The following is a 144,179-nucleotide window of genomic DNA, read 5'->3' as shown; positions in this document are numbered from 1 at the left end:
GCCGCCTACAGCAACTAGTTCACTTCTGGAGTCACTTTTGGTTATTGAAGCCCAGCTGATTCTTCTCACAACTGTCTTACTGTAGGAAAAGAATGGGCGTTGCTTTTCCTCTTGTATTTTTTCTTTCAGATAATCTCTTTTCTCCCAAGAGCCAGTATAGTTCATGTCCAGTCATCTTTTCTTTTATCTTATGGACAAGGAAAGATTTTGAAGTTTTTCTGTCACTTAAAGATGCGCTGTAGAAAGAACTGCTCATAAAGCCAGCTAGCATTAGGACTCTGTGCATTTGCAAGCATTCTGAAGATTTCTTGCTCAGGAGAACAATATGAGCTGCATCACAGGTTTGCTTTGTATGTGGGCAGTCTGGAATCATAGGATTTGAGCTTTCCAACACCAGCAACCCATCAGAAAATGATTAGGTCTGACAGAGATGTAGCTGCAACAGCAGAAAGTTCTTCATGGATTGTAAAATCTGTCCGAGACCTTCATTCAGCCTGTGAGGCTGAGCATTTGCTGGCTCAGCTGGATAAACAGTCATTTTGTTGCAATGATTTTTTTTCCTTGCTTTGTGTTGCAATATGCAATAATCTCAGAATTTCTGGTTTCTGCTCTGAGGCTCAGTGCTATGCATATCTTCATGGCAATAATGCTAGTGATGAAAAGTTGGGCACTGCCATAGGGTCCCAGAGTGGCACTGTGATATCCACAGTGAGTAGCTCAGCTACTTCTTTCCAACTGAAGAAGGCTCTGAACATGCAAATTTATCCTGGCCAGACTTTCACTGGTAGATTGGACCTAGGTTCGAGAGATTCAAGTCCAACTGAAATTATTCTGTGCGTCCATGAATCTGCTCTCCTTTCTATGTACTCTCCAGCTACTATGCTCTTGTGCTGCGTAAGACAGAACATGTTCTGACCTGAAAGCCTCTGCAGGCACAACAGGAGGATTTTCCTGATGGATATGCTTGATGGCTGCCCTACTGAGATGTTGTTATTCATCCCGAACTCAAAGCTGTTGTAGTACTCCACAGTCATCCCCTTGCTTGCTGCTTTGCAGTTGCCTGTATATGTTTTGTTGGTACTTCTCACTTACCTCGTTTGCTTAGAACTTCTTGGGAGATTCTCCAATTCTTCGCTATCTATAGGAAACCTACATAAATTAAAGTCATCAGTGTGTTTTGCCAGTTCAGTGTTCAGACTCTATTCCTGGTTATTATTAGCAAATATCAGCAATCTTAACATGGATCCCACAAGCATGCTCTTGTTAAGCTCCTTCAGATGCAATCATTGGCCATTTATTCCTTCATTTCCAATCTCTTAAGCAGTTTTAAATCTCTCACAGGGTTTCACTATTAGTCTTTCCCGATTCTTTCAATTCCCTGATTCTCTTGTGAGAAACAGTACCAGAAGGCTTTTGAAAGCCTAACTACACCCTATACTCAAGCCATGCTTTATCTATCACTTCAACATTTTCACAGAATTCTAACAGTAATGATGCATGGCCTCACTTTCCAAATTTTCTTTTTACATTGATCCAGGGGCTTCGTGCATGTTCATATTAAAGTGATGCACTTCAGGTTTTGAAGATACTTTGCTGTTCCTAATTACACTGTTTTCAAAAGTGCTTACCAGAACTCTCAGCAGTCCAGTGAATTACAGTACCAACACATCACCTCTACTGGAGCACTTTTGTGCTTACAATACAAATGGGACCATGTTTTGTCTTGGTATGCTGGCTTTCCCATGCAGTATTCATGTAAAAAAGGCTTCTGTTTATATTACACTAGCAGCATCAACAAGGGCTGGTCTTTCCTGAATTTAGAAGTGTACCCTTCCAATGACAGAAACAAGAACTAAATAATAGTATCTCAAAATTGCCAACATTTTTTCCAGGCTTTAGTTCTAGGATAAAAACAGCTATGATATATTTTGATTATTTCCTCTATATACCTTTTGTAACACTTACTAGTCTAGGCTAAGGCAAGAAAAGCATTGTCTCCAATTTTCCACATTGTTCTGCCATGAGAAAACAGAGGCAAAAGGAAACCAGATTCACTGACATCTTCCATTCTGAACAAAGATATATGGCTTTTGTACAGACCGAACACTGACACTGACAATCCATGACATCAGCTGACTTGCTAAACCACCAGAGATGTGTTTACTACTAAATTTTGACAACATTAGTTCTGACAACATCTAGTGCAGTATTGCACAGGCAGAATACTGTGAAGAGTAATCACTAATGCCAAAATACAGATATTTATTGTGACACATGAATTGTTTGCACTGAAGCATTTTATTGATAGAAATAGATTTTACCATTTGTAATTCGTATTCATTATTTTTTTTGTTAACTTTCTATTTTACCAGAAAATGTATGCAGTAATATGAAGTTGGTTAATTTTCTCTTTCATCTGCATGGTTTAGTGAATGAAGTGTAGTCATTAGCCTCCAGTGTTGTTGGAGGGAAATGCACAAGGTAGGAGCTATTCCCTCACAATTTAACAGGGGAGTGCAGCCATGGTACTCTGATGCAATTACACAAATGAGAAGCCATGAGGAGAAAAATGGAAAAGAAAAATTCAATGATCTAGTGCCATCACAGGAAGTTTGGCTTTTTTGACAGTGGGATGGTTTACCCAGTGCCTGACCTGATGACTGCTGATGAAGTCCACCTGGGTCAAAGGGGTAAAAGAGTTCTGGTCTGTGGCTGACTAACTGGGTTTTGAACCAGGTTTGAAGGGGGAAGAGGGTGATGGCAAGCCTGCCCACTACAAGATACAGTAGCTAAGTTAGAGAGCAAGATGCTAACGGGGGCCCTCAACACACTGCATCTCATGATGATGAAGGCAAAAGGGAGACTGAGGGTAAACACTTCAAAGGAATTAAGGAGTTATCCTCCAGGAAGGAAAAAAAAAAACATCTGTTCAGTTGAAGTACCTCTATACCAATGCATGCAGCTTGAGAAACAGAAAGAGTTAGAAGGACTATGCTATTAGAAAACCGTGATGTAATTGCTGTCACTGAAGCCTAGTGGGATGATTCTCATGAATGCAATGTAGCTATTGATGTCTACAAGCTGTTCAGAAGGGACAGGCAAGGAAGGAGGACAGGAGGCATTGCCCCCAACATCAAGGAAGGAATAAATGGTGAACAGCTGTCCCTGGAGAATGGCCATGAGCATATCAAAAACCTATGAGTGAGAATTAGAGACAGAGGCAACAAAGGGAGCCTTGTGGATGGGATCTACTACAGGCTGCCTGATCAAGTGAAGCCTGTTGATGAAGGCTTTTTCCTCCAGCCACAGGAGGTATCATATTTGCAGGCTCTATTCCTGCTGGTGGACATCAATCACCTTGCGTTTGCTGGAAAAGTAGTGCAGTGAGCCAAGGCTCCTGGAATGCATCAAAGATAACTTCCTGAGCCAGGTAATACACAGCCCCACTAGGACAGATGCAATACTGGACTTGTTTCTCACCAACGCAAGTGAACAGATGGGTGACATCAGGACTGGAGGCTGTAGTGACCATGCAGTGATGGACTTCACACTCCTGAGGGATACTGGACAAGCATAAAATCAGGAAGCTTAACTTTAGGAAAGTCAAACTCCAACTTGTCAAGGAGTTAGTCGACAAAACCCCTGGGAAACTGTCCTCGAGAACAAGGGAGCAGGGCAGAGCTGGCAGATCTTTAAGGAGACTTTCTGTAGGGCACAAGAATTCTCCATTCCCAGGCGTAGAAAGTCAGGAAAGGAAGACAAAAGACTGGCTTGGCTGAACCAGGATCTGCTGGTCAAACAGAAGAACAAGAATAAAATGCACAGGCAGTGGAAATGGGCAGGTAAGCTGAAAGGAGCATTGGGATGCTGCTAGGCTGTATAGGGATGGGGTGAAGAGTGAAGACACCAAAACCCAGCTGGAACTGGACTTGGCAAGGGTCTCAAAGAAGAACAAGTAAAGCTTTTACAGCTACATCAACCAGAAAAAGAAAGTTCAGGAGGGCACATTTCTCCCAGTAAGCAATATACGCAGGCTAATAACAACAGACAAGGAGAAGGCTGAGGTACTCAACAACTTTTTGCCCTACACACAGTCTTCAAGTGGATTGTTCAGGAGGTGGGAACTGGAGGATCAATGCCCCACTTGCTGTAAGTGAAGTCAGGTTCATGACTGCCTGAGGAACCTGAATGTCCATAAGACTTTGCATCCTGATAAGGTGCATCCCAGAATTCGGAGTGAATTGGCTGATGCAGTTGCTAAGACAGTCTCAATGGTATTCGAACAGTCATGGCAGTCAGTGACTAGAAAAAAGGCAGAGTTGCACCCATTTATAAGAAGGGTAGAGAGGATGACCCAGGGAACTACCAACCTGTCGGCCTCATCTCTGTGTAGGGGAAGATCATGGAGCAGATCCTCCTGGAAGCTATGCTGAGGCAAATGGAAGAAAGGGAGGTGACATGGGATAACCAGCATGGCTTCACCAAGAGTAGGTCTTGTCTGACCAACCTTGTCACTTTTGTGATGGTATAATTGTATCAGTGGATAAGGGAAGAGCCTTATCATCTATCAGGATAATGTCATCTATCAGGACTTTAGTAATACCTTTGACACCGTCCCCCATAAGATCCTTGTCTCCAGATTGGAAAGAGATGGATTGGACATCCAATCCAGGATTGGACCTGATTATGAGATATTACCCAGAGGGTTATGGTCAAAGGCTCAATGTCCGGATGGAAGTGGTGTCCCTCAGACAAGGAATGCCATGCAGAGAGACTCAGACAGGCTCAAATAGAGGCCCAGGTGAACCTCATGAGGTTCAACAACTCCAAGTGCAAGGTCTACACCTGTGTCAAAGCAACCCACACTACGAGTACAAGCTGGTGGCTGTGAGAATAGAGCACAGCCCTGCCAAAAAGGATTTAACAGTACTGGACATAAGACAGTAATGTGCCCTTGCAGCCCAGAAGGCCAGCTATCCTGTGCTGTGTCAAAAGAAGTCTAGTCAGCAGGGTTCTGCGCTGGTGAGACCTCACCTGGAGTACTGCATTCATATGTTGAGTACTCAGTACAGAAGAGATGTGAAACTGTTGGAGCACATCCAGAGGAAGGCCACAAAAATGATCCCAGGGATGGAACATCTCCACTACAAGGACAGGCTGAGAGAGCTGGGGCTGCTGAACACAGAGCAGAGAAGGCTCTGGGGAGACCTCATAGTGTCCGTTCAGTATCGAAAGGGAGGCTATCGAAAGGAAGCGGACAGACTCTATTGCAGAATCTGTTGAGGTAGAACAAAGAGAGATGATTCCAAACAAAAGGAGGGAAGATTTAAACTGGATATAAGGAAGATGTTTTTTACAATAAGTGTGATGAGGCACTGGGACAGGTTGCCCTGAGAGGTGGTGGGTGGGTATCCCATCCCTGGACACATTCAAGGTCAGACTGGAGGGGCTCTGAGAAACGTGATACAGCTGTAGATGTCCCTACTCATTGCAGGGAAAGTGGACTAGTTAATATGTAAGTGTCCTTCCAAGCTCAAATGATCCTATGATTCTAAAATCTTTCATACTGTATGGACATGTAGTTATGTTTTAGGAAATAAAGGCTATTAAATGTTCAGGCCATTGATCTTATAGAAAAACCTATCTTAATAAATTCAAATTTGTGATGCAATCAACTCAGTGGGATTTTCTTGTCATCTGAAACAACACCAACCAGTTATTAACCACAGCGTTTACCTCAAAAGACTAGTTATGGAATGCAAGAACATGGGACTTTGGCATTCACTGCCAGGAATTTCTGGTTCTTCAGGAAGAGCACTGAGTAAAACCCAGAGTCTTTTGTTTACAGTTAACAATGCCTGCCCTAGTCAGACAGCAAGGTAAGGACACGAACTAGAAGCAGAAGTGCATAGATACTATTCCTCCTTAGATTACAGAGCACTGTGTTGTCCACCTTTGGAGGGAGAGAACCTATCTTCCCCAGATCACTGGTGCACAAATTATGCTATCATAATTTATCATAATAAATAAGGCAAGTCCATTCGCTTTCAGTCAGATATGAAGGAGACTTACTGAAGGATCTCTGTAGTTCTAATGAGGACCTTAAGCTACCATAAGGAGTGGGAAGTAATAGATTGCCACTGCTTATGAGTAGCTGAAAGTAATTTCAGACCTTTAACTGCACTATAACTCAAAGAAGAGCTGTTGGTGTTTTCTCCCTTCACATTAAATTGTCAGATATGACTTGAACGTTACAAAGTATAGAACTGTTGAAACTATCCTAAACAGGCCTTTTCGGTCACAAAAACTGCTATTATTATTCTCATGGACACACACACTGCTTTTGATGGATATTGCAGAGTATTTCAAAACATCAGGCATGAAATTCCACCCTTCTCGCTTTCACTGTGCTTCCTTTCAGCAAAACTTAAAAATAAGATGCTGACAACATCTTGCGTTTCTGCAGTGTTCTTGAAAATTGATATAGAAAGCTTTCTGTTCTCCCTTAGTTCTACATTGGATTAGCAAGGGATCTGAGTTTTGACTTTTCTGTCATTGTCTGAAGACAGTAGGATTAAATGCTAATACGGAGCTTAGAGTTAATCACATTATATGAACTTGCCTGTGTGGTGACAACAGTGGCCAAAAGAGGTTTTGTGTTTGCCATGTGTAGAGCAAGTACAAAGAAAAATGCAACAAGCATTCTTTGTGCTATATCCTTGCCAAAGTCTTCCTTTGGCAGAACAGTGACCGGCACAGAAGCAGAAATGCAATATAACGTAGGTGCTCTACATCATGAAAATGGGGCAGCAGGCACAGTGCATGGTTCTTTCTGTATCTCAATAATGAAGGTAAGCAAAAATGGAGTAATAAAACAGCAGTCTTAATAAGATGGCATAAAAAGAGAACAATAAATAGTGAGTCAGTCTTAAGTCCCTTCAGATGCTGGGAGCTTTGCTTTCATGTGGCATTGGAGAGATCCCAAATGGATTTTCCCAAGGCATGCTGTGCAAGTTCTGTCCTGGAGATGTTCCTTCCCCCTCCCATTCCATGGTGTCTTTTATCTTGTGTAAATATACAAAACCACAGATCTCCTGACAGGCTGGAATGTTATCTCTGTTACAACATTCACCAGCATGCAGCGCAGGCTGGCACAGACACTTAGCAGATTCTCTTATGGTGACTACCTATGTTAACACACAGGCTACTCACTCTTAAGTATAAGGGCTGTTAGATCAATCATGACACAATCAAGATGGTTAACTCTTAGAATACAATGTTTTCTTGAAGGCTCCCCGTACCTGTTTACCCTGACACAGGGTGGTATCATGTGGAAATGAACATTAACAGAATAAAGCAAAGAGAGAGAGAAAGATGAGAAGATTGTGTTTGACTTATTTATGGCCTTGTAGCTGTCCCAAAAGATGGTATATTACACATGAAGATAACTACCACAGTGGAAAATACATACTTTCTGTAAAGATGCATTAGACAACACATCGGAACAAGATCCTATCAAGTGGTCAAAGCCCTGTGGAAGAGGTGGAAGCCCTGTGGATTTCCTTTCAGCAGAAATGGAAGCTCTTAATAAAGCACAAGGAAAAATACAAAAGTCCAGATGCTCTACAACTGACAGCATTAGGAAAGCTCCTGTCACACTGAAAACAAAGCTAAAGAAACAACTCCTTTATACACCAGAAACAATAAGAATTAAATGGCAGAATACTCACTCTGTGGCCACTGCAAAGGGGGAAAACACAGTTTTAATTTGTTGATTGACCACAGAAAGTGAACAGCTGTTCACTGCTGGAAGAATCTGACACAGTCTGTTGGTACTGGCACTAGGTTTTAAATCTGAATGAAATCTGCGGACAGTATCTGCAATATTAACAACATGACATTATTTAGGGACAATCTACATTTTGTAACTTGGATTTAGGCAGTTCACTAAATGTTAGTCAGCTGCTCAGTATTCTTTTTGGTTATTTTAAAAGTAACATGCAACATAGGCAGAGGAGTCCTGTTTCACCGTCTCTGTGATAGATTAACATATGTTTTCTACCAAAGCTGCCAATCCTGCCTGTACTGGCCATACCATGGCTACCTTGGCTATATCTAGCCTTATAGTGTGATGAACCATGGTCAATTGGAGGAGAAACTACCATGTTTCACAGAGGATTAGCATGGAAAAAACAGACTCGGAAGAAATTGGTTAATTTTGAATATTCTTGAAATCCGCGGATGAAAAACCTGCATTTATATTTAGTAACATGGTGGAGTTTTCTAATTTGACTTGGGACCATGTCTGCTAAAAAGTTCATTTCACTGTGAAGAAAAAGGAAAATTCTTCACATTAAAGTAGCTTTTCTCTCACCTGCACAAATCTTGTTCCATGGTTGCCCATTGTGCATCCTACTGACAGTGGTACTCATGCATTGCTTTAGATTGATTATTCAGGGGGTGTAATTTTAAAAACATTAAAGTGAATTTTCAAAGAATTCTGACAGCAAATAAAGGAGTGAAATATTCCCATACTTCTTCCTGTTTCTATTTTACGAGATAAATTGCTTTGTTAATGAGGAAGCGCATCTTGTTTCAACGGATCCACACAAAGTTTTTAGAATGTGTAGAAGTGACAATTTGAATTAATGAGAAAAAATAAATTAAAAAAAAAAATCCTGCAGCACTTTCGACCCTTTTTCTCATTAAGCTCAGAATACCTAACTACTTTTTCAATACTAGGATGAAGAAGAAAAAGCACTTTATAGGAGTCTCTATACTCTCCAATAAAAATATCAGGAGTATTTTCTTCATAAGTTATTAATAACCCATTTTTACTGGGCATTTCTTCAGTATAAGCTTATCAGCAGAGAATTAGAACAGAAACATAAAACATTCTGAACAAGAAGAAAAGTTTAACATGCCCTGACCAATTGCTTTAGCAGGGGACTTGGGAGTAGATGATCACCAGAGGTCCATTCCAACTCTTACGATTGTGTGATTCTGTGTTTGAATTTCTTTAATAACACTGCAAAGAGTTAAAGAGGTGGAATTTAAATCCAGAGACTCCAGGAAATGAAGTTTATCCACCCATAAACATTTACAATCCTCTAAAAAGCTGAAGTAGATAGTGTAGCATGCTGACTTCAGCCTCAGAAACTGCACAAGTAATTATCTATAGATACTTCTGAAATGCACAAACAGCAACTACTTGGACAAAAATATAATAAAATAAAGTAAGGGTATTCTATAATCTTGTTTTTGGAGATGTTCTGTACAGTAGTATGAGGTGAAGCCTTGTTCCATGTGGGAATCAAGAAAGGAAGTTAATACTGAGCATGGGCTCCCAACATGCAATTCATTCATCTGGTGCACTAATTGAGTCTGGGTTCTATGGAAACACAATAAAATTCTGCAATTAAAGACTGAATTATAATACCTATAAGAAAGTTGTTAAATTACGTTTCTGCATGCAACTTTAATTCCAGCATTACTCAACTTTACAATGCAAGTGGCACATTCAGTTATATTGCTCCTTATTTTAGCACTACCTTCCTTTAAGCAGAAGGGTGGATTAATGACTTCCAGAGGTCTTGTGCCACCTCACTTGCATGACCTCTCAGTAACCACAGAAAGACAATTACAGATTCTCCAGCTTGATTTTTTAGGTTTTTTTATGCATTTGCCTTTAGACCTGTCAGGACACAGGCACGTTGGTTTTGCAGTTGATTTCTTTCTCATTGTGGATCTAAGGAAGAAGGATATTACTCCTGCTAAACTTGAGTACTGCCAAGTACTGCCTTTGTACTGCCAGGGGTCAGCAGCAGTTGTTTGCAGTGCCATTTGTATGGCCAGGCAGACTTGGAGGGGTGAACAAGTCCTGACTGGCAGTGGCCTGACACATTGTAAGGCATTTGTCTTGTGCTTTTAGCCACTGACAGAAACATCCACTGATGTCAAAGACAGTGCTGCTCTTCAAGCCTTTCTTCAGTTCATGATTCGCAACTTCTCTGTCATGTTTCCCAAACTTGCAGGAACAGAAATCTGCAAGTTGGTGTTGCTTCTCAATGCCAACATTTTTCTATGCCAAGTATCTTTCTACTTTAGCTTGTACAAAAGAGGTGAATGGTTTGTAACCAGACTGTACCGAGACATATGTAATATTTGAATTTCTGCAAAGAAAACATAAACAGATACACTGCAAACATCTGAAATCCTTATTCCAGAGAAGGAAACTGTTCAGTGACTTATATATATGCTGCAGTACACCAAAAGAAACTCTGTTCCTTTAATAAATTATTCTTATAACTTGATTCAGAACATTTATTCGTTGGTCTCAGTGCAAGGTATTTAACTTAGGTTTGCCACATGCTGTTACTGTTTAATTTAAATACAATACCACTTTAATATGTCCTTAAAATGCCATGGCGAACCTACAAATAATTTATTTCTAGCTTATTCATTTCCCACTTACCAAAAAGGGCGTCCCGGTTGCTTTCCATTTACCCTATCAAACCAGAATTGGCCGTGGATTACAGAAGTCGTAGAAAGCCACACTGCAGCAGATGGGCGAGCAGGGATAAGAGGGCAGTAGGCAGACCTAGAAACATAAAATCATAGCCCTACTTTGTCAGTAGTTTCCAACAAGACCCTTTGACTGGACAGTGTCATTCCTGCCTCCTAGACAGGAGGCAGAGCCTGGATTAGGCCTGATGTATGCTGGGCAGAGTTGATCACCACTGCTGTCCCCAAGTAGGGCAGAAAGAGAGGAGAAAATCCCAGAGAGTGAGCTACGGCCTGTCTTTGGCTTGGTGTGGAAGGAACCAATGCACGCAGAGGGCAGGGCAGCATCTTCCACCTGCACCCAGCTGTGCTCTGGCCCCTGCTGCCCCTGCTGCACCAAGAGCTGAGCCAGCTCTTTCGGGCTGACAACATGGTAGCCTCTGCAGCACAGTGCCTTGTCATCTCTGGCCTGCATTTCTGCAGCTTGGACAAGGTAGTGCTGGCTCTGTGGCTGCTCAGCTCCCTGCAAAGCCAGGCCACACCTTTGTGTGGAGTCTCATTGTCCGAGCTGTGTAGTGGTGCACCTCACTATTCACTCACTACTCCAGTATTGCTCCTCTGCTGCAAGTAAACCCCATGGAAAGCATTCCTCAAACTCCAGCAGCTTGAGGCCATGTCTACAGCCCTGTGCAGCCCGTTCCATGCCCACCGCCCTGTGCTGCAGACCCCTTCCCTGACCCCCAGCTGCCCTTCCCTGACGCAGCTCCATGCCGCTCCCTTGGGCCCTGGGAACGTCTCTGTCACTGTCCCACAGAGCAGAGCTCAGCGCTGCTCTCCGCTCCCTGTGAGGAGCTGCAGTTTCCATGAGGGCTTCAGCTCCTCTGCTCTGTGCTGAGCACACAAAAGGTCCACAGATGCTCCTCATGCATTTTCTTCTCTAGACATCGTCTTCTGTTTTGGACTTGTTGGACACCCTCTAATACTTTTACATCCTCTGGCACCAGGTGGAGCAGTATTGCTGAAGGGGGCCATAGTACGCATTCAGATTGAAATTTTTTTCTCCACAGCAAAAGACTTGTACTCACAGGCCACTCCAAAGCTGACTGCCTACGTACCCAAAAAGGTTTAATAGCACAGCAGTAGTAGCTGAGCTTGTTTCTACTTAGCATCAGGAACAAAGGAGATTTTTAGAGGATTATAGAATGGGGATGGATTCTGGTTTCCCACAGAGGTTCCTAGCAGAGGCCTGCCTACTCTGACTCATGGAAAAAGCATCATGTTATGTGTGAGCCTCCAGTAACTGAACCCTGCTTTGAGGGACAACTCTTGCTGCTAAAATGAACAGGAAATAATACAGGTATATTTATCTTTCAAGATAGTAACCTGGGAGAACCTTTAACGTGATAACCAATTTGTTAATTACCCTTTTAAAGTTCCTTTCATTATGAAATAGCACTTTGCCTTTTACACTGACTCAGTATTAGTCATTAGTGAGGGTGTCAGAGGTTAATATCCTTTGAATTCCCAATTCTGAGTTATTACTTAAGATACCCAAGGATCCATGAACCTGCTTATGTCAAAGAAGGGAATGGGCATTATGATTCTTAATTGTCATTAATTCTAATGATAACATAGACTGCCTTTCTATGTTTGTACTGAATTAAAGAAAATTCTCTCAGTGTAATCTTGTGTATTCAACAAGTTGCTTTCCCACATTGACCTATGGTGCCAGAAAGAGAGAATCGCTGCATGTCATATCATCTTTCTCTAAATATGGAGAGTATGGAAGAACACCTACAAAGACCCTGCTCATGAGTCCTGGAAACCCAGGATTGATCACCATGTTATACATGCTTCTCATCATGCATTCTTGACTCTAAATTTTATAATCTTTTGTAGTCACTAGTCCAAGCACTTCTTTTTCTTGTTTCTTATCCGTTAGTATAAACAGCATTGCTTTTCTTTACTTGTTTTGTGTCTCATTCCATCCTCTCTTATACCAGTTTGCTACAGGATAAAATCAACTGAGCCAATATATATATATATATATGATCAACAAGGTTAACAATCCCAACTAAGTACACTTCAGTGCTGTCGTAACAGTTTTTTCTTAACTATCCTTCTATTCATGGGAGTACTTCCCACCAACAACAAAGCTTTTTAAAAAATATTTAATACAGTATTTGAAGTTTACCTCAAATGTTATGTATGTCTATTCTCTGATCTTGGTCTCCATATGCATAGCAAGTTCTATGAACTATACACATATGCCTTGAGGTAGTCTAGGGTGATTTTTTTTGCAGGATTTCTTGAGATGCTTGTTTTATTGCTAATATAAGGCTGAAAGAGCATTAACCCATCTCCTCTAACTCTTATACTATTAAAGGAGTGCTTGTGAAAACTGGTGGAAGCCCATTTATTAAGTAGCAAGTAGATTTCACAAAGAACATTTTGTCTTTCATTCATTACATTAGGTAAGTTGTGCAAATCATTCCAGAAGAGTTCTGAATGCACTGAGGTACCAGGGAAAAAAGGTATTCTATTGTTGTAGGTGCCAGAATAACAGGTATAAGAGCCACATATCCTCATAATCCTTCATTCCTGAGATACGATCATATTACAATTCTGACAGGTGAGTTTATGACCAGTAACAATAAGAACACAGTGCATAATCCTAGAGCAAACAAACCTACAGTTTCAATAAACAATCAACAGATTGTGGTGATATCAATAGGGTCATCAAAGTCTGTTTGCAGAGTTGTAGGTTGTATTGTTGTCAAGGTTTGATCAAAAAAAGTGCATACAGATCCTTCAGCTCAGCTGTCACAGGTGTTACACCTTGTGTTGTGTCTGAAGGTGATGTGATCCTTTTACTCCAGGAAGTACAGACCCAGCAGAACACACCCTTGCACTTTACTGTGGTATTAGTAATTACAAGTACCTAATAAGATTCCTTCCAGTGCAGTCAAAGTATTGTTTTCACTGGGATACCTTCAAGCAGATCCAGTCTTCAGTTTTTGAGGAGTGACACACTTCAGCAACGTGCTCTGGAAAAGCTCCTTACAGATGTATGGAATGTCTTTGCATATTTCATTAACACTCACAATTTAAAAGACTGCTATCTGTCAGGTTTTGGTTTGAAAACCAAATGTCAGGGATTTTGGGAAGCATGTCTGAAGTGTGCAAGTATGTAGTGTTTGCCATTCATTAAATATATAAGAAGCAGTTTGAATAGAGATTCTGGGTTACCCACCTTCCAAGATTTTAATAGGCAGATGTATGCAAAAGTTAAGCACCTTTAACTTTCATTCAGTCAAAAATAAGTTTTTCCTCTTTACAGCCCTCTTGGATTGGCAGTGTTAGGCATAATGATAGGCTGTATAAATTTTTGCATCAGTTTTCTGTAAAATGTGTTAGAGGAATGCTGTGTAGTGTTACAGAAATATTACATACAGGAATTACTTCTCCCAGCAACTTTTTTTTTTTTTTTTTTTTTTTTTTTTTTTTTTTTTTTTTTTTTTTGCAATAGTTACACCTGAATATTTACAAAAATAGGCATCTAACCATCCTGAGAACATACTTAAAATGACACACTCAAAATGACAGCATTTAGACATCTGATTAAAATCAATTTGCAAATTTACAAACAGCCACTGTGGTTTAGGACATGCAGCTGTTTATTTTGCTGAAAAAGTGTTCTAATAACTTGACTACCATCATGAACCCTTCTGTTCTCTTGGTAGCCCTACCAGGAGCCTAGCCCTCTTCCATTCCTGCACCACCTGGGATATAAGGTGGAATGGCTGGTGTTGCTGAAGGGTCAGGGATAGTACATTATATATTAACACCAAGTACTAATCTTAGTTGTGACACCTTGATTTAGGTGCCACAACTGAAGTTTTGAAAGAATTTTTGTTCTGATTTTTACCTAGTTTCATCTTTCCAATATGTTCTTTTTAAAAATTATTATTATTATTTATTATTATTATTATTGTTATTATTATTATTATTATTTATTGCCCTGTATGCTAGCTATTGTAGATTTTTGCTGGTGGTTTTTTTCTCTTCATACCACAAAACAAAACAAAACAAAACAAAACAAAACAAAAAAACCAAAAAAAAACAACCCACAAGGATTCCTTTGTCTCTGTATAATCAATAGATATCAAGATGTTATAATCACAATATAATTGTATAATCAATAGATATCAAGATGTTATAATCACAATACAATCAAGAGAGTTAGACAAAGTGGACAACGATCACAAGAAGAGAATAAGTGGAAGAGCTTACCCTGAGCTCACCACAAAACACCAAGAGAGGAGTTCTTCAGGCTGAGTATAAACATTCCAATGTTGGGAAGGTGGTACCCATCACTTGATTCCATTTCCTCCCAGTTCTATGTCATAACTGTGGCACATGGAGCCTAATGGCCATTTAGAATCCAGACCGGAAGAATCCTACATGTTTTCCTAAATGGTCTTTGATTTTTCTAGGTGGGGGAATATGAGGCTAAGGCAAAGAAGTACTATTTCTTAGTAAAGGAGAAAAAGTTTTCATGGTAAAGAGATAGAGAAGTTTGACCATATGCAAGAAGACATAGGTTAGACTTGACACTTCAAAAATGAAAAACTTTCAGAGCCTAATCCTTCAGGCTTTGGCGCCCTTACAGAACTATAGCAATCCCATTCCTGACTCCAAACTACTGGGGAATTTTTACTGTACCCATTAAAATGAATTAGATATATTTGTGGCTTAGTATAAAGACATTTAATGAGCAATGTATTAGACAAAGTCCTACCACCATGTACAGTTCTACAAAGAGCCTGCAAAGATGTACCAGGATCCCTTACATACACTTGCCCCAACATCAGTCATGAGCATGGGCATGGGGAGTCTTCACTTGGCATTGAGTTCATCCCCCAGCACTAGCTCTGCTGCCCAGAGGTGGCTTTGAGTGGATGATCTCCATAGGACAGCGCTGAGTCATTTTTCATCTCAGCAGCAAGGGAGACTTCATTCCCTGCATGGAGCTTTTGCATTGCTGCTCCCCATCAGTTCAACCCATCCTGCAGCCAGCTTTTCTTGTCCTCCATGCCAAATCATCTGCTGGTCACAAATTAATCCCTGCTGAACAATTACAGCTCGAATTTCCCCTTCACCAAGTAACCAGTCTGTCACATAGCCTGCCTATTTCATTATGAAACATCCTTCAGAAGGTTGAAATTACTCCTGAAATCACCACTGAACTTAATCTGAACCAAGACTAGGAACAACTCAACAATTAGCTATAGGAACTTGGTTTGGCCATGCAGGGAAAAGTCACAGTCATCTGGAGTAGACAGAACATGAGATTTCTGATTTGAGTGGCAGGGTCCTGCAGATTGCATTCCTATCTCTCAGAGTGCAGATTACTGGATTTTGGAAGAAGACAGATAGAGCTTATGCCCCTTGTCCAAGCTGCTGTCATGGTGAACTGTTGTACTGTGTCACAGCATGGGTCACACACTCAGTCCTGAAGCAACTGTGAGGATGCAGAAAAAGGACCATGGTTCTTCATCCTAACTGTAGAGACATGTCACCTTCATTTCCCACAGCTGTTCCTTCTGGTCCATAGTCATAATGAAGCGTTCCCAGGTATAGTATTAATGCAGGTGAGACTTCAGTGGATCAGATAAAAAGGTACTTCCTCAAGGCAGAGCTGTCAAAATGTCCAGTCATTGGACACTGTGATCACTATGGATCATTGCCATTATGCATAAAAGCAGGATAATTCACCTCTCTCAAAGGAAGCTGAAAACATTTGGTGGCAGATATGAGGTTGCCTCAACACCCAGTGTAATCTTGATAATTTTTGCATGGGAGGAGAGCCTTAACAGGAATTTGGATGTCAAATCAATAAAGAACTTGCTACCTGAACATATCTATACAGAGATCAAAGTATTTATAAATTTGCAATGTACTTCTCTCTGAAATATGTGTGTCTTCAGATGGTGTTACCATTTGCCATTTGGTAAACATCAAAACCAAATGCCTCAGCTTGACCTCACTCTGATCCAGACTTCCCAGTGTGAGCCCCTTTACATGCACTGTGTAATCTGTATCGTTACTCAGGGTCTGGGGCAGCTGATCTCCGTGGTCCAGAAATTTGGTTGCCCTGTGCATCTAAGTTAGTGCCTGAGATTAGCATGTAGATTTCTTTAGAGACACAAATGTCTGTTTCACTTTATAGATGCACAGGCAGGAGAATTCAAATTAGTCGAAACAGATTGCTTTTTGTTTTTATGTTTGTTTTCTTCTTTCCTTCCCTTTTCCTTCCCTTTTCCTTCCCTTTTCCTTTCCTTTCCTTTTCCTTCCCTTCTCTTTTTCAGCCATACTGAGTCCTGGAAGAGTTGTGTATACTGGAAAGATTAGGTGGGAGGGATAAAAAACAATGGCAAGGGAAAAAAGCAGTAACTCTCTGCTTTTTGCACTTCTAAAAATAGTCAGTGCTACTTAAATAGATCATTTCCATATCCTGTAGAGTTTTAAGGGGCCACTGAAAGCAATGAATTGGACTCACTTCTGTTGAGATTTTCTCTTGGACGTTGTTATTCATGAAGAGGGAAATTCCATTTTCAGACTAAAAGAATGACCTCAGAGGAAAACAGAATCAAACGAAAGTCTCTGAACATCTGAATCTCCTTATTTCTCTGTGTTGGAGTAATGTTGCACTTGACTTTTTCCCCTCTCTAATCCCAAATCCAGTATTTTCTATTTATTCTTAATCTTTTGATCTGTCAGTAAGCAAAGTTGATTTTCAAGTATGTACAACTGCAAGCTGGCTGCATGTGCTTGCATTTCAGAACAATGAAGGTGGTTCCATTTTGTCTACATGGATAAGGGCATAAATGGATTCAGAATGAGCAGGTACACCTATCTAAGGCTTTCCTGCATTGGATTTTCAAAAGAATTCTAGTAATCTTATAAGGAAACAATATATGACTTGTAGCTAAATTTCTTTTCCATCATTTTTGTTTCTAGAGATTAAAAGCTAATAATAAATTTATTGAACGCTGATGAATGCATTTTATTATTCCTGATGAAACTGAGGCAGGCAGGTTTCTCTGTGCAGGTGAATTGGCTCACTATGGCATCAAGAAGAGATGCTGGGTAGGGACTGATGGTCCCTTACTTGCTACTGAGATATGGACTACCACAACTCTGGGATCATACCTTTTAAAGAAAGGTGCCTCTAATGGAGTACAGGACAAAGCTGCACTTCAGCACCAGAAACTAATATTGAGTTAGAGACTGTTGGGCAGGTGGTTTAGTTTCTTGCAATGTGGGTCTCTAAGAGATTCTTCTTTCCAAATTGGAGAGATATGGATTTGAAGGATGGACTGTTTGGAGGATTAAGATTTGGTTGGTTTGTCACAGCCAAAGAGTTGTGATCAATCATTCTGTGTCAGGGTGGAGGCCGATCACAAGCGGTGTCCCTCAGGGGTCGGTCTTGGGACAGGTGATCTTCAACATGTTCATCAGTGACATAGATGTTGGCATCAAGTGCATCCTCAGCAGATTTGTAGATGACACCAAGCTGAGCAGTGCAGTTGACACATTGGAGGAAAGGGAAGCCATCCAGAGGGACCTGGACAGGCTGGAGAAGTGAATCCATGAGAACCTAATGAGGTTCAACAAGGCCAAGTGCAGGGTGCTGCACTTGGGCTGGGGCAATCTCAAGTGTTTATACAGACTGGGAAGATCTCTTTGAGAGCCACCCTGCAGAGGAGGACCGGGGGTCCTGGTAGACGAGAAGCTGGACATGAGCGAGCAGTGTGTGCTTGCATCCCAGAAAGCCAACTGTGTTCTGGGCTGCATTAAAAAAGGGGTGGCCAGCAGGGAGAGGGAGGTGATTGTCCTCCTCTACTGGGCTCTTGTGAGGCCCCACCTGCAGCACTGCGTCCAGGCCTGGGGCCCCCTGTACAAGAAAGACATGGAGCTCTTAGACGGGGTCCAGAGGAGGGCCACTAAGATGATCAGGAGACTGCAGAAAGATTGAGGGAAATGGGCTTCTTTATCTTGGAGAAGGTTCTGGGGAGGCCTCACTGCAGCTTTTCAATGCATCATAGGAGCTAAAAACAGAGATGATGGAACAGTTTTTATAAGACCCTGTAAAGACAGGACAAAGGCTAATGATTTTAAATAGAAAGAAGATAGATTTTCTTTAGATATAGGGAATATTTCTTTTACGTTGATGGTAGTGAGGCACTGAACAGATTGGCAAAAGAAGCCAAGAACACCCTATTACAGGAAGTGTTCAGGGTCAGGTGGGACGGGCCTTTGAATAGCTGAATTTAATGAAAGATATCCCTGCCCATGACAGGGGAGTTGAACTGGGTGATCTCCAGAGGTCACTTCCAACCCAAACCGTTCTGTGATTCCATGGATCTAGGGATCAATTTGGCTACAAAGAGTAAAGAAAATAGCTGATATCAATCATACAGAAGTTCCACTGCAACTTTTGATGTGAATTTTATTTCTCAGGCTGTGCAGGAGAAAGGGATTCTGTGAGCAAAGTTTAAATCATCAGATTGTTTTATTATAGCAAATGTACCCATTAGGATCCAAGTTTAGCAAGGAAATTATTAAAATCCATCTGTCTGTAAGGCAGAGCAAAGGTTCTTTTCATTCTTTTCATTCTTTTATTTAGAAGGCCTTTGGCTCCTGTGGCTGCTTGGTAGAACAATGAATTCTCATTGTTTCTGACTAGAGAACTTTGTTGTTATGACTCATCTTGTTACATGTTTGGGAGTTGACCAACTTTTTGTATTACTGTTTGTGCTTTTCCTTGATAACCACTGTGGCAGGTTGGACAGAAAAGTTTGGGAGTGTCCCAGGATTTGGAAGAGCCTGACAGCCCTTTTTAATCTCTTTTTTCCTAAATCTCGGGAATTTTCTGCATGATAAGCCAAAGATTTTGGCTTATCTATTATCTAAAAAACTATTATTTCCTGAGCAGATATTTCCTGTATTTAGAGACATTATTCTTTCAGCTGTTGGCTTTCCTCTTCCATGTCTCACTTTCATTAGAGGTACACCATTTACTTCTCTTCAGAACTAATCAGGAAGTAGATAATTATTCTCTGTTGATCACCTTCCCATGTGCACATGTAGCTATGATTCTGATTTATATTTTATGAACAATCATAAACCCAAGGAACTGTGCAATATGTGTAAATGAAATTGTATCATGTCCTGAGCTGTACATATTTGTCTTCTTCTACAACTACTGAGATGCTGAACAGCTGATTTGCGCTTTGAGGGGCTGACATTAGAATGTGCAGTTTGGTGTTGCTGCTCAGCCATTTTGATTACTCATTCTGATGTGTAAAAGAAAATCATACAATGATTTTTGTAGAAATAGCCAGGCACTTAATACAGGAACTGTTTGGTACTAGGAAATGAAATGGTCAGAAAGAAAGGGATGTAAACATCTTGTAAACATCAAAGAGTGGTAAGGAGGATCTGGGGAACTATAGGCCTGTCAGCTTGACCTCAGTTCCAGGTAAGTTTATAGAGCAGAGGGATCACACAGCATGTGCAGGACAAACGAGGGTCAGGCCCAGCCATGGGTTCATGAAAGGCAGGTCCTGCCTGACCAACCCGATCTCCTTGTATAATCAAATGACCTGCCTGGTGGATGACATAATTCTGTTGACATAGTTTGCCTAGACTTCAGCAAAGCTTTTGTCACTGTCTCTCACAGTTTTCTCCTGAAGAAGATGGCAGCCTGTGGCTTAGACATGTACACTCTTTGCTCAGTAAAGAACTGGGTGGATGGCCAGGCCCAGAGGGTGGTAGTGAATGGAGTTAAATCCAGCTGGTGACTGGTCAGGAGTGGTGTTCTCCAGGGGTCAATACACAGGCCTGTCCTCTTCAGTATCTTTATTGATGACCTGGATGAGGTCACTCAGTGCATCCTCAGTAAGTTTGCAGATGACACCGAGTTGGTAAGAAGTGTCGATCTGCCTGGATGAAGGAAGGCCGACAGGGCGACATGGAAAGGCTGGACAGCTGGGTTGAGGCCAGCAGCATGAAGTTCCACAAGACCAAGAGCTGGGTCCTGCACGTTGGTCACAACAACGCACAGCAACTCTACAGGCTTGGGGCAGAGTGGTTGGAAGACCGTAGAAGAAATGGACCAGGGGATGTTGGCCGACACATGGCTGAACATGAGCCAGTAATGTGCCCAGTTAGCCAAGGAGGCCAATGGCTTTCTGGCTTGAGAAATAGCAATCATCCCTCCGTAATCAACCCTGGTGAGGCCGCACCTTGAATACTGTGTTCAGTTTCAGGCCCCTCACTATAAGAAAGACATTGAGGCCCTGGAGCATGTTCAGAGAAGGGCAAACAAAGCCAGTGAGGGGTCTGGAGTATGTCACATGAGGAAAGGCTGAGGGAACTTCCTACCTGAAGGGAGGTTGTGGTGAGGTGGGTGTCAGCCCCTTCTCCCATGTAACTAACTAACTAATAGGATGAGAGGGAATGGCCTCAAGTTATGCTGGCGAGATTCAGGCTGGGCATGAGGATAAAATTCTTCTCTGAGAGTAGTCAAGCACTGGAATGGGCTGCCCATGGAGGTGATGGAGTCACCATCCCTGCAGGTGTTCCAGAAACATTTTGATTTTGTACTGAGGGACATGATTTAGTGAGAAATACTGGTGATAGGTGGATGGTTGGACTGGATGATCTTGTAGGTCTTTTCCAACCTTTCCAGTGATTCTATGAGTTTATGATCTTTTATCCATTCGTTACACTACTCTAAGTCATGGGAGATATCCATATGTACCTTTGTGAAAACCCAAAGACAGTGCAATCCTGTGTCTGTACATAAACTTCTAAATTCTCCTTTCTTTATTCCTTCCAGCTCCTCCTATCACTGATTTCCCAGACTGCATGCCTTAATGTACAGAAACTTTAGAGAGGCACACACTGATGCTGATTTCCCAGAAAAGGTTGGAGAATCTTTTCCTGAATGCTGTTTCTCTTCTCTTCAACACAAACACATGCAATGGTATCCACGATATTCAGTTCTGCTCAACAGCAGGAGAATTCTGTAAAAGTTGTATTTATTTATATGCCAAAGACAAGGCTTAAATCTTGACTGGCATTGCTTTGGAGAAGCACATGTACTGCTAATTCACTACTTAAATGCATTTCAGCCAGGCCTCAGACTTTGTTGCTGAAATGCATCTCAGAATAGGAAAAACCAGCATCCTTTGTGAAAGCTTACAGGATGTTCTTTTGAAAAAAAGCTCAGTTTGCATTGAATTGGCCACAGCTGACTATAACAGAAGGTACTGAAATACTTTTTAAAAAAGATGGCCAATTTTTTGTCTTATTTTGAGAAGAGTTATCAGGCAAATAATTGTATATAAAATCTAATATCTGTCTTCAGCTTGTGTATTTTCATCACTCTTCTATGAAAGATATCATTTGATTTTAATGTGCTTATGAACAAATGAGTTGTGGGAAAAGAGGCCTTATTACTCATTGTCCATTTCCAAGCAACCTTGGAACCTACCAGTGTGACATCAAACAGCAAACATCTCCCTCTTGGAATGATAGCTCCCTTTGTCCTTCACTCATGTGGGATAATTGGTCCTGGTGCCCTCAGCTGTTTAGCTTTTTCACAGATATGATCCTGGCCATTCTCATTCACATTCTCATTCTCCTTAGGAAAACTCCAAACCAACAAAAAATGATGTGAAAAGAAATTTCCAAGACACTTTTGCCGTACAATCTGAGTCCTCTCTTGAAGGATCCCTGCTGACAGGTGTTCATCAGAAATATCTGCGCTACTCCAGCCAGAGGAACTATGAACCAAATATCTATATCTATGGCTTCATTTATTTTTGGTGCACATTGTACTTTCTGGTGTCTTAAGTGTTTTTTCCTCTGTCCCATCAGAGTCCATCATGAGCTTTCATTATCATTGTCACTCATTGCAAGGATCTGTATCTGAAGCACCAGACAGCAGCAGCTCCAAGGGCTCTTTCCATCAATGCGGAATAAGAAATTGCTGTCCAGGAGAAAGTCCATCTGCTACCTGACCGTGGACTGTAGCAGTTCTGAATTAGTTCTGTTGTACATCACATGTGGAAGCATAGGAAAGAGCAGCACTGCTTCTCCCCAACAGAAAATCTCTTTACATGAGTTAAGCAGTCAAATTTTTTTGATTGCATGGGGCTGGGCATGTGAAGCAGTGAGGTCTGTGTGTTCTCTTTCTTCAGCCTTTGCTTGTCCCTTGGGTCATGTTCTACCAAATATTCTAGTACATGAAAATAGATCCGGGTGGATGGAGAGAGAAAATATCTTGCTACTGCCAGTGTATCCTCATATAGGTGGATTGTAATGAGGAATTTTATGAGTATATGGTCCAATCACCTTAGCTGACATTTTTTTTTTCCCTTCTCCTATGCTTTCCTCTGCCCCTGGACAAGCACTCTTCTAGCAAAGACTTATCGTAGGTAAAATTTACCTCTCCACTGCTCCAGCAGAGTTCTGTATCACAAAGCAACAGGAATGAGAATTTCTAGTTTTAGGTCCATCATGACAGAGAGTTATATTATGTCCCAGTTTTACTAAATACTTAAGCCAGTGAGATTACTGTCAGACTGAATCAGGAGTCTCCAGAGCTCAGTAACTATGCCACTTTTTGAGTGCTGTAACTTTTCTCCATCTACTTACGCTGTGCTGGTATTTGAGATGGAGAAGGTGTCCTGATGTAAAACACTCACCTCAAGTGGCTGCTCAGAATGGGAAATAATATTAATTGTACATGAGATGTACAAGGTGAGAAATCCCTGCTATAACTTACAAAAGCTTGTTGTTGGGTTTCTCTCCTTCTTTCACCCAGATTCATTCTGGATTGGCCACTTCATCTCTCAAATACTTTCTTTATTTTCTTGTTTAAAGATGAGAGCTCTACTGATAGCTTAGCCTGAGGCCTGCACAGCAACTTCAGAACTGTACGTGACAGGTCCCAGTGCAGAACCAAAGCATCCTTTCCCAGACTGCTGCCAGCTTCCTCAGGGAATATAACTCTGTGGTTAGTGTAGCTTAATGGATTGCTGCACTGTCTTGCCAAAACAGACGTTATAAGGCTGAGAGCCTCCTCTGCTGGATATCTAGACAGCTGGTTTCAGAGCACGCAGTGAAAAGAAATTTTGAGCTTGGATAGGATTGGACTCACTTCATTTTTTAGAAAGTTTAAGCACAACGATGGCAACACAACTATCAGTAAATGCAAACAAGGACCTTGTCGTAGCTTATTTCAGAGTAACACAGAATGTCCCAGGCATGGGACATGAGGTTACTCATGTGGGCTTCATTTTAAAGCCCATTTGTAAGATTTAAGGGAAAAGCTCAGTGTTTTCCCAAGCAAGCTGTTCTCGGCTTAACTTACCTGTAGGGCCTACAGGGACTGGAAAGTCAAGACCAGGTGCCAGCCTAGACTCTGTTTCTCTCTGAAGACTGCTTTATAAGTTCTGCTCTGTCTCTAAATCCGGGCAGAGCAGAAACCAGACTGGCAATAGGAGGAGAAACTGTGTCTCATATATAAGTAACAACTTGAACTAAGATAGCATGGAGAAGTTGATGTAAGAGATTATTCTTTTACATCATTGTCTCAAAGCTTGCTGGGGACACAGATGAACAAGTCCAGGCAAGGAAGAAGTCATCTCTTCCCACTTCTGTCTAAATGCTCTCTGTGCAACTCTCAGCACTTTGCTCCTCTTTTCATAGTTTTCCCTCCAAAGAATTATTAAAATGCAGCGAAGTCACATTTGATAATGCCTAAAGATATTTGCTTTCTGCAGTGACCTGAGATGAGATGCATACACTCAAGGAGAAAGATGTTCTGCTATCATAAATGTTTCAGTGTTTGTTTAGGAGCTTCATTTAATTACTTTATTAGATCAGTGAAAATAAATACTTCATAAAATGTATTCTGGTAGTTTTCAGAGACTGCACAGCAGTGTTTAAGAGAAGTAATAATGTTTACTAGTAAGTCACAGTTAACAAATACCATTGCTACTGTTCCTATGTATCATGTTATAATAAACGTTTTGTTTGTTCTGGCACTTTGCTCATGCTTTTCATTTTAAATGAGGCATGTCAAGGATTATAATACTTGTCATATTGCAGTCACAAGATTACATTAGAAGAACTTAGTACATAACGCTGTACTCTTATACCTCTAGCACAGCAAAACTTGTCCTGTAGTTGGATTTAAAAGCAAACATATGGAAGAAAAGGAATAAATATTGCTACAGTTAATATTTCTAAAGCATCTTTGAAATGTGTTTTCCCCTGTTACAAAGAAACAGGTTTTGATTTCTAACACTGATTTTTATTTTTCGACATATTCATCTTAATTTTTCTTGCATGTTGATTCATAGTAGTGGCTTGAATGACCCATGCTCGAAGGACAATGGTATTAAAACACAGAATTATACTTTATGAAGCCCATTACTGTAGGTATAATCAAAAACTAAAGTCACAGATTTGCATTCCCCTCACCTCAGTCACAAATGAATCCATGGAAAAATTCAGTTTGAACACTTCATCAACTGATCTCATCCAGACAATGAACAGCACATGGTACACAACTGACAAAAACTGGTCTGCCAAGTGCGTGGGTTTTTGCTCATGCTGGGCAGGTACAAAGCAAAAAAGGTCAGTTGGTATACTAGATACAGAGCTGTCACAAAATTAAACTTTCTGGGAGTTTCTGGGAGCTGCTTCTTTCCTATCAGATCATGGAAAAGAGCGATTTGGAATTTGGAATTTTTATTTTCAATCTTACAGATAGTAGATTTGTGATTTTTTTGTGCCAATGAACTTTCCACTGGGAAGGAAAAGCATTGAGATAGAAAGAATATTAAAAGAAAATACCTCATCTTGATACTTGGAAAGCTTAATTATACATAAAAATTACAAGAAAGCAAAGAGAGCAGTAGCAACAGTAATCACATTTCAGTAAAATATGTAGAAGTTTTTCATGGACTAAAGCCATCTAAACTAAAATATTTTTTTTAGGCTTTATCACAGTGTGATCAAAATTTAAACAATACAAGTTTGTTTGTTTGTTTGTTTGCTTGTTTGCTTTCTAATTTAAACTCTCTTGGAAAGGGTCTTCTGTACCCTAATGTGAAGTTCTGTCACATAAAAGCAAAAGAAAAAAAAAATTAGTAAGTCTAGAGAACTTAATTGGTCTCAGCTATAGGGCTGAGCTTGTCACTTATTTTGTTTTGCATGACCTGAGCAGAACGTGGAAGCACAGCAACATCCAATTTATTCTTGCTATTTTTTATTTATGTGGAAAATTGATCTTTTTGGGAAAGCCAGAAATCACTTTCTCTGCCACAAAAACAGCTGTACTCTGTCTTTATCCTAAAGACCAAACCAGAAAATGTACAAGCATATGAAAGTTGAAACAGGAGAAATCTGAATGGAGTTGAGGACAAGCCATCTTAGCTGTGAGAACATATAATTCATTAGAACCACTCTATTATGTCTCTGATAACATCTTCCTACTTGTAGGTTTATTAAGACTGGTTTCTTTTTGCTTGCTTTCTTTTTAGATGTTGTTTCAAATGGAAATGAATTCATGGAGAAGCTCTGCGTCTAACATGAGGGTGCTCAGACCAATGGCTCACAGTTTAGTCTTCCTGGCCTTTTAAACTTGTAATCTAGTGAAGTACTGGAATAGGATGCCCAGAGAGATGGTGGATGCCCCAACCCTGGAGACATTCAAGGTCAGATTGGACCAGGCTCTCAACAACGTAATTGAGCTGTAATTGAACTGTATGCAAAAGCATAGTTTCTACAGCCAAGGGTGCCTCCAGTCTTAAATTCATTCATGTTATCATTAATGTGAGCACCAAGCTCACACTTTTCTTCTGGTTGAGTAGTCTAATACCTGCACCAGGAAGTTATCCTCCATACATGCAGGAGTATCCTAGATTGCTTGCAGCTTGGCATGTTGTTTTCCCAGTGGATATCCGGGTGGCTGAAATTCTGCATCCGATTAAGTATATGTGTGATGCCTCTTGTAGCTGAAGCAGGATGGCCTTATTAACAGGCTCCCCTCCATGAGCTGCCCATGACCACCAGATGTTTAATTTTAACTCACTAGCTGTCAATCTAATGATGACTGTTTCTCTAAGGCCACTCCTTGCAATGTAGCCACTTCTTAACACACTGAGCATTCCTGCCCCTATCATATTATTGCCCTTTATCATATTATTCCAGTAGTGCAATTTGTCCTACTGTGTACCTGTGTTAACAAATAGGTCATACTTTTGTAACTGGTTCCCATCTCCTCCTGCTTATTTCATGTGCTGCATGCATTAGTGCAAAGGCACTTCAGCCAGGCTATCAGCTGTGTAACCCTCTTGAGGGAGCCATCCCAAATTCCTCTGGAACAAATCTGAAGTTTGCTTCAGATTGCTTCCAACAGTGGCAATATTTCTGGGCTCTTCTCCATCACTTGGATGTACAGCCCATTCCCCCATTGCATCTAGTCTAAAGCTCTGCTGATCAGGCCAGCCAACTTGTTTCCCAGAACTTCCTTGCCCTTCCTGGTCAGTTACATCCCATTTGATGTCAATGCACCCAGTCTCTGAAAAGCGTGTCAAAGATAGTAGTGCCTGAAGCCCTGAGTACAACACTATGCAGCCTTTCATTCAGCTCTTTCATTCCTCTCCTTCTGAACACATCCCAGTTCCCAACTGGGAGGACCAAGATGGTTTTTAGGCATTTTAGGGAAAAACTTGGAGAAAGCTTCAGTTTATTAACAGCTAGAAAGTGATATAGCTTTCAACTAGAGATACAGCCTTTCACCTAGCTGAAACGATAAATATGGTTAAAATGAAATCTCAAATGCCATTTACAGACATCTGTGGTATCTATTACTTCTAAGCTACTTATAAAGATCTTGTAACATCATGCCACATGCAATTTTTATATGTTTTTTAATGATCTTTGAAAAACTTTATGGGAATTGGTAGACTTTTCAAGAAGTATTGTGATTGTCTGATAAATTGCCAGTTGGTAAGTCTGCAATACTTGGGCCATGAGCAGATATCACCTCATCATACTTTCCACAAGGAAAGATTATCAAAAATAATACTTATGAGAAGTGCTGTTTCCTGTGTCCTTCTCCTACTTAGGCTATAAATTTTACTTTTCATTTATGTCAATTGCATGCCCTACTATTTGCAGTTCTATTTGAAACTAGTTTTAAGTGCTGTAATTTCATTCATGTAAATTCATTCATGTAAAATCATTCACTACTTGCAGATCAATACCCCATGACTCTGAGAGCAATGATTACCTTGGAAAAACTCCCTTCCAGTTTTATTACTGAACATGACATTGTATGGTGTAGAATATCTCTTTGGATGGTTTAGTGCTTCCCTTGTTCCCTCCCAAAATCTTGCTCATCCTTAGCCACTTATTGCAGTGAGCAGGCTGAGAAACAGAGAAGGCTGTGACACTGTGCAAACACTGTTTGGCAACACTGGTGCATTATGAGCACAGTTTTGGTCACAAATCTAAAGCAGAAATCACATAGACTTCAATGAAAGAATTTAACTCCATCTCTATAGTCCCTCCAGAAGCCGGCTGGGACTCCGTTAGCCCATCCAGTAGCTAACTGCTGCTGCCTTCTCATCTGCAGACACATGCAGACAGATACACAATAGAATCATCTATGTTAGAAAAGACCTCCACGATCACTAAGTCCAACCTTTCACAATACAATTCCTCATGCTGATGGCCCTTGGCCTTGCTTCTGGTTGGACATGGGGTCTAGAGATGCAGTAGCCTCATCTGTCACCAGTCTGCCAGGCTGGCCCTGTTCCCCAACACTACCATACATGGATGCTCAATATACAATGCTTTTCTTCTGTTCCTGGCAAAACATGCCTCAGATCAGCTAAAAGACATACAGAGTCCCCACTCTGAGTCATCTGCAGCCCTGAGTCTGCACCAAAATGTCACTGAGTAGTGGCAACAAAAAGGCAAACAGGAAAGTTGAAAGCAGCACAGATCGTATAGAAAGCAAAAGAGAGACTCCCTCAGAAATGGTTAATAGAAATATGCTGCAGAAAGCACCTAAAGAACAAAGAGCCCTGCGGAGTAGTGTCATTGGCATTTCCTCTCTTGATTACAGACTTGAATCTGTACACTTGGCTAGCGCTGCAGTTATGCAGATACATGTGCCATTGCTTGCTTCCACCTGCTGGTCGAGCAGGGAACAAATATGGGTCTCACCATCAAGAAAGTGCTGATTTATGGACCTGTCATTTGAGGTCACACAAAAGTTGTCTGCTCTTTTTGGCCTTGGCGTCTCTTGGAACTATCTGTAGCATCAAGAAAAACTCCTTTGGCTCAGGATTAAGGGAAGAAGATGAAAACCTTTCAAAAATGCAAAAAGTCTCTGGATAAATCCAGTGCAAATCAAACTCATCTAAGAACTCGCTGATATCAGAAGTAAGGTAACAAGAGAATTTTAAGTTTTATTAGAAAACTTGACTTTTTTTTTTAATTTTTATTTTGAGCTTCAGAAGTAGACATGCATGTCTGTTATAAACCTCCAGAAAGATGGGGGAAAAAAAAAAGTCTTGTATAAAGAAGGAAGTTACTATAACTCAACATGTACTTGCAGCCAGTTTTCCAGGCTACTGACGTGAAAATGAAACAATAGCTTTAGTTCAGGAGACCTATAATCCCTATTTGCTGGAAACCAATCCTGTCAATTAGTCAATTAAAAAATCACTCTTTATGTGCTCAGCTTATTTTGCAGATTCCTTAATGCCTGTATATTGTTATATCTGGGAAGTCTAACCTGTAACTGGTCTTGCAAGTGGAAACAAGTCAGATATATTTGACAGAATCTTGCAGCTGCCACTTCAAGATGCAATGTGAAAGACTTACAAAATACCTAAGTAGTGTTAGGGTTATTTATTTCCAGATATGTACTTTCTAGAGATTTTAAGTTACAGATGAGACTCTGCTGTACTCCTCTGTTTAATCCACGGAAGCAGGGTGTGGGGCTGCCACTCCTTCCAACTGGCTGTACTCCTGTATAATTGCAATTAAAAACAGGAGACAGACAGAGTGGATCCAGGAGAGTTTCCTGCACTACTTTATTCTGGCACTCTAGGGTCTCTTGGACCTTTTCATGAAGAGTTTACAGCCTTCCTTACAAGCAAAAGGTGAAGTCACATGCTAGTTGAAGAGACTAAAGCACTGTACATTTCACTCTTAAGAGGATGACAGAACACCTGTTGGCCTGCTAGCATACAGTCCAATTTTATAAATTTGTGGGGACAGAGTTTTGTCATTATTTACAACATTGGGATTACTGAGAGGATCTAATGTAGGCAGGGTGGTTGTCATCCTTTATTTGAGAATGCGTATTTTAAATTTAAATGATGGTCCCATGCCATGGTGAGTCCAGAGGCAAATTACAAACACAGATCATACTGAAGTAAAATTGTACCAACAGATCAATCTCTCTTCCTTTAGTGGCAGCTCTTCTTCCTTTATTTATTTATTTCTTAATTTTATTTCACCTTAGTCACAGAGATTCAAGTTGCTTTCTCATGGGTGTACCTTCTAACATCTGACACCCTACCTTTGTTTCTTGTCCTGTGTTTCCTAGGAGCTGGGAGTGTTAGTATTATCCCAATTCCATTCTTTTTCTAAGTATACGTATGTGATAACAGTTGACAGGGTCAAGCCTTTGCTCTCTGCAGCAAAGTAAAGTGCTTTCTTGCCTGTATGACTTAAGATCTGATGTAACCATTCTCCCAACTGATCCCAGTCAGGATTTCCCTAATTTTAGTTATCTCATCCACCCTTTGATTCCATTGTGTGGCTGGATGGTTATCTTTAGCATGGGCTTTTACCCCTCCCATCCAACCAAAAGGTGTTTTCTTGGCTATGTCTACTAAAAATTGCCAATCCTTTTTCCTTCAAACTGGGGATCCGTTTACTTCCCAATTCAGGGCTTCCCACTGACAGAGCAACTGTGTCGTGCCAGCTCACATAGTGTAAGAATTTACATACATTATTTTTGCTCCATTTTGGGCTTCTAGTACAACAACTCTTACTTCTCCTATTTGTGCACTGCCTTCACCTTCCTCTACTACTTGTTTGCCAGTGGTAATATCCAGTGCAACTATATATTGCCATTTGCCATTTTCTCTTTTGGATGGGCTACAGAATCAAATAGAGCCACCAAGGTTGGAAAAGATCTCCAAGATCAACCAGTCCAACCATCCACTATCACAAGTATTTCCCACCAAAACTTGTTCCTCAGTACAACATCTAAACGTTTCTTCAATACTTTCAGGGATGGTGACTCCACTACCTCCCTGGGCTGCCCTTTCCAGCATCTGACCACTTTCTCTTGAAGAAGTATTTGCCAGTGTCCAACCTGAATTTTGTCTGAGGCAACATCAGGCCATTCCCTCTAGTTCTATCACCAGTTACAAGGGAGAAGAGGCTGATTCCCACCTCACCACAACTCTCTCCTTGGGAGATTACAGCTACCAGTAAAGTAGAGGACACAAGGGTTGAGGACTTTAAACCAAGTGTGGAGTTCCTCTGTGGTTTCTTTTTCACCAGAAACTGTGATTTCTTTTCCATCAAGAACAACAGAAATGACAGTCAGCAGGCAGGTCATGCTAGACATCTGGTTTTCCTCCATGCTAGGTGGACAGCAGAGACTGGGAGTGGAAGACTGGGACCTGGTGAACTTTTCCATTCACAGGACGAAGGGATGATCCCCAAGTACACCTGCCCTAGAGACCTGGAATGGGGCCTTGAACAGCATGATCACGTGTGGCAGTGGAGAAGCATCCATTCTCTCCAGCATGTCTCTGCACATGGCTATCTCTGTAACTGCTAGCTGTGCCCTGGGGAATCTCAAGAAGAAAGAATGGTACTGGGGTCACAGGACAAGAGAATGTGAGACCAGGGGATCAAGGGTCTCTGGGCAAAACTGCCTATGCAGGGTCTCCATCCCAGCAGCAGTTTTCTTCACTGCTGTAGGCCTAGTCACCATCAGGCTGGAAAAGGCTGAATTCTCACCAGCCCTTCTCCTGCTGCTCAGTGGCCTGGATCCTCCAGCTTGGAGAGCACCAGCATTGCTGGGCAGATCATGTGGCCGAGCAAACTCCACCCCTACAGAAACCTAGAAGCTTTACCCAGGGAGCTGCTCATCTGGACTTCTGAAGGAAGTGAAATAAACTCGAGCCCAGTATTCTCATTCTGGAGCAAAAAGTAAATTATTTGTCATTTAGATTTCGACTTTACCTAGCTGCTGAGAAAACTCAGCATGAAGGAAAAAAGGAGTATGATAAATATCAAGTTGACATTGACACAGCATCTTCAGTGAGCTCAGTGTAATTTCACAAAGTGCTTTTTCAGGAAAGGATCTGAGCTTTATAGAATACTGAGCTGGGTATGAGTGGCATGTTGTCAGGTACCAATAATTAGGCCAACACCATTTAATGTAGTGATTAGCCACCTGGATGACAGGACATATTGCCCTCGCAGATGCACAGACACACACACACACACACGAAAAAAAAGCACCACCACGCAGTGGGAGCACTACATATGGAAGTCAGAGGTGAGGGTAGCTATTCACATGGAACCTTGACAGACTGGAGGAATGGGCTAAGTACAGACCTCTTAAAATTCCACAAAGACAGTTGTGAAGTCATGCACATGCAAGGGATTAAGAACATGCACTGGTATGGGATTGGCACAGAACGAAGAGCAAGTAGCTTTGCAGAGAAGACCTAGGAACCTTAAGGACAATAAGTTCTACCTAAGTCTGCAATGCATTCTTGGCACCATTGGAGACCAACCACATCCTGGTTGGTCTCTGCTAGCAAGAGTGTACCCAGCAGGCCAGTTTCAGAACAATATTCCAGAATTAAGTGATTCTTTCTCTCTGTTCAGCCATTGTAACATCATATGTAAATACTGGTTTTGGATTTTAGATTTGAGGCTCCTTGCTATGAAAAAAATGTGTCCATTCATAAAATGAGTCCAAACAAGGTCAAGAAGGGGGCCAAGGTGCTGGAGTTTGTTTGACCTCATGAAGAAAGTTGAATGGGAAATCTAATTGCTGCCTTCAGTTACCTGAGGGGAAGGCATAGGAAAGGGATGGATAAGCTAGAGCCTTCCTGAATATGCACAATGGTGTCATGAAACACGACAGACACAGGTGATACAGGAGTCTGTAAATAAGTTTGCTAAGTTTGTCCACCAGCAAATCACTCTGCTGCAGGGAAATAAAGCTGAAATAATGCTATGAGAAATAAGTATACCATCAGTACACATTGTAGTACTGCATGCGTTCCCACATGTAAGTAAGCAGTATATTTCCTGCTTCTACGGTTTTGGTGCTGAAGACTGATGGAACTTGAAATGGAAAGAGACCACTCAGGATTCAAGAGTTCAGAAACTCATTGTCCATCCCACATTTGTTTTGCCTGTTTCCAAATCTTGCGTCAGTGTTGGCAATAAAAAAGTTGGAAGCCAGAAGAGAAAAACTTTTCATTTTTGTGATGCAACCACACATTCACTAGCAATAACACAAAGAAACAAGTAGGATTGTGTGGTTTGAGATGTGAGACAGTCTCAATTGGTAAGGTGTGACCTTACAATCACATAAGCTAGCAGTGAAACAACCACTAACTAATGGAAAAATATTTCTGCTCACTGGAGTTGTCATTTTATTCTAAATTCCACAGAGAAAATTTTTGAAATAAAAGCCATTGCTACTTGGTTTTTGAGATCAAGAAAAGTCATTTTGATCTTATAGCATCAGCCTGATTGCTTAAAAACCTAAAATACTTCAGTAACTTGCAGGAAAAAAATGGAATTTTGGCTGTTCTTAATATTTTGGTCTGGTCCTTCAAACTGTTTGATTGGATACTTCATTTCCTCACATTTGCTCTGATCTTAATACTTATAATTAGACTATTAATTTTAATTTAATGTATCCATACTATGAATCTTTAATATTAACAAATCATTCTCTTTGAACCTTTCATACTTTCAAAATGCATTAGAATTCATCTTTTCATACAAGTCAGAAGCCTTATTTAATACAAGACTATGCTTTTCACATAACCTCACTTTAAATTGTTTGCTAGATTTGTGTTAAGTTATGTAAATTCCTTAAATCTATACTTTATTACCAAGCCTTGTTTCCTTCACTTTCATTTCTATGTAATATCTAGAAGGCTTAAGGACTCTCTGGAAGACTTATCCACTCGGTTGAATTAAAAGTCCTAAAGAAAGGATAAAGGTTGCAAAAAATATTTTTTTATTCCAATACATAGATTTGACTGCATTTTTTTTTTTTTTTTTTTTTACAAATTCACACAGAATTTAATTTTTTTCTGTCAAGGAGAACACTAAGTCCAGTTTGATTCTTAAGCAGAAAAAATATAATAAAATAAATGACATAATTTCTATTGTGCATTACAATTGATAGAGCCTAGTATGATGTTTGCTCTATGTGTGTTACATGTGTGGGAATTAAACAACCAAACCTTGTTGCTTAGTGAAACTGAAATGGAGCTTGGTGATACACCACCCCAAAACAGGGACATCTTGTCTTCTGGTTTTACCTCGGATAATGTTTGGCAAAGTGCTTCATTCCGATGGTCCCACTTAAAGCAAGGACAGATACAGAATAAGCCTGCAAATGGAATTATAAATATTAAAACCAGTGATATATAGCACTAGCCTCATTAGAAATAAGTCACCTACCTCTGGCAAGTCATCTTTCTTCCAGAGAGCATAGCTTTCTTTTCATGTTTGAATTACATTTTATTCTTGGAAACCTCAAAACATTTGAAAAGATTCCTGTATATTCTCTGTTTTTAAGTAAGTCAATCAAATTCACATAAAATGAGATATGTCATCCTCTGTTAAAACCCTTCTGTATTGCATTCTACAAAGCTGCTTCTCATGACCCATTACATGCATATAAAAATTCAGTAACATTTTCTTTGCAGCATATTGATAAACTTTGATACAACCTTACTACAACTAAGAGCAGAAGACTGACCAGAGCTCTGCTCTGAACTTAAGTAACAAACAACAGTGGAAGGAATCATCACTTTTTAATTATATATACATAAAGATAGAAGTAAATTGTTTTAAAAGGAAAGCATAAAAATCTCCATTGCAGTTCTGCAGAACTGGAATGATGTGGAGATGTATTTTATTGAATATAATCACTTTCCTACATAATTTGTTAATAACAGCTTTTAAGGCAAGAGTTTTTGTATAGTCTTTTCAGACTTGACAGCTATCATGCTGCAGAAACAATTACATCAGCACATTAAGGAAAACTCCAGTTGCTGTGAAATCAGCTTAAAATTTACAGTTTAGATAACAAAGAGAAGATTCAAATATAAGACAATTAACATAGGAAGAGCAAACTGCATGCTTTTAAAAACAAATGATCCCTTTGTTGTAAATGGAATACAAAGCCTTTAAAACATATTCTGAGAAATAACTATTTAACATTCGATTTCCCTTGTCAAACCAGTCATGATTGATTCTTGAGATTGTAACAGTACCTCCAGCAACTTTCCCTGCAAAGATTAATCATGTGAAATTTATCATTTTAGCACAAAGGTGCACTAGACAGTCAAAGCAATGGCTCAAAAGAAATCTGACTGCATTTTGAACAGGTTTAGTTTGGCATCAGTTGCATTAAGTCACTATTTAATGCACAGCAGAACCTCTCTTTCAACAGAAAACATGTCCTGACAAACTGTATTTTGTGCAGAAGCTTCCTTGGAAAATTGCAGATTTTGTTTTTCAGCATCCACCAAGAATTTTGTTTTGAATATGGAGGTATGTTAAAAAAACTGTCATCCGGAGAACATGCGTTTCCTTAGCACATTGGGTAAGAACATGAGAAAACAAAAGAAAAGCATTAAGTAGTGGCCTTAACTGTACTTGCTGATAATAAATTGCATAAAAGCTTTAACAATGACTTACATCTTATTTCTGCAGGCTAATGGGGATGTGTGCAGGTGATACCAAGGGTCACAGTCTGACAGCTCCTCTTCATGCTGCACGTTGGAACCCAAAGTGACAAAAGATTACTTAAGAAAATACACAGCTACATAATTAAAGAAAATAGTTCTTTAAGTGAGCAACAGTATTAATAAGATGTGGTTGTCTTTATATCTCTTAATTCATTTCAAATTCTTGATTGAAGATTTTCTTGCATGCAGTTACTTAGGTGCTCCCTGTCTCTTACATTCTTCTACAGGCACAGTTGTAACTGTCCCTGTGCAAGGATTCTCCAGTGTTTAGTTCACACCGGAATCATTTTTCTAACTGAGGTACTTACAGTACATTTCCTTCCCTAGTTTTATTTTAGTTCATCTGCTAGTAATTTTACCTCCTTTGTGATGCTTTTTCCGTGATAGATGTGTTGTATCTATAAATGGGCTCAGAACTTTTGAAGGACACAAATAATGAGGCAAGATAACTGTTAATTTAACTACCACGTCTGCAAGAAGAAATGTAGATCTACAAAGATTGCAATAACTCCTCTGTGGAAGTAGCTGCTTATTTTGGGTACACCTACAGAAGTAAATCGATGGATGGATGGATGGATAGATAGATAGACATACAGACAGACAGACATGATCTATTTTGAAAGCACTGTTGTGGATTGCATGGGACAATATCCTGAGCAGACACTGGCTGCCAACAGCTGTAGTTACTGGGAGAGGTGTTGAAGTTACGCCATTGTGTGTATGGCAATGAAACATTTTCAGCTATAAAAATAAAATCTCATGTGAAGAAGAAAACTAAAACCTTAGTCTGTGGAATTAACTGCCTAAGTCAGGGAATATGGGGAATTGCCCTGCTTTTGCCCAGGCTTTAGGGACAAGTATTTGTTAGGGCAATCTTTGTATTTCTTCCTAATGTTGTTGGCCATAAGCTTCACCAATCCCACACCTGAACTCTCTTCCACATATTTTAGCAAGGCTTGTGAAGTAACTTCCATGCCTTCAGACCTCTGGAGTCTTAGATAGCTCCACAGCTACATAGCTCCATGTTCCCTGCAGTGTAGCAGATCTAACTGAACACAATTGGTGACTTCCCACTGCGTCACAGGCACCCAAATGTCTGCCTGACACTTGTAATGCTCACAGATCAAGTCTCTGTTCCCCCCACCAGAAAAACAAATCAGAACAAAGAATGCTTGAGTCATATTTCCTGCTGTTTAAAAGCTGAAATATCTCAAACATTGTTTAGAGAAAGCTGGTCTTCAAAGATGAGAAAGAGGCGAGATTGCTAGAAATTGTATTTTGCTGAAAAGACTCAGCTAAGATGTTACTGAATGCAGGCCACCAAACAAATGCAAAATATGTCACTGCATGTGCTGTAAGGACATACCTAGGGATTCAAACATTTAAATAAATGTTTATTCTGTATCTTAAATAAAAAGATTGTGTGGCAATTGCTGGCTTAATGACAGAAAACAAGTTCTTCACCTTCTTCATTTTTATCAATCACTTGACCCACTAGAACCATAGCTGAAACTGTATTTTACAGTGAAAAGATTCTGTAACTTTTGGACACAAATTTTTATAGTATTGCAGAAATTCTAGCTTTCTAATTTTAACAGTTATAACTTCAGTTATAACTGTTCTAAATGTTCTTCTGTCAATTACACTGAAATTCTTACTTGCCTAATACCAGATAGACATGAATAAGCACTACCATGAAATTACCTCTGAACTTAACTTTATCCATATGAATATATTCTTTCAAAAATTGATTTTAACAGGAACATTCAGATATGGAAATTTCTGCTCATGAGCAGGACCTCATTCTGGCTCTTCAGCTTCATTGAGATGTGTCAGGATAAATAAGGATTAGAAAATGAAGAATGGTGAAAGAGAGCAATGAGGAGCTCAAAAAAGTCATTCAGGCCTCTCTGCAGTCTGTGTGTGGTACTGTGTAGGATCTCAGCACCCTGAGTCAGCTCTGTCACTATTAATGCTTCTTTAATGTATCTAAATATATGTCAGGCAAGATCAGTGCTTAGAAAAGAAACCTCTTGGGATGTTTCAAGGTGTTAGAAGCTTTGCTGATTTAGTAAGTTGATAACAAAAGTGCTTCTGAAAAGGACAAGCAGTTTCTATGTCATGGTTCAAGGAGTGTCATCCAGGGAGGGCCCAGCATCAGGGCTACTCTAAACTCCAATGTGAAATATAAGTAAGATATAGGCCAACTGCTCCCTGGGGTGCACCACGCGCCGGCTGAGTGAGGGGAGGGGTTGTCCTGATATGCTCTGCACTTACAGCACTGAGTGTGCGTTTGGGTGCCACTGTGTAAAATTAAATGATTAGAGAGCGTTTAAGCTCTCTAGCTTAAGCTGCGAAGACAGTGAAGGCTCTGGAGGGCACGATATGTGAGGAGTAGCTAATGCCCCTTGGTGCACCCAGCGCAGAGCAAAGGAGCTGAGGGAAGCCCTCATGGCAGCTGCAGCTCCTCACAAGAGCGGAGGGCAGCGCTGAGCTCTGCTCTGTGAGACAGGGCCCGAGGAACGGCATGGAGCTGCGTCAGGGGAGGGCAGCTGGGGGTCAGGGAAAGGGGCTGCAGCACAGAGCAGTGGGCATGGAACGGACTGCACAGGGCAGTGGGCTCAGCCCTGAGCTGCTGGAGCATAAGGAGCATCCAGATATGTTCTCAGACATAGGGCTTATATTTTGCATGGTGCTGCGTGGAGCCAGGAGGTGGGCTTGAGGATTCCTGTGGGTGCCTTCCAACTCAGGATATTCTAGCATCATATTATTCTGACATGAAACATAACTAAGATGCAGTTTATGCTGCAGGCACGTCAATACACCTAAGTCATTCTGTGTGACAAAGTGCAGTTTTAGGTTTACAGAGCAATGGCAACAGGCATGGCAGTGGGAATATGGCCTCAGGCGGTTGTTTGTAGCCCTCTTGCACACATCAAGGGAAACATAGGATCAGACTTCAGTTTTTATTTTTTTGGGAAAACAGATGGCTTTTAAATTTGGAATTCTCAGAGAGTAATCAGTTTCCTTCTCCCCTTTCCCTCCCCCTGCCCCACCAAAGCTGACAGTCAAACGTCCAGCACCATAAAAGCCCCAGATGGTACTTTATCAGTAAGTGATCGGGGCGAGCAGGGCACTGCGAACAGCCCGTCGCCGAGCACAGGCCCAGCCACCTCCAGGCGCCCGCCATCCCGCTCTGTTCTGCCCTGGGCCAGTTCCGCTTTTGCCGCGGCAGGGCGGCATCTGCAGCAGGCTCAGCGCCGCGCCTCGCGCAGGCGGGGCCGCGGCCCGGGCGGGGCGGGGAGAGGCGCTGCGTGAGGGAGGAGCGGGCGACGCGGCGCGGCCCGGGCAGGAAGCGCTCGTCGGCTGCTCCGCTGCCTTTGAGGGAGCTGCTGTGCGGGGAGCGGCGGCGGCCGGCCCGGCCCGTGTGCGGGGTATGCGCCGGCTGGAGGAGGACGAGTGAAGGGCCGCGACTCTTCGTCTCCTCCCTAGTTTTGCTGTCGGGGCTGCCGGAGGAGCCGGGAGGAAGATGGAGCCGTTCCCCAGCGGTGAGTGCGGCCGCCATCCCCGCGAGGGCGGGCAGCGGCCGGGCAGCTCTTCCCGGAGGGGAGCGGGCAGGCCTCGTGGCCGTGACCCCTGCGCGGAATTCGGAGACTTCGTGGGGCCTCGCTTGTGTTTGGCTTGACCACGGGCGTTACGGGGGCGAGAGGAGCTCTCTCGCCTTCTCATCACTCTGAGGCGCGACGTTGCCTGGCTGTAACCCCAGGGAGGAGGTGAGAGGCGGGCGCTGCCCGCTGTGCTCTCAGCACCCCGGTGCCTTGGGCCCTCCCCGTGCCCGGCACACTGCGTGGTTTAAAATGCATGGGTTAGCAGGTAGGCTTCAGGGCTTGTTCTGTTGGTTTAACCAGCAACGTCCACCTTTATCTGTGTGTTTTAATGATACTTCAGTGGAGGATGTGTTTTGCTATGTTTGCACTTCGTTCAAGCTGTTGGTGTTTTTGTACTTAGCCTTAGCAGAAGGCCATTCAAGTTCAGCTAACTGTTATCACAGTTATAACACCTGCTGCTGTATTAGCTGTAAAGAGACTATGTAATTGCATTGTTTGTTTAAGTCGACGTGGGGAGTCTTCTCCTGTTAGGAGAGGCAGCCATCGTGCTGCTGTCACTTGAGCGGTGGTTTGAAATAATGGTGTGACTTTATTGTGCAACGAGACATTGAAACTTCTGCTCTTCGTCTGTGAAACTGGAAGAAGTGGCGCTGAGGACCCAGTACAGAGTTCAAAACACTTTCTGTTACTGCTGACCCAGATCCCTGCAGTGAAAACCAGTGCCCCAGCGTGGTGGTGAGACTGCTGGGAGAAAACAGACTTCCTGCAGGAGGGGCTGCTTAAGAGTGTGCAGAGACCAAAGCAGAGCTGTTGCTCCTCTGGCGATCTTCGGGTGTCTGGTACCCAACTGCTAAATCCTGAAGTGAATTGCAGGCCTACAGGCTTGGTTTTTAAGTAGAACATTTCCTGGCTGGTGGTCTGGAATGCAGATTTGTCAGCTTCATATCTCAAATAAACCATGTTCCACAGTAACCGGGGAGGTTTTTGGTTCTCACTTACATGGTGGGTAATGACTTCTGTTTGTGAATCTGTAGGCTGGTTTCCTGTGCAAGGTGCTGTTTGAGCTCAGAAGATGGTTATCACAGGAAGCTCAGAATGATCTTGAGCCCTTTGCAGCTTTTCTTCATGTTAAACAGAGGGATTGGATCGAGTCTTAAGGTTTTCAGAGAGCATTTTAGTTGGATTCAGGATGCTGATGCTTGTGTGCCAAAATGACGGGAAGTCTGTTCCTGCTTTTACTTTACAGATGTTGAGCTGCTTTGAGAAGGGTTGCATATCTTAAAACAGGATTTTAAGGCAGCACATGCACTGAAGTGGAAATGGCAGATCACCATTTTCCTAATCCAAGTGTAATCGGTAATCATAAAAAAAAACGTAGCCATAATTCATCTGAAAAGTCAAGGCAGACCATGGTTGTTTTGTCTAAATGCTAGAGGATGTGCTGAATTTCTCTTGTATGCACAGTCTCCCTTGTGGAAATACTCAGACAACTTAAATAAAATATGTATCAGGTGCTTTCTTTGGCTTCACCGTGCCAAGTGTGATTAAAAGTGCACAGAAGACTTCCTGTGGCATGTAAAATTTTTTTTCTGTGTGATCTCAAATCCCCCTAAACTGGGGACTGTAAATTAATTACCAGAATTAATTAATTAATTTTGACTAGTTATTTGTTAGCTAGACTTCTTCTCTCTTTCTCTCTCTCTCTTTCTCTCTGTGGAAAAATGAAATGTTTGCATTGATAACAAATGACATTCTGACTGACTGGAATATGTTATGTAATTTGGGGTAGGTTCTGAACAATATTGCAAAATATTTTGCAAGTTTTTGTTTTTACTTTTAGATTGTATGTATTTCTAGAAGATCATTTCACCATTTCCTGTTTAATACGCAGAGCATTAAACTTTTTTCTACCCATTTGACATGGAAGGAAAATGCAGAAATGAGAGATTGCAGTGTTTCACGCTCAGGACAGGTGATGTGCAAAAATAAGGAAGTACAGAAGGAATGATTTGTGATGATACGTGAAAAGGCAGATAACAATCCCTTTTATTAATTTTTTTGAGTTACTGTAGGCATTTTTAATGCAACACATGGAAGCTCTGGAATGAAATCTAGTTGCATAGCTGGACTGATTTTCTTTCCCCCCCCCTCCCGGGCCCCCCTCCCGGGTCCCCCCAATGATAGTGGAAAAAAAAGGTTCACATAGGAGGAAAAGTTGTGCTTTTGTAGGGGATAAAAACAAGCCATGCTACATTGTGAGATAATTTGTGAAAGAATGCAATTTGCAAAATTTATTTCGGCAATTTTTTATTCCTTTAAATTCTGAAATAGTTGGGATTTTTTTGTTTTAGTGGTGTAGGTCTAGAAGCAGGTGTAGGTCTAGATTGCAGGGGATTGCAGGAGCTATGAGTGTAGCCCAGGTGTGAGTGTGCCATGCTTCCCCTTAACTGTCAGTATCGTATCCCCATCTGTCATGGACACAAGAGGTTCCTGTGTTTTCATCTGCGTTTTTGGTCCTAAACAGCAGAATGAGTAATCTGTGGTAGTAGGATGGTGGATGGTAAAAATCTTAACAGGTTTGTTTTCAGTGTTTTTTTTCCTCCTATGTTTTAATATCCCAGTATTTTGCTTTAATCAGATATTACTGACAGGAAAAAGTTGTTAATTCGTCTCTTTGTTTCTACATTGTCTTACATTGTCAAAATGCATATTGCTAGACGGTATTTTTCCTCGATGCCCTGTTGTAACATCTGTGGCTTTTGTTCCTGTGTCAGCTGTGCTAAACAAGAACCTTTTCTCAATGGGATGTGTTTGTTTGCTTTTTCTGCACTTTCGTGAACTCTGTCTGGCACTGAATGCTCTGAAACTGCTGTGGTCTGTGTAGCAAAGAGAGATCGTCCCTGCATCCATGTATGTACACAGAGACTTGTGTGCTCTTTTCTGCAGGCACTGTAACCTACAAGCTTGGGACTGGATGCATTGCATTAGCAACATAACCTGAACAGGGTGATCCAGCACCTGTTGCAGGTAGAAAGGTGACACGATGGCAGAACAATGAGGGGAAGAGAAAGAACTTTACCTGCTTGAAGTGTTCCATTTGACGAGAGCAAACATTGCCACTTGGAAGGGGGCTGGAAGTCTCGTGCTCTGTTAAAACAATGTCAGAAGATCAGAGTGTAAATGTTAGTTATGGGTCCTGCTGGTACCTTTTCACTGAGGAGGTGGGTTCCTCTTGCAGGATGAATGGAGCCACTGAACATCTGTGGGACACATAGTGAGGCATAAGTGTTGAAAACTTATTGACCTCAGTATCTGCCATCTGGAAAATTATTGCAGGACTCTCTTCTTGTCTTCTTCTAGTGAGATGGTGTGTCTGGTGAGATGTGCAGCAGCCGTGTTTGGTACTTGAGAAGATGTATGCATGTGCACTAGATGAAGTCCTTTAATGACAGCTATGTAAAGTGTTGAAACCTAATAAAGGCTACTATAAAGTCTGCTAATGAACTAAACAAACAGCTTAAAATAAAATCCGTTGATTAGCTAACCAAGCAGCTAATCAGCTTTTTCATATTAAATGGCATTATTATAACAATTACCTACTAAGAAGCCAAATTTACCTCCATTTAGTGTACGTCTCTGTTTCTTGTAAGGATGAGTTGCGCTGAATTCAGTCAAACAAAGTTTTCCTCCTTCACACAGTGATCTGAGTGAAGGAAGTGCAGTGAGTTTCCAGTCTACTGGACAATATGTTTCTTTTATTAAGTACAATAGGAGAGATCATGCAAAACAAAAATGTTAAGACTTCTTTGAGTGAAAGCATTATTATTCCTCTGGCTGTGAAAGAAATTTGTAAGCAGATATTGCATAGATTTTTGTCCAGCAATACTTTAAAATAAAATCAAATTAACTTTTAAAACACCAGCATTTTTGTAAGCTGGGACTCATGTATTTCAGAACGTTTCTTAAGAGTTGTACATACTAATAGCTGCATTTTTACTATTTTTGCTACTGCTTTAAATAGTAAAGGTGTGTTGACCTTAAACGGAAGAATTGCAGAAAGTTTTTATTCTTTGTAGCCAGGAAGAATGGATGGGAGAAAGCAGTGGGTGGGGAGCAGCCCTGAAGACCTCACCCATTTGATATCAGAGGTAGGAATTTCAGAGTGCTGCTCTGCCCACCACCTGAGGCACCACCGGGGCTGCAGCCTATCCTGAGTGTTGTCTCAGCCCAGAGTTCAAATAAGATCCAGTGCTGCTGCTGGTTCAGGCTTTGTGTTCATGTACTGCTGCCTTGGCCTTCAGCACAGCTGGGCAGACGGGAGTCTGAATTCATCAGAGATCTGAGATGCCTTTTACTGTTTTGCTTGTTATTGGGGAGTTAGATGGTTTGAGTGTTCATTTTTCCCCTAAAAGCTCCACTGTTTGGAAGATTTCACTCTTCTGCAGTGAGTGTAGTTGTTTGCAGAGTTGTTCTTTGATGCTATGGGAGTTGGTTCTGCAAACACTCCAGCCCACAGGTGACATTTTCTCCAGTGCCTCTGACTGCAAAGGGAACCACCTGTGCTGAACACTAGGAACATGCCTCATTTACTGGCTGCTCTGGCGCCAGATGCTGTATTGTATTTCTGCCTTTCTTCTATTTAAGATCTGACACTTGAAAACAATTTTTTTCTGCTGTAATAATGAATTGTTAATACATCAACAATCACTTGTGACTGTTTTTCACGTACGTGAAGCAGTCTTTCCAGATCAGCCAGCCTTGTATTTGTGGGAGTCTTAAAAGCTTCAGAATACTTAAAAGACTCGTTGCTTCTGAGCTGTAAGCTTTGGCAGATAAAGGAAAGACAAAAAGTAGTTCCCCAGAAAATGGAACTGTGAATATGGAATGTGTGAGCTGTCAGTTTTATTATCCAACTTAGTCACTTACAAGCATATTAATGAGGCCTTGGCACATGCTCGTCTCTTAAGTGTGCAGATGTGTGTGATTACTGTTCTAAAACAGCTGGAAAATAATTGCAGGGAACACTACAAAATATGCACTGCAGCAATTAAAAATAGAAGTGGGAACAAGAATAATAATGCTGTTCAGAACTTGCAATCCTACTAAACATTGGGAAAGGAAAAGAAACAATTTGAGGAAACAAATCTTCCTTCATATCAGTCTTTTGTGATTATGGTGCTATGATGCTGTTTGACAGTGATCTGCATTGCAGTGCTGGGAAAGCCGTTTTGTTCCGCATTATGTGCTCTGATGGAGCTAGCCCCATCACAGCATCTGACTTGTTGGCAACTGCTGGTGGGTTTGGCAAAGGTTCAGTTATTGCTATGATGGTGGGGTGGTGTCTGCAATACTGATGGCTACCCTAAATGTCAGTATGCAATATTTGTAAGGATATTTTTACCCATCCCTATGATTTTTGTTTATTTCCTCCCCTCCTCCTTTTCCTGCCTCCCCCCGTGGATGTGCAGAGCAGAAGCAGCCATCAGTGTGCAGTGTCTGGAAGATAAATATGTAGATTCTATATTATGTCTTTGCCAAACATGGACATTTCTCATAAAGAAAGTGGCAATATTATGGTAATGTTTCATGTGCAAAAATAGTGGTTGTGAGATTAAGGTCAATGAAAGGGAAACTTACAGAGCAGAACTGAAGTGTTCTTGTAAGTGAATGTCCCAGTGGCAGAGCTAAGGTTTACAGAAATTCTTCTAAATAAAAATGGTGATTCAAAGTACATTTTGTCTAGAGAGGATGTGAGGGTCATCTGTTTTTTCCTTTTCCCTCCTCCTCCACTCCCTCCTGTTGTGTCTTTCGTCTTTCTCTTGGCAACAGTTTATGTGTTTTGAAATGTGTGTACATCCAGTGACAGTGATGCAGACAGGGATATGGCAGTTCTGGTCAGAGTAACCCAGGGCAGTGTGTCTGCTGTGGGCACATGTTGGTTGGAGCCCCAGCAAGGCAGGCTCTGGAGTGACCGTGTTGATATTTCTGCAGAGACTTTCCGCAGGCACTGCAGGCGTGCTTACCCAATGGGCTGCACAGTCAGCAGCTCTCCACCTGCTCGCGTGACAGAGGCGATCCCTGGGTACCTTCAGAAAAGTGCCTGACTCTGGGGCTGCCCCTTCCCAGCCATCACGAGGCTGATGTCAACTGATGCAGTATGTGACAGCTGCATGAAGCTTTGGAGCGTTTTAGATCTTTGTATTTCTTGAGCTGCTGTGCAGGCACTGTGTCTTTATTTATTTATTTGTCTGAGTGCTTGGTTTTGTCTTAAAATGAGTCTGAAAGAAATTTACTTGCTTATAACTTTATTATGCTTTTATTATACAGTGTATTTTAGGAATTATCGAATGTGAATTAAGTATGTATTGTAAGGCACGTATGGTTGTTTTTCTAGAAATTGCTTAAGACAAAAGTTTGAATGTATTGCTTAAAGTATAAGAACACAAAACGCAGCAAAAACAAACAAAAAAAAACATAACTAAGTGGCATCAGGTTGTATGCTGTATAATAATATGCCTAACAATCCATAAGAAGGTTTACAAACTTCTCTATTTTTCAACAGAACTGATGCTAACAGAGGAATCTCCTGTATCTTTAGCTGTGACCAGCCTGATGTTCCTCAGCCATGGCTGCGCAGCTGCAGTCTGGGAAACAGTTAGCAGTCCAGGCTGTGAGAGTTCCAGTGGCTCAGGATATTTCAGACAACTTCCAATGAGTCTCCAAGGCTTGTTTTTGTTAGACCCTATGGTTAAATCTTTTTGTATCAGTTTAATTTCAAAACATGTGCTTGATTACACTGGGAACTAAAATCTCGTCTTACAAAATTGTTTGATGACGCTCTCCCACTGTTCCTCAGTGTTATTTCCAGTCAGTGACTGAGGACAGTATGCTGACTTGATGCTGTTGGGCTTCTGTAGGGTTTTCTCTCTCAGTAGTGCCTAAAGAGAAGTGTCATTAAAAAATGCTAGAAACAGTCAAGAAACTGTGACTTAATGTGATATGCCTATTTTGGACATAAAAATTCAGACTGAGCTTGTACTGCAGAGCCTTAAATTCTCTACTAATCCCCACTAGCCTCTGGGGATAGTTATGAAAAAAGTAACGTAGGGTTCTCCCAGCTTATTAGTTAAGGGGTTCAGTGATAGCCCACTCTGTATCTTTCATAACATTTTATTTTTATGGATGGTGTCAAAGTAGTAATTTGAAATGACATGCTAGTAATAGTGCGTCAGTCCACTTAGAGCTTTGTATTGGCAGATGTTGAAATGTAATTGAACCATGTGATTCTTTAGCCCTAAAGCTTGCCAAAGGCATCTGTGCTTTCCTTTAAAAACCAGGAAAAGAGTTTGAGGAAACCTTTTAGAAGCACCCAAGACTAATAAACATTTGCTTTAATAAGATTACAGTCTTAGCTCTCATTTCATATGGCAATTTAAGATAAGAGGTGGTTTGAAAATACATAACCGTGTATTGTTTTAATTTCCATCATCCAGCCTTGCTGGGAGAATGTTGCTCTAAGGTACGTGCAGGAGCTTGCTGTTGTAATATTTGTTCTCATATTCCTAAGGGGGGATAGTAATAATAAAAAGCAGCTCAAGTACTCCTTCCAGTGCAGGCAGGATGTCAAATATAGAGAGATCTTGTATGGCTTGTATCTTATGTTCCCTTACTTTTTTTGGTTTGGAAAGCAGCATTTGTCCTCTTTTACAATACAGGAAAAACAGTTGAACTTAGTATGGGACCAAAATTATTACTTCAGTTTAGAGCTTTTTTTTTTTTATTTTTGGTCCTTCATTTTTCCTGGCTGTGAGCCAACAGTGTGCTCTTGTGGCCAAGAAGGCCAGTGGTATCCCAGAGTGCAGGGAGGTGATCCTCTGCTCTGCCCTGGTAAGGACACATCCGGTGTGCTGTATTCAGTTCTGGGCTCCCCAGATGAAAAAAGACAGGAATCTCCTAGGAGTCCAGCAGAGAGAGGGCCACAAAGATGTTAAATGGCCTGGAGCATCTCCCATATATGGAAAGACCTGAGTCTTCTCAGCCTAGGGAAGACTAAGGGAATATCTGACTAATGTTTGTAAATACCTAATGGGAGGTGGGAGATGAATGAATGGCCCGGCTCCTCTCAGTGCTCCACCAGGATAGGACAAGAAACAGTGGCCTAAAACATAAATACAGGATGTTCCATACTAACATGCGGAAGAACTTTCTTATGGTAAAGGTGGTGATGCACTGGCACAGGTTGGCCAGAGAGGTTGAGGAGTCTCCTTCTGTGGAGATATTCAGGATCAGTGGGATGCCTACTTGTGCAACCTGGCCTAGGGAGCAATGGGGGCCTGGTCTAGCTTTGGCAACAGGGTTGGAGTCAATGTTCTCTTGAAGTCCCTTCCAACCCCTGTGATGCTGTGATCCTGTTGTGATGACCTAATTGAGGAAACAGTGGAATATGTGTAACTGCACATATTTTTGGCAATCTCTACCAATTTGATTGCCCTGTAGCCTTACTTGTCTGCTGAAATCAAACCCTTTCACAGTGGCACCGCTGGGATGTACTGCCAGTGCTTTGGTCGTGGATAGATCTGCATGCCTTTTGGTGAAAGTTTGCAGTAAAACTGTACAGAGGGTTGGTACCTCAGTAATGGCACAGCAAAAAGCAACAGAGCCTGTTGCAATGATTATGACTCTGCAAAATGGAAACATCTTTATCTGTGTGAATGAAGAGTGATGAGCTCTTAGCTATTACAGAAAGATGCTCACTTGTCTTCAGAGAGGTTGTTTTTGTTAGTTTCTGATAGTGGCTTCTGTCTGTGTAAGCGTGTGCCATTTTGCTTTCTGTACACAGTAGTTTCAGGAGGAGTGCTAAGTCTTGTTCTGGGCTCAAAACACAAATGGTTTTGTTTCTCTTTCTTAGATGGCTATGTTCATTATGTAAAAGTACATAAGCTTATGTTTTCAGGTGTTTGTTTTTGGTGTATTAAAAATGAATATGTGTACTCTTATAGCATCATGGGAGGTAAGGACGTGCTGCTAGCCTACATATTGCTTCGGTTCAGTCTCCAAAAAGCAGCCAAGGCATATGGGTGATTCTGGAATTTCTGTAGTAATACATTGTATTTCCAAATGCTTCTTGGCTGTGCTTCTTGTCTTGGATTATTCTCCTCTGCCTTCTGAATTCGTTAGTCTAAGAGGCTATGGTCTCTTTCTATGGCCACAATGGCCTTGTACCAACCTATCTTGTTTCTGTTTCTTCAGAGATTTTTCTCCTGAAAATAAGAAATGAACAAATATAAAATACTTTTCACACCTGAAGTTTTTTACTTGCAAGTTGAAATACTCGTGGTTTTCCTCCTTCAGAACTGAAGGATATTTGCCCCGTACACTGATTTTACCAGCAGATAGAAATTCTGGCTGGTGTCTTTCTGCTGTGGTCTGACCCCTCAGGCAGCTGGGCTGCATTTGGCAGTGAGAAACTCCCTTGCAATGGTTTGGGCAGTTTGCTGGGTGAAGCAGAACTTCCTGTGTAAGCAAAGCTAAGAAGGAGTTCCTTTCATCAGGCAGGATGACTGGGTTCATCATGCAGCTTGGCTGTTTGGGAGGGCAAACACCATTGCTCTGAATCATCCAGTCTCGGAAGTTGGAGGGGACTCATGAGGATAATCGAGTCCAACTCAGTTCCACACAGCACCACCCAAAAATCAGACCATGTATCTGAGAGCATTGTCCAGGCGCTTCTTATGCTCTGGTAATGTGCCGTCTTCCTCCTTTACCCCAATTTTATTGCTGTGCAGAACATCACATGGTGTCAGACTTCCCGTGGTCCAGGTCAGCTGTCACGGCTCTGCTCCCTGCCAGCTCTTTGTGCCCCCCAGCTCCTCCTGCTGGCCAAACAGTACAAGAGGCTGAAACATCTGTGGCTCTGGGCAGCACTGCTCAGCAACAACTAAAACATCGGTGTGCTGTCAGTGCTGTTGTGGTCACAAATCCAAACGTGGCCAACGTGGACATCGTGAAGAAAACTAATTCAATTCTAGCCAAAACTAGGACGTTTCCGAGGTGGAGCTTGCTTCAGAGCAGAAAAGTCTGGAACATTGCACTTAACATTATTAAGTGGAAGCAGTTTCAAGTTTGCAGTGAACAGTAGTTATTTTTCCAAGGTGAGTCAAAATTTGAGATTGTTCAGAGGTGTATGTATGCTGTAGCAGTCATCGGAGTGCTCCTTAAAGAGTACTTATTAAGTATAACTCTGACCTAATGGCTTCTATACAGGTGCTTGGTAACATGGGGGAGTAGAATCTCTTTTGGATATTGATTAAATCTCCTCTTCTGTAGGTTTTGTCAACTATGCATATTCAAGAGAAAATTAAATTACAAACATAACACTGTGTATATGAGCTCTTTATTAGGTTGTCTCTGCTCATTGCCAGTTGCTTCGGAGCTGTGCCTGCTGAAAACAAAGAACTTGCTATGCTATTTATGAAGGTTACATTAGTGTCATGTTAAATCTGAGACTGGATTTCAAATGTCACGAAATTCAGATATGATCCGTTAGGAGTAGTAGTGTCATACGTTTAACTCTGTTGATGTGCTTTCCTTCTTTCTTTTTTCTCCTTAAATAAAAACACTTGGTATATTTACGTCATGCGCAGTGTGTGCACTGATATTCTTTATGTTGCTGTGGTACGTGCTTCCATCATTTTCACCACTCCTTTGTATTTGGTTTCATATTAGCTTGTGAGTTTTTCTGTTATTGTCTCTGCTGAAAGCATCATGAAGCAAAGTGATGTGTGTCACAAACTGTTGCAGGGCGCTGTTGTTAGTCTGCTAGGAAACACAGTAAGTGCATGAAGTCCTTAAGTGGGAGTTCTGTGTGCAGCTCTCACTAGTCATCAGAAGAGAGTCCAGATCTGTGCGTATTGTTAGTGGGGTCTAAATAAAATACAGTGAAATACATTGTGTTTCAGTTTTGTTTGCTTGTCTTAACGTTTAGGGCTTTTTGGCAGGCTGTCTCGATGTGACTTTTGGATATTCATTGTCTTTCTTCCAGACAGAGGAGATGCTCATTTGGTAATGGCTTTCAGGATATTTCATCCTGTATACACAAAGCAGTAGGTACAGCTGTCCTGCTATTTTGATACGGGATTTCTGTGGGCCTGTCTTATTTTACTGTTTTCAGGAGGGACTTGCTTTTCTGCTTTGTTATTTGAATTTTGCGTCATATTTTTCACCATAATTGAGCCAGTCATTTTTTGTTGGCTCAGCAGCTCTTAACTGTAAGTGTTAATTGCTTTGGAGCCAACTAAAATACTCACGGGAGTCTGGAATATCATGTAAGACTCTGTTTTTAGTGAGTATAATCCATAATCCATTTTTGAAGTGATTCAAGCTTGCTCTCTAATGTCCAGTTCTGAATGCTTCCTGTGTCTCTTGCTTTGCTGTGCGGTGTTTGAAAACAGCATGGAGCTTGAAAATTCAGAACAGGGCACGTAATGTTTCCATAGATATTTCCATCCAAAGCAAATGTTTACAGTCATGCCTTAGTTCTATTTATAATGAGAAAGTTGGCACAGACCTTTAATGAGCACATGCAATCTCATGCGCAGCACTGGTGCTGATCGTGTTTCTGTGTGAGGATAACTCATCATTTCTGAAGGAGCTGTCAGTTCACGATTTTCCTCCCACAAGTGGAAGATGGGCTTATAAACCTGCGTTCAGGTGAAGAAGAGTAGCAGAGCTGGGATGCTGGGATACCCAACAGGCCTTATCCTGTTCTTTGTGAAGGGGCTGCACGTTTGGTTTTGGGGACCTCCGTGTCTGGAGGGGGGTGCTTCAGCTGAATTCTAATTGTGCTGCAGCTGCTGAGCCCTCCAGTTGTACTTCTGGAGGTCTCGTAGGTGCTGGGGACTTCAGCTGCAGTGTGCATGTGAGTGCATGGGGGATATAGGAGTGCTTCTTTTTGCACAGACAACTGGTAGTGCTGGGAACTGCGTTGTTTTTTTTTTTTTTTTTTTTGACAGACTGGTTTTCTGATGTGACCTGTAAATTTTGGCTGGTTGATTCTGTTTATGCAAGATTGTTCTCAGGTATGCTGTGCTGCATATCATTTTTCTTTTTAAAAAGGCTTCTATTCCCTTTGCTCAGTCTCCAAGCTGGTAAATGAAATAAATGATGGTGGAATGAAGGCAAAATAATTTCACGTAGAATTTCTGATTTTCCCAAAATACTGTCAGGTGTTTGTCTTGTTTCTAAGCTGGCTGACTGTTGTAAGTATATGTTTTCTCTCTGTGGATAGGTGCTGATTTTAATTTACATGAATGACATTGTGTGCTTTCCTGTTTTAATAGCTGTAAATAATTACTCCACATAGCATTAAATTATAATTTCTTGCTCAAGAGGAATTAAATGCGTGTAACAGATACTTAGAAGAGAGTAAAACTTCAGTCAGAATCTGATGTTTGTTGTTATCAGCTGAACAAGCTGATTTGGAAAGATCGATTGAGTTTTCTCTCTTTTTTTTTTTTTAAACAACAAAACATAATATATATATTTAACAGAGCAATTGGAGACAGCTCAAAGTGAAGCTGTGCAGGAATTAGTTTACATTTTGGGAGGAAGAACTAAACTGATATGATCGGAAGCAATGATCATAAACTGAGATGTGGCAGTTTAAAGCAAATTTTAGAGGTTTTACTTCCTAAGAGTAAAGGTGCATTCACTACACTACTGTTAAGGTCTGATGATATCTTTGTTAGATCAGTGTTACAAGCTTGAGGCTATTTTATTTTTATTTGTGATCGGTGATATGAAATTCATTCGTAGTTGTAAAGGGAGAGATCTCTTTGAAACTGGAATTGTAGAAGCAACCAAGATTACATCTGTGTTACAATCAAATAATACGGTGTGTATGACTTCATTTTTCTTTTATAAAAAAATTACTGTAAGTTAAAATTGTCTGCTGTGTTCCCTGGAAAACCTCTGTTTTTAAGAAGTGTTGCTTTGTTGAATTGTATCTCTTCTTATACCTGAGTGATACTTATCCACTAGAAGAAGTAATGTAATGCAGTATTCAAGTGACCTTAAGTACCATCCCTTCAGTGTGCAATGCTGAGAAAAAGAACAGAAAATAGGTGACTTAACATTTTTGCTTGTGCACCACTCCAGCAGTGAAGATTATAGTGTATTTTAAAGAGCAAATTACGCAACAAAGGTTTTGGCTTATTCTGTGTTTCTGGGCACCTGTTACTATGTACACACAAGGTTTTTTGGATGTCTTCAGTCTAGGAAGTTAGACTTGTCATCTATAGAATGCGTGCTGCTTATCACTGCGTAGAGCAGTTTGGTAAGTTTCAAGACTAGGAATTTCCTGAGATGAGGAATTCACTTTTATGCAGACTGTCTAGTTCCCCTTTATTCTGTGGTTGGGGGTGAATCCTGAAATACCGCTGCTTGCCCTGAACTACCAAAGAAAGAGGTTTCCATTAGGATTTTGCAGAGTTTTCCCATACAGTGTGATTGTTGCTTGAGAACTCCAGGAGTTATATCAGTGCTGCTGTGTCCCAGAGCTATGTCTGCACCACACTAGGAATAGCAGCAGGGATTCTTTGCTTACTGTGCTGCAAATCAGTTGTCTGTGGGCCAAACTTAAGAAATCTTGTACAGCTTTTGTTGGGTGATATTTTATAAGCACAATGAAGCATTTTTTAAAAAATGCATGGTTAAAGTAAATATTCTTTTCAGTTAAAGTTTTTTTTATTTCTTCCTCTGGAGCCAATCAAGAGGCTGCAGTTTTGTTCTGCATGTAAACACAGGTGCATTAATCATGTTAATACAACTGAATTTTTGCTTCCTGGGTACATTTGACTGACCAAGACTATAAGCATTAAGTGTATGCTTTATAGAATTGTGTAGAAAATGTTGAATGCCTGCTTCTGGAACATTGGTGATGAATTGCATTTGTCACAGTATTCACTGAAAGCTCTGGCAAAATTGAAACTCCATTGTGTCAGACACATGTAAGAAGCAATAGAGTCACAGGGGGTAATTGGCTCACAGCTTTGCACTTTGCAAAGTGCGCCATATGCTCAGGAGAGGGTAGGCAAAAACCAGAAACACTGAGGAAAGAAGCTGTGTTCCAAACTAGAAGATATGTATACTGTTTTCCTCTGGAATAATTTTCTTTGTAGTGTTGGGAGTGCTGGTGTGATTTGTGTTTAGGATGAGAGCAGTGATGACGACAGTGGTATTTTAGTTGTTGCAGAGAGCACTTTTCTCAAGGACATTTCAGCTTCTTGTTCTGCCCTGCCAGCAAGGAGCGTGGGAGGGCACCAGGAACTGTGAGGGGGTGGAGACAGGAGAGCTGGGCAAAGGGATGTTTCGTACTTGATGGTGTCGTGAAAAAGAAATAAAGGAAATAAAAAAGGAAATAAAAGAAATAAATGGGGGGTAGTTGGGGTGACGTGGGGGAGCACAGCTGTTGTTCGGAGCCACACTGGGTGTTGATTGGTAAGTGGTGACTGCATCGTGCATCACTTGTTGTGTAAATTCTTACATGGGTGTGTGTATATATATATATATAAATATATATGTATATATATGTATATATATTATATATACACCTATGAATTTATGTATATATGTTGTGGCTATTATTTTGCTTCCCATTTGTCTTACTAATCTTCTTCTAAGTCTTACTAATCTTCATCTGAATTCACAAATTTATTTTATTTTGCTTTCTCATTTTTTTTCCCCCATCCTGCTGGGGAATCAGTGAGCAAGTGGGCATATAGTGCTGACCTGTTGCTGGGTTAAACCACAGTAATACAGAAGAGAGATCAGAGTCCTTCACTGGCATCGTTTCTGTTAGGCCTTGCTGCCCTGCCTAGCTGTTGCAATTCTTGGAAGCTCTGCAGATGTAGAGCTTGTGAGAGAGAGAAGATGGAAAAAAGCTTCTGGTGAAATTTAATGTTTTTATTTGCTATGACATTACAGTATCAGTTTTTATACTTGTTCAAATTTTTGCATTTGCAAGTGTTTTAATTACTAGAAAGATCTCTGCAACAGAGTGTTCATTATTATATGCATGTATTGCATTTAGGTAGCTCCAAAAGTAATGCCTCCTATTTATTTCCATGGAAACTATGACAGATACAAAGAGTACAAACTTTGATAGAGCAAATTCTCAGGTGATTCTTTTGTTTCATCTGCACTTCCACATCAGACACCACTCTGTCACACAGCAACAACATGTAATGGGATACTGTGGGAAGCTTCCACTTCTACTGATGTACCACCAACATCCACCTCTGATGGCATAGGCTAACAACATGTAATAGGAGGAATTACTTTTGAAGCAGTCGTATGTTAATTATATTACAAACAACAGAATCTAAAACCTACAGAGGCCTATTTAAGAAAAAATAATAGCCTGCAGTTAATCCAAGGAGTCAGTGTAGACCTTTAGTTATTTCTGAAGGACTTCAAAGTCTTCAGCCTCGATAGCAACAAGCTGAGGTGACATAGCAGAGGCAGAGCTGAGAGCTAGAGGAGATGATTTAGAAGTAAAGGGATCCTCTGCTTAGAAACCAGTGTAAGGCAAGAACTGGTTCAGAGTGCTTGGCCAACCCAGGCTCCTAGTTGAGGAAAGACAAGTTATTTTCTCTGTCTACTGTTGTCAGGAATAGGTGCACAGTCCTTGTGGTAAATCTGCCAATCTCAGTACTTGGAGGAGTGGGGCAAACCTAGAATGGGGTCATGTTTCAGTCATTTCATCTTAAGCTGGCAAGCAGAAAAGGAGGTAGGTGATGAACTCATTAGGTCCTCAGTGTGCAGGTGAATTGATAGACTCCACCTATTCCTTCTCTCTGTCTATAGAACATCCCTAAGGGGGAATGTCCTGTGTTATGTTGATGAGGTTTGCTGTTTTGTCTGCTAATAAAAGTTCAGCACTTCAAAACTTGGATGTAAAAGTTAAGTGAATCATTGTGGCCCTGGATAAATAACCCCTTTGTTGGATGCTGGTAGCTGATCCTGGGGTCATTCCTTACACAGGATTATTATTTGGTGTAGTGTCAATGTCAGCTTTATAAGTACTGCATTTCAGTTTCTGTTACGTAATTTGAGTTGTAATGGTGAAGGTGTTATAATGAACACTGTGCTCCTCCTTGCTTTCCAGAAATCTCATGGAGAGGAATTCATTTGGGTTACATTGTTTTAATCAATAATGGACTAACTAGTTTGTGATTATAAATTTCTTGATTTTTCTTGGTACTTAGCACAACTGAAAATGCTGGCAGTCTAGTTTTCTCTGTCAAAATATTGCTAGGAAAGTGAAAGACATCGAATATTAAATGCATGGTGTACCAAATTTTTGAATGTATCTATCCTATTTTGCTAATTCATGGAACGTTTCTCTGTAAAATACATGTTTTTTTTAGTGTCTTCTGCCCTGAGGCCGGAGGTGTGTTTTTACTTCCGCGTAAAGTGCCTCACATTCAGCCACAGAGCAAGTCTTTTGATTGCAGTGTTTCTTTGTTCCCTGGAGGAACCTGATGGGACATGTTGATTGATTCCTGTTTGCTGTTTCTGCACAGCACTGTCTCTGCACCCTCTCTCCCGTTACTTAAAATGTATCTGAAATGGTTTAGGTTCTATGGGTGTTAACTTCTACTCCAGCTGCTAAACATGCTTTGCGCAGAGCCATTGGTTTGGCTGTGGGTTTTGCCACACCTGCTGGTTGGTCTGCAACAACATGCTACCTGCTTCTTTGGCTGCCAGGTTCTTCAGGATGATGGGAAGTTTCCTAGGCTTATCTCTGTGATAGGAGTTTGGTTTCTGCAAAGTGCCTACACCTGCTTGTTGATTGAAGATGATTATGAGCTGAACTGTCTCAAAAAGCAGTGACAGTTGTTCTGACTGTGCCATTAGGGATCCTTGGATTTAGGGATTGTTTTTTATTTATTTTTTTTAGCAGTACTTAATGAAGATACAGAAAACCAAAAAAAGAGAAAAATGCCACAAGACATTTTCTGAGTATATTTTAAAAGAGAATTAATCTGGGGGAATAAACCACTTAAACTTACATAAGAGTTTAGATTATTGATGTTTCAGTTCTGAGCTAGACACAAGGCCTGATAATAGAGAACTTACTGGTTTTTCTTTTTGTTTGTTTGTTTTGTTGTTGTTGTTTTTTTTTAAGGGAGAAATACACACTTCTCACATTATAAATATGTATCGATAGTGCTGTTTGAAGATTGTAACTTTTAAAATTACAGGAATAATGACTTTTCATTTTCCACAGGATATTTGTAATGGATTACAAAACCAAAACTTCCTATATCACTGTCACTCATAATTAGATTTGTTATGTGTTGCTGTATGGGGCTTATAAACTGCAGGGGAAAGCTTATGTTCTTCTCTTTAATAGCAGTGGAGCTTTTCCAACAAAATAAATACTTGCAGCAACTGCTGTACAGTTTTGTTCTTGCTCCTGATTGTCTCCTTATGGTCAGGAAATCCAAAAGAGCTTTATAACGTAAAGTTACCTTGTAAGTTGAAAGAGTTGCTTATGAAAGGATATAGAAGTAAAGATGTATATCTTGTAGGATTAAGATAAGGGACCTTCTGTTTAGTTTGTTCTGATTAAATAATCTTCTTAGTGTCCTCCAGTCATTATACTTCTTCTCACCTAGGTATGAGTACATGATTCTTATTTATGAAGGATGTACTAGTACATGCAGCAGCTTTATTGTTGGCTTGTTATAACTACAGCTGAATTGCTTACCCAAGCATATGTGTATGTGCAGGTTGTGATCCTGTCAGTATTGTAATGAGGAGATAAGGTTGTGAAAGGTTTTCAGGTACCTAAAACTTTTAGTTCCAAAACTAAAAAACTTTTGAAAACAGTCATTTTAGAAAAAATACTTGCATTCCTTCATCTCTGCAGTGTCAGAAGACTGGCTTTCTGGCTTTCTTTAATCTGTCACATTTAATTTTAAAGTTGCATCTATTCTCAGAATTGCTTCTAAACCATAAATATTCGTCTTGTTTTCTCTTGCAAGTGATACAGATCATGTACTGGGAAAGATGGTAACAGCCTCTACTTTGCATGTTACAGATCTGCAGAAAAGTCTTGTAAACTCAGTTTTTCCTGCCTGTGTTTAGGCTTCCAGCTGTGATGAGGGTGACTATGAAAGCAGGTTGAGTGTTGTTTCGTTAGTGCTAACTAGGGAGCTGCATTAGGCCCAGTCCCATGGCTTTTTTTAACCTCTTTGTTTGCTCTCACACTGAACTTATGTTTGGTAAAGCTTACCTGCAGCTTGCAAATCACCGTGTCTGAAGACAGAACTTTACGGTGCATTTCAGCAACTCAGGTCAGTGCTTCCTTAGCTGTGAACTAAGAGTGATCACATTGCCCATGGTGCATCGGCAGCCTCTGGTGTGGAAGCAGTAGTTTGCTGCAGTAGGTTTCTTCGGTCTGCTTCTTATTCCTTATGGCTTGTAGATTTTTTGTTCTTCTGGTGGGCCTTTTAGTAGCTCATGAGTTTAAAAGGAAAGATGAATGATAACTCACACTGTTTTGTTATAAATCCAAGTGAACCAGAATTCAGGGTTTTACTGAGCATGAGTGGCATGTTTGCAATGGTTCCTCTTCAAAAAAGTAGCCTGACTTGTATGCTCCTGTGAATGTGTATGTCAGCATAAGTAACTCTGGTAACGTTCTGATATTCTGATATTTTGTTTGCACGCTTTCAAGTAGAGATCAGTAGTCTGCCTACTTCATCACAACTTTCATCTCATAGCCTGTGATCAAACTGATAGTTCAGTGCAACATTTTTCATCACTGCTTATTGTTCATCACAACATCCAGGTTTTGATCTGAATTTTTGCAAAAAAAATCAATTGAAACTGGGTTTACTATTGTTTTCCATAGAAATTATCTTAGCTGTTGAAACTGTGAATTGCCTTGCTTTTCTAGTTTTTCTTAATTTCTCATTCAGATTTTTCATTTTTTTCAAGGCTTACTAGTGCTTGCATGCAACTTTGAAAATATTAAGGTAGTTGGCATTAGAGGGAAACTGTTGGAAAATAAGCTCTTTAAAAAGCAGAGCTAATGAGGCCAACTCTTTGCCAGAAGTTCTTTATCTTTCTCCTCCTTCCCTCTGCAGTGCCTCCCCTATCCTCTACTTCTCTAGATGGCAATGCAGCAGCATATGCCAAGGCTGAGGTTGGAGCAGTACTGAGTGGCTGCTACCTTTGGGAGTGGTTAAGATGTGAGTCCTAATACTTGCCTTTTGTATACAGCAGGTATTAATTTGGGTGTCTTCTGATAGCAGCTGGCTGTTTTGGGACGGGGTTGGGTTGGTACTCAGAGGAATTCGGTTATCCTTCCTTCTCTTTTCAAATTTGACTGAAGATAGCCAGTGGATTCAAAAAGCAACAAGAAACTCTGCTAGAAGTAGATTGTGGAAGAATTCTGAAAGAGCTTCCATTGCACAATACTCTTCTATCCGCATTTTCTTCTCCACAAATATGTCTGCATGTTCTCTCTTGCAGCCTAGCTTTCTGTCCTCTGTGCTCTGTGAGTACACAGACTTCAGCACAGAAACAATGGTGTTGGACCACTGAAGTGAACTGAGATGTTGAAGGCTTGAACATTAGCACTCTAATGAGAAGTACCATGAGATATTTTGCCTAGAGGCTAGAGCAGATTACCTCCTGAGTTCACTTCCAAAATATCCTGTGCCGTTGTGATCTTATTCATAGACAACACAGCACATTTATACTGGGACATACTATGGGCAAGTATGTGTGAACTCGGGCAAACTCCCTGCTTTCATCCGTCTCCATATTGTTTGTTCAGTTGACCAGTACACCTTTCTCTTACTGATTTACATGAGTTAGTATTTTCCCCTCAACAGCTCTAACCCCCCTCAGTTTTTCTTTAAGGCCTTGGCAGTCCATTTGTGAAGGCGTTATTTATTTTGAAGATATCTGAATAGTTTGTCAGTTTAATTTTGAAAGAAGTGGCAGAAAACCATGAAGAGTCACAAAAGAATCACCTCCCCTGTGAAGAAAGGCTTAAAGATTTGGAGTTGTTCATCCTGCAGAGCAGAAGGCTCAGGGGAGACTTCATTGCAGTCTCCCAGTACTAAAAGAGTGTTAAAAGAAAGTGAGAGACATTTTACCAGCACTTGCAGTGTCAGAACAAGGGATAATGGTTTTAAGCTGTAAGAGGATAGATTGAGATTGGATAGTAAGGAGAAATTTTTTACTCTGAGTGTGGTGAAGCACTGACGCAGGCTGCCCAGAAAAGCTGTGAATGCCCCATTCCTGGAAGCATTCAAGACCAAGTTGAATGGGGCCCTGGGTATCCTGAGCTGGTGGGTAGTAGCCCTACCCATAGTAAATTCCCTTCCAAATCAAGCTGTTCTGTTGTTAACTGCAAATATTGAACAGGACCTTAGCAATATACATCAAATCCATAATGTATTGCAGCTGCGCTGATATTTTGGCTATATGTAGATCAGCAATTCTTGACAGAAAGTAATAGAAGTAAACCTACTTTTTAATATGTTTATAGATTCAAGCATCATCCTCATTCTGAAAGCAAGATGGAGGATGGAGATGTGATTATTATTCAACTAGCAGTAGACCTTCATATGTGAAGCCTTGCAGTTTGACAGTTTTCTTAGTCTCTGAGGCTGTGAAAGGGGACTAACTCATACTGACTAGATTGCAAGGGCCTGAAAATTTACTGAGATTTTTTTGGATATCCTGTATGAGAAATCTCTGTACAGATGTTTTTCCCAGTTGAATTGTTTTGTTCTTCAGACAGCTCTGTGGTGCCCTAAGAAAAACAGGCAACTTCATTCTATGTTGCAATGTTCTAGATGAAACACACTGTGGAAAAAAACCCTCCTTGCCGATACAGCAATTTTTGTGTCTCTGTGTCCAATAACCTGTATGGACTTCTTGCCATCAGTGTTTCTAACTTCACCACTTTCACAGGGTGGCTTAACTGAAAGATAACTTTTTATATGACATTATTTTTTACAGACACGATCAAAAGTTTGCTTAAAATAAAACTACATGTGGAATATGAGGGAATCTGTTAAACTTGAAATCAGTTTGAATTTTTGGTTTGTATTTTGTGATCTGGTTAAGTCTTGTGGAAAAAAATTATGGATGCTGTCTTATTGGCTCTGACTTAACTTCTTACCTGCACGGACAGTTTCAAGGGTTGCATAAGCTAGACGTTAAATGATCAATTTGAACAGTTGTCTTCTCATTGCCATGTAAGAAATTGAGTGGTTTTTTTTATGTGTGTATAAAAAATTAATTCTGAAAATGTAAAATGTATATTTTGTTCATGTAGCTGCTAATATGTCAGCAAGTCTTCTCCTCTAATAGGAACTCTGGAACAAGAATCTTAGAAACACCATTAGAACTGTTCTAGTTGCCTGTTCTTCTCCCTGCAACATAGAGACTATTCCATAATTCCTAATTTAGCTGAATACAGGGAGAATTATTTGGGTAGACATAATGCAACTGAGGCAATGATATCTGTGAGCTGGAAGTACAGTTCAGTGATGTAGCTGATTCCCAGTTATGATACAAGATACAACTGAGTGTGCACAACAGAAGCATCTTCTTGAAGTTCAGAAAGGGGCAAGGTACTGAAACAAGAATTGCAGTAGGCATAAAAACATGGCTATGTTTAGTGGAAACAAATCAGGAAAGTAAAATGATAGAATATGTAGTGAAAGCTTTTCCCATTCTTTATCTCAGTGATCTGTCATTGAAGTATTACGTCTTTTGTTTATGATGTGGCATATTCTGTTTTGGTTTTTTTTTTTTTTTCAGATCAGATTCAGCTACCCAGAAACATGATTGAAAACAGTATGTTTGAGGAAGAGCCTGATGTGGTTGACTTGGCAAAAGAGCCCTGTTTACACCCCCTGGAGCCTGATGAAGTTGAGTATGAACCAAGAAGCTCGCGGCTCTTAGTGCGTGGCCTTGGGGAGCATGAAATGGATGATGATGAAGAGGATTATGAGTCATCAGCTAAACTGCTGGGGATGTCCTTCATTAACAGAAGCTCGGGTCTCCGCAGTAACATGTCTGTCTATAGACAAAGTCCAGATGGTTCTTGCTCAGTGCCCTCTATGAGGACCGTGCTGGTTTGCACTGGTGTTCTTGTGATTGCAGTTTCAGTGATAATGGTGATTTATCTTCTTCCCAAATGTACCTTTACCAAAGAAGGCTGCCATAAAAAAAATCGTACAATGGAACTGATATACCCTTTGGCAACCAATGGAAAGCTGTTTCCATGGGCAAAAATAAGACTTCCTTCTGATGTTGTACCCCTGCATTATGATCTCGACTTGCAGCCAAACCTAACTACCCTGAAATTTACAGGCTCTGTGAAAATAGTGGTTATTGTCACCCAAGTAACTAAGAAGATTGTGCTTCACAGCTCAGGACTAAATATCACCAAGGCAACTATTACTTCATCAGGAGGAAGTCAAGAAAAGGCAGTTGAGTTGCTGGAATATCCGTTGCATGATCAGATTGCAGTCATAGCACCTGAGTCTCTCCTGGCAGGACAGAATTACACAGTCAACTTGGAATATTCATCTAATTTATCAGATACATACTATGGCTTTTACAAAATTTCTTACAAGGATGAGAATTCTAAGCAAAAGTAGGTACCCAAATCCTCCTTTTCTCTTATGTTGCTTTTAGATCGTGCTTTGATAGAATAAGACTCTTTCTGTTGGATGTTTTGTGCAACTGGTTCCTACTGAATAAAATGAAAAATCTATGATGTTGTAAATCTAGAGGTTTTTTTCTGAAATATCAGATTTCTTTCTTGTGTTGACACTTCATGAAAAACTGCTCGGGAGATAGATTTTAACAGTGATTAAAATCAGCACTCTGAAAAACTGTCTTTCATGGGTGAGTTCATTAAATCAGGGCAGCTTCTTCCTCAGTTCATTGTGGCTCCCTGCGAGCTCCACATGGCACTCTAGCATGGCTTTTTGTTTGATTTTCAGTTTCTTTCTTTCAAAGTGTACTTGGCTAGTTGACAGGACCACTGTTACGGGGAATGAGTGCTTTCTACCAAGAAGATTAGAGAATGTAGCTGTGCAAACCACCCATTTCAAATGCTACTTATGCTTATTGTGTACTTAAGATCGTTCATGCCTTTGTTAGCACAATGTAATCCATGCAGGTTTTCTAGAAGCAGAGCAGTATAGGTCAGTTCACTCTGTTGACAGGAAAGTTGTTGTGAAGAACCTATAAAACAGCTGTTAGATAAAATAAAGATATGAAGCCCCTAGCAGCTTATGCTAAACAATGCCAAGACTTGAAGTTTAAAAAAAGAGAACTTATTTTCACTGACTTCAAATAAAACCTGTTAGGTGTTAATATCTTCTTGAATGAGACTCCTTGAAGACTACAGCAGAAAAGTGTTAGAATTTAGTTAAAATATTTCCAGTGAGATACACATAATATATGTATGCTGCTAATGTTGAATTACTGAAGTCTCTCAGGGATTTCTCATGTTTCATAAATAATAAAATGTCTCAGTGTGAAGATGATTTCATTGGAACATAAGGAATATTTATTTCTTTATATTTTTTAAATAAATAAAAACAGTGTCTTTCAGATTCGTCTGGCATTTCTAAGCGCTGACGTTTAAATCAAAGCTTATTTATTTTTTCAGCAGTTTACTTGCAATTTGCTGTTTAAACTCCCCTTAGCTAGATCACAGCAGGGCTACGATTTACTGCTAAAATGTACAAGAAAATAGATTGTCTTCAGCAGTTGGATTTTCAAGCACATGCAAAACTGTTGCAACTACAGGAATTGTGAAACATGACTGAGTTCTCGAATTGATTGGCATCTGAGGTGAGGGAGAAACTCTCCTCCTCCCTCCTGTGTGTTCCTACTGTTCCTCACTTGATGTTCTCTTGGAGACTTTGAAGAGATCAAGAATTTGAAGGATGGAAATGTAGGCAGAAGGGTTACAGACCTGTTTTGAGTTTCCTCCTGTCTGATGAAGATGTTTTTCTGAGGTGCAAATGTAACGTGCTGTCAGTAAGTGTCTTAACAAGGCACTGCTCCTGAGCTTGCGCTAGAGCGTAATAGTGTATGTGTGATGTGTGATGATTACAGAGAATAGAATCTGTTGCTTCTTGGGGAAGTGCTGCTGTGCCTGAATCTTAGGGCATGGGAGTAAGAAGTTGAGAGCAGGCATGGAGAGAAGTCTTATGGCAGCAACATGCCTCCTTAGGAAGGGGTAGGTCCACAGTCTTGGAGTTGTAGGGAAGAAGAAAACTTAACTCTCAAAATTTGAAGGAAGTTGGTAGAAGGCTTTAAGTAGGAAGAAAAAAAAACGCAGTTGAAAACACTGTTCTCTCCTCTGTTCATCTCTGGTAAATGGAAGACACATTGTTGAGGTCTATTTATGCTCTTGTCTGCAAGAAGAGAATTCAATAAGAGATACTCTCTAGTAAAAGTTCTAATTTCTGCAGCTAGTTAATATCAAAATGCTTGAGAACGAACATAGTCCATTGAGAGTTTCTGACATGATAAGACACGTATTACAGACAAGACAGTGCATGAATTTACACAGCATCCAGTGGTCAGGGAAGGGAGCAGGAAGACAGAAGAATTGTGGGAGTGTCTGGTGGCAAATGTGTAACATTCAGATAGAAGAGCTTCGCTGCAGTCCTGTCTGCTGCTGAGGTTTCAAAACTTTCGTGTAGTGTGCGTGATCACTAATTTAATTTTTCAGATTTTTTATGTTTAATTCACTCTTACTGGAAATTGTCTGACATATTTTGGTAATTATTCTGTAGTTATGTTACTCTGGGTATAGGATAAGAAAACAAAAAACCAACCAAGGAGATTAGTCCTCCAATAAATTTGTATCTTTGGCTTTAAAGAACTCTTTTCTTCATAATCTCAAGGAAATTATTTGTAGCCGGACTAACCATGTCACGTATAGATTGGAAAGCTTCTTCTATGGCAAACAGGTACAAAGGTTGTGGAGGTGAAAGGTGACAAGGGCCCCTAAGTGAAGGTCAAAAGGCAAGAAGGCTTCACAGTGACTGAGAATAAGGGGGGTGAAGGGGAATAGTTAGAGATAGTTTATAGAAGCAAGAATGTAGAGCTTGTTAGAAAATAAGGGATGGCAGACACTGGGTCTTAGTGAGGGGGATGAAGGCCGTACAGATAAGGTTTGAGAATCAGGGACATTTGGCAAGGAGGTGATTAGATGTCCACAGGGCAAGAAGAAACCGGTTTGGGGGGATGCCCCCCTGAAGGCTCAGAAGTTTATAGCAAGGAAGATGAGGATTCTTCCACGACCACTAGAAGGAGACCATAATGACCCACTACGTATGCAAGAGGGGAGGGTCTGTGTGCTAATGAACTGTTGGGGGTATGTAGTAGGCAATGCAACAGGGTGTAATGAATATGTATCCGAATTCCGGGAAAACTATTGATTATGTATTAGTTCAGCCTATATCTGTAGCATGTTTTTTTCCTGACAGTGTGCAAGTTAGTGGATCTAATCCCCACTGCACCCAGCATGTGTGCACTATTGCATAAACCATACCTCCTTTGTAATCTTACGTGGGTTACAGAGTTTGATTCGGCATATCAGAGGAAAAGTGACAGTGTTCAATCGTAATTAAGTAGCCTTACTCTTTTTCATAGTTCTTAATTTGCTTTTCTTTACTCTTTTCACTAGGTGGTTTGCTGCAACTCAGTTTGAGCCTCTTGCTGCAAGGTCTGCTTTTCCATGCTTTGATGAACCAGCACTTAAAGCTACTTTTTCAATCAGAATCAAGAGAGATGAGAAACTTTCCACGCTGTCGAATATGCCAAAGGTACTTTTGTGTGGGAATTTTAGTAGTGCTGTCCTCTAGGTAATACGCTTAAGTGCTTGCATTGTATTTGTTGCATTAAAGTCCAGGGGATTAATTTAAAATTACAGGAACGTACATGTTGGAACTTGAGAAGGTAAACTCCAAACTCTGTGACTTTATATAATAAAAATGTTTCTGTTCCTCAAGGACTTGAACTAAATATCTTTATAAAGCAAAGTAGACTGTTTAACACACTTCATAATGTAGGGATGTGTAGGGACGTACAGAGTGTCACATTGTGTAATGGGTGTAATATTGAGGTGGGCTGTGAACTGGCTGAAGGAAAGAAGGCAGACAGTTGGGATCAGTGAGACAGCTTTTGGGGGCCTGTATCTAGTGGAGTCCCTCAAGGGTTGCTACTTGGATCAGTACTATTCAATATATTCATCACTGGCTTGGATGAGGGAATAAAGCGTACTGTCAGCAAATTTGCTGATGACACAAAACTGGGAGGAGTGGCTGACACACCAGAAGGCTATGCTGGAAATTTAATGAAATATAACAAGGACAAATGTAGAGCCTTGCATCTGGGCAAGAACAACTCCAGATATATATATATATATATATGTATATGTTGGGAACTGACCTGTTGGAGAGCAGCATAGGGGAAAGGGACCTGGGGGTCCTGGTAGACAGCAGGATGACCATGAGCCAACACTGTCTTTGTGGCCAAGAAGACCGATGACATCCTGGGATGTACTCGAAGGAGTGTGGTTAGTAGGTTGAGAGAGGTTCTCCTCCCCCTCTGCTCAAGAGCTGGTTCTCTTTAGCTTGGAGGAGACTGAGGAGGTGACCTCATTAATGTTTATAAAGATGTAACGGGTGAACGTCCGGAGGATGGAGCCAGGCTCTTCTCAGTGACATCTAGTGATAGGACAGGGGCAATGGGTGCAAGCTGGAATGTAGGAGGTTCCACATAAATGAGAAAAAGAAAAAACTTCTTCATAGTAAGGGTGACAGAACACTGGAACAGGCTGCCCAGAAAGATTGTGGGGTCTCCTTCTCTGAAGACATACAGAACGTTCCTGTGTAACCTAATCTGGGTGTTCCTGCTCCCTCTCCCACAGGGGGATTGGACTAGATGATCTTTTGAGGTCTCTTCCAATCCCTGACATTCTGTGATTCTGTGACAGCTGGATGGCTATGGGAGCGACCAGTGGGTGATATTGGCAATAGATGGACAGTTGGACTAAATGAACTTAAAGGTCTTTTCCAACATTAGTGATTCTGTGATTCTTACTCAGCGTTTAGAAGCTGTTGCAGGAATTTTGTTGTTAACTGAAACAATCTCAACAGCCCTTAAGATTCCCTTTGAGGTTTCTGTGTTTGCTGATGTTGCACATTTGCAAAATGTTGGAATGTCTTCATCGTAATTTGTGTAACTAGAAACAGTTCTTGTGAAAGATATGCCTAACATGGAAGGATGGGCTTTTGAACCTGAGCAAGAGGGAAATAGGCTGTGAACAGATCCTCAGCTCCAGAATTCAAATCAAAATCTGGATCCCTTCAGTTAAAATTTTATAGGAGCGTATCATTTTACATGAGCATATCTGTATTTTATGGTGATGATTTATGCCACTGAGTGTTTGAAAAAAGCTTTATAGAAGTGTAATTCATTCAGACAGCTCATCAAGACTGACATTACCTAGCATGTCTCAGAATGAAGTTGCCTCTCATCAAAAACATTATCATCATTTATCACTCAGTAGAAACTCATTAATATTGACATTAATCTTAGCAGTAATTAAAAAAAAAATTACACCCTTGATGTTGATGAAATCTACATGTGCACTTTGCAGTTTAGTTTTCTGAACGCTATCAAAGGCTCAGGTGCTGATTTAGCTACAAGTTTGTTGAAAACCAAACTGATAATTATGCCTTTGCGAAATATTATCTTGCTCATACTGGGTGAATGTTTATTTTCATGGATATGAGGTGATTCTCAACCTTTTCTTTAATGGGATTGCAAGCACTTTGTTTTATACCAGGCTGAAGAATACTTCATTGGCTGTTCTGTTCTTCATTGAAAGATTCGATGCGCAGACTTTTCTGGACAATTTTCACATTTAATGTAGACAAGAAAGGGTACTTCTCTGCTTTTCTCTGCAAGCATTGGACAAGTGACTAAGGCTACTTTCATAAACAGCTTCTGTATTTTTTTATATAGTAAAGTATTATTTGCTGTTATTGCTTTGTGTGTAGCAGATTTACCAAGCAAACTGTGAATGGTTCTTAAAAGTTTATTGTGTTCTTAAGCGTACCTTCCACAGTTCATGACTATTCTGAAAGACACACTTCCCCCCAAAATAGTTTGCAGCTTTTCTACTGCACCACACTACTATAGGATGTTTATTGTTGCCCTGTTTCTAGTATATTCTGCCTTGCTCATTTCTGATAGACATAATAGAGAGGATGAGAATGGATTCAGAACAGAGCGAAATATCTTGAGCTGGAAGAGACCCACTAGTCCTTCTTGTGGCCCCATACAGAATCACCCAGAACTCAAACCCTGTGTCTGAGCCATGGAAGTGTGGGAAATGTGACTTTCTACCCTTTCTACTTGCAGTGAAAAATAGTTTTATGTTGTGTATTTGTGTTATCATGAACAGTAATTTTGTAGATTTTCCAGATTGGTCACCTGTATGGCAAAAGAAGTTCTTGAAAGTGCCTTTAAGTGGGATACAGGTACTATAGAGCAGTAATGCGTAATAAAGAAGGAAAATTGGTTAACCCCTTCTGATGTCTGGCAGTGGCTCAAGGGGTGCATTCTCCATCCGGAGAGATGCTGCATCCTCCACTGCTAAACCTTAAATGAGGATGAGGAAGAGGTGGGTACAAGCTTCTGATCACTGAGGTGCATTGCTTGCACCTGAATTCCCTGGGTTAAACAATTCCACTGCAGTCACCTTAACTGTAGGCTTAGCTGTTCCTGTACTAGATAGAAAACATGCATGTCTTTCCTTGTTTCTGTCACTGTGGTCTGCATAGAATAATTTCTCAAGTGACTTGATGGCAATCCTGCCATCAAATTTCCATTTAAATGACATGATGTCTCTCTATCATCTTTTTGGGATTTTGATTCTTGCTCCTGTTTGTCATACCACTTGAATTGCCTTCTGCTATCTTAGATACGAATCCTTCTGTTTAGCTATCTCTGTGTGCCCTAGGCAAAAGATCCTGTCACCCACACTCATTTGCTGTTATTTTACACCCAAGAGTGCAGTTTTTAAATAGATTTGGAAGTGCACCCTGTGGATTTTGTAATTTGTCAAGAAGACTTGGTCTCCTGTGCTTGTGAATCAGAGTAAAATCATGAAATCATAGAATATTTTTTTGACTGAACAAAAACAAGGATTAGATTTGAGAGTTTCAATGGAAAAATAAGTTACCTGAGGTATTCCCAGTACCAACAAGTTCTCCTTAGCAGTATCAACTTTTATACATAAAACCTTTTACTGGCATAGTTTATTTCATATTTTTCTTGTCTGAAGTGTTCTAGCATGTGCCAAATTCTTGAATTTTAGATTTAGCTTGACTTACGTATTCTGTTAGGTAGTGTTGTCTCCAAAGGCACTATAGGCTAGTGACTTAGCTCTTGCACACAGAATGAACTGTGGATTAAGGGATCATGTTGCATAAATTGTGTAGCATTGATGAAATCATTACTAGGATAAGCTTACTTCTGAAAATAAGCACTTAAGCAAACCTTTGTTAAGAAAAAAAAAATAGATTATTGTAGAATAACAGAGCTAATATCAGAGTTTTTATTTTACTCAGGAGAATGTTGAAGTATGAGCCTCATCATTTGCTGTAAATATCTCCGTGAGCAGGAGAGCTCAGAAGCAGATCTCAGCTGGCATGCACGCAGCTAATGTGGCACTGTTTAGTGGCTGACACATTCAGGCTAGAAGAAACTGTGTCTTTTGGATTTCTGGCGTTTTGTGATTTTTTTCCCTTTTGTGAAAGAGTTTCTCTGCAGCCACATTAGATTCTCTGTCAGAGTATCACCTCTGTCATGTCTTTATGAAAATGAAGCTATGGTAAAGGTAGACATTTTTAATTGACTGATGAGGTTCAGAATTAAACTTCTCCTATGTGGTGGTCAGACCAGGTGACTGTTTCTCTATTCAGAATTAAGCATCTATTCCTCTTTCAGTCTGGCAGTTAATTTTTTGGGAGCAGTTAAGTGTTAGGCCATTGTTCATATTTCAAATGAGTTTGAAATAATTCTGTCTAAAGCTAGAGGGCTTTTTTTTTTTTTTTTTAATGTTGATTGTTTCTGGAAACAAAGGTACTTAGGAAGTTTCAGAAGGTATTCTTCACTTTCTCAAATGAAATCTTCCAGTTTTGGGTGAGAAGGCTAAAGGCGAATCATTGTGTTTTATTTCTTTGTTTCTAATAATGGATGTGTCTACTTACCTAATTTTGAGGGGATTTGTAGGAAGAGACAAATATTTAATTCATGCAGTGCCTGTATTTTTAGCAGGCTATACTGAACGGCGTCTCCAGCCTAAAGCTCTTGTGGATTAATACTAATCTTTCTGTTGAATTAGGAGCTTAAACTAGGGGCTTTGTGTGAACTAAATGAGATACAGGGTGACTCCAGCAAGTTAGTCTGGTAATACTTCATATTAAAAGCTTATTGAGTAATTTGAGGGTATATAGGATTAAAGTGTTCCAAGCTTGTCATGCTTTATTATACCATGAGAAGGTCATAGGCCTTTTCTGTTCCAATGAAACATAACTGAAATATAAATATATTCTATAAGTTTGCTTATAAACTGTTCTTATTTACCTGAAAGTAATTCTTTTATTTATTTTATTTTTTTCTTTGTGTTAATATTTTTCTTTTATTTGCAGAAAGCCACTACTCCTGTGACAAAGGGAATTGTTCAGGATGAATTTTTTGTGAGTTTGAAGATGAGCACCTACCTGGTAGCCTTTGTAGTTGCAGACTTGAAAAACATCAGTATGGAAACTAATGGGAGTCTGGTATGTTTATTCCGTTTTTAAGTCATCCTTCACCCTCTCCCTGTCCATCCAAATAAAACGATAACAGATGGAAAAATCAGTGAGCAAGCACAAACTTTCCACAATAAAGGGTGACTCTCTCCCTCTCCCATTTATTTATTTATTTGGTTTCATTGTGCTTATCAAAGGTGGTAGACAGTGACCATATGCTGCAGATTGAACTATTTCTGGATTTATGTCAGATTGAGAAGACTTCTACAGCGTGGATCTCAACATAATAGCAGCAGATATTCAGAAAATGTAAAACTCCTTGAAGCTTCCTTAATTGGAAGCTTTAGATGTTTAGTTTTAATGCTTGAATGCTTTTAATGACTGTATGCAATTCATGCATACAACTATGAGCTGGTCAGAGGATGAATAGGAACAGTACATTTTCTAAAGGAAGACTGCATGCTGTTTGCTCTTTGTAGATATAGCCTAAGATCACTGAGCAGTTTCTACAGTGTGCAATTTAAGTAACTAAATAAGGAACATGATAGTTCTAGGAAATGTTCATTAGTTACTCCAGGGGTTTTGTGTAAGCAGTAATTTTCATGACTGTAGCAGGGACTGCCCATTTGTGGTCAAATGTTGGAAGTGTCAGCGCCTACTTAGTGCCGAGAAGGAGCAGCGTCACACAGGGAGCAGCAGTGTCCTAGTGGGATAAGAAGCCCTTTTCAAAAGCAGTACTAAGAATTGTTAGCACTACTAAGAAGTGTTACCAGTGTAGGCCAGTGAAGCAACGTCATGATACATATTTCTCTAATATACAGATGTAAAACATGCTATTCCGTAGGATTTCATTCTAGTTTGGACAAGTATTTCAAACTACATCTGAGTAGGACAGACTTCATTTGATCTAGCTTGAAAAGTTTCTCTATTTTTTTTTTTTCTTTTTTTTTTTTTTCCTTGTGACTTCTGTTCAGCTCTGTGGTTGAAATTTGTTTTGGCAAGTGTAGCCAGTTCTTTACTAGGGAGGAAGGAAGTTGGTCACTACACTCAGTGTTTCATGTTTGCAGAGAGCCTGAAACAACTGTGTGTGGTATGCTTTCCTTTTTTCATAATAGATGTTAGATTATAAATATTTTATAAGTATTTTATGATAGGCAAAGTACGTGGAGAGGAGAAAGAATGAATGATGTATTCTGACAGAGGGAGGGTGATTCTTCTCTGTGCTTATTTTTATTCTGACCAAGCAAGATTTAGCTAAGCTAAGGAAGTCTAGCAGAGCTGTAGAAGACACCAAGCCTAGCGGCATATAGTACTTACCAGCTTAATGAGGGAAAGCATAAAAATGATAATACCAGGTCAGGCTAGAGTGCAGCTGGTGAATTATTCTATTGGCAAGACTGGAGACTGTAAGAAGCAAAACTGCTCTCAACACCTTTTGTGCTTCTGTATGCGAGGGCATCCTAAACCAGGATTAATGTGTATCCTAATGAAAATTTTTTATGTCACCTTGACATGAATGGGAGACAGTAACCAGCCAATTTTTGTGAATGTTTTTTTGCACTAAATCGAAGATACTCATACATGAGATATGGCATTGGATGAATTTTTTTGCAATTATTATCTATGGAGAAAATTTATTGCAGATGATTCTAGTGTTTTCATACTGATAGCCTAACTTACAGATTCATTGAAGTATGCAAGAAGGACCAGTTAATAGAATAAAAGGGAAGAATGGATCAATTTCTGTTTGTGCAGGCTCTTCCTGAGTATATTCCTTAAAGGTGTTCAGCCTTGACCTGTTCTTGTATACACATAAGTCATTTGGATGGTCTGTATATTTTGACTAGTGAATAAACTCTAGCAAGGAAATCTGATCTGTGAGAACATCTTTATAACCACTTATTGTAACCTGCAACTGTTGTATCTATTTCAGTAAGTTCTGACCTCTTGAATTTATGTGAGTTTCTTTATAGCTGTTCAGTTTCAAAATCTTTACTTTTGTCTGTTTGGTCTAGGTATCTGTCCATGCTATACCGCAGCATATAAACCAAGCAGAGTATGCTCTAAACACAACAGTGAAACTTCTAGAATTTTATGAAAAGTACTTTTTAATAGATTACCCTCTTGAAAAATTAGGTAAGTTCTTTTGAACTTTTTTAAGCGTAAAAAGAAACCCTAATAAATTCTGAAAAGTGAAGGGGAATGTTAATTTCTCTGAAATGTCTGTATTTTTCTTTTTAAAAAAAAGATCATAAAATATCTCTGAAATAAAGTTGCTTTAAAATTGTTTTAAGAATTCATAATATAGTTTACATTATTGAATTGCAAACATTAATTGAATTGCAAGCCAGAAAATATTTGTAATCTTTTGACACTGGGTTACTTACGGTTTTGTGTGACGTGAAAGAAGTAGTTCATTGTAATGAGCTTTGATAGGAAAATGGAAAATTCTCAGTCTTTGAATCATGTTGCCTTCAGAAGTGTCAGCTGTGTTTCCTGTTTGCTTGTGTATCTATAGGCAGTGTCTGTGTAGTGCTTTAAGTTGTTTGTATAAAATAATGCTGAATAAATGTGGCTAGAAATCCGTAGAGCCTCTGGTCTTGAAATGCCAGCACATGCTTGCACCGCAGAATTTAAATAATGAGGTTTTTTTTATGGATTATGAAGTAGAATAGACAAACTTGAAATAGAGAGCTGCTTTAACTCTAGCTGTTTTCAACAGTTTCTTTCAAATCTTTTGCAGATCTTGTAGCAATTCCTGATTTTCAGGCTGGTGCAATGGAAAACTGGGGCTTGATCACCTTCCGAGAAACAGCACTCTTGTTCGACAATAATGCTTCTTCTGCAAGGGATAAAAAGCTAATAACTGCAGTGATAGCTCATGAACTTGCCCATCAGGTAGATTTCAGAGGTCATTATTTAGATGTGGTGAGATTTTGTAGTGGTATACAGCGGAGCTATACTTACAGAGCTGTTCATGCAAAAGCATTACTGATATTGTAAAGAAACTTTTGCCACAAAATAAAGTTTGAGGATGGGTGGAGTGTCACTATACTCACTGGGTTTTGTTTCAGAAAAATAATTATGCTATTGATCTTTCATAGTGGTTTGGCAATCTAGTAACTATGGAGTGGTGGAATGATCTCTGGCTGAATGAAGGATTTGCCACTTTCATGGAGTACTTCGCGATGGAGGAGGTTTTTCCAGAATTACATTCAGTAAGTACTTTCTGTAACTACACTTACTACACCGTTAGTAAGATGTATTTTTTTCGTGCTGACTATAAAGGTCTGATAATTTGAAGTTCACTTTGAGTACCACTTGTATCTCCAGTTTCACACTATATTTCATTATATTAGAATTGTGGTTTTTTTTTTGTCTTTCTTTTTATTATGTGGCCCTTTTTTATTTTGGTATTAGCGTGCCTGTGTTATATGTAGGTTAAAAATGTTCTGCAAAATGTCAGCTGTCAAAGGCAGTAGATGTATACATGTATCAAATACTAATTTACAGTCTTTATTCTGAAGGTACATTGTTGGCTGGTATTGTCATTCTCCATGGGCCTTGGCAGCTCTGGAGCTTGTGGTTACTAAGTATACTCAGCATCAGTCCTGTCTTTCTATCATTATGGTAACTGCTTATGTCTGAATTAGTTTGGGATTCACAAATCAGAGGATCTGGTTTAAAAATATATTGTGGCCCCACCCAGTGGATTCAGATATCATTGCATTACACCAATAGTACAGAGCACTGCTCCCAAAGGCGTTTCTCTTCACGCGCATGGCCAAAGGAGGAGGAATCTTTTTGGTGTAATAACCTGATGATGATTTAGCAACTTGCTCAGGAACTGAGTGACATAATTTCTGAGGCTCTGGAAAGCATGAGGGATTTATTATTTCCTCACCGAGGAGATGATAGAAGCTACATCACTAGAGCATTCCTGTCACTGAATGCAGGCAGAGAAATGAAGACTGATGGAACTACATCGAGGGGCCAGTGGAGAAACTCTTCATCCTGGGCAAGGGTATTTCAGAGGAGAGAAGATATTAGGGCTCCAGATTTCACTTCCAGGAGCACTTTTGTAATTTGCATTAGTCACAGGATTAAAAACCTGACTGGTACAGATTGTTTTCTGCTTGCAGGGTTGTGTCCTTGTCAGTATCCTGTAACTAGGTGTGAGTTCTGTGTACTTAATTCACCATTGTTAGTGCATTAAGAAGCTTGGGTTCCTAACTTGGTTCAGTAGATTTATGTTTTGGAACTCAGTGTTTAATTTTTTTTTTTATTTGACCTAGCTTGGTTGTTGTGTTTGATGACCACCAGAAGTATGTTTCCAAAGCTGTTCTGCTTTTAGGGCACGCAGGTGTTGAAAGGAGGGCCAAAAAAGCCTAGGCTACTGTTTTAAGAAGATCCCATTTACTGTTGGAGTAGTTTTTTCTGAGAGGTGTCTGACAGGGTGCCTTTGCCCATGTTGTTCCACCACTTGGTGGTGCCAAAAAAGTGTTTTGTTGAACACAAAATTCGCTCCAAATTCTCCACTCAAAGAGAATAGCTTTAAGTGTTCAACCATAAAGGATATCTTGGTTATCTCATTATACAAGTCTTTTCTATTTTTCCAGAAAGTCGTTAAGATCCACTCCTTCTGTACAGAAACTGTACAGATAATTGTTTGGTGAAGTCACAAAGAAATGAAATGGATAAATATTAATGCAGTCAGCTTATTTAGAAGTAGTTTAAAAGTTAGCTTTTGGGGTTGTTCCATTATGCTAACAGTGTATTAAATTCAAATATCCTTCATCTAGAAGGAAGGAAGGAAGACTTTGGTACTAGGATCCCGTGGTATGATGTTTACGTTACAGCATCATTGTTATTTGTAATTTTGTTAGACTTTAGACTTTTAAACATTAAAATATTCTACAGAAATCATGTTTTTCTATTTTCTTTCCTGTAAATGAACTGAAAACGTTGTTAAGCAAAATCTGAAATAGAGCACATAATTACTTGTTTATTAGGTACATTTGTTTTCAGTAGTGCTGTATATACATTACTGAGATGAGCGCTTAAGGGTCTGGATGATGATTAAATGGTGGAGGTAGATTCTGCTGCTGAAATATGTGAGGAGAAGAGCAGATTTCATGAATGCAGATTCTGACACATCTATTATTGCCTCCACTGAAAGGCGAGCAGTGCTATATCAGACTATGGGAAGACTGAGGCAAAGATGAGTTTTACTATTGTACTTGTGTATGTTCCAGCTTCTCAGACACTAAAAAAAAGTTCATCTTCTAGGATGAAGATTTCCTGAATCTAATATTCAAGGCTATGATGAAGGATTCCTTAAATTCTTCACATCCGGTCTCTTCTGCTGTCCAGTCATCAGAGCAAATTGAAGAAATGTTTGATGCACTCTCTTACATCAAGGTAACATAAAACATATGTAGAAATAATTAGAAAGTGATGTATTAGCTATTGTAAGCATGAATGTAGGATTATGTGTATAAGTAGACAAGTACGGTACAGGCAGTCATTTGGGGCTATCTCTGGTACCTTTCAGTGCTGTTTATGAGCAACCAGCTTTTAATGAGGGGAAGAAAAAAAATGGTTTGTGCTTACTCAACACGCTTCTGTGTGGTGCTTGTTTCAGTACAGAGTTAAGTTATGAAGGTGTGAGAAGGGACCTAGTGGGTGAGACAAATGACCAGCTGCACATATATCCTGTTTCTGATAGCAGGCTTTATAGGAAAGCGTGAGAAAAAGGCACTATGTTTTCTTTCTTATACAACTTGCTTTTTTAAATCAGCATTTTAGGGACATGCAGAACTGGAGACTTGAATTTGTCGTACGCTGTTTTTCTTCAACTAGATTATATCCATTTCTAATTTGTAGTGAGAAATATGTGAGAAGTTTCTTCTTTTTCCCTTTGCCCTTTCTCCCTTCTCCCTTTCCTTTTCCTTTTTAAAAGCCTTACTTGGAGAGAGCAAATACCGTTCTTCGTTGAATTTTTTGCTTACTGTGTCTTAGATATCTTAGGTCCTATGTATTGTGTCCATTATACTAGTATTTCAGGTGGAAAGCTTAATGTCTCTTTTGGATTAGCTGTTATTTTTTCAGCACCATGTATCTGTACGTGCTTGTACTTTTTTGTCTAGTGAGAAACCAGGGAACGCTGCTGCTTACTGTAAGATAGTCTTTGTATTCCAGTGTTCTTGGCCTTGTGCCTTACTTTGCTAATGCTCTTGGTACTTGGAATTGGAAGACATTTGTAGTGTTATCGTTTGCAGCCTTATGGGTGTGGCTGTTACTGTGTTACACAAGATGCTTTGTTCTACTGTATTGCTGTCCTACAGTCTGACACAGATGTATTTTATTGTTTGAAGTAGAAATTGATGTGCAAAATTATTACAGCCTGGTTGTTTTAGAGATTATCAATAATGTGTCAGTGGGACAAGAGTCCACCTACTACAGCAGCAGTCTTGGAACTGTTTGACAGCAATACAAAGAAGTAGAACTTAAGTATGGACTTTTGCTAGAGACAAAATAATGACTGTGTTTTAAAACTGGTAGTGAGGGTTATTCCTACAGTTCAGTGAATAATTAGATCAACAGAGTTCAGACAACCTTCACATTCAGGCAAGATGTTACTTGAATTCCCAGACTAGAATTTAGAGTGTGACAAAACTATACACATTCTCAAGAAAATCTGCCTTTTAATGTTTGTTGATCCTTACTCTAAAATGTACCATTAGTGCACCGTTACCTTTTCATGATGTATGGCTGCTAATTTACATTTAGCAGTCCAGTGTGCAAGTCCTCTGATAATTATTATTATTAATGGTTGTGATGTGTCTAAAATAACAAAAACAACTTTACATCTAACATTCCTGTCTACTCGGAAACTGGAACTGCTCAGCTGTCAGGGAGCTTTTGATACAGATGAAAATCATACAAATGTCAAACACTGTCTTACAAGTACATTTCACTACCATGCAGAAGTACATGCACTACCATGCATTGATAATGAAGTATGTCAGCCTGCAGAGACTTGTCAATTAGAAAATGATATTTTGTAGATGGAATAAATTGGAGGGAAAAAGTAGTATTACTGTCCTGCTTTGTAACTGTATGTGGAGCCTTTGAGATACACAAAAATACTTATTTTTCCAAAGTAACTGGGAAAAAATTCAAATGATATTAGACATATTTGTGACTGTATTTGAAGTTTATGAAGTATTCAAAAATATTATTCCAAAGTAGCTGTGTGCTAAGATAATTATTCTGATGATAAAATAAATTTTGGGATTAAATGAAAAATAAAATTTGGGATAAAACATGCCATTTTATGATTTTTTGTGTGTGTGTGCTATGGATGAGCTATTGTGTGCCTATTCTTCAGTGAGTTCTGTAACTGTAATTTACCTTTTTTTTTTTTTTTTCCTCTCCAAAGGGAGCTTCACTTCTGATGATGCTGAAGCATTATCTCACTAAAGATGTTTTTCAAGCTGGCGTTGAGATATATTTGCATAATCACAAGTATGGATCTGCCCAGAATGATGATTTGTGGGACAGCATGAATGAGGTACTCATCTTTATTACTATGCTTTTGTATTTTGTTTTTCACTTCTCAGATTGCGCTGTGCATTTTGGGTTATATACTTGTTTATGAAAGAGATAAGACAATGTGCTGCAAATAAATACTCTTGCTTATCATAGTCCTGTCTGATGGTGCTTCTGGTTGAGGCTTTGTCCAAAGGCACTCCCCTGCTCACTGCTGGGCTGGGATGCTGGGCCCAGCAATGAGCTATGAGTGACACATGAGGAATTCCCACTGCAAGTTTTGCTTGTGCTTACACAGTTCAGCTCCTTCTTGCCTCACAGCACGTTGTGGATTAGAGCCGCTGTCTGCAGAGACCTTCCTTGTTCACTTCCCAGAAGCACAGAGATTGTGCTCACACACAATCTAAAACCAGATCAAGAGATGCAGCACACTCCGGTCGTATAAATACAGAAAGTGCTGTATCTTTTAGGACTCCATTTACCAGTATCCCAAAGGGGTTCTGTAAATGGGTATGCACTGCCATATCCACCCTACAGAAAACTCAGCATTGTGTGTATATATATGTGTGTATATATATATATATATACACACTCTCTCTAGAGATACACTATTAGTGTATTATAGCCAGACTAAAATTAGTCATCTTAAATGTAGGACAAAACTTTTCTTTCATGAAGGATCTGAATCCTAAGTCTGTCTGTAAATATTTGCTTCTTGAAGTGCTCTGTCCTTGTGTAACTTTGTGTCGATGGCAATGTCTGTTTCTGCAAGCAGAGCTGGGGCTGTAGGAAAGCAGGATTGTTGGGTAGCCAAGTTCTGCCACTCTGGAACTGGAGGGCAGGAAGGTGGCTATGCCTGGCAAGGGAAAGAGGGCCTGACAAAGGAGAGAAAATGCTGATTCACAGCAGCAAAAGAAGGGATCCTAGCAGGAGCAAGTTGCTGGATATCTTGGCTTCAAGATGCTCAGTTACAGGAAGAGAACAGAGCTCCTTGTTACACATGGTGGAAAACGTAGAGAGTACTCTGTGAGGTGGACAATAGCGCATGGAGTGACTCCAACAGATGCTTTGCATCTGATCTGCGTGAGGCAGAGCTTCACTGCTTTTCCAGCACGGAAGAGGGGCCATTCTCAAGATTTAGATTTCTCTCTTAGTCTGTATCTGTGCCTCCAACAATAACTCAGTTTTAGTCTTTGTTTTGTTAAAGCCTGCTGTTTGTCTTTGGGGCAACTTTAGCTTTTCTGTGAACTCAGCAGGCCTCACTCTTCAGCCTGTTGAAACTCAGTCATCATCTTTAAGAGTCAAAACTAATTATTAACATGCTGGGATTGCTTTATCTGCCTCTATTAACATTGTTAAGTAAATTGCCTCCAACCAGCTTAGTTACATCTCACCTTAGATCTGGAGTGTGTATTCCTTACTTAAATGACAAACAAACCTTCGTATCTGGGGCTTATTTAATAGTTACCAAGTTCATACTGCTAGCTTGATCTGCCAGAAGGTGCCTTCCTGTGATGTGGGGTTTTTTTTACAATTTTTTTTTTCTGTAAGTATGTGTTAATACTGTTAATTTTGTGTTTTGACTTAGCCTGCATATCATGTACACTCACTTATGTGTCTCTTTTTGGAAGGCTCAGTGTTTAGCTTGACTAGTCCAGTATTGCAGTGAGTTTGTTTACAGCTGGGCCTTTTATGTGTTGCTTCCCTGACAAGTACCATCTTTGAATTTACTGAAATGTACTATCTCTGTATTCATTTCCATTGTTATGGTGTTCTGTTTCTCTGCATATTTTTCTTTTTGCACCTTGAATTGTGATTTTCTCTTCCTTTTTTAAATAGTCTTTCAGATTCTCTCCTACTTGTACTCAGACAGTTGGATAACAGTAAGATCTAGACATTCTAGACCTCACATTGCTTTCACAGATGGGCTGAGGTTGAAAGGGAGTTCTGGGTCCACTGCTCCTCCCCCTGCTCTAGCAGGGGCACCTAGAGCAGGTTGCCCAGGACCATGTCTAGGTGGCTTTTGGAGATCTCCAAGGAGAAGACTCAACTGCCTCTCTGGGCAACCTCTGCCAGTGCTATGCCACCTACATAGTGCAGAAGTGCTGCTTGGTGTTCAGAGGAAAGAAAGCTCCTGTGTGCCAGTTTATACCCACTGCCTTCTGTCCTTACTCTGCGCCCCACGCAAAAGAGCCTGGCTGTGTCCTCTTCACACTCTACCTTCAAGTATTTGTTGTCATCGAGGCTCCTTCTCAGCCTCCTCTTTTCTGGCTTATAACAAGAAAATGCTGAATGTTGGTGTGAATAGACATTCATAAGGTGAGCAGTAAGATACTGATGAGGGTACCCAGACAAAGAGACAACAAGAATTGGTGGAAGGTGTGTGATGCTTCCACAATGACACATTAATTTTCTTCCTATTAGCTCCATTTAAAATGTACTGTTGTGAGTTAGAGGTCGTATTGTCTTTTTTGGGTTGGACGATCATCTTTGCTAATATCAATTACAGTGTCAGGGCAAGTGGGAGCAGCAACTAAGGTCTAGGGGTCTTCCATAACTTTCTTTTCTGTAATGTTCTTGTCCCTATTTTCTCAGCATACCAGTTTTTCTATCTGAAGATTCCAATTTCTCTTTTCATTACTGTTTAGGATTTATTCTACTTCAGAAAATAAAATGATCTTTTCCTCTAGATCGTTGCTTGTGAAATATACACACTCAGTGTCAAAGCACTGTAGAGTAGTGCATCTTGGCAAGTTAAACAGAGAGGTTTGGAAACTTGTATTCCTGTTTTGCCATGTTTTTGTTACGTTTTTTTGTTTTTTTGTTTTTTTTTTCAGATCACCAATGGAACACTAGATGTAAAAAAGTTAATGAAAAGTTGGATTCTGCATAAAGGATTTCCTTTAGTGACTGTTAACCGAAAAGGAAAGGTCATCTCATTGCATCAGGAAAAATTTTCGTATCGTGTAGAACCAGATAATTGGACATCAGACACGAGGTAATTACCTTCTTACTACTTTCCATCCATTAAAATCTATTTGCAGATATCTTTCGTCTTGTACCTTTCTTATTTGTGTTTTTGGGCTCTATGTTTTTACTACTCGAGAAAATAGAATCACAGAATGGTTTGGGTTGGAAGGGACCTTTCGAACACCTAGTTCCAACCCCCTGCTATAGGCAGGGACATTTCCCTGCTCATAGCCCCCATCCAGCCTGGCTTTGGGCTCCTCCTTGGAGGGGACATCCACGACCTCCCTGGGCAACCTCTTCCAGTGTCGTAGTACCCTCATAGTAAAGAATAGTTTCCTAATATCTAGTCTAAATCTGCCCTCTTCTAGATAAAGCCATTTCCCCTTGTCCTGTCACTGTATACTCTTATAAAAAGTCCATGCTCAGCTTTCCTGTAGGCCTCCTTCAGGTGTTGGAGGGGCCATTCTAAGGTTGCCCTTAAGCCTTCTCTTCTCCAGGCTGAAGAGCTCCAACTCTCTCAGCTTGTCTTCATAGTCCTGTGATCATCTTTGAGGCACTCCTCTGGACTTTTTCCAACAGCTTGAGTCCTTGTGTTGAGGATCTGTCAATTGTTTATGGGCTGATTTGGCCCTGTTCTGTGACAGGGTGGAGGGGTGAGGGAAAAAGGGTAGAGAGGTGGGCCCCAAAACAAAACAGCAGCAGCAATCTGAGGAAAAACAAACTAATTTACTAAACAAGATACCAAAATGCAAGATAACTCACTATAATACAATATAATACTATATAATTAAAATTGGAGCTAATAAATAAAATTAAATGAGAGAAAGTGTGTTTAAAAAAAACAACTGAAAAGCCTTATACTAATGCGGAGACAGGGCATGCAGCTGGGACGAGCAGCAGAGAGGAGAGCCTGACAATTGAAAAGGGAAAAGTGGTCATCAGGTGATCTTGCCAGGGGTTATATCTCCTCTCTGAACACAAAGTCCTCTGGGGTATGTAGTTCTTCTCTTCTGGGACAGATGCCCAGAACTGCAGCATTGACTCTTTTAACTCTGTGCACTACATGATGTTGTGATGTGGAATACCGATAACGGTAACCCATTTCTGCTTCCACTCCCTATATTTCTTTTTGTGCCAAAGTCCAGGAGCTCCTTGTTGATCCAAGGAGGCCTTCTGGCATTCTTACAATAATAATAACATAATAATAACAATAATACGATTATTAATGAGATAATAAGATAATTTAGCACGGCATGTACATCTAATATCTTAACTGGAAAAATAATTGATGATCTATGCCTATTTCTACCTAAGCAACTGTTAATATTCTGTGGGCTTCCTTTGCAAAAATGTCTTACATTGTGAAACTTACCTGTATTTTGTAACAAAATATAATATCATAAGCTAGAATCCTTCTAGAGATTTTGGTGATTTTATGCAGTTATGTGAAGTCTTAAAAGAACTGAATCCTTTGCATCTTCTTCCACAGTCAAACCCATGGAAGGAATTTGTCTCTTCAGATGCTGAAAGTTACAGGGCTGTGTTTTGTTTTTTTGGAGAGGAAGAAGGAAAACAGTTTATGGTTGGAAGGGAAGGATTGTTAGGCTTAATTGTCATTCTGCGTCTGGCAGATATCAGTTTGTGAAGTGCATGGAAGGTTTTTGATGAGTGCTCCATGCGAGTCATTCACAGAAGGGCCCCCATCAAATGTGTATCTACAATTTGTTTTGCCTCACTTAAAGTTACATTTTCTCTAAATAAACAAGTCCCAGTCATCTTTATGAAGCAAGTTAGCATTTATTTGTCCAGGTTGCAGTTCACTTGGGTCAGTACTGGTGATGTGCAGTCAGTTATGGTTTCTATTACCATGGTTTGAAACCTGAGTCTTGCATTTGAATTATTTTGTTGGGTTTTTTGTTGTTTGTTTGTTTTTAATGAAACAGGAAAACACTAGACTGAATTGAAAATAGTACTAGTTGAATTTCTGATACAGCTGAAGATTTTCTGTCCACATTACTTTTCCAATGCTGGAATTAAGTAGTAGAAAATCTCAACATGATAGGAATAATAATTTTTTTTAAAAGCTGTATGTATTTTTTTCTATCATATTCAGATTATATGAGTGTTATTTATACTTTATGCAACATGCAGTGTAATTTTAATGTATTAAATGCTTAAATTAAAAAACCAAAACACAGTAACCTTCAAGACAAATAATAAATTGTACGCAACATATGCTTCTCTTTGTAGTTATCTCTGGGATATTCCTCTCACCTACACGACTAACAGGTGTAACTTTACCCATTGCATTAATGCATATTTACTGGACCAGAAATCAGGTATGACCCAAAACTTTGGAAGCTATTTTAATTTAAGTATTACAGATTACTGACCTTTCTGAGCATAGGATGCAAAGATGAAGACCCATAGAGTACAAAATAATTGCAGAGACCCAGATTAAAGTACAGTGAGTTCTGTCATCAAAGCATGTTGTTAAAGAACTGAAAACAACATGGACAGAAACACAGGTCTGGAATTTGTTGAATCTTGTTCTCTTCTTATCCTAATGCATGCCCAAACTGTCTTGAGCTACTTATCCTTGAGGGAATGAACACAATTAGAGTTGCTCTGCCAGTGTACTGAAATCTGAAGGAGTTACTTTCAGCTCAGATATTATTTACTTTGTTTCTTGTTACAAGAATATATTCCATCTGGAACAGATTAAGTTTTTGAGAAAGCTTTTGTAAAACTTGAAACTATGATCTTTTCAGATAAGTACTCTGCTTTTGCTGTAGTAGATACTTTGAACCTTAAATTTCATGTCATTGTGTTGTTGTTTTAATTCAGTCCTGCTTTTCTTCATACCACGTGAATATTTGCTTACAGTATCACGTAGTATTTTGCTAAAATCACTTCATATATCTCCCTCTATGTTCCACTGACATCAATAATTTTTTGCATTTTAAGTGACTCTTCCTCACTGTTTTACATCATCTCAGTGAAGAAACGTTTTTTCTTGATTAAATTTTTCATGCATTGTATTTACCTTGCAATTACATTTAATTCATAAATCTATCTCCTGCCTCTACTATTTAAAATAAAAATGTAGAAAATAAAAATCAGATTTGTAGAGCTGATCTTTGATGTTTGCTGTTTACTGTATTTTACAAATTTCCAGCCCTCAGAGGTGACTTCAGAAATGTTATAAAAACTGGAAATAAGTATGTTGTTAGTGTCATTCTGATGTTGCCTTTACAAAGCCCTCAATTATTCCTAAACTTTTTAATTTGACCTGGATGTTTAGAAAGAGTCCTTGTGAACTATCAGAATGGAAAAACAAAGTTGTTCAATTGAATGTGAATCTTACTATAATTAATAACATAAGTAGCCTGATTTCAAATGTCCCTGTTGGTGATCTCATCTTCATCATACTGTAGAAATTTGGATGTGTAGGATATAAGAGAAGGAGAGGCATATAAAAGAGTTTGGAGTAGAATGTTTACTAAGCTTGAAGGACATTGCATTTGCTCTGCAGAGTGAACTTGGACAATAATTACAGAATTAATTGAATTACAGAACTTTTTTTCCCATTTCCCCTAAGTTTTCCTTTTTTGTGTCTAGTTGACTTTGAAACTAGATTGTGTCCTTCATCCACATTAATGTCATCCCTAATTGTCAGTGTTTTTGTGTAATGTGTCACTGGTAATTATGTATGAGAGATTGGGACTGGGTTATTAGAAAGGAGTGCTGGCAGCAAATCTCTCTTAACTAGTAAGGGCTGCAGATGCCAATGGAGACTTAACTGTTTTTTTTTTTAACATTTGAATTTGAAAGAACAAATGCTATGTCTTAGTGTCTGCTGCTAACTGGTTGTCTGTCCATTAGCTACCATTGAACTTCCAGAAGAGGTGGAATGGATAAAATTCAATGTAGACATGAATGGTTATTACATAGTAAATTATGATGAAGACTGGGAAACACTGACTGATCTGTTGAAAAAAAACCACACTTCTTTAAGCGCTAAAGACAGAGCCAATTTGATCAACAATATTTTCACCCTTGCAAGGTAAGACTTTCATATTGGAAAACATAATTAATATGAATTTTAGGTTTTTCCAAGTCGAATCAGATCTGGGTTGTGGTGATGGCTGCTTTAAAGAAGTTTTTATTCAGTCTCCATTAGCTTCTTAAAACTGTATACTGTTCACTATTTTTTTTTTAATTATTTTTTCACTGATTCTTCCATATTGGTTTGAGATGTCATCTCTCTGTTTTTCATTGTTTCTTTCTTTCTTAGAGCAGTATCCATTTATTTGCATCCCAGAGGCACATGATTACTTCCATTACTGGAAGACATTATTTTCTTTAATTGTCTGCTAGTCTGCTGGGTTTTTTTTTCTGTATTCTGTCAATAAATACTTCTCCATAGACAAGCAAGGGTTTGCCTTTCAAGTTTTTATTTGAAAACTGATCCCCTGCTCTTTCACTGCTGGCACTACTTGTAGTGAGGCTGAATGATCTAGAAGATCTCTTGGATAACACTTTCCTTTAGTTGAGTACCCTCATTTATGATAAATATTTTTGGATGTCATTTTTATACCTTTCTACCTATTTCAGTTTATGTTAATTGAAGACATTAATGTAAAGTTAGTGTCACTATCTTCTTGCTGATGTTGTAATACAAAAATGTTTACATCTAAAGCATTACTCTTTCTACTTACCTGTTACTGTGTTAGTGCAATGCAGGTTATTGTAACTTGGCCAGTACAGATGTTATCACTTAAACCACTTCAATGTTCTGTTCATTGACCGGCAGTCTAGGAAGAGAGTCTCTGAAAAAGGCCTTTGAGCTGATCGATTACCTTGAGGAGGAGAGCAGCTCTGCACCTCTCACTCAAGCTTTGTTTCAGCTGGGTCTTATTTTCAGCCTTCTAGAGAAAAGGGGAGAACAACAATTGGCAGCACGTGTCATGGTATGTCCTAGTTTTCTGCTAATTGTAGTTTGAAATAATAATTTTTTGTAATGTTTATAGTTAAATTAGTGTTGACTGTTGAATTCACTAGCCTCATCAAGCTAAACTGGGATTTGTTCTCGGTCTTAGCAACCTCTGTGAGGTAGCAGTGATCTACTGCAATGCTAAATTTTCTGTTGTGACTTTTCCCTCCTCCAGTTTTTTGTAGGTCTGGTAAGGTAGTGGAATCTGGGAAATTATAACAGGGTCTATGAAGGTTAAGACAGTGCAGAACCTGTGACAATTTCTAGTACAGAAAGGCTATTTCCACAATTGTTGTATCTGGACATCACAGATCAAATTGATCTAGAAGCTTCAGTGGGGAAAAAGGTAATACTATTTTCTGAAAAAATACAAATGAGCAAATGGTCATCATTCTCTCATTCCAGCCAAGAGATAGGTTAGCATAATGCAGTGCTACAGACATAGCAGTAAAATGAAGATGGTAGGTTCAGTTCTTGTTATCTCGTTATCTGCTCTGAAAAACAACCCATGGTGTCTATTAGATGATAATAATTTACATTTGGATATCTCAGCTGATGAGGCATGTGGTGGAGCACCTAGCTAACAGTACAAAACTAGGAACAGAAGAGGTTCATGCTGTAGATAAAGCTTTGTTGTTTGTGCTAAACTAAGGAGCTCTTCTGTCACTTGATGGAGTTAAAAGCAGTTAAACATACAGAAGCTGGAATTAGTTGAGATCACAATGTGGCTATGAGTTTGAACTGTAGTAGCTTGAGGAATAGAGTTCAATTTGCATATTTAACATTAGATGTAGACTGGACTGTGTATGAGATCTATGTCATATCTAAAGTATTTGAGAAAAACCACTATGCTTAACCTCCACAGTTGTAAAACTGTTTTTTCTTTTTTTTTAACTGATTTGGTTTGTGGAAAATCCTTTGGTAAGAATTAGCTGTTGCTAATGATTTTTCCTCCTTTAGAACAGAATAGAACGCCTGCTTGGCAATAAAATTGATCAGCAGCGCTGGACAGATGATGGGACATTATCTGAACGAGAACTCCGGTCAATGCTGCTAACTTTTGCGTGCACCCATGATATAAGAAACTGTAGAAAAAATGCATCTGAGATCTTTGATAGGTGGATGAAATCAAATGGAACAATGAGGTACTAAAGCCATTCGACTTTCACTGCTTTATCTACCTCTTCTTGTTACCCTGCCATTTGAGGGCACTTCATTCTGTCATTCACTGTTGCTTGTCCAAAATTAGTTGTGCTTTTAACATGAGGGGGCAAACTGTGCTAAATTTCAAAATTTTGTCTGAAGTCTTACTGAGGATAACTGCAAAACCATACACAGATTGCATCCATGTGTTTCTTAAGCTGCATACTCATACTTCACTAGCAGTGTGAAGTGTACCTTTTTGTCTTGCAGAACTCATTCTACTCTGGGTTTTTGTGCATTTTGTGCCATAGAAAATGATTCTGATTTTTGTGCCATTTGCTGTGTTATCATATGGCTTATTCCAAGTGAGTTAAAGAAGTAGAATGGCATGAATTCTTGTGTCCAGCAAGCATACAAGTGCTATGGAAATAAACTGCAGAAATGAGAGGGATCTCTTTCAAGCTAATCTTTTCATTTTGTAACTTTTCTTCCTTCTTTTCTCAGATGAGCATTTTTGTCCTCCCTCTTTTTTTTTTTTTTTTTTGGTTTGCTTGTTTTGTTTTGTTTTTTCCCTGTAGTCTTCCTAGTGACCTTATGAAAACCATATTTATAACTGGAGCCAAAACTAATGATGGCTGGGAATTCCTCCTAAAGATGTACTCCTCTTCAGTTCCTGAAGCAGAGAAAAGCAAAATGATTGAAGCTTTGGCCAACACAGAAGATGTCAGAAAGATGATGTGGTATGAAATAGACAATAAGTTCTGTGTTGTGTAAATTAAGTGATAGAATCTTTTCTTTTTTTTCATTAAAAAAAATTGTACGTATTAAATAAAATCTAGCTAGATGTTTTCTACAGGATTCCGTAAAAAGAAGAATACTATTATTCACTTCAAAATAATTTATATGATGGAGTAGGTCGAGGTGAAATACGTACAAAGGAAACAACTGAACTCAAAAGTTTTGTAGCAGTAGTAAAGGAACTTCAGGTTTTTGTGGTAATGGTAACACAAATGGCAGATTATTCTGTTTACATCTTATTAACCAAGGCAATAACTTTTTGGGTCTTTTTGTTCTTTCTCTGGCCTTACACCATGCTCCCATACCTCTTCAAAGTTTAAATCTCATTATTATGTGAGGGACACACTAAACATGTCCTGGTAGGTGACTCCAGTTACAACTTTTCTCTTTTAACTTACCAGTGAATTATCTTCTATTTTACGAGTTGTGAAAATTTACTTCACCTCAACACCAGTGAAAACTCAGGTGCTTGGATTAGAGCGGAGGTCCTTCAGTTCATGAGAACTCAAGTGAAATGAATATGGTGCATATAGAATGTAGCGTCACTATGCTCCAGATGCTGGAAATTGCTTGTTATTTTTTCGGTTACATGATCTTGTCCTTCTAATTCACAAGTATCTGGAGAACCATGTGAAAATACAAGATTTCTTTTCCTGCCCCTTTTCATATACTTTGTATTTTAGGTTAATGCAGAACAGCCTTGAAGGAGAAGTCGTCAGGACACAGGAGCTTTCACATATCATAACAACTATTAGCCACAGTTTGCCTGGACACTTGCTGGCCTGGGACTTTGTCAAAGAGAACTGGGAAAAACTTACACGGAAGTAAGGCTTTTGATGTAGCTGAAATGCACAGTCCCATTGGCAAGAGGATGGCTCTTATTATGTCCCAGTGAATAAGTAGTTTGCTTCATATAAGAATATCTATATTGAAATTTTAATGCCTGCTTTAAAATCTGATTTTACAAAAATACTTGGAAAATGTATCTTTTTATCTCACTAGTAGTTGATGGGACTTTGGAGACACCTAGAACCTGTTAGTTATTCTAGACAGTCTTGATTTGAATTTCTGTTAAAAGCATACCTTCTGTGATGGTTATGTAGGATACCTATGTGGTGAAAGACATTCAGAAGTAGATCCAGGGAATTAATTCATCTTTTATTTATTCCATCTTGCTACGGTAATCTCAAAACCAAAAAACACCACTTGTTTTAGAAATGTATGTTCTCCATAACTGACCTTAAGGGATACCCAGCTGGAGAGCTGGTCTGCAAATCTTCCATAAGCTGACAGTTACATGGAAAATTGTATTTCTGTGTTCTAGCTGTGATCTGTAACGTTTTTGTATTGCTAAAAAGGCTCATTCCAGATGAAAATTCATGCTTTAGCAAGCAGGATTAATTAATAATCAGTATTACAAAACTACTTGATTCAAAATTAGTTCTGGAGGTGAACTTAATTGTTTTTGAATGCGTACCACAAATACTGATGTTGCTGTTCAATGTCTTCAGCTTTTACTGTTCATAGAAGCTTGAAAAATTTCCATGGCTTCGAAGTTTCAATTTTTAGAGACTTTAAATGTTCTGAGGATTAGATTTGTAAGACCCTGTATCTGTTTTTAAAAAAAGTAGGTATGTAAACTTGAATTTAATTCTCTCTAGTGATTTCTAGTGAAACAAACTAAAAAGAATAAGAAGTTCGTGTGCATACACAAACTGTGTGATAAAGTGGCTTCTCATTTTTTTTCTTCTTTGTATTTCAGGTTTCATCTAGGCTCATACACTATGCAGAATATCATTAGCTCATCAACTTCCCAGTTTGCAACAAAGGTGCATCTACTTGAGGTTGGTGATTTAATTAAACAGAAAATAATATTTTTTAGTGCCAGTGCTGTCTTTGGTTATTTGGAGGATTGGGAAAGCATGTGTTATTTACTGTGATGAAGTCCCTTTACAAGGATATACAGCTATTTCTATCCCCATGTCATACATAAGAAATGTATACAGAAACATGCTGAACATTTTGAATTTTGGCAGAGTTGGCATACAGTCAAGTACAGCTATGTGTTTATATTGCTTTGGTTTCCTGTTGGTTTGAATGCTCTGTCTCCCAAAATAGTGATAAAAAAATTTATGATAGAATCATTTGGGTTAGAAGGGACCTTTGAGGGCCATCTAGTTCAGCTCCCCTGCAATGAACAGGGACACCACAGCTGGATCAGGCTGTCCAGGGCTTTAACCAGCCTCCCCTTGAAAGTCTCCTGGGACTGGGCATCCAGCACAACACTGGGCAGCCTGTTCCAGTGTCTCACCGCTTTCACTGTAAGAGGCTTTTTCCTTATATCCTAAATTAAATCTACCCTCCCTGAGTTTGAAGCCATTTGCCCTTGCTCTGTTGCCACAGACCCTGCTAACAAGTCCCCTTCTTTCCTGTAGCTTCCCTTTAGACACTGAAAGGCCGCTATCAGATCACAGCCTTCTCTTCTCCAGACTGAACAACCCTAGCTCTTTCAGACTGTCCTGACAGGAGTGGCTTTGGTCTAGACCTTGTGAATAGTCTATGCTTTTCTTTTCTGTGGAATGTGTTCAGAGCCATAAGGATTGCTTTACATTGTTTTAACTGTCAGCAATCCCGAAGAGCTGTTGTGGATGTTCAGTATCCAGTTAATGTTCATTAGAAATCTCCAAGACAGGCTTCCCTAACAGTGTCCTAAAGTTCATGTGTTAAAAGTAGTTTAAGGTTTATGCTAATGTTTTCGTTCAGAAAATTGGACAGAGATAGCTGCTTGTGATTTGACCTGTCATATTTCAAGTGTAACCATTGATAGGTGTAATATTGAATGGAGGTGGGGGGTCATTCCAGAGGACTGAAGTGAGTCTCTCAAAACAAATAGTTATTTTTTAGAAAACAAAACATTTTTCTAGGACTTTGAGTGCTTTGTGATGGCTCAGTATTTAATGTAATGAGTGAATATCTGCTTATTGGTAAACTAATTTACTGAAACCAGACAGCAGCCCTACCATGGGAGGTGGTTGGATCTAGACGGTCTTTAAAGATCCTGCCAACTCAATCCATTCTATGATTACTGCAGTTCCCGTAAAATATTTTTGTCTTACATTTTGGGAAGCCAGCTCTGAGAATTTAGCTTGATACAAATTCTGACACATGCATGTAGCCTTTGCTTCTGAACCTATTTGTTTGGCCAGCATTGATTTTAATTAAGATTTTCTTTTCTCTTGTTATGCAGGTGAAAACATTTTTTGAGTCAAAATCAGAAGAGAGCTCTAAACTGCGTTGTGTAAAAGAGGCAATTGACACAATTCAGCTTAATATCCAGTGGATGGAGACGAACTTAGCAAAGCTACAGGAATGGCTGTAGCACACATAATGTTATAGTGTGCCAGCCATTAAAAATCTGTGGACATTTGCTCCGTTTCTTTTGCAAAAGCCAGGATGAAACCAGGCATCGCTGCAACATTGTTTGCACTATTAGAGAGTCTAGAAAGCTCAGGGCATGTCTCACATAAAATTTGATTTCCCTTAAAGCATTTATGTGCAGGATTAAGTATTTATTCTGAAACTGTTTTCATCTGTAGACCAAACATTTCCATGAGTGATGATACATAATTTTTATATTTGAAACTTACACCCTTAATTTGGAGTCGTGTTCCAGTTTCTCATCAGTGGAAATTAATAATTTTTTTTAAATGTAAAAATGCAGATAGTTCCACAGAAATTAAAGAACCTGTTTTGCAACAGAACCATACTTAAGATACCTATCAGTGGACTGAACCATAACTGATGTTGCTGTATTATCTGTGAGCAACTGCACAAAACTACCATTGAAAGTGGCTGCAGGCTAGTTCATCTGTTAAAGTGACTACTGATTTCTCCACCTTTGACTGTTTGATTTCATTACTTGTTTCAGAGGTTCTGCAATTAGTCAGTATGTGCCAGCCACTTCATTTGGATAAGTTTATACCTTTTTTTTCCCTTGCTTGTTACCTCCTATATTGCAGGACAAATTGTGTACACTGTTTCTTGTTTTAACATCTAGAAATCTTCTCATTTAGATTTTAATGGTTTCTTCTTACACTGTTGTGAAAAACCTTGTGAGACAAATCTGCAAATTCTATAAAAGAAGGGGATCTAAAAGCAGAGATGTACCACATTGGAAAGGCAGAATACCACTTGTGCATTCTGTCTGTCTTTCAAAAGCAGTGAAAAAGGCCATTTTTGAGGCGTCACATATACATACAACACATAGAAGATTAAGCATACTTGTTTATGTGGAGATGTGATGATGTTTTCAAATGTTCATTTCACTATTGATGCACCTTTTGTGGATTCTTGCAAGCAGATTCACCTGTTGTCTTATTACAAGCCAATTAAATGATCAGTTATAAACTGCTGTGAAAGTGCTAACAGAAATTGAATTCGAACAAAACAAATTTAATTACCAGTAAATTCTGAAGAAGATAACAGTGAGAATTTGTCACAGGTAACTCAAACTGAAGGCTTTAATTTCTGAAATTGCAGCATTGGCTGTACAGTTAATTAGCAGAAATAATAAGCTATGACTTGCTTAAACCATGCTGTATTTTTCCCATCCTTTCAGAATGAGAAGTTCTTTCCTAGAAAAGAAATCTCTCATTTTTTCATCAGCTCACATTAAAAGTAACATTTGCAGTTCTAACCTTGAAGTTATCAGAAAGAATGTTAGCTTTGAAAGTGTACAAACGAATGTTTGCCCAAAAGGCTCAGAAATGAACAGTTTTCACAGGTACTTCAGAAGGAATTGGTGGTTTGAGCACTGAAAGTAGGTCATACCATTCTACTTCCATACAAGTTATGCAATTAGATTTGTAATTAATTATGTTCTTTTTTTTTTTTTAGCCAGCTATCATGTCTTGTAGTTTTCTTCATTTATTTTAAATCTCTGTGCTTTCTGCATAAATATTATCTCCATATTTGTATATTTGTGTGTACTTAGTTTTGTTTTGCAGACCATTCTCAATGTTAAATGCTTTCACTTTTCTATCCTATCAAACTTCTTTTTCTTCAGCTCTGATTGGTACTGAGGCATATAAATTTCAAATGGAAACTGGAGGAGAATTCCCTCTTCTTCCTGATTTCTGCTGTAGGATTTTTTTTTACATTTTATTCAGATGCTGTACTGATAATTAGCTCTATGCAAGGAAATTGCATGCAGCTGAATGTGAACTGTATCAAGAGAGTGTGGAAGATCAAAGAGATTTTGGAGGGATTTCTCAATTTTTATTTTACTATTCTTTTTTGAAAAATAAACAATACTTTTAGTATGTCAGTTTCATAGGATTTGATATCATTTTATGTCATGTAGTCTATAAATTCATTAAAAGTTGTACTGGAGTCTTTCTTTCAAGTGAAATTCTTAAATACACTCCACTGTTTTTGAGATTATTGAAAACTGATGAGGGTTAGAATGGCAAAGGCATGAGCAATGAATTGCCCTTTAAGAGTCACATCTGCCAAGCCTTGCTGCAGAGAATGAAAACTTACTAGTTCTTTGAATTTTCTTTGGCTTCTAGTCAAATGAAAAACATATTGTAGCCAGCAGCAACACTTTACTTAATTTCCATAGTATTTTCTAGTTAAAATTGCAGAGCTGATGTTTTCTGTACATCTTAGGACACTCTTACTTTGCAGTAGAAGAGCTTTACCGTGCAAAGCTGTGCTGACACTGCATCATTTCCTGCAGTGTGAAATGATGGTGTTTAATACATAGGGATTGCACAGTTTGTATTTGGCTGGACTGCATCAACTACTGTCCTTAAAGCCATTATGCACTGGTTGTTTTGTTACTTTCCAGTAGCCTCAGTTCCTGGAGAGTGGACTTTTAAGAACTTACTGTGGTGAAAATCAAATATGCGTATAAATATTTTTTACTTCTATAAGTAAAACAAAATATTTTTCTGATGTAAAAATTGCCTACCAGGAAAAGTGCAAACAAGCATTTGAGCCCTGGAGAAAGGTTTGATCCCTCTGCCAGATCACCCCCTTTTTTTTTTTTTTAACTTAGAGATGGAAAAAGTGAAAATAATGTAGGACAGATCATAAGACTCCTAATGTATGAGAAGATGGTAACATATGGAATGAAGAAGTTTAGAATAGGCATAGTTTTTTTTCTGTGTAATTGATCATAGAGATGATTGTTGTGCCTTACAGCTTGTAATTGAAGCAATATGCCAGACAGTGTAAACACCCTGTTCTCCTTTAGGAGCCAGCTGAGGTCTTAGAGGCTGATGAGGCTCGATTCTCTGAGCACAATTCAACTCTGAGCTGATGGGGAAGCAGAATACCATTTCTGAGGGTGCTGCCTTGTCATACAGATCGTTTTGTGGGTCGGTGAGGTATGGTGGGGGGAGAACAACTGAGCAGTGTTGGCTGTTTGTTGTGTCCTTTAAGTATGATAAAAACTGTTCTTCAGCGTACAGATTTTCCAATTATGGAACTGCCACGTACGTAAATGTTTTGAAAATAATGTCACAGCAACTCCCAGTTATTACATTGCTGTCAAGATTAATCCTTAAACTTCCTTCTTATCCACTCATCTATGGAAATCCCTTACTTGATTGAGAGCCAGCTTGCTTGGGCTGTTCTATATCTATATTAGTTGTTGGGCTTGGCACTGAGAAGGTGTAGAAGGATACTGTCTACCACAGGGAGAAGAAATGTTAGATCTTGAAGCTTTAGAAAGTGATTGTACATGTGTTGTAAGAGTGAGCTTGGAGGAAACAGATGGTGCAACTAACTACTTCATCTTGGTGGCCAGCAGATATTGGAGGTGTAACTTTTAGAATTCTTTTTAAGCAAACATTTTGAGTCTATTTTTCACCTGTTCTCCGTTTGGTAGAACATTCCATTTTATGACACAGACTGTACTATCCTTCCTTTGCTTTCCTGGAAGATGGTGTCTTTGTTTGCACTCTGAAATTCTATTAATGCTGCCTCAGTGACCATTCTCACTTGAATGCACTTGCTGGGTTCAGTCATGTACATTTTAGCTCCTCACATAACTCCGACCCTTGAGTCACATAGTATGCTCGGCCACACGCTGAAAAGTGCGTACATACAATGATTTTGAATAGTAATATTTGTGCTTATCGCTTTCATCAAGACGCTACTAAATGTTCAAAAATTTTTGCTACTCTTTTCAAGGCGTGGAATCACATGTTTTCTAGAAAAAAAATATATTTACCATATTAAACTCAGGTCATATTGCTGAAGAATTTAAATCTTTAATTTTGCTGTGCTATTTCAACCTGCTGTTGTAATAGAGATATTGATTTTTATATGTGATAATTCAACTTTGATCCAGAACAGGAGACAGGTATCTCTTCTGAATTAGTAATGGTGGCACAAAAACAAATCATAACACAATCTTAAAGATACAGCTGTTAAAAAACATACTAGCTTGAATGGATTTAAACAATCCAATTTGAATGGGTTTCTTAAAAATGAAGCATAGATTTTCTGTTCTAAGATTTGGAGACTAGGAGAGTTTTGAATATATGGCATAAAACGACTTTCTACAATGAGAACTGAGTCCTGTCTTTGTTAAGTCAAGGTTAAGTTAGGTATCCCTGAAAAATATCCTGAGTTCATTTGAAATGCTATGTAGTGTAGGTACTTGTAAAGGGTTGCTCTTTGTGTTTTAAACACTGTAGAAATATACAAGACAATGTCAATTCACAGGTGTCTGAACTGTGAGTGGTAAAACTGCAGGTTGTAAAATACCTGCCTTCAAATGGGGATTCAAATACTGTATGTGTGCGTGTGTACGTATAGATATATATAAAATATGCAAAGTCATCTGTTTCATTTGTAAAGGGAGAAAAAGCTGATTTTCTTCATATTTCAGAGAAATGTTTTTGCGTATTACCAGCACTGATTTGAAAGGCATGTGTACTGCAAACACTATTGCTTTTTGTGAGATAGAAATAAAGTATTTCAATATAACTCCAAGGTTATGTGTCTGTGCTTCCGGCCCTGTATTTTTTTTATTTGACTGTGCCCAGAAATCCTTGTTCATTCACTCAGACCTCCAAGCATTATTGCCTGGTTCCCTTCAATGGTGTGGGTGTCTCTGAAGCTTGGAGTAATGGTCCTTGACAGTTAGGACTGCCTCCATAGCTGCAACTTTAGCAAGCTGATAATTAATAGATAGTTCGCTAGTTTTTCAGTCTGAGCTATAATGGAATTATATATTATATATATATATTATATATTTCTACCTATATTATATATAAGTAGAAATGAGGACATTACTGAACATCAGTGGCTGGTTTTTGGTTTGTTTGTTTGTTTGTTTTAGGAAAATTGTACCTAACTTGCCCTCAATGTCATAACCGTACTGAATTGACACAAATGTGAAGGATTTATCCTTTCCACTCTGTACTTCTTGTCATCTGTTTTATGTAGATCAAGTTAGTCATAGCTTGTTCTGGGGAACAGGTAGAAGAGTTGTGTTATTCTCAGTTACAGAGCCAAAGTGTACATCATTTCTGTCTTAATCCCACAAACCTGTGGCAGAAAGAAGCTGGTGGATTCCTACTTCAGACTAGTGGTGTTAGCCATCCTTGTGTGGCTCAGACAGAAAGAGGTGCTGGAATAAAGGAAATAACATGGGATGTAGAAAAATTTGTTGTGGGAAATGGTCAGAAAAATGTATTTGGGAACTTGCACCTATGGGGAAAGTCAGTCTCCTTGCATGAACTACAGTCTGTCATCTGCAAAAACCTAGTTATTATTTCAGCACGGTAATAAGGTGCTCCAGCGCTCTGTATTCTAAGCAACAATCATGATGTTACCAAACTACATTGGTATACTTAGGATTAAACAAAAACCTTTCTCCAAATGCTAGCATCTCATCTCAGAGCCTCTGCCTACAGAACTTACAGGTACTGTGGTGATCTATTTTTGTCACTGCAATTTCAAAAAGTCCTGGTAGCTTGAAATATTTTGCAGTGTCTGAGGCAGATAAAATTGACCATTCATTATAAAAGCAAGTCTGCATGAATTCTGTGGGTGGCATGAATTATGCAGGAAGTTTGAGCCATAAAGTGAGTTCTTTCTGTCTCCATATTTTCACCTGTTCTACATTAGATGGAACATTCCTTCCTCTGATAGACTGGATTTTTCCAGTGCTGGAAGATGTTTTCTTTCCTTGCACTCTGAAATTTCAAACAATGCTGTCCCACTAACCATACATTTTGTATGTGTTTTGTGCATCCGGACTTGTAAGCTGGATTTCAGAGTTCCTGTATCCTGTTTCACACAATTACTTGGTTCCACCACATGGTAAATGTTACAGTTCTGCATCTGGCCACATTATATGGAAAGGTACCTGTGTTTCTAATTACCCTTATGTGACACTGTTCGTCTCAGCTAATTTTTATAGAGATGCTACTTGGAAGGAGTGGAAAATACAGCAGCAATCTTGAGGTCTTGAACATTAGGGCCACAATGGTGGGGAAAACATGTAAATGGCTGCTGTTTAGTTTTACTTACATCTATGGATAGAGTGGAAATCTGGACAGTTGTACACATCCTCGATTCAGTAAGAAGAATGCGGTAATTTGTTCAGCTTGTGGTGGTAGTGATTAAATTGTTGCTCAGCAACAAATAACTTTGCCGTTATGATACCCTGCACTAATTTTTTTTGTCATACAGTAACTTTTCCTTAACAGCATGATTCCACTGTTATTTTGGCTCTGGATTTGTATTAAACTCCACTGTCTTCAGAGTATGCTTTCCTTCTTTTTTCTCAGTCCATGTATTTGTCTATATAAAAGAGGAGGAAAATAATTCTTTTTTATTTTAGCAACCCATAGAAGAGTGGATTTTGGCACAGTAGTTGTATGAACCTCTCACTGTGGAAATGTGTTGTTGGTACTGTTATTACTGATAGTTAACTAATACCATTTATTAAAGGTGATTAATAACAGGCAAAATGTTAACATTGAGTGAGCGATGAGTGATACAGATCCCTTCTCCTACTTAAGTGGTTTTATTGACAGCTGCAGGGTCATTAAATTGATGTTTCGGTAATGTGAGCCATGACTCAGTGCAGCGAGCTCAGTCTCAGTGCAAAGCCAGTTGTCATCATACTCACAGTTATAAGCGAACGTTGTCCAGTGACACAGGTCAGTGTAAAACAAGCTATTTCTTCCTATTTTCTTTTGTGATATCAGGCTCCCATCTTGTAACAGCTAGAACAAATGGAGCTCCTGTTTGCAACATCAGAAGGCAAACTAGCAGTGACACAGCAGAGCCTGAAACAACAGCTATTTGTGAGTGTAAATGGTTCCAGCGAAATAATCTAACTTCTCACCACTCAGCTGACCTGTCAAACTTTACAAAGCACTCATATTTTAAAATTTGCACTGTGATCTGATGTGAAGGACCAGGATGATGTTAAATTTGCCTGCTTAAGTAAGGTTTGGGAGAAGGAGTAGGAAGGAAGTGAATAAATAGCAGATGCTCACCTGTACTCTCCCTCATCACTACTGTGAGGGCTGGGCCCAGTGCAGCTCATTGTGGTGTGAACTGCGTGGTCGCAGCATCTGCCGCATCTGCTGCAGGGAGGCACCTTCTAACTGCATAGGTCTGGGTACAGAGCATCTTTTAAGCACAGCCCAGCAACAACTCCTCCAGGCTTACTGGTACCCTTGAGGTGTTGATTGTTGCTGGGCTTCTTCTTCGTTATGAACTAGTAATAAGATGCGTAGCTAATCCCATCTCAGTAGCTGTGTGAGGTCTTTCTGATACATATTTTATGCAAAATTCATAAGATTCTCATACTGAGGAGGAATTGCGTTCAGTTCAGCTGCTACCCTGCCAGAGCAGAAAAAAGCACATAAATGTTGTGGCAGGCTCAGTGCTTGCTCGTAAACAAAATATGGGCAGGAAACCAATCCAATGAAGAGCTCAGAGCTGCCCCAGTTAAGAAGAGAGCAGTTTTGTGACTTTGAGAGCAGTTTTATCTTTTCCTCTGAAAACAGAGTCCTCTAGGGTATGCAGTTCTTCTCTTCTGAGAACCAGATAGCCAGGAAATCAGAAGTCTGGAACATTAACTGTTTAACTCCTAGGGCTTGAAAAGCTTGTATGATGTGAAATACTGACAACAAAAGCATAAATCCATCAAAGCTAAACCAAGTAGTAAACACAGGAGAGACATTCGCTGAGGGAATTAAGTGTCAGACAGGCAGTAAATCCCGGAGTCCTTGCCAATGAGGATCAGGTAAGAGAGCCTACATGGGAAGTGCCCCACTAATCTAGTGTTTACAATTAGAGTAGCAGAGACTGGCAAGAGACACCATGCTCATAAGCTGTCTTGGACACAGCGGCTCCAGAATAACAACAGAGTCCTCAACCAGTGAGGATCAAGGAGGGATTTCACTCCAGCAAGGAGCTGTGTGCAATGCACTCACTTGTCTGGAAGGGGTGGAGCCAGGATCAACCCCTTCCCAGACCTCATTTAAGGGTTCACAGTGGAGGCAAGGGTATATTGCTGGAGATCCCTGCCTACCTAAGGCCTTCCAAAGGTAAACAGAACTTTTTCCTTTCTTTCTTGGTTTATGACTGCTGTATTTGAGCATATAATCATTTACTGTAGCCTAGGACTTTCCTGTTCAGATGTCAGTCCAACGTTTTCCATTGTGTTACTGTGTTAGAGTAGCTGTGGAGTGAAACCTTTGGGATTGTAAGCAGAAGACAGTCAAAGGACGTGGGTGTGTTTGATTGATGGAGATGAGCCACCTTGTGCCCTGCATGGAAATGAAGCAGTGCCTCCCTTGTTGACGTTTTTCAATGTGTTAAGGGAGGTTGTAAAGAAGCAGTAACAGCAGCACAGGAGGCCTCCAGGCCCAGCAGAGCTCAGACCTCCCTCGTGCACAGCGCTGACAAAGGCACTGGGAACAACACGGAGACTTTTCTGTGATTTTATTGCAGTCAACTCTTGGAAAGGGTAGATAACAGCGGGACAAGGGGAAATGGTCTGAAGGTGAGGGAGGGAAGGTTCAGGTTGGATGTCGGGGGGAAGTTCTTCACAGGCAGAGCGGTGAGGCTGCCCAGAGAAGCTGTGGATGCCCCGTCCCGGGAGGTGTTCAAGGCCAGGTCGGATGGGGCCTCGGGCAGCCTGGTCCGGTGTTACGTGTGGAGGTTGGTGGCCCTGCCTGTGGCGGGGGGGGTTGGAGATCCGCGATCTTTGAGGTCCCTTCCAACCCGCTGTTGGCTGTGCCCCAGCTGCAGGCCCGGCCCTGTTCTCGTCAGCTGCTGGGGCGGCGTCCTAGTGCTGCCGGCGGGGTGGCCTCTTGGCAGGAGGTGCAGAGGCCTCAGAGTTGTGGGCCCTCCTCTTTGGAGCTCGCCGAGGCGCCCTGCGTGAGCGCTGCCTGGCCCTGCTGGTGCCGGAGGGACCTGGCACTGCCTCCCCCGGCTCCTGCTGGGCTGCTGCTTGGTCGGTCTGCAATGGAGCCGGGATGGATGGAGGCTGGCTGGGACCTTCTCCAAGGGCAGCGGTTGAGGGGACAGGAAGCTCCTCCTCCACGTTGTCTTCCCTGGTGCTGCTGGAGGGCTGTGGGCTGGCGTGGGGAGTCTGTGCGCCACGGGCAGCTGCGGGGCTGCCCTGCTGCCTTGTGGCATGCAGATGTGGCACCGGCCCGTTGCACACCTGCGCGGCTTGCGCAACGAGCCGTTGCACAAAGCTGGCAGCTCGGATCTGCAGGCAGCTGAACAGCCACAGAGTCAGCGCTGTCTGGTTCAGGCCAAAGAAGCACAGGCCAGAGATGACTCGGCCCTGCGCTGCAGAGGCTGCCCTGTGGTCAGACCCAAAGAGCTGACTCAGCTCCTGGTGCAGCCAGGGCAGCAGGGGCCGGAGCACAGCTGGAGTCAGGCGGGAAACGGACGGCCAGCTGGGCACCGCCCCTGTTAGGCCTTCTAATGGCGTTGTGCGGTGGGCTGCTGTTCCGGCCCTCTCCTGCTGTCCGACGACAAACTCTTGAAAGTTGTCGTCTGCACGCACGGAGTGCAAGATGGACTGCACCCTGCGTTTGCAGAGGGGGCACATGGGCCGGCTCTCAGCCCACCGCTGGATGCAGCCAAAGCAAAACCGGTGCAGGCACGGCATCACGTAGCTGGCGTCATCCATGGTGTCCAGGCAGATGGGGCAGCGACGGTCCAGCTCAGTGGCCATGCTGTCCAGCTGGCAGGAGAGCAAAGGGGATGAGGGGCTGCTCCTCACCGCGCTGCTGCAGCTGCAGGGGTCACGCTAGGAAAGGAAGAGAGGCCACGGTCACTCGCTGACCCCGTCAGCGGAGGAACGAGTGCCCGGGTCCCTCAGGAAGGAAACCCTCCCAGTGGGCTGCCCAGGCTGAGGCGTCCCCTTACCGGTTCCCTTTGCTGCTGCGGCCTCCTGGGTGCCCCGGCTGCCTGAGCCAGGCAGGGCGGGGAAGAAGCTGTGGTGGCTCTGGGGACGAGCACTGAGAGCGGCTGTCGGCAGCTCCCAGAGCACGAGACCAGCACCAAGGCTATCCTTGCTGCTCGCTCCGAGCCTCACGGACACGCTCGGCTGGAGTGCAGGCACAAGCCAGAGTGAGAGACTCTGCGCCCGGCTGCAGGCAGTGAGGGCCAAGAGGTCACAATCCCTGCTGCGTGTGTCACTATCCCTCACGGAGGGCGTCGGTGCCAGTGATGTCACAGCGGGCGAGCGTCATCTGCAGCGCTCCAACCCCAGCAATGGCATCTTGGTTTTCCGTGGTGCCTCTGTCCGTTCCGTTCCCTATACTGTGTCTGCTCGCTGTTGGCATTTTGCAGCAGTGTCTGGGGCTTTGATTGAGTCTTCCCACGTCGCCCCAGTTGTGACAAATCTCCAGATCCATTCAGCACTGGGGTGCCTTCAACAAAACCCATGTTTTGCCTCTTCCTGAGGCAACAGGACACGGGCCTCACTGACTCTCCCAAGCCAGCACTGCTGGTTGATGGTGAAGGGCCTGGAGCATCTCCGCTATGAAGAAAGGCTAAGTGAACTGGGTCTATTCAGCCTTAAGAAAAGACGACTGAGAGGGGATCTAATCCAGGCTTATAAATATCTGAGGTGTGGGGGCCATAGTGGTGAGGCCAGTCTCCTTTCAGTGGTACATGGAGACAGGACAAGGGGAAAAGGACACAAGCTGCAGCATAGGAAGTTCCGCACAAATGTGCGCAAGAACTTCTTTACAGTGAGGTGATGGAGCACTGGAACAGGCTGCCCAGGGAGGTGGTGGAGTCTCCTTCTCTGGAGATGTTCAAGTCTCACCTGGATGCCTACCTGTGCGACCTGCTGTAGGGAACCTGCTTTGGCAGGGGGGTTGGACTCAATGATCTCTAGAGGTCCCTTCCAACCCCTACTATTCTGTGATTCTGTGATGCTCTTAGCAAAGAAAACAGGCCACATCAGTGAACTTCTGGTGGTTAAACTTGGTAATGAGGCAGTGAGAATGCCAGACAAGTTTCTGAATCCTGACGAAAGAAAACATGGCACTGCAGTCAACAGCTCTGCTGCTGCAAGTTCTGACTCTGTAGGAAGACAACCCCATTCCTCTTCTCAGGAAGTAGGACAGAAGATAAATTTTTTTCTTATTATTATTACTAATATTTTATTTTATTAAGAAGGAGAGCACATAGTTTGGAAAGCTAAGGGATTTCTGCTTGGAAGATGGTCTGCTCATGATGGTGTTGCTTGCCTTCCCCTTGTCATCCATCTAATTGTGATGTATTAATGTTGTATGGAAATTCTGTCTTCCGGAGAAACTTAGGTTGTGATATTTTGGTTGGTCATACAGCTTGGTTTTTACCATTTAGATTTTCTGTGACAGGATCAAAGAAATACAGATTATGTTTATTTACTTTCATCCTACACAAATGCAAAAACATACCAGGAATCTCAAGAGGTTCAAGAAAGAAGAAGACTGTCATCACCGTCGTAAGAGAATGGTTTAGAAAACTGACAGGAACGGGAAAAAAGACACAATTTTCTCCTTAGAAATAAATTCGTGGATACAGTTTTCTGTCTCCAAAGGCCTGAATATCCGTGTCATAGTCCTGTGCTTTTGCACGCTTCCTCTTTAGCTACCTCTCCTGAGCCCGTGCCTCAAAGTGGCCATACCGAGGCGCCAGAGAAACAACGTCAACCTCAGTGCTTGGACAAAGGCTGCCTCTGAGGCTGTTTTACTCCAGAAACATCCTGTAGCAGACGTCCAGACACACTGTGGGCCTCTCTGTGAAGCTCTCATGGAACAGAAGGCTTACATGGCATTTATTATGATTTTGTGGTGCATGTGTTTCTTGCAGGGTGAAGCTGAATGCCATTTCCCAGGCCTTTCCTACGCACATCTAGCACCACCTACCGCCCCCTGCCCATTGCAAACGGAATAGTGCATTGCCTTCTTGAGGAGTTGTGTGGTGATCAAGCTGTAGCGTAGGCTGGTGGATATCATGGCTGTAGATGTTACCCAGCCATTTACTAAGCTGCCTCACGCTCATTACTGGCTGTACAAAACAACCTGTGAGTGCAGCATTAGCACAGAATGTACGTGGAGATTTACAAAGTTCCCCATAAAAATTAGCTGACTGAAAAAGCAGTTCGTTAAGAAGCATTTCTTAAAGCAAACCTCTAAAATACTGCTTCTCATGGGGTTTTAATTTTCCCTACAGCACTTGCTGATGAGCGAGTATTACTGCAACTAAGCAACGTGCCTTGTGGTCCGGAGCCCCTGTTCTTTCCTCAAAGTTCAGTAGGTGTTCTGAGTTCTCCTTACAGAAATAATCCCCATCAGCTCCACAGAACAGACACACCTCTGCTCTTTGTTGCTGCCAGCACTGCTGAAACACAGCACCCACCGCCTCACTGTGCTCACGTCCACTTTGTGGTCTCCACAGATATGCAGCAAATGTTGCTGAATGTCAGCGGATGCCACTATTTCCACATGGAAGAATTCAGTGACACACCTTTGTTTCATCTGCACCAGATGCCATTCTGTCAGACTGCCCCTCAAGTTGCATTGTAAGCCATTGCTCTCAGCTCCTGGGACTGTATGCTGTGCAAAGCTGGTGGACGTAACTTCCCCAGGACACGTAAGGTGTCCTATCCTGCTGTTTGACTGCTTCTTGGTTCTATTCTGTATTCTTTCCCCTTCCGTGTATTTGTTCCTTCTACACCTGAGCATCTATTAGTGCTATCCTGGCTCTTCCTGGGCTGCTTCTTATTCTTTTGGTAGTGGAGCATGTACGGATGAAGACTGGATGGGATTCTCATCAAGGGCAGTGTTTGAGGTGACAAGGAATCCCTCCATATTGTTTTTTTCAGTGCTGCTGGAGGCCTCAAATGTGCACGCTCTCCTCTTCAGGATTAGTTGAGACTTCCTGTGACTCTCTGACCTGGCTGGCAGTTTAGGGATCTTCCATAGCCTCCCTTCATTTTGTTCTTCAGCTTCCTTGTGAACCTTTCAAAATGTGGTTATTCAGCTGACTTCTGAGTTTCTGCAAGTAGTACTCTCCTTAACCCCTTTGGGTAACTTGTGCCTAGGCACATTCACCCTCACAGTAGAGGAGTGCTTTCCGTTTCTCACGTGTATCCTCCTGTGTTCTCATTTATTCCTATTGCCTCTTGTCCTTTCCCTGAGCACAAGCAAAAAATGTTTGGTTCTGACCTCTTTGCATCCTTCTTCAGAGTGGTAAGTATAGATCCGAAGATGCATTTTTGACTCCTGCTCACCTGCAGTGTGAATTGTGACATACCGGTGACTACAGTTATTGAACTGACTACGCTATTTAGAGGTACCTATGGTACAAGTGATATACACATAGTGTCATCTAGCCACAGATTCCTTTTGCTAAGCAATCCTTAAGCTGACACGTGTGCAGGAGTCTTACAGACTAAACACAGACAGTAACTGCTCTGTACTAGTAAGGCTTCAATGAGACCACTCTGTTGAGCTAGTGATGTCACACTGATTTAGCACCAGTCTTCCATGGAAGAAGGCTAAAGAATAAATAATGTGATCAGAGGCTTAAATGGAATTGCTGAGGGACTTGTGTTTGTATCACCTAGTGATTGTGAAGCTGAGAGATTAGGTAGCAATTCTGAGGAACAGCAATAATCCTCCAGTACAACTGCTTGAGAGAGACTAAGAAATTTCAGGAGTATCAAGCTGAATCTAGTTAGGATAGATTTGTCAGTAGGAAAAAGATGTAAGGATGGTTATACAGAATCATAGAATTCTTAGAATTGGACTGCACCTCTGAGGGCCATCTAGTCCAACTTCCCTGCAATGAACAGGGACATCACAGCTAGATCAAGTTGCCCAGGGCCTTATTCAGCCTCCCCTTTAAAGTCTCCAGGGACAGGGCATCTAGCACAGCGCTAGATAACCTGTTCCAGTGCCTTACCACTCTCATTGTAAAATGATTTTTCCTTATATCTAACCTAAATCTACCCTCCCTGAGCTTGAAGCCATTTCTTCTTGTTCTGTTGCCACAGATCCTGCTAAAGAGTTTGTCTTGTTTATTTCTGTTGCTTCCCTTTAGATACTGAAATATTGCTATTAGGTCACCTCACAGCCTTATCTTCTCCAGGCCAAACAGTCCCAGCTCTCTGAGCCTGTCCTCATAGGAGAGATGTTTCACTCTATGCATCATTTTTGTGCTCCAACAGCTCCATGTCTCTGAGGGCTCCATATCTGGACACACTCCAGGTGAGGCCTCACCAGTGCAGAGCAGAGGGGCAGGATCACCTCCCTCAGCATGCTGATCATGCAACTTTTGATGCAGCCCAGGATAAAGTTGGCTTTCTGGGCCACAAGGGCACATTGCCGGCTCTTGTCCAGCTTGCCATCCATCATTACCCCAGGTCTTTTTCAGCACAGTTGCTCTCAATCCTTTCATCCCCCAATTTGTATTAGTAATGGAGGTTGTCTTGAGTCAGGCGCAAGACTTTGCATTTGTATTTGTTGAGCCTTATGAGGTTCACTTGGACCCACTAGTCAAGCCTGTCTAGGTACGTTTAAATGGCACCCCTTCCCTTCGGTGTATCAACTGCACCCCACAATTTGGTGTCATCAGCAAATGTGCCGAGGGTGCACTAGACCCTGCTGTCCATGTCACTGATAAAGATATTAAAGAGTATAAGTCCCAGTGCTAACCCCTGTGTGACAGCACTTGTCACCAATCTGCATCCATTGAGCTACTGACCACCACTCTCTTGACTTGATCCTGCAACCAGCATTTATCAAACATTTATCAAACAGTCCACCCGTCAAATCCATATCTTCCCAATTTGGAGACAAAGATGTTCTGTTGTTCACAGAAGCGCACCAGCCCTCTGATCCTCTTGTGGCCTCCACTGGATACTCTCCGACAGCTCCATGTCTTTCCTGTATTCAGGGCCTCAGGCCTGGACACAGAACTGCAGATGGGGCCTTACTGGGGCAGAGCACAGGCAGTGTCATATAGGAACTCAAAGCTATGGAATTGTGAATGAAAGCAAAACATGTGTTTTAAGGGCTAAGGTAAAATTGTATGTGTGATATCTTGAATTTTGTGCAAGTTGTGCACAAATGAAGAATTTGGCCTAGTATGTTAACTGTAAAGCTCAGCTACAACTGAAAGATCAATACACTAAGTATATATAAAGAGAGTATAAATAATTGTGAGATACCTTTCTCCACCCAATTGTTTATTTAAACCAGGAGATATCTTGTCCAACAGAAAACAAATTATAGACCTCAAGAAAAAAAAAGTGATTAAACTAATGATTCTAACACCAGGAAGAATAGGTAATCAGGTGCTTGATGTTCAATGAGTGTGCATGTGCATTTTCACATTTGCCCAGAATTATGGTTTAACTGAAGTGTGATCATCAGTTTTTAGAAAACGGAAACAATTGTAGGTGACATGAATGAACATCCACCTGAATAGAGGCAGCAAAAGCCTGCTGTATGCTTTTGGAACCTCTGTTGTCAAAGCTTGATAGATTCTTATGTTCAGTGCATTTGTTTTATCACAGTTATGCTTTAGTGCACTGATTGATAAAGATACATAAACATCCAAAGTAGGCTGGTGAGACTACAACACAAAGTTCCTACGCAAAAGTGATTAGGTATTTGGCTGCAGTGGAAGCATTGGCACTGTCCTTTCTCACAATGTCCTCCCATTGCGTTTGTATTTGACAACAAGCAAGACTGTAAGGTTAAAATATGATAAGGAGAGACAGGAGTGGGGTAAGAAGAAAAGATAAGTGGGAAAGTGGGCAGCACTTGTTAATGCTAAGTGAAATGTGTCCTTTCAAAGCTAACCACTCTTTTGTGTCTTCCCATCAGCTCAAAGAATGCAGAGATCTAGAATGGGGTCTCCAGTTTTCTTTGTGCTTTGAAGTACTCATTTCTGCACAAATCCTTAGAACTGAAGTAGCTACTAACACAAAAAATGAAGCTTGAATGTTGAAATCAATCCACAGGAGTGTGATTGTTTATTTCTCCATTTGATCAACAAACAAAAATCAAAGCAATCCAAGTTTTTCCAGTACTTTTTCTACAACCTACTGTTTTAAACAGCTTACATACTATGTTGATGGGACGCAAAATATTGCCTAAATTACACAACCTAAATGCACAAGGGAATGTGTACAATCTATTGATGCAGTGTGAAAATTACTTTCACTTTATAGTTATACATATGAAATGCCCTGAAAGAAAACAAAACATTAAAAGCTAGGCAAAATTTACTCTTTCTGTTAAGAAAACATATTTTTGAGTAATAGAGCCATACAATTTTGTACAGTTTTTAAATGAGCACCTGAAAGGAGATAAAAAATGAGACTTTTCTCCAACCTTGTGTATCACTCAAGATCTCACTTTTGTCCCATCCATTTTCCATTCCACATAATCATATTTTTTCGAGACAAGAAAGCTCATGGGATTTGTCGATTTTTTACAATGAACTGAAATGCTTCCTTTTTCAGTGACCTTAGAGAAAGAATTCAAGACTTGTAAAGTCCATGCCACTATTAGTTCAAGCTGAGATGTCAGAATGCTGAAGGGGAGGCTGCATTCTTTTCTTTCCCTTGGAAATTTCACATTCAGCAGATAAGAATTAAAAAAAAAAAAAAAAAAAAAAAAAAAAAAAAAAAAAAAAGGAAGAAAGAAAGAAAAAAAAGAAAAAAGATGACAAACCCACAGCTGTTGTTCTTCATTTACAATCTCACCACAGCTTTCCAAAATTCTGTGCTACTTATTTTTCTTTTCAAGCTGTTGATTGGAAGAAATTGATGTGTAGAAACTTAACAGCGAAGCTTTGTTATGATTAAGCAAGGTATTCTTTATTGGCAGTGCTGGGAAAGCTTCAGGTAGCTCTCCAAGTATGCTCCTCCTGAATTACACTCCCAAATTCATTATCCTATCCACGCCCAATGACTGACTAACAGATATGGCCTTATTTGGCCATCTTCAATGTCACTGTCCTTAGGGTATGTTGTTTACTTCCTCCAAATATTCCTTTTGTCCCAAAGATTACTGTGGAATGCAAAGGCAATTGGAAAAGTCTCTTCACACACAGGTAAGAAGACAAAGGAGAATGTCTTGATGCAGTCTGTCACAATTTTAGGCAAATTCTGCCTGGTACGTGTGGCTTATAAGGACTCCACTAAACAGGTGCGGTTTTGTCTGTTGTTTCTTCTGCCTCGTTAAAGCAGAACAGTCTTACAATGTATCTCTCTTTCTACAATTCTACATCCCACTTATCATCCACTACATCTAAAAGCTACTGTGGTGTTGCAAGCAAGCATTAAGAGAATACTTTGTGTAATTAATTCTTCAAATCACTGTGCTTGCTATAGCTAAGCTCTAAGGGCAGCTTGGTTCTCCCTGTATGAGCATCTATACTTTACAGCTATCCCACACCTTTCCCTATACAGTACAAGAATCTTTACAGGTCACAGTTGTCTGTCCCTGCAGTAAGGCTGTGTCCCACACTGTCTACCAGTGGTGTGCGTGGTTTTGCAACATGGTTATTACTGCTGACCTATTCTCCTGTTTTTTTTTTTATATGAGATGTGTGACACTGTTGGGTATCAATTTCTTAAGGAATGAAAATGAATTTTCCCCAGCCTGCTTTTCCTCCAACTGAACTGTGTGTCTCTCTTATGTAGAAATACATTATGTTTAAAGCAAATTGTACTTATGCCAAGAGATACTACTGAGGTTACTAAGTTGATTTAAACTACAGCTATGCTAAATGTCCATTCTTCTGGCAGAAATTACCAGGAAACAGAACTATGGAGACATGTGTTCAAGTTCATTGACCAGCATCTTAACACCTTCCTGCTGTCATATTCAGCTAAAATGGCATGCTGGTTATTATGAGTGTGTGACTCATCAGACTTATGCTGCCTACTTTGCTTTACAGACAGTAGCTTCTAGTAGTGGAATTGTGCTGACAGTCAGCAAGAGAGAAGGAAAGATCTTGAACCTCAGTAGGCATTTGCTGAAGTGCAAGCAAAGGTATATAAAGTCTAACTAGAAGACTTTTATCACACAGTTAGCCATACCGATGGCCAGTGAATAACTTCTGCTCATCCTTATGATCCCATAGATTTGTGAAATCTTGTTGGCTGCAACAGAGGTAAAGCACCTTGAAACTGGAGAACTTGTTTAACGCTGTAGGGTTTTTTTTGCTTGAAAGGTTCTTTATACCCTTTGAAAAACACAATGAACTTCAGCAGTAGCACCTGATAGGAGGAAACACATGCTGTGAAGAAGTCTGGGAGTAACCAAGCACCAGTGCAGGTATGAAGTACCCTTTTTGTCTTTTACTGCTGGTAGTTTGTAGGTTTGTGAAGACAATTTTTATGTCTTCAACAGAGAAGATGTAGTCTTCATGTGGAAAACAAAATCCAGGTTACCATATCAAGTTCAATCTTCAGAGTACCATAAAAGCTTTTGTGCTTTGTCTCCATTTAGGTTTCACACATACCTTAGTACCAGTGCTACATCAAATGTTTCATGGCAGCTTTAGCTTGACCTGAAGAATATTTCTAGCCACTGAAATAAAAATAATAATTAAAAAAGAAAAAAGAAAAAAAAAGTGCTTTTAGATACAGAAATTAAAACATCTACAGAAAAGAAAGCTAATAATTTACATGGAGAGTATTTTTAACCTAGCCTGGCATGTTAAAACATCTTCAAATTTAGCGGTAGCCATGTAGGGCCAAGCTCATTTGATTTTCCCACGAGGAAGTGGTAACTTGATCACTGTAGATCTGACTCAGTGCTAAGCTCAGTATTTCTTTCTTTTCTTTGTAGAACCTCAGTTCATGCCCAGCTTTCCTGACATCTTCCAGTTCCCTCAGTGCCACTTGCAGCTCTTGGGAAATAATTCCTGGAGATTCTTTCTCCTTCGTAATCCAGTCTAGGGCCATGTGACTTCTCATCTTTTCATCTAAGGAACACTGGGAGTAGTAGGAAATTACTTCCTACCATTCAGGGAAATAACAACAGACATGGAACTTAGTAACAAATCTACTTTAAATAGACAGACAAACAACAGTGAGAATCATTCGACTTTGCACAAAAATTATACAGCAAGCCTCTGTAATGCTCTTTCAAAAGCTGTAGATCACTAAAAGATAGAACTAAATCTACATATGCTTATTTCTCTTGAAAAGAGGTAACATTTTAAACAGCGAAAGTTATTCTCTTCCCTTTGGAAAACTCAAAATGTGTAATTCTTTTGTAGGTTGTAACATAATACACAATTTAATTTCACAAGTTAAAAATATTTTGAAGTTTTTCAACGTATTGCATTTTCAAGTGTTGACCCAAAATAGAAGATAAAATCTGTTAGGGTTGCAATTTATCTCAAATGAATTTTCTGCCTGTTGATAGATAAAAATGAGAAATAGTCCAAGGTTTTCTTGCAGTGATATCAAGGGACAAATACAGAAAATACACAGTATTTTAAAAATTAACTTTTCTAAATCTTGTATAAATCAAAATAAAGGACAAATACATTAACTCAGAAATTAAAAGTACTACTACTAATAGTAACTTGCATATTTTAACCTCACACATTTAACTACTCAGTCAACTTTTTAATGGCTTGTCCTACCTGCCGGGAGCACTTTGTTTTCCGTAGGGCTTTAAGGCTTCCATTCCAATGCAGAAGCTGAAAGACAATCATCAGCTCCTGCAAAATGTGATCACACATTGAAATAATCAAAAAACACAGTACTTAACAGAAAAAAAAAAAAAAAAAAAGAGCAGATTTTATGTTTAAAGTTGATGAGACAAAGGAAAATTAATCCAAACTCCTTGTGTTAGTTATAATGAAACTTATAATGAAAGACTTACGGGTAGCTAAAAGCTAGTGTTTCCTCTTTTGAAGCAAATAGAGTACTGTAAAATATTGATATTCTAAGTCCCTCAGTCGGAGCTTTTACTTACTTCTAGGTGACTACTACAACCTTGCTTTTAGTCATAGTGCTTGCGTATTTAGAGCTTTTTAGCTATCAGACACCAGCGTTAAAAATATGGCAAACTCTTGATCACCGTGTTGAGTATTTTATTTTCTATTTTCTGCACATTGAAGTAAGGCAGTTTAATTTACTTTCTAACTTTCATTGTGTCACGTCTCTATAATCATTGCAAAATAACATTTAATTTGGTGAAGTATCAATGATACTTAAAATTAACCTTAGATCCTTGCCCCAAATCACCGTTCTGTTAGTTTTGGTAATTTCCAAACTTTGAATTGAGATAGATGACTATCACAGAAAGAATGCCATCAAATAAATTTTTACACACACACACAAAGGATGAGATTTGCTATCTAACTGATCACTTTTCTGATGGGATTTTTATTTCATGGCAGACATCCAGTAGCCTTAAACAAAATTGTTATCCATGTATTCGTTTTTCTTTACATGAGGTGAGGCTGTTAACCTCCAGGCATTTTGGTCTTTTTCTGAAACAAAAGGGCTATTTCACAGTAAATACACAAAACAAATGCTTCACCTGAAACACAGTTTATGCAGTTTAATGGGCCACCTGGTGCTATTAAACAAGACTATGCACAGAAGAACTGAATGAGATCCCTGAGAGGGTTGTCATTATATCTGCTATATTGAATAGAGCTAGGTTAGATGGAATTGGATTTCTCATTGTAAAGATTTAATACTTCTAAAATTACTTGTTCCAAAACAAACATATTGCTAGCATTGCCCTATTTTGATAATATCAAGACCCTGTGGAGATTTACAGTGGGTGCTAATGGAAAGTAGGGGAATGGGAGAGAAAAGTAAACCTTAAGGAAGAATATATATATACATGTGTCAATCCTGACCATTGCTCATGGTAATGAGTACCTACCCTGATACTGAATCACTGCCCCAGTGTTTTTGAGAGCTCCTAACACATTGCAAATTAAATTAGAGATGGAGAGAGAAAGATAAAGACTAACTTGGTAATATACAAGGATTATTTTCATCACCAGTGATTCTCTTTCAAATGCTAACCATAAACTGGGCAGAATGAAGAGTTAATCTCAGTCTGTTTTTTCTCATGTTCATTTACTGCTTTTGATGTGACCAAAAGCATTGGCTTGTAGCTGGATTTTTGGATTTAGTTTGATGATTGGTGGTCTTCTGACAAAACAGAAATTAGGACAAAAGGGTTCAGCAATAAAACTGTTAAAATTATCTACCTTACATTAGATAGAAAACGTAGAGCTTACATGGGCTGTACAAAATATTCTTCTTGTCTGGTACCTTGACAATTATTCCTACATTTCAGTCCTTTTTCCTTGAACCTTGGCGGCAGCCAAGAAGACTGTGGAGACCCAGACTGGTGCCCCACACACATACGAAAGGAAGGCTGCTGCCAAGAACAATGAGGGTACTCAGACAGATCCCAAACCAAGATGCTGGTGTGCAGTCCTCTGATTGTAGTGAGTGCCAGAGCCTGGCACTACAGGCCCTTGCAGTGCTAGGTGAAGGAGATTATGTACGATGCGACCAGGTAAATTACTTACTCAGCTTTGTGGCCAACCTGCATGATGAGGTGGAGAGGCTGAGGAGCATTAAGGAATGTGAGAGGGAGATTGATTGCTGGTACCAAACCCTATCAGCCCCTAGATCTCAGCATCCAGATGAGGCTCTGCATGAAAAAAGTAAACCCCATGCCACCTTGCAAACAGGTGATAGAGGGGAACCTACATGCAGACAGTGCTCCTGCTGCAGTGATCCCACTATCTGCTCCATCCCCCAGGAACAACGGCAAAGAATTGCGGGATGTAGGGCAGTGGCATAAGGCCCCTGCTCAGTGATGCAGGTGTGCCATCCCGGTGAGTCCCCAGCCCCCCCATCTGCCCCTGTGAAACAGGTTCAGTGCTCTTCAGGGTCAACTGGACAGTGGTGGTAATGATGGCTCTCCCCAGTTGGTGGTGCACCCTAAGTCTGACCAGTCTTTGCCTAGCATTAAAACTTCACTGACTAGGAAAAAATGACAGGTCATTGTTATTGGTGACACTCTGCTGAAGGGAGCAGAAGGGCCAATATGTAGACCAAACCCTCTACACAGGGAGGTCTGCTGCCTCCCAGGAGCCTGGGTTAAGGACACGAGGAAGACACTTCCTTCCCTAGTCCAGCCCACTCATTACTATCCCTTGCTGTTGTTTCAGGTTGTTAGTGATGATTTAGGCAGAACTTCCCTAAGGACGCTGAAAAAGGATTTCAGAGCCTTGGGGAGACAGGTAAAGGATTCAGGAGCACAAGTTGTGTTCTCCTCTATCCCTCCAGCTATAGGGAATAATGAGGGACTCGAAATAATGGGCCAACGGATTAATACCTGGCTCAGAGCTTGGTGTGCCCGGCAGGGGTTTGGGTTTTTTGACCTCTGCTCTGTTTACATAAGACTGAGCCAGCTAGTGGCTGATAGGAGGAGCTTCTCCCACCGGTTGAGAGGGGTCTTTGGACAGGAGTTGGCTAGGTTCCTTCAGAGGGCTTTAAACTAGGTACGAAGAGGGGTGGGAGTGTAACTGGGGTCACTAATACAGAGCCTGAATGTAACGTTCCTGTGCTTGCAGGAGAAGGATGCTCTTGTAAGACCCCATGGTCTTGTGCCTTGGTGGAAGAGGAGGATGACTCACCCCTTTGTAGGAAGAACACAAGGGCAGGTGTGACGCTGGTGGCTGTGGAAACACCTGAGTGTGGTCATGAGGGAACCAGGGTTACTGCCACTCGCAAGGAAACCAAGCTCAGGTGTCTTTATACTAATGCATGCAGCATGGGTAATAAACAAGAGGAACTGGAGGCCATTGTGTGTTCAGAAAGTTATGATATAGTTGCCATCACGGAAATTTGGTGGAACAACTCCCACAGCTGGAATGCAGTGATGGAGGGCTACTGGCTTTTCAAAAGAGACAGGCTGGGTAGGAAAGGTGGTGGTGTAGCTCTCTATGTTAGAAAAGACTACGAATGTGTGGAAATTAATAATGTTGATGATGTTGATGTTGAGAGCATATGGATCAGAATAAAACCAAAGGCCAACAAGACTGACATTATTGTGGGAGTCTGCTACAGGCCACCCACCCAGGGTGAAGAGGTGGACGAGATGCTCTATAAACGGTTGGGTGAGGTCTCTAGGTCACTCCCCCTTGTTCTGGTGGGGGACTTCAACTTCCCAGACATCTGCTGGAACAGATGACAGGGAAAGTCCTGGAGGTTCCTAAAGTGTGTGGGAGATAACTTCCTGACACAGCTGGTGAGGAAGCCGATGAGAGGAAGCAATATCCTGGACCTGCTGTTTGTTAACAGAAAAGGTCTGGTGGGGGATGTAAAGGTTGGAGACTATCTGGGGCAAAGTGATCATGTGAGATGCTAGATTTCTGTATCCTTGTTGAACAATGGAGGGGAGTCAGCAGAACTGCCACCTTGGACTTCTGGAGGGCGGACTTCAACCTCTTTAGGACCATGTTTGAGAGGGTCCCTTGGAAGTTAGTTTTGGAGAGCGTGGGAGCCCAGGAAGGCTGGGAATATTTTAAGGAAATTGTTTTAACGGTGCAGCACCTGACCATCCCCATGTCACGGAAGACGAGCCGATGGGCAAGGAGGCCAGGCTGGCTGAACAGAGACCTTCGGCTGAAACTCAAGAACAAAAGGAAAGTTTATGGTCTCTGGAAGAGTGAGCAAGCCTCTTATGATGATTACAGGTATGTAGTGAAGCTGTGCAGGGAGAAAATTAGAAAAGCCAAAGCGCAGTTAAAACTGAGCTTGACCACTAAGGAAAAGGAAAACAGTAAACGCTTTTATAAACACATTAATAGCAAAAGGAAGGCTAGGGAGAATCTCCATCCCTTGTTGGATGCCGAGAGCAACCTGGTCACCAAGGACATTGAAAAGGCTGAGGTACTTAATGACTTCTTTGCCTCAGTCATTAATAGTAAGACTTGTTACTCCCTGGGAACACAGCCCCTTGCGCTGGTAGATAGGGATGGGGAACAGAATAAGCCCTTCATGATCCGTGACAAGATAGATTTGGACCTTCTGCAAAAGCTGGATGCTTACACGTCCATGGGATCAGATGCACCCTAGAGTGCTGAGGGAGTTGACAGATGTGAATGCCAAGCCACTCTCCATCATTTTTCGGCAGTCCTGGCTAACCAGGGATGTCCCGGTGGATTGGAAACTGGCAAATGTGATGCCCATCTTCTAAAAGGGCTGGAAAGATGATCCTGGTAGCTACAGGCCTATCAGTCTCACCTCAGTGCCCGAGAAGATTACAGAACGAATAATCTTGGGAGCCATCATGGACCAATTAAAGGTCCAACCCCAGTCAGCATGGGTTTACAAATGGTAGATCCTGTCTGACAAACCTGATTTTATTCTATGACAAGATAATCTGCTTAGTGGATGAGGGTCAGGCTATCGATGTGGTCTACCTGGACTTCAGTAAGGCCTTTGACACTGTCCCCCATAACATTCTCATGGAGAAGCTGGCTGCCCATGGTTTGAATGGGTGTACGCTCCACTGGGTGAAGCACTGGCTGGATGGTGGGCCCAAAGAGTCGTGGTCAATGGAGTTGGATTTAGCTGGTGGCCGGTCAAGAGCGGTGTCCCCCAAGACTCAGTACTGAGGCCGCTTCTGTTTAATATCTTCATTGATGAGAGGATTCAGTGCACCCTCAGTAAGTTTGCAGATGACACCAAGCTGGGAGGGAGTGCTGATCTACCAGAGGGGAGACGGGCACTGCAGAGGGACCTGGACAGACTAGATCAACAGGTCAAGGTTAATGGCATGAGTTTCAATAGGGCCAAGTGTCGGGTCCTGCATTTTGGTCACAACAACCCCAGGCAACGCTACAGGCTTGGGGAGGTGTGGCTGGAAGGCTGCTTGATGGAAAGTGACCTTGGTGTTCTGATGGACAGTCAGCTGAACATGAGCCAGCAGTGTGCCCTGGTGGCCAAGAAAGCCAATGTCATCCTGGCTTCATCAGAATGTCATCAGAAATGGTGTGGTGAGCAGGACTAGGGAAGTCATCCTGCCTCTGTACTCAGCACTGGTGAGGCCTCACCTTGAGTACTGTGTTCAGTTTTGGGCACCTCAGTACAGAAAGGACATGGAGGTACTGGAGCTGGTCCAGAGAAGGGCAACAAGGCTTGTGAAGGGCTTGGAAAATCAGCCCTATGAGGAGAGGCTGAGGGAGTTGGGGGTGTTTAGTCTGGGGAAGAGGCGGCTGAGGGGAGACCTTATTACTCTTTTCCAGTACCTGAAAGGTGCTTATAGTGAGAGCAGGGTTGGTCTCTTCTCATTGGTGACAGATGACAAGACAAGGGGAAATGGCCTCAAGTTGCACCAAGGTAAGTTTAGGTTGGATGTTAGGAAACACTTCTTTATAGAAGGGGTGGTTAAACATTGGAATAGGCTCCTCAGGGAGGTGGTTGAGTCACCGTCCCTGGATGTGTTTAAGAGCCGTTTGGATGTGGTGCTCAGAGATATGATTTAGCAGAGAGTTGTTAGAGTTAGGGTACTATGGTTAGGCTGCAGTTGGACTTCATGATCCTTGAGGTCCCTTCCAACCTGAGTAATTTTATGATTCTATGATTCTTTTATAAACTTGGCTACATTATTAGTTTTTGCTTATGCAGGAGACTGCTTGTATTACAATGAATTTTATATACACTTGAGATGGACATAGTTAATAGACAAAGGAAGTGGTCTTGTAAAGAAAGTAAGAGCACACAAATTAACTGCACAATCTCACATTTCAGACCGAGACACCAGGAGCAGTATACCTGGTGGTGTTGACCTAATGTCTTGAATACAGCTGTACTTCATTCATAGTAAGGATCATAATTTGATGGTGTGGGAAATGATGTATGATTTTTGCGTAAGTAATAGAATGTTGCACCCAAGGGACATACCTCAGAACCTGTGATACAAGATAATTTTCTGTCTGTGGACAGATAAATGGAGAGTGTGGCTGGCATGTTAATTTGTGTGCGCTCCTCCCTTGGGGAGATTGTGGGGGTGAGTTAGGAATGACCAAAGATAAGGACTGTAAGACATACATCTGCACCCAGGACTCTGCAAGAAGAGACAAACTTATCTGGCAAGACATATGGCAGAAGGTACTGGCCTGGTCACTATTTCATGAATTCCGCTTACTTGGAGAAACAAAGACAGACGGAATTTGTCAACTACCAAGGATTGTGCATGAAGAATGTGAATCTGGCAGCAGGGGAGAAACTCAGTGTTGAGATCTAGGAGATAGAAGAGCTTGTTTTTCCTACAGCAGGCACGCTGGCTTGCAGAATGCCGGCCACTGTAATCACGAATCAAAACTTTTTCACAAGAGATCCGGCCTCCAAAAAATTATTTGAATTATTTCTCACAATTAATAAAAATAACTCCTTTTTTTACTACATGTAAAGATTTTGTGCAAGAAAATTCATTATGTCATTATGAACAGGTACTGTTTAACCCAAGATCTGACCTAAATATTCAGTTCTTTACATCTATCTCTTTACTCATTCCCTTTTCTTTACCTCAGGAAACAAAAACAAAATAAATCAACATACAAGCCCAAAATGCAAAGTCCCCAAAGCATCTTTAAAGATGGTCGTTTCTGAAATTCCATCCCTGGATGAAGTGCATCTTGAGAGAAGAAGGCATAAGATCAGACTTCAGAATTACATAACTTTGGCCCCAGCAAGTCTCCTGAAAGTTTATCATCTTGAGTGCAGTATCTATGACATTAAGTAAATATCATAGATACTCTGACATTACCTATGACATTAAGTAAATAGGGCAGCTTTTCCCTGATGACACTTTTCTCACTCTTTGTTAGATGTGCCACTGTGAGGTGCTACTTACAGCTCAGCCAAAACATGTAGGCTTCTGTAAACATGCAGTTAAAAAAAGGCATGCTCTAGAAATATTCAGACTATTTTCCTGAATTTGTTCTCTACTTCACACATCTGAAACCTACACACAACTGCACCTTGATTGCACTCAGAAGATGAAGCAGAATGGTACTCATAACATACAGCACTTATGCCCAGTTAACTTGTGCTATTCACCAATAAAAATCAAAACCCTACAGCATATTGTAGGCAGTTGAAGTCTATACGACATCACATCAATCAATTCACACTTAGTCAAATGTAAGAAAAATAAACTCAAAAATATCTGGGTCTACTTTGGTGCCTAGATTAAATAATTGTGCATGAAGGTTTTACACATAATTTGATAATTTAGACAGCTGTAATAAAGCATTGGAGATTTTGTTAGTAGTTCAGAATATGAGTTCTGAAGTGTTGAATCAAACTTCTTTCAACTGGAATTAATTTTAGAAAGGTTCTGACAGAGGGCCAGAACTGGTCACCACACCTTTGAAATGACTGTCATTACAAGAATATTTGACCTTCAACATATTACGTTAGACAGTGTGTGGCAATTCATTCACTCATGTTCAGTACAGTACTTTCAGATTTTCTTTTGAATACCAGTGCAGGAAGTCAAGCGCTCACTTGTCAGGATGTACCAACCCAGTATAAGGTCAGTGATCACAGTATTTTCTCCAGTAATGTAGATTTAGTGTGACATTTTTTATTAGGATATGGAATCAAAAAGGCCATATTACTATACATGAATTTTAGGCTCAGCACTGTGCAGATAATATTTCAGGGCATGTAATCAGCTGGAAGGGACACTACTCTTTGCTAATACTGCAGACATGTTGTTGACACTTGACTTACTGTAGTGCAGTTTTGAAGTTAACCTTTGGACATTCAGACTTGATCTAAATCCAGTTTTCTCTCATGCTCTATGGTCTCAGCATGCCTCTGATGCAATGAATTCTATTTGAAATTAGTCTTTAAGTTTCTTCACTCAGAGGTGAATAATGTAGAACCCACTTCTTATACCTGAAATTCCAGCATTGTCTTTCCAATGTTTGACTCCAGCATGTAATGATAAGCTCCAATACTAGTGCTGGGGTCATCAGCATCCTTCAGGTTACCCTTTGGGAAGAAACAAGAGAATGTGATTAGAAAGGAAGTAGTTGATTTATGGTTGTATATTTTATAGTCAATAACATGTCTTAATACTGCTAACCCAAGACATTTTTAATTCCCCTCTATTTCTTTCCCCAGCAAGCAATTTGGGAGCCTGTTTCTGCAAATCACAATTACCATAGAAACTACTCATTTTATCAATATTTAGTGTACTATCTGATTGTGAAATGAGAGTGCTGAAGTGCTTAGTGACACACTGATTGCTGAAAGGAGGAAACACGTGGGATTAACTGGAAGCGCTTTAGTATTTGATTTGCAGTAAGCAGTTAGCACGCAAAAGGCTTCCTTAGCTAATACCCCCATGGTCTTCCTACTGACATTTCTCAAATCACTCTCCTGCTGATACATTTTTAGTCAGTTTAACTGATGTACTTCCTTGTAGGTCTTGTATGTATGATTTTCACATTACCTTCTTAAGAGCTCCTCTGTATCTATCCACACAGCCACTAGACTGATTATTGGTGTGCAGTTTTTCTGTCTTGGTGCTTGCTACAGCTCAGATACTTCGCAAAATATCTCAACACTGTAATGCAGAGGAAATAAGACCCTTGCCTGTGCCCAGCAGAAAAGGAGAAGGATGATTTATAGAGCAGGAGAAAGTTCCAGGAAAACAATTTTACAGAGCTCATTAAATGCTTTGAGATATTTTCTAACCGTTCCCCCTGTTCGCTACCCACCCCCTCCGCCTCCCCCCCCCCAAAAAAAAAAAAATTGTTATTGTAAAGAAGATGGAGAAAAATGCAATCTGGAATTATCAATTTCTTTATAAAAAGGAAAATTATATAGGCAAAGTTATCTGATCTGGAGCTCTAACAAAATCTTCTTTCAGGTGTAAGAATGGAAAGAAATATGACCTGAGAAAGGCAAGAAGGGGAAGCAATTTTTTATTGTTCTGCCCAGACTTGTTTATCTCTTCTAAATCAAAAAGATATAATACTCTCCAGCTTCAATATAAATTGACTATGGGACTATAATGACAGACTAGAGTTTTGAAGCAAGTTTTGGCTTATGAACTGGAGCAGTACCCCCTGAACACTTCTAAAATAAACTGGCAGTGGTTAGTAGCTCAGCAGCATACAATAACTTTATGTCAAGACCTGCTTCTCTTTACCTAATCTTTGCTGTCCCAGTGCACTATTAATGGGAGAGTCTACCTCCTGATCTCTGTGTGGTGTTCATCCATCTAAAGTCATAATTGCTTGAGATGAATCAACAAAACGTTCCTTCAGTTAAATCAATTCTGTCTAGTTCCAGGTACTTAAGAAACACTTACTCCTAGTTCAACAAACCTGACAGTGCAGGTTTTGCATCTCATAAAGTGTACATATAGTAATGAGTACACTCAATAAAGTGCAGCTATGGGCATGCTAATAATACGATCCATAGTTTTACATTCACTTTTTCAGTAGAATTCAAAAGCTGCATTAATTACCCAGATACAGGAAGGGGCTGAGTTTCGTCTCTTTCATAGAATCACAGAATGATAGAATGGCCAGGGTTGAAAATGATCACAATGATCATCTAGTTTCAACCCCACTGCTATGTGCAGGGCCACCAACCACCAGATCAGGCTGCCCAGAGTCACATCCAGCCTGAATGCCTCCAAGGATGGGGCATCCACAACTTCCCTGGGCAACCTGTAAGCTCCTTTTTAGGGGAAAACCTAGAAAAAGGAACGTGAGATAATTTTGCACAGATTCCTTTGCATAACCCCAGGTGTTCAATGGCAACTTCAGAAAGTTAAACAGATCTCTACCCAATATGGTTCCACTGAACTGAAAGAAAATTTATGGCTTTTGAATGTTGTAGCGTTAACACGATGCTGTTGAAATATTTATGCTGGCTTTTAAATATCCCTAAGGAAATCCAGGCAGAACTCTGTGAAGCATATAACCTTTTAGCTCAAAAATTTCCATAAAAGTGATAAATTACTGAAGTCAAAAACTCCCTTTAAATTTCATACACAAATAAATCATGTTCTATTTTTCCTCACTTTTATGGATTTTTGTCCCTCTGTAATGTATAAAATTCTCAGTACTGTAAAAGAAAACCATTCTTTCATCTATAAAACAGATACAGACTGGACCTCCTTATGCTCATCTGTTTCTACATCCCTTCCCAAATATATCCTGTAAGGGAGTACACTCAGCAGGAGAGCACTACAGATTATCTAAAAAGAAATCCAGAAGAAAATAGTGATATTTCCAAAATTTAAAAAGTCTCTTCCACACTTCTTATCAGAAATATCTTTTGCTAGCAGAAAGTAAATTCAATTAAACTTTCCTTAACTCACAATACATGTCTTTTAGCAAAGCAGTACTTTCATTCCTAAGGATTTAGAGCATTCTGAAATGATATTTGCTATGTAGTAGTGTTCTGAACTATAAATATTTTATCTAGGTATAAACTAAAAAAAAAAAAAAAAAAAATTAAAAAATTGCAGTGAGCTTTAAGGACTAACACAACTTTAAAAAACGGATGCTTTAATTCCTAATTTAGTAATTTTAATAAAATCGATAATCTTTATTACTACGAAAGTGAAAAAACAGTAAGACCTTGACTTTTGTCAACTGGTGGAAAATCTACTAGCAGAGAATCATAATCTTGCATCTTCTATTCGTTAATACCATTCATGTGTGCTCTTTTTGCTCACTGATAGTTAGCAGGCATTTTATCTACAAGATCATATGATTCCCCCCTGATTTTTTTGACTTACACTTGTTGAAGAAACAGCCTCCTGAACACTTTCCATGATGAATTCCTTCGTGATTCTGCGGCAGGGCAATTCATTGAAGAGAGAGTTGATCAGAGCCACTTTTGCAGCATCTCGCCTTGCCTCTGCTCTGCTTAAGCAGCTCTGTAAAAGCACATAAGCAGTTTTACAGGTCTCAGATGAAACCTTTATTTCCCACTGCATTTTTTATGTGCGTTTTTTTGCCTCTCAAAGTAAATTAGAGTTAAAATATATTATTTATACTATTAATAATTGCTTTTATCATAAAATCTGACTTCTGAGAACCAACACTTTGGTGTTTTTCTGAGAACCAACTAGCTTTGCCAGAAATCTTCATAAAAATTACTGGTTTAAGTAAACATTAATTTATCAAAATTCTTTAACTTTTGTAACCCTCAATTGGATTTTTTAATAGTTACTGCAAACATTAATTTGCTGCTTAGCATACTTTCTAGCAACAGCCAAGCTGAGAGTGAATTAAGTTTACAAAATATTTTGCAGTGAAAATGCATCCCAAATGTTTTCTTTTTTTTTTTTTTTTTCCTTCAATATCAACCATAATTTAAAATCCAGAAGTAGAGTGACACCTCTGATTTCCCAGTGATGCTATCCTATGCCTCTTTTGAACCAAATATTCTACGAATTTTGTGGAGACTCTGGACAGTGGAAAGGAGGAACTTGAAAATAAAGTTGTTTGCCCTGCTTTGCTGCATAGCTGCATGAACTGCCAGTGCTGACATCTGCTGTCCTCTCACAGCTAACAGAGGGTCTACTCTGTGCGTTTACTTTGGCCTTCAGAAGTTTCAGTTGAAGACTACTTATCTGGTCTTGTAATAGAGCATGAAAATTTCTTAACTCTCAACAAGCAAACAATGCACTCATATTTTTAATAAAATCAGGATTTTACTCACTTTGGAGGCAATGGAGATTCCTAAACATGAGCTGTATGGCATGACCTGGACAAAATGTTATGCTTCTAACATTTTGTCTAAACACAGGAAACTTACCTTATCTTGCCTCCCATGTTACATATGTCACCAGGGCTCACCCAATTCCCCACATCAAGCTCAGGATTTTAACTTTATCACAGATTTTACAAGACACAGTTGTATGCCACAGACAGTGAAAAGTAGAGACGAAAGCACCAGCCATGCTTGAGCTTCAGCAACTACAGGGAATGGATTGTATGAATGGAGTCCATATGATCTTAGAAGATGAACTGCACCCCAAGCTTTTGAGAAGGCTTAAAAAAATGCCTTGAAGGATTTATGTCAACTTGCCTGAACGGTGAAACTCTTTTCAAATCTCAAATCTGGCTAACAGCACGGCAATCAAGATAGAGACAGAGAGCAGATGTTCTGTGCACTACCTGCCGAATCAGCTATGGCCATTCAGTGATGCTACAATGAAAAGCAATCATCCTCAAACTTTGATTTGTCCGTTCTTTTGGCTCTGCCTCTGAACCTCACAGTAATTTATAAGGAATGGTATGAGAATAATACTAGATTTTACTGTAATAATAATTATATAAAAAATACTAGTCTTTTTAAACAACTGATTGACATATGATTTCCACTCTCTTAATACAGAATGAAGTGTTAGGAAAACAACCAAGTCAATGCATCACTGTGTTCCTCTCCTACATTTTGCACAGAGTGAAATAACAGGGCAAGTCAGAACCTGCCAGGGCTTACCAAGAACAAAGCCATCTTAATAGAGATTTGCTGAATAAAATTTTACTAGACGTGAAGGAAGACCAAATTTTAAAATTGCCTGAGTACATTTCAGATAGCAAGAAACATTAACATATTTAGAGTTTCAACATCTAATTTTCTTCATGGCGAGTACGCTGTGCCGCACTTGAGGAATTTATCTTACTTTAACTGGTACATTAGCTAGTCATTCATCTTAGTTTGCAATGTCTGATATGACAGAATGATCACTTGTGGTCCCTTCCAACCCCTGTCATTCTGCCACTCTGTGAAATGCATACTTTTCGTGTTCGTTTACAGCAGCATCCGCAGATTCTTCCATGGTCTTTTTTATTTCCTTCTCCAGGCCTACAGGTATTCAGTATCTGGCACAATTGGTTTAACTCTACCAGGTTGTTTCTATGCATTTTGATAAGAAGTGCAAATACGCTGGGAGACTTCTAAATAATATAGTAACTGGTTGTGATCAAGAAAACTGCTGATTTTTGACGTGCAATGAAAATGGAAGCATAGTTCTCTGAAACAAGTAATTTTCATTAAAATATGTAAATAAATTACAAAATGCTTATCTTTTAATCAGGTAGAACATTTTTCATTATAAAAACCAATTTACCCTACCTTTTAAAAAGCCATTTTAAATAATTTTTTTCTTCCAAAAAATGTGATTTTTAGTATGAAATTAAGTTTGTATTTCATTTCAGTTTTTCCTGTCATGCTCTTTCAGAAGCTGGGATCTTTATGAAAATGTAAAATATCTAACCCTTTTACATTCCTTTCAAGCTGCTCAGGTCAAATTTTTCAACACTGTGTATTTTTCCTTCATTATGTTTAAAGATTCTTTTGCAAGTTGCATGTGATTTTGTTCTGTAAAATTCTAAGAACTTAGATTTCTATGTGCTTTCAACAATAAATGTTATAATCTAAACCAAGCCAAACAATTTGGATTTAAACCATCTTTGTGCAGATGAAATCCAGTTAAAATGAGAGATAAAAGAAAACCATTCATTTTTAAGTAATACCAGCAAAGCAGCAGATCAAAGAGTCTTTATATATTTATAAGCAAATGGTTAGTTTTGAAAGATCAAGAGATTTACAAATCTGGAAGAAGGGAAAGATTCTTAACATTTAACTAAATATAATGGAAGCCATAAAAACTTGAACATAAATGGAAATCATATTTTAAAGTGTTGACATATGACTTTTCTCTGTGATGTTTTTTCCCTTTATTTTTTTCCTCCCAATCCTGAAAAAATGACTAAAATGGCACAATCTTGATGTAATTTCTCAAAAGACAAAGGTATTAATTAAGGGTATAGGAACTTTGTCTCTGGTTTACAGAGAAGTCGGGTATTATATGAAGTTGAATTTGTGTTGGGAATTGCAGCAGAGGTCTCTGACAGTCATTGAGTGGGATAGAGAGGGCAATGTCTGCTGCACTGTAGTGGTGCAATATACCGTGGAATACTGGTAGCCATGTTCTCTCTTCAACATGCTGTGTTTCAGCAGTTTTGATGTTTGTAGCTGGAAAAGGTAACAAAGCTGTACTCTTCGTCCCCAGAGGAAAGAGGAGGTGTTGATCCAAGGCACAATGAAGAAGGTTCATCCTGCTTTTACAGACATGCTGGAAACAGGGAAAGTAAACCTTAGCTCTTTATCTTAGAGATGATAGCTCTTTGTTCTCAGTAGGTTAAACTGTCGGAAAAGCACAGACATTTCATTATAGCCTGTTTCTACTTGCTGAGAATGGCTTGAAAGCAGCCCTGAGGAGAAGGATTTGAGGGTGTCAGTTGATGAGATTCAACATGAGTCAGCAAAGTGTGCTTGCAGCCCAGAAGGCTGACTGTACTCTGGCTTGCATCAAGAGGAGTGTGGGTAATTCTGTCCCTCAACTCTGCTCACTGAGACCCCATTGTGCTGTGTCCAGTTCTGGTGCCCCCAACACAAGGACAGGAAGGGTGCAAAGGACGGCCACGAAGATGATCAGAGGTTGGAGCACCTTCCTGCGAGGACAGTAAGAGGGCTGCGTTCTTCAGCCTGGAGAAGACTCCAGGTGGACCTTTATAGCGGCCTTTCTTTACCTGAAGGGGGCCTACAAGAAAACTGGGGAGGAGCTTTTTATAAGGGCATGTAGAGACAGGACAAGGAGAAATAGTTTTAAACTGGAAGAGGACAGATTTAGACTTGTTGTTAGGAAGAAATTCCTTACTTTGAAGGTGGAACAGGTTGCCCAGAGAGGTTGTGGATGCCTCCTCCCTGGTAGCATTCAAGGCCAGGTTGGATGGAGCTCTGAGCAGCCGGTCTAGAGGGAGGTGTCCCTGCCTATAGCAGGGGTTTGAAAATAGGTGTCTTACAGGTCCATTCCAACCCAAACCATTTTACGATTCTTTGGTTACAAATTTTTGATACCATCTAACTGCTCTGTCTTGCTCCATTATGACTGTACAGTACATAACTATATACAACCTAGAAACATCTACTGTAAGATCAGAGAGTACTGATCTTTTTGATTTTTAACAGTTGACTTCTGGCCCTTGTGAAAATGCTTAACAAGGATTGAACTGAGTCTTTAAGCTAGTAACGTCACATGGACTGAAGAAAACAGAGGAAATATTTAACTAATTATCCACTTTTATAAATATATATTTTAGAGAAGGCTGTAACCTGGAGCTGGAGTGGGAAACTGGTGCTTTATGCAATTACCAAGCCTCTTTGTTGCCCAGCTTTATTTTGTCTTCTATCAATATACCAAGAAGCAACGTTCCCATTATTCACCCTGCCTCATAACGAGTCAGACAGAATTTGTGCTGTGTATTGAGTGCTGAATATTGAAGGAAATAATTTGTGCTCTTTTTAATTCTAGTAAAAAAAATTCTAGTAAAATTAGTACCTGTAGTACTAATTTAAAACTTGTAGCAGTTTTGATAGTATTAATATTGTTGTGACCACAGTAATCTATGGCGTAACTAAGAGAATATTCACTAGATAATGACTTTCTATTTAATCAATTAAACTTTTATTGGAGTGGGAAAAAAGAGTTTTTATTTCATATACGTGTTTATGTTGTAGTCCTACAGATTCAAAACATTCTAATGCACTCAGAACCTGATAATCGTTTTTTGCTCCCAGCGATATTATATTGTCTAATAAGAGATATTACCATTTCTTATAAAGCATACTTTGACTAACAGTAGCAAGGAAACGCCAGCATGTATATGAGCAAATAATAACTTGATATTTGAATTGTCAATTCAGGGATTTTTCAGTGCTTCTATCCTTGGTTAGCTACAAACACATTGTTCAAGAGAAGAGATCATCATTGTTGTAGATGATCTCACTTAGAAAGATAAAAGCCGGGATTGACTTGCAAGCACTTTTCACTGCATTTATAAAATCAAAGTATTCTACATATTTCCTTTCTGGAATTAAAAACAAAAACATCTGCTAAAGCCAGGAGCAGTTTCATGCCTGAGTTCAGCAAGAGGGGAAACAAGAAGCTGATCAGATGGGCCTTATGTTGGTCCCTTTATCATAACTGACAATTATTGCAATTTACAGGGTCAGTCATGGCTTGTGATTCCAGAACAAAAATGGAAAATAAGGTATTTAAAATGCTTAAGTAAATTAATAGGTTTTTGGACTGTGAAGTGCCATGAAGTGTATCACGTAACACATACCTGCGTGTCTTTAGGCAGGAGAAAGGATTATTTGTGAGAAGAGTTGTGCAGAGACATTTGTAGTGTTTTACTATGCTGTGTTACTTGCTGTTATGTAGTGATGTAAATACAACTACAAAGTTCTAAGCAATGTGAAAATGGAGAGCCTGTATAACTATAAATTAAGACATTGGCAATTAATTAATATATTGTTGTAATGCTATTTACCTGAAAGCATGAACAGAACCAATCTCTTAATGTCCCAAAAGCACATAATGCAACATTCAGTTTCCAAAATGTTATTTTGTTCTGTTCAGCAGAGAGGCTAAAGTACTGTAATCCGAAAGACATGTGCATGTCATTCAAATTGGTTAAAATACTTCAATTAACAGCAGTTATGTCTGGTTCTAGATCCTAATGGATTACATCTACACATTACACACCAATGAACAAGCATGTTGTGATATTGAGGTGCTTTTGTACTGGCCTTTACAGAGAGGACAGATTGGTGGTAGGCATCAGACGGTTATTAGGGATATGTACACAGGCTGGCCATAGAGTAACAAACAGCATTGTCTTTGCAATTAGTTTTTAGTGACTTCTTCCTTGCCTTTTCTAAAAAAAAAAAAAAAAAAAGTAAGAAGAAGGAAGATGGCTATATATAGAAATACATTAATACATTCTGGATGAATCTAGTGAAAAAAGACGGAGTTTGGAAGAATCAACTAAAATTGCAACTGATATTCTGGAAAGAATTCTGATTTTATCCTAGTTATTTGGTTGTTGAAGATCTCAAGATGAATCATTGAAACTTTCTGTGTAGGCCCAACTTCCACATCCTAAGTAGACGAATCATAATATCAGTGCCTGTAGAATTCATGCTTAAGATGTTATTTATTGAAAGGAAGATAGAGGATTGAGTGCTTTACAAGGTAACCTTCCTCCTTCTGGAGACATCAAATTTAGTTCCAATGTTGTTTTTCATTGCAAGAGAAACCTGATGTGGCCCTGGTTAGATTTGATCCCTGTTTTTATATGTTAGCACAGTGTTAGCATGAGTAGGATGGTGCATATTATGGGGACATACTGCTACAGTGAGAAGTATCTTCACATTGAATAAAAAAATGAAATACAAAGCTATTTCTCCCTCATATCAGATTTTATTGTTTCCTCAGGGAAAGAAAGAACACAAATTTTGGTCTTAGATTTAACCGGCAAACATTTGAATTACACATAATGTTCTCTGTTGTTGGTTTTTTTTAGAAAACAGAAGTGAGGTTAGTAAAATCATTCCATGCCCAATTAATTCCCAGAACCGTGCTATTTTCTTTCAGTTAGTTTGTCGCTCTGAAATCACTGAGATATGGGACAGTGCTAGGCTGGAAGAGTCAGGTATGGAATTGCAATACTATGTTATAGAAATAGTTGCCCTGTATATTCCATAGCAAAACTCTTTTCAGAAAAAAATGTCCCCTGACAAAGATTGGAAGTTGACACTTACCTGAAAGTTACCAAAGCAACTTCCTCCAGGCAAGGTAACATAACTCACAAATGGCGGGCCCAGGCTGCTCAATGACTCATACACAATGATGCCTTCACTTGGAAGTACGGCTGACTTCTGTTTGCTTTCCCAGAACTCTTGCAATATTGCTACAACGTTCACTGCCAAAGACAAAAAAATCTGAATGTAAGATGCAGCACAAGTCCTTGATCCTTACTGTTTTCTATGTTACACAAGAAATGCAGATTTATGAAGCTGAAACTTTATAAATCATTATTAATATAAAAGCTTTCACCAGCAGTTCCTGCTGGCATGACAGTGTAATTGTGTTTCAGAGTCATAGGCTGTGGGCCTGCAGGTATTACAGGTTGCTATTGGTCATTCATTCCAGGTCAGCAGCATTGGTTTTTTTGCGACAGCATGTTGGGACTCTGATTCCATAGCAGGAATGGAGCTGTTCACTTTCAAACAAGAGAAAATATTATACTTTAATTTCTTTTTACCCATTCACAAAAAGATCTCATGTAGTTACCCAGAGCAAGTATTGTAATTGTTACCATAAAACCAACTGATAACAGTTCGTGCAGGAGTCAGTGGCATTCAAATGATAAATGAGGACAGAGATAATTTTCCTTCTTAGCTTTCCCCTTTCTTCATCCAGCCTGAGCTGACTGGTGCTGGAAGAATGGAAAGGGAAACCATTTTGAGACAGGAGACAGTGGTGGCAGCTCCCATGCAAACTATAGATGGAGCATTGCTCTTTCTTGCAAGAGGAGCTGTGTGATCTCCAATTTTGTTGTCGCTTGTTTCTGTGCTTGGCAACAGCACTGGTCTGATCCGCAGTAGCTGTCCTGGGCCAGGAGACGGACAGAGGAACAGAGTGTGTTCATCACCAGCTCTCCCTGATGTGCTCAGGAGGTGAGGATGTGCATACAGCGCACTGAGCATGGGGAGGTGCGGGGCAGCAGCTGGAGCACAGTGCTGATTTCCAACAGTGTCACGGGATGGCTCCCATCTACTCTGGTGTTCTGTTAAAGCTTTGGGATGTTGGTATACCATGTGGAAGAGGGCTACCTGCATAGAAATATTTGTAAAAGGAAGCATGCTGGATAACTGTCTGTCATGTGCAGATGAACTTGGAGAAAGATTGAAACACAGAGAATCTCTTAATCATGGAAACAGAGTTCTGCTTTTCTGAATTATTCCCTTCTTGACAATAAGGGGGGTATATTATGCTATTGTTGATTTCTGAAAATCAGTACTTGGCAATACAGAGGAAATAAGCAATCTTCTATAATTGGTGAGCCTGCTTCTATACTATGAAGGGTAGTTACAAATGTGAGAGAAAAACTGGGAGTCAACACTCAGTAGCAGAGACTGCAGGAGGGGATCCACCTATTCAAGAAATGCTTCAGATACTCTCTGGCAGTAAGTATCTCATTGATGTCAATGTCTGGATGTTTGCTATGAGGTCTCTTGCTCCACAGAGCATGCACACAGACATTGGATAGCAGTCTAATTTAAACCCCAGTAAGTAAAAGCTGATATTTAAACAAAAATTTCATGAATTTTCAAGCTTTAAAACTGACAATTCAGTAGAAGCTGCCATTACAATAAGGAATGGGTTTAGACACATTCAGTCCTGCATTGGTTTTGACATTTATAGCAACAGAAAGCTATTCAAGCTATTCAAACTTCAAGAACACCTCTGGTTTAGGAAACTGCAATTGTCCAAGAGTGCAGTCATTACAAATTACAAATTACATAGTCCAAAGACCACAGAAATAACAAGTACAGTGGTGTACTGTGGTATACCTGTGGTACCTGTGGTACTTCTACTTGCCTTGTCACTAAGCCTGTATGATACAACTTTTGTTAAAAATAAAAACTTTTGTTAAAAATAAAAAATAATTGATTTCAGCCACATAATCATGAGATTGAATGTTATGCAGCTGACAAATAAATGGATGTTAGTTTCCTGTTTAGCTAAAACTATTGACTATTTTAAGAACATGTATGCTGCAATAGGCAAAGCCACACAGGGAAGTTCCAGGCAATACTGATCCATTTTTATTCAGTCCAAGTCCCAGAATTGTAATGTGCTAGCCACACTTAATAGGAATGATGCGTAAATGCCATGCTTCTGCTTCCTACCAGAACACAACTGTGGTCTAAGTGGTCCATACTGGAAACAGAAGGCATTCAGGCAGTTTCACGCCAGCAGTAGCAATAGACAGCCTCCTGAACTTAGTGTGTGTACGATACTTCTTTCTCTTCTGCTGTCAATTCTACAGCAATTATAAAAGTTCAGAGTAAAAACTTTGTTTTAATTCCCACTCTACTTTGTGACTTTGAGAGTAACTGAACACTTGGACAGCCTGCATTTCTTGCTTGACAGAAATTTCTCACTCCTCTGCAAATTTGAGATTCAAAAAACTTTTCAAGCACTATAGAGAAGTACATCTTTTTACTGCAGTACACCAATGGAAATGAGGAACTTTCCCTCCTTTTTGCTGAAACAAAACACTTTCTGCCGTTGCAAACTGTACAGGTAAAGCAATTTTTTACCAGAGGGCTACGAAGCAATGAGTACCTTATTACAGGTTACACTGATACGATTAACACTGAAGCAGCAGCTGAGAAGTAATACTTCCGATTAGAATTAATGTCTGTCAAATTAGCAAGCTATGCAGCTATCCAGCACTGGATAACGCGGGTTGTAATGAAGAAAGTAAGGATAAAACCTAGTTGAGATGCGAGGCTGGTAATGGGAATATGTGGAGATGCTTATCTAGTGGCAGAATCTCAAACTACCACTTTCTGCTGTTTTTTTTTCAGTCCCATTCAAAGCCAGCACCTCAAAACTCTGATGAGGATGAAGTTGTATCAGGTTAAACTACAGAATGTGGCCACAACACCAAAGTCTCATCACACAAGTTGTTTTGTTTTTTTTTTTTGTCCAGAATTCTTTATGTTTTGATTTAGTTCAGCTTATTTAAATCTATTGTGTAGCTTTAATCAGTACATTTATTGTCATGAGGCTAAACCAGCATATCCATTTCTAATGCATAATTAAAGCAATTTCAGAAATTCTTTTTTTATATATAAGCCTAAATATGTTGTCCTCAAGTTAATACATGATGCTATGTAGTAGTGGTCTACTAAAAACACATTTGTTTTTATGCCTAACAAGCATTAATTTGTCTATTTTCATTATATATCGTGTTGATTTGCTGTAATTTAAGACGAAAAAAATGCTTGCACGCATTCAAGTGTGCAATTAATTGTGCCCTGTTGCTCTGCTGAGATAATACCATGATTACTAATATTGTATTAAGATTTCCCAGGATCCGTTTTTCCTTTAATAATGTCTTTTTTTTTTTTTTTTTTTTTAAGATTCCAAGAAGAATGTTTTTTGATCATTGTGTTTTGCATCCAGTGTGCTTTGAGTCTAATAAGGCATTGTAGAAAAAAGTGAGAGCTGTCAGAAACAGTAGCAGTATATAAATGAAACAGCAAGATTTGCCTTTACCTGGGAGACTTAACAAAACACAACTCAGTAATGTACAATTTACTGTCAAAGATCATTCTCATTCCTGTAATTGGTTCTTGAATTTTGAAAGACAATTATGAAGTGACTGAGTTTTTAAGATAATGACTGTAGTATTTATATGCACTGACAACCAACTTTTTTCATGATTAAATCTTTGGTTCTTTAAAAGATATTATTTCGTACATTGTCAGTTGCTGTAATTAGTTAACAGTTTGGACTGAAACGAAGGCAAAGCCAAGTCTCCCCCATACAAACAGATAATGTTTTATCCATTTTATCCCTACCCTCCTGATCTTTCTTAATTAGCAGTTCAGAATGCTTGTAGCACGGGTCCCTTGGGAGTCACTCCTTAAGGGTAACGGGATCCAGGAAGCCTGGATGCTCCTCAAGATGGAAATCTTAAAGGTGCAAGATCAGGCTGTCCCTGAATGCTGCAAGGCAAGCCATAGGAGAAGACCAGTGTGGATGAACCAGGAGCTACTGTCAAAACTCTGGAAGAAATAAGGGAGTCTAGATCCTCTGGAAGAAGGGACAGGCTACTTGTGGAGATTAACAGGAAGTTGCTACGGTATGCAGGGAGGAAGTTAGGAGGGCAAAAGCCCAACTTGAACTCAGATTGCCCACTGCAGTAATTTTTATAAATATATCAATGGTAAGAGAAGAACCAGGAGGAATTTCCATCCTTTACTTGATGCAGCAGGGAATGTGACCACTGAGGATAAGAAGATTGAGGTCCTCAACGCCTTGTTTATATCTGCCTTTAATAGGCAGATCAGTTATACTCGGGGCACTTTACACCCTGATCTGAAAGTCTGGGATGCTATGCAGAATATATTCCCAGTGATTCAGGTGGAGACACTAGAGACACTTCCATCCGGACTGTCACAAGTCCATGGGACAGGACAGACTTCATCCTAGGGTGCTGAGGGAGCTGCCGAGCGTGTTTGCCAAGCTGTTCTCTACCATTTAACAGCACTCCTGGTTATCTGAAGAGGTCCCAGAAGATTGGAGGATTGCCAGTGTGACTCCCACCTAGAAGAAGGGCCGTAAGGAAGATCCAGGGAACAACAGGCCTGTCAGCCTGACCTCGGTACCAGGGAAGGTTATGGAGCAAATCATCTTGGGTGAGATCACAAGGCATGTGCATCGCGTCCAGGGGATCAGGCCCAGCCACACGGGTTCATGAAAGGCAGGTCGTACTTGACCAACCTCATCTCCTTCTATGACTGGGTGAGCAGCCTGGTAGACAAGGGAAAGGCTGTTGATGTAGTCTACCTAGACTTCAGCAAAGCCTTTGACATGGACCTGCACAATATTCTTCTGGGGAACCTGGCCTCTGCTCCTAGGCAACAAACAGAACCTGAAGAAATGGCCACAAGTTGTACTAGAGGAGGTTTAGATTATACAACCTTGTGATTCTATGATTTATGATGCTGACTATAATGTATGGTAATGAAGTGAGAAGATCACTCTTTTCCTCTTCTGTGCTTTCTAGATAGCCTGGAAATTTCTTGTCCAGGGACTGAGCATTGTGGCAGGTGATAGTATTGTGGCTGTCCTATAGTGCAAACCTTGGTAGTTTGCTGGAAGCTTTCATAGACTACAAAGGTAGGCTGTTTTTTTTTTTTTTTTTTTTTTTTTTTGAACAGGCTACTTGGAAGCTCTGGTTCTGCAGAAATACATGGGTTGTTCTGCTGCATTTACCCTAAATGAACTCTGAGCTTTTTTCACTTCTCATAAATGCTGTTTTATGTGAGTCAGATTTGGAAGAGGATTAAATGATAACACGTATCATACAACATAGCACTGTTTTGCAGTCAATTTCTCATTGAGTAGGAAGTGTCTTACTTCTGCTCATGGAAGTTTTGGGGTCAAATTCTCAATTAAGTGGGAAACAGAACTCTTGGACTTGAATTACATAAGTTTGCATCAAACTGATGCCATAATGAAAAAAAAAAAAAAAAGAAGAATTGTTTCCAATCTTCTGTGGATTGCTGCTAAAAAAACTAGCTACGCACTTTCCTCAGTCAAGGCAAACAAACCCACAATAAACAGCATACTGCCATGACTGAGAGGGCAGGAGCCAAGTACCTCTGCTGCTAATACAGAATGCAGTCATAGACTTGACAACATTTTGCTGCTGAGAGAGTAGAATATAAAGAATGCACACAAGATAACCACCTACTTTGTCATTTTAAAACTCAAAACAGCTGTTTCTGAGAGTCCTTTTAACTGCTTTTGTGGATTTAATTTAATTTGTGAATGCAAAGGAAAAATACAAGCATTCTGAATAAGAGAAATACGTAATACATAATCTATTAAAAAAGATTCTTCAGAGAGAGACTAGTAAAGTTGTCTTACATGTCTTAAATCAAGCTATGGCACATAATCAGTGAAACCATATCATTTAAACAAAGTTCATAAGTTACAAGTGCACCTTTCTGCAGCTGCAGCCTATTACGGCTTGTAACTTAATGCACACATCTTAGGGAAGCTGTTAAATTGAGCTCAGGCTAGCAAACAGTACTGGTTAAATCTGTAGAAAAAAGGTCAGCAACTGAAGTGGGAGCCAGCTGTTTTTTGATGGAAGGATTTCTTGCATTGCTTTTGATTCATTTTGCACATTTTCATATTAATAATTAGATAGCTTTGAGGAAGAAAATGTTGCAAATGTGATTAGGTAACATCAGTTAGATTTTCCATTGTGTTGTTGTACACTTACCAGCTGTTATGCATTACCAAGTTAGCAGTGATTACATTAGGATATGCTGATTCCCATGCTGTAATTTCTATTCTCTATTTCTATTCTGTTTTATGTTGATATAGTATGAAGAGAATAAGCCTCAAATCCCTACAAAAACAGAATGAAACCAGGCATATGCCAAGAAAGCAAACAACATCCTGGTTCGCATCAGAAACAGTGTTGCCTGCAGGAACAGGGCAGTGATTGTTCCCCTGTACTCAGCTCTGGAGAGGACGCACCTCGAGTACTGTGTCCAGTTTTGGGCCCCTCACTGCAAGAAAGACATTGAGGCCCTGGAGCGGGTTCAGAGTAGGACGACGAAGCTGATGAGGGGTCTGGAGCAAAGGCCTTATGAGGAGCTGCTGAAGGAGCTGGGATTGTTCAGTTTGCAGAAGAGCAGGCTCAGGGAAGACCTTACTGCTCTCTATAACTACCTGAAGGGAGCTTGTAGTGAGCTGAGGGTCGGCCTCTTCTCTCATGTAACTGGTGATAAGACTAGAGGGAATGGCTTCAAGCTGTGCCAGGGGAGATTTAGGCTGGATGTTAGGAAATATTTTTTCTGAAAGAGTGGTCAGGCACTGGAATGGGCTGCCAGGGAGGTGGTGGAGTCAACGACCCTGGAGGTGCTCCAGGAATGTCTGGATTTTGTGTTGAGGCACATGGTTTAGTGAGAACTATTGGTGATTAGATTGGATGGTTGGATGGATGATGTAGGTCTTTTCCAACATTGGTGATTCTATGATTCTGTGATACTATTAAAAAAATATCATCATGTAGGAAGTACTAACAATATGCTGAGGAGCTTTCAGGGAACTTTTCCCTTCTCCATGAGGGACTTGTGTGCAAGATGAGTGGACTAAACTAGCTGTGGACTGCTAAGTAGAAAAACAGCAAGAAATAGTTTCAGGAAAAGATCTTATTGCATCTGCTGACAATGAATACTTTAAATCCTCCATTCACTGGCAGTTCCTAGAAGACTTCAAAGATTTGGGAAAAGAACAAAATTAAATAAATCATATGGACAGGCTCCTCAAAGGAGTCATTTTTAAGGTGCTGTCAAATAGTGGAAGAGAGTGTTGGAGGTAAGATGCTCAGAGAACTGTGTAGGTTGACTAGGTGCTTCACGGGTGGCTAGCTTAGCCCCTTGGCACAGCCAACTTAGATGCAATCAGAGGAAAGGAAGGGTGGCAACTGGGAAGGTCTTACTGATGCCACTTTTGGGATGAGGCAAGGTGTCAGTCTCTGAAGTGTTACGAGCTGAGTAAAAAGTTATCATCTGGGACAGAATAAGGAGACTTACTAAAGTTAGACATTTTCAACATGGTAGTGTGAAGATAACTGTTAATCATTGTCAAGCGGCTTCGCATAAGGTCTTATTTAGCATTATATGGGAAAAATGAAAAGAATTCTGGTAGAATTTCAGTATCTGAAAATAGCTATAACAATTATAGCTATAAACAACTGTAAAATTGTTAATCTGTTACGATAATCAGAAGTATAACTGGTTTCTACAGGAATAATATAATAAAAGTGATAATCTAGAAAGGAAAAGATGGTTTGTTTGATGAAACTTAATCTTGGAATATTTTCCCAAGACAGCTGACTTACTCTGTCTACACTGCACTTGAATTCAAAAGCTTACATCACAGAGAGCTAGTATAGTACTCACTGACAAATCTACTTCAGCGTTTAATGAAGAGATAAGTGAGCTGGGGTGATTCTATTGAGATCCCACAGGGATCTGATCATAATCCTTAACATATTTTTTCTCTTAAAACATCTACAGTCTATTGCTGTCCTGAAAACTTTGCCGGTAAAATTTGCAAATGAAACATAGTTTGTCACTGCCAGTAAAAACATGGAGACACACTGATGTTCAACTGATCTGAAATCACTTGTGCTGTTTCACAAACCAACTATTCAGCAATTCAGCCTGAATTCAAGCCAGGTGATTAGAAAATCTCAGTGGAAGTATTTCGCTTTTTCCAAGCTATATTACAACCTCTAGCTGATATCAGAACATTGTTTTATTGTTGAAACAAAGATATAAAAAAACACAGTGGTTATAACTGGCATTCAACAAAGTTAGGCTTGAAACAAGGTGATAAATTTGGAAATGCTTTATGAAATGGGGGAACTGATTCACAGCTGCTTGAAGTGTTTATAGGTATATTACCTAAATTTTGAGGCTTAGTTTGTGCTCTTTCTGACTCCTTTTCCAGCTTTGGCTTGCTGATGACTCATCTCGAAAGTGTGGTAAGGCTGATGGCTCCCACACAGACTATCCCAGTGAGTGCAAGGCGCAAGTGGCAGTTAGAAGAGCAACTCCTTTCCCACACCCTACACAGCCAAGAAAATGCATCACAGGTCTAACACCAGACAAACAAGCTGGTGTCTTTTAGCTTGCTTCCTGGAAGGATCAAAAAGAAGGTCTTCCAGCTGTGTAACACATGAAATGCTTTTCAGCTGTTTTTGCTCTCCTGGGTTTGGAGAGGAGACAAGCTAGAGCTGAAGACAGGAGAGAGACCAAGACCCAGATGTAGCACCATGAGTACTGCAGTAAGTTAGATGTAGCTGCTTGGTGTCAGCTTAGAGCTGCAGGGAAAGCCTGCTGCTGCCGCAGTGCCCCAGCCATCAGAATCTGAGCTCTTCAGCAGGGCATTTGCCAAGTGAAGTCATCTACATACTCCCCATGCAGTTATCTCAGCAGATATTGGAGTAAAAATTCTACAGAATTGAATACTGACATATATTTTGGGCCTTCCACAAATTAGTTCAATATCAAATTGTCCCTAATTCTGGAAACTTTTCTGTAATATATTCCTCGGTGGTTGTACTCAACAATTCCACATCAGGTAAAGGGTTTTTCCCATTTCTTTCATCTATAAAACTTATTTACAGGTGGTGATACAATTATACATTTTAGTTAAAGGAAACTACTAGGAAATAGAAAAGCCTTGCCATGGGCAGGGTTATCTGTCACCAGATCAGTCTGCCCAAGTCTTCATCCTGCCTGGCCTTTGATGCCTCCAGTGATGGGGCATCCACAGCTTCTCTGTGCAGGGGTTTGGAACTAGACGATCTTTAAGATCCCCTCTAATCTAAGCCATTCTATGATTTTATGATAAAAACAGTGCACTTCATTCTCTTAGATCCAACAGACATATTAAAATAAAAACAACCCTTTTGTATTGCAGGTTTTGATTGGACTCTACTTGCCAGAATTTGTGAGTCTACCAGCTTCCTTTCTTGCTTGGATATCCACATTTTTGTCAAAGAATCTATCTATTTTTAAAGGTATAGCAATGAAGTGACATTTCTCTCTGGCTCAGCCTCTGTGACAACACAATACAGAATTGGGAGCACTGTGAATTCTCTCTCTGATTGGTGAAGAGGTGGACTTGCAGCTAAGTGGTGACTAGAGACAAAACCATAACAACCTTGTGAAGGCCTCAGAACACTGTACTGTACCAACCTTGTGAAATGTGCAGAACAAACACATGCAGTGCCCAAGCACAATGGAGAAGCCAGGAAGTAGAGACCTTGCTTAAGTAGTCTCAGGTCCCCACCCCCCACAGCCATGACCCTCCATGACCACCATATGAAGGGAGAAACATGGTTGGTATGTGCACAATGCCTGAGGGCAAACACTCTAATCCCAGCAATAGCTCCTGGGCCAATTGAAGGGAACCATGCTATGGCATAAAAGGCATTGCCAAACCCATAGCCAGCTGTGCTCATCCCACCACATCCTCAACCATCCCAGGAGGAGAAGACCTCTTCTTTCCTCTGCTCCACTTCCCCTTAAGCTTTCCTTCCCTTTCTCTCCCATCCTTTCCCCTTCCTTCTCTCCTTCCTTTTCTTCTCTCTTGTTTTCCCTCTCTTGCTTGCCTCTCTTTTAATAAATAAAAGTACTTCCTTGTTTAATCAACATCTTGACTCCATTCTGAGTCCAAATTCAGAGGGACTAGGATTAACATAATGAACTGCAAGCTGCTTTGGCTTGCAACAAAAGAAACACGAAAACTGAAAGTTAGATTACACCAATGTATTCTAATACATCCATAGTATGTATGGAGAAGGAGTATGAACATGAGAGTGAATTTAATTACACAGTAGTTTATTACATACTAACACTTCCTCATTCCTCCCCAGCAGCCAGGGCCAGCACCTTTTCAGATACATGCACACCTCTCTGGTTTATATACCAACAGGACAAAGGAAGAAGGACCACTCATCTTTCTCACTTCAGGTTTTTTGCAGGACTGCCTGTGGTGATACAGGTGAAGTACAGGCTGTCCTGCTGCCAGTGCACCCAGCTGTGATCATGCATCTCCCTTAAATCTCATCCCTGCTACTGGAGGGAGAGGCTGCCCCAGAAGGAGCTGTGCTCACTCCTGCCAACAGCACCCAGCAGTGCGTACTCTGCACCTCTGCCTTTTGCGGCTGGGACAAGCTTTCTGCAGGGCATCCCTCACACTCTACCCTTCGGCCAGCATAAGGAAAGTTCCTGGGCTGCAAGAGCAGGCAGCAGCAGACTTGCTCTGAGATGCATATTCTTCCTCTATCAGCAAAACTCAGTCTCCTCTACATACTAGCTAGCCCAGGTTGTGAAAAAGGCAGGTGCCACTGTAGCAAAGTGGGTGCTGGATTTTTCATTCTTACTTGGTCCAGTAAAAGTTGAAAGCAGCATGTTTGTAAGAGCATGCTTTCATGGGGGAAGCATGAGACATCATTATATTGCTTTAAATCCCATTAAAAATCAGAGATGGACACTACTTACTTTATAGATTTGACAAGATAAAGAGAACACATGTAAGTTCTCATCCAAATAACATGCAAAACGCTCTGTTACCAGTTAGAACTGGCAGCATGCACTCACAGCAACTTCAAACCTATCTATTTAAGTAGGGTGTTCTGAAAGTAATGTCTCCTTTTTATTTCCATGGAAAATACAACAGGTACAAAGAGCACAATAACATTGTTTGATAGAGCAAATTCTCAGTTACAAAACACTTTTTTTTCCAACATAGGTACCACCATTAGCTCTGCATTTCCATCAGCAATGAACAATTGCATGCTGAGCTTGCTTGTAGAGATCTGCACTAGCAAAGGTGACCCACTGTCACTGTTGCCACAACTGAAATTCATCACCCTTTGCCTCACTGTTTGGTCTTCAGAAATGTTCAGCAAGTGTTAATGAATGTTGATGGGCCTCATTTTTTCAATGTGGAGGTAATCTGTGATACATTTTTGCTTGATACATGCTTTCATTCTGTCAGAGTGCCCCTCTGCTGCCATCGGTCACACGGTAACAACATGTATTGGGAAACTGGTGGGAAGGTTCCACCTCTACTGCCATAGCACCAACATCTGCCTCTGAAGTTGGTGGCCAAAACAATAAAATAGGAAGCATTACTTTTGGAGTAAATCTCCTAGATCAAACCTGTATTTGAACACCCCCAGAATTCTTTCCATACCTCAGAAAATCTAAAGAAAAACAGCACTCTGAACCACTTGCACTTTCGTTTTGCTTTAATCATCTCCCCGTGCCTTCGATCTGTGGGTGGTCACAGTGTGCTGTCCAAGCAGCTCCTACACACACTTTCAATAAAAGCCGTGTGCGTAGATCTGCTGGAACTGGTTACCCGTGGTAACTCATGAAAGGGAATGCCCTTTTTCCTGCAGCCCACCCCTCCACCCAATTCTTTGTTCCTGTGACATGTGTGCTCTCACAGACTGTACTGTGAGGTCCTGAAGCTGCAGCCGTAATGCAGTCCTACCCAGCAGCACATAAACCTCCTCTGGGAGGGGGCTGAAGCACTGACATGAATGTTTAGGTTTGGGGATGGATCCTTACGCCACATTTGTAGGAGAGCGATGTCCTACTACTCTTCCCAGAGAGTCGCATAACTGCAGAACAGCTTCACTCTTCTGTGTATCTGAACATGGAATCTAGCAAGTAGAGACATTTAATGTAGAAGTACACCAGCTTGATCACCTGAGACAAGCAGTGAGTCAGCCCTGGGAGCACAGGTGAGGGCAATTCACCTTTGCTGCTGGAAAGGGTGAAGCCTGGCTCCATATCTCCTTGACCCATTTAAGAGCTGACTAGCAGTGGGGAAGGATCTCTTTCTGGAGATCCCTCCTTTGGAGTTTTCCAGCAAGCCTAGGACAAGGGTAAGCACTCTCTTTTCTTTTTGGTATAATAACCTGCTTAGTCAAACTTGCTTGTTTATTTCACAATTATAACATCTGTATATTCACTGAGTATACAATTCACCAACTTCATTGAAACAGCACCCAGCAAACTCCTAATTCAGCAGTCACAAAGCTAACATAGGGAAGGATTTGTGGGATATCTTCCTCACCTCTGGAGGAAACTGTAAAAACAATGAGATTTAGCTATTGTTTGTTCAATTTATTGGAGGCTTCTACCCCACTACTGTGTGAAATCTATGGCAATGTGAACGTTCTCTGTAAAAATTTGCCAATTAAACAGCACTTCATTCCACGTGCAGCCCTGTGCTCATCATAAAGCACAATTTAAATAGTCACATTTCCACCACGTGAACCACATTCCACTCTGTTTGTTTCAAAGGATGTTAAGAGAGCAGTTTCCTGTGCAGCACTCACTGCAAAGCACTTCAGAACCCATTTACACAGTTTGTAAACCAAGAGAGCGAGAAAGGACAGCGAGGCAAGCAGTTGTGGCATGCTTTGGAAAGGTGCAGCTGTTGGCAAGTTGGAAACTGAAAAACAGTTCACATTCCACATGCCTGCAGGAAAACATTTCCTCACATTGCATCTGTGCATAAAGATTGTGATATTTATTTATTAGTTTTACAGAATCAGTAGTTAAAAAGAAATGTAGTTTCATAGTTCAAACTAATTGCTGGAGGAAGGGAGCTGACAGAAAGCTTTCCAGGATTGTCATTAGTAAAAATTTCACCAGGAGTAGTTTCTGGGATGCAAGTAAGTATCCTATGAAAAGGCTCTGAATCAAGTCTGTCACATGCAAACTCCACACGCAACCAGCAACACTGCCTGCAATAGGCAGAGTTAAAACAACTACAGCTTGTGATTCACACACAGATGCAAGCAGATTACTTATTACTTCTCTCTCTTACTATCTCCACTATAAGAAACACGCTGAGAGAAGCCGGACAGTTTCGTGGTACTTACAGTCCTTAAACACCAGGGTAGGGTCTCTGTGAGGCAGGACTCGGGCAATCACCAGCTGCAAAGACTCCAGGGTTCTGTCCATCTCCATCCTGCTTTGCCAGACAGCGGCCACCAACTGTCCTCATGCCCGAGTGAGCCGAGCTCAGCCTTCCTGCAGCAGCTCATTGATGCACCGGGCTCCTGAGGAGTCTCCCCTCGTCTCCCAATCAGGCACTGCCTCAAACTCCAAGGCGCTCCAAGGGCCCACCTCCCCGTGCGCAGCGCTGCGGAGCTGCAAAGCAGGCTGGCACGCTCAGTGCGCGGTTTCCTCCTGCGAAGCGCGCCCGTCGGCGGGCAGGGGGGAGAGACCTGCGTTTCGCCTGGATGGGGACAATGTGTTGGAGCTAAGACCGCTCAGGTTTATTTCAAGTGAAGGAGAAAATCTCTTCGCTTCCCCCAGACTCTCAAATTGTAGAAGATTGAAGATACGCTGCTTCATTAAGTTGTAAAGCTGCTCCACAAGCAGTACTGTAGAAGAAGCAGATTTTTGCTGAGAAATAACAGCAGCAAACTGGAAGTATGTTCTTTTTCCTTTAGTCCTGCAGCAGGGATGGGACTTTGATATTAACAGCAAGAGGAAAATAAATTGAAACAGCAAAATTAAACTTGTGGTGTGTTAACTGAATTTGAATCTTTTTTCCTCGCTCCCTACACAGTGTGTATTAAAATGACAGTGTGTTAAACTACTAACATGTAAGAGAAAAGTGCAGTGGCCTCAAAAGGCGCTCCAGTCAGGACAGACACAGATGCAGTGGTGAAAGCTTGAAGTACAAACGTACACACGGTGCTGCCATGCACATCTGTGTAACAGCCACAAGCTGCACCAATCCGGGCTGCACTGCCAGTACAAAGCACTCTTATTTCAGTTCCTGTAAAGTCTTCCTGGTTTGGAAAAAAGACATACGTGTAGTCCTTCCTTCCATGTTCCCAAACAACTTTTATCTTTTTTTTAGGATGGAAAACTGCAACACAAACTTGTATCTCTTCTAACACCTACCATTGCATATAACAAGTGCATTGTACAGTGTGTATCCACTCCCTATCTTCAAATTTTGCCTACAAGATAATGAACCACCATTATGACTACTAAAATACATTGAACAGGTTTTGTTACAACCCACGTTCCTTGCTGCTGAGCTGTAACGCTGCTGTCCTAACCACTGCATTTCCTTAAGTCCACTCTAAATAGCACTCCAAAGTTTACTGTGTGCAAACGTTGCTGTGACCTTCAGTGACTTCAGATATTTCAGGAATTCTGCTGCTTTAAAAAAAAAGAAAAAAGAAAAAAACAAAAAGCTTAATAAAGATATATTAAGTGGTAACCATGAGGCTGTTCCTTCCTCACTAACTCCAGTAAAAGGAAATGATAACTTACAGCCATCCATTAGAGTACTTTTAAAACAGTTAATGGATGTTTTAAAGGAACACTGTGAAAACAAACAGCAAAGATTTCCATCACCGCTTCTGTTCTGTGGAGATGAATCAAGCAGGACAGCCTTTGTGTATTTTTGGAACCCATTACCAACACAGACTTAAGGTCACGCATCAGAAAGAACTCATTCGCTGTGAAAAGTTCAGACTTATAAGCCAAGAAGTGCACATCTTAGGCAAAGAACTGCAACTGAAATACCGTTGTCACTGAAACAACCTCTTAATAGATAACAGCCTAGAAACATACAAGGATGTTTTTTCCTCTGGATGTTTGAAATAGAAATGTAATTAAATTAACTTAGGTCACATTTCTGCTCCAGATAAAATGAGTTCTATCTGGATCAGAAAATAGGATTGCGTATCTTGATTG

General features: G+C 40.3%; 2 protein-coding genes across 8 annotated transcripts; one reads left to right on the top strand and one right to left on the bottom strand.

Annotated features, from left to right (window-relative positions):
- The first annotated feature begins 38,985 nt into the window (after positions 1-38,985).
- On the top strand, positions 38,986-93,007 carry LNPEP (leucyl and cystinyl aminopeptidase). 7 transcript variants are annotated; one of them, XM_052701145.1, is made up of 19 exons: positions 38,986-39,199; positions 40,506-40,615; positions 61,115-61,955; positions 65,016-65,154; positions 70,054-70,185; positions 72,171-72,291; positions 72,899-73,053; positions 73,260-73,373; positions 75,445-75,576; positions 77,600-77,731; positions 80,547-80,707; positions 82,930-83,018; positions 84,565-84,745; positions 85,496-85,652; positions 86,636-86,820; positions 87,397-87,558; positions 88,300-88,440; positions 89,379-89,460; positions 90,864-93,007. In XM_052701145.1, the coding sequence occupies exons 2-19, from the start codon at positions 40,579-40,581 to the stop codon at positions 90,993-90,995; spliced, it is 3,093 nt and encodes a 1,030-aa protein (XP_052557105.1). In that variant the 5' UTR covers positions 38,986-39,199; positions 40,506-40,578; the 3' UTR covers positions 90,996-93,007. The 7 variants fall into 7 exon arrangements, with proteins under 7 accessions (XP_052557105.1, XP_052557106.1, XP_052557109.1 ...); XM_052701147.1 differs by lacking the exons at positions 38,986-39,199; positions 40,506-40,615 and adding exons at positions 50,917-51,176; positions 51,271-51,336; XM_052701146.1 differs by lacking the exon at positions 40,506-40,615.
- A 14,129-nt stretch (positions 93,008-107,136) lies between these two features.
- Positions 107,137-142,454, bottom strand: LIX1 (limb and CNS expressed 1). Its single transcript, XM_052701225.1, has 6 exons — positions 142,340-142,454; positions 128,859-129,019; positions 121,975-122,115; positions 119,109-119,204; positions 110,795-110,872; positions 107,137-110,159 (listed from the first exon to the last, which is right to left on the bottom strand). Exons 1-6 carry the CDS (start codon positions 142,425-142,427, stop codon positions 109,875-109,877), a joined length of 849 nt encoding a protein of 282 aa, XP_052557185.1. The 5' UTR covers positions 142,428-142,454; the 3' UTR covers positions 107,137-109,874.
- Between the last annotated feature and the right edge of the window lie 1,725 nt (positions 142,455-144,179).

Source organism: Tympanuchus pallidicinctus, unplaced genomic scaffold (genome assembly GCF_026119805.1).
Source record: "Tympanuchus pallidicinctus isolate F22 unplaced genomic scaffold, pur_lepc_1.0 scaffold4, whole genome shotgun sequence".
NCBI classification, from domain to species: domain Eukaryota; kingdom Metazoa; phylum Chordata; class Aves; order Galliformes; family Phasianidae; genus Tympanuchus; species Tympanuchus pallidicinctus.
Note: the sequence above shows the minus strand (reverse complement) of the source record. Positions and strands in the feature narration are given on the sequence as shown.

Coding starts and splice junctions, on each gene's coding strand:
- LNPEP (XM_052701145.1), top strand. CDS start 40,579: ATGGCAGATCACCATTTTCCTAATCCAAGTGTAATCG. Junction 75,577..77,599: donor ATGCACTCTCTTACATCAAG/GTAACATAAAAC, acceptor TCCTCTCCAAAG/GGAGCTTCACTTCTGATGAT. Junction 84,746..85,495: donor AATATTTTCACCCTTGCAAG/GTAAGACTTTCA, acceptor ATTGACCGGCAG/TCTAGGAAGAGAGTCTCTGA.
- LIX1 (XM_052701225.1), bottom strand. CDS start 142,427: ATGGAGATGGACAGAACCCTGGAGTCTTTGCAGCTGGTGATTGCCCGA. Junction 110,873..119,108: donor AGACAATGCTGGAATTTCAG/GTATAAGAAGTG, acceptor CACATTTTGCAG/GAGCTGATGATTGTCTTTCA. Junction 110,160..110,794: donor AAACAAAGTGCTCCCGGCAG/GTAGGACAAGCC, acceptor CCTGAATGGTAG/GAAGTAATTTCCTACTACTC.